Here is a 135,580-nt window from a genome sequence, read left to right as displayed (position 1 = left end):
CCTCTAGATGTGCTCTCTAATGTATTTTTTAGGTCTTTTTTTTTTAATTTTACAAACTAGAACGATCTAGAGCCATATTCATATTAAATCTGTAATGCTTTATAAAAACATCTACCAAACCCCTTCACCTTCGAATCTTAGTATTGTCTAGATGTATGTACCAACTCAACTCTATACCAATTAAGTTCTCATAGAAAAAGTGGACTAGAAGTTTCTCACTATGGACTACTTTGACCATTTTACTGTAATATACATGTAAGTATATAATGGGACACTGTGTGCCACTATACTTAGTAAACTCAGGTATCTTAAACTTTTTAGGTATTACAATGTCAGACACGAGACATATTTTAACTAATTTTATTAGGATAATAATGGTCTATGCATTCCATCGATTGAAGTCTTTTTTCTATTATAAACAACTTTTCAAAGTCAAGCTCTTTGCTATCTTGACCATCTAAGTTTCTTTAGTGGTGTGGTTAAAAGTTAAAAAAACCTAGACTTATTGTGCTTATGACAACCTCAAGAATGGAAAATACATTGTGAATTGGGACTAAAGAGAAATGTCGGGTGACCCTTGGTTTAGCGAGGAAAAAAAATGGCCTTGATGACATTTATGATACTAACTGGATATTAGGGCAAAGTGACATTTCTGCTTGAGTTTACCCTGGATTAAAGGCCCTTTCTTTTAATGGTATAGCTTGTAGTGCTCAGTCAAACAAGTTAATGAGTTTAGTAAACTCTGTTTTCAGACTCACTAATTCCCTGTATTTGCTTTTTTTAGCCATGATCTCTTTTTATTTTTCATTTTCATGTACTTAAATCTATGGTTATAAACTTTAAAAGAAAGTTGAACTTTTACATGATAACCTATATTTATTCCTTAGGTTATATGTAAAAAATAAATAAGATGTATAAATGAATGTAAAAAGTTGGAGTAAGTATGCATGTTTATTATTGTTCGAGTTTATTAGTATATTGAGTTTATAAGGATGGATTGGTTTGAAATTTCTTGAAAAAAATCTCACTTAGGACACTAAACCCACATGAATTTTGGTTGATTTAGAGAAAATTTGCTACCAATAAGAAATAAATTTTCCCTAAATATTTATCTTATAGGAATTTATTTAAACATAAACAAAACATCAAATACCAAGTAAACAATTGGATATCAAGAAAGCGTAATGGAATATCTTTTTATTAATCCAAAATAATAGTGTACAAAGCTTGTCTAATATAATAAAAACTTGTTCTAAAAATCATTGTCATATACAAAGTTACTTTGCTCATTCTTTCCATAATTTTAAACCCGGATATGGTGTGACTTTGTTGATGAATTTTTGAATCTAACCAAAGTAGTGCATAAGTTTGTCTTATAAAGCTAATTGACCCTCTGCTACGTGTTGAGCTATGCCTCTTAATCTTATGGAATAATTCTTGACATCTTGAGCTTACATGTGATAGCATATGGTTTTGAAAGCCTAATGATGTGCTTCCCTTTTTAAAACATCTTTCTCATTGATTAAGGTTTGCCTGATCGAGACTAATTCTTTATGTTGGCTAACTAACTCTTACCGATGATTTTTGTTACTCCATTTCAAAGCCCCTAGATAGTTATCCAATTATATGATCAATTTTAATTGTTATTGACATTGTTTTTGAAGCATCTTTTTTGTTTACTCTAATCCATTTATTCCAATTTAGGCATCTTTGAGCTTGATTTCCAGCTTTCACTTTTCCATAATTTTCTCCTCAACTATCAATATTGTATGCACCATTTTTACCACCATGTGATCTTGTTCCTTATTGGCTTCTAACATCTCTTTGAGTCTTGCTTCAAGTTCCTCAAAATCATGTTTTTGTTATTGCAGTTGAGTCAACAAGTCATTTCTTTCTTTTTTCATAGTGACAAGTATATGTTCTCGAGCTACAAGATTAACCAACATTTTTTTTTCTTTTTAGCACTCAGCTCCTCTACCTCTGAGTTTAAACCTAAATTGTAAAATTTCTGTTATGCTTAAACATTCTCTTGAACATTTTACAAGCTCTGAGCCATCAACCTCTATGGGCAATCAAAGGGTAAAACTTGATACCTTTTGCCTCTAGTTTATTGCAACATTTAATATCTAAGAGGAACCTTTCCATTAACTCTTTTAACAGTTGTGACCACACCAAGGCACCTCCAAGCTCATTTTACTTTAAAATTCTGAATTCTTCATAAAACTAAGCTAAATCGGTGGTTCTCAAAATGAATTGCTTGAATCCTGGGGCAAGCCTGAGCCTTAGTTTTCTCCTCTTTTATAAAAGACAGGTGAAATGTCATCCATCCCCATCTTTTTTTATAAAAAAAATGGACGACGCATCACTTGTTGTAGCAAATTACATGTCCTTTATTATTACAGATTCCAACCGCCATTGGTAGTTAGAAAGTCGAGCTACTAACTTTTAGGCAAAAAAGAAATCATTTTCACTTTTTTTTTTCAATTAAACACAATTACAAAACACCAAATGGACCTCAATAAACTCTTATATTTAGTCTTAAATTAGCGTTTAATTGGTTAAAAATGACAAATCAACCCAAATCTAAATAAATTCTCAAGCCTACATCTAATTTTTTGAGTAAGATAAAGGGGGAGAATTACCTAAGTTAAGCTTTCTCATCAAATAGAACTTGTTGATATCAAGAACGAAAAGTTTCATTAAGAAAAGTGGTCATTCACCAACTTTCTCTTTCTATCACTATTTTTCGGTGACCCTCTATCTCCTCTTTCATGCTCAAGGATTAAAATACTAGAAAAATAAAGTTTTGAAACAAATCATTCAATTGTAAAACTAAATTGACAAAAAATGAGATTTGCAAAAATACAAAAGTAAAATTTTGGTAAAAATTCAATGAAACAATTATTTTGTTTTTTTAAAAAAACTTCCCATTTTTCTCTTTTTCAATTTTGTTCCCCTCATTCTCAATATTTTTTAAAGAATAAAATCTAGTTCTTTTTCATGAAATCAAGCACTAACCCAATATCGAGATATTTTTTAAAACCGATATAAACACATAAAAAGTAGATACAAAGAAGTTATCAACTCAAAATCCCAATCAATGCACATTATAACATCAAATTGAAAACAATTTTGATGACTTGAGACCATAAAGAAAATGGACTAGAATTGACACCATATTTTTTTAGAAATAAAAAGCTTGATATTTTTTATTTGTTTTAATTTCTTATAAACAACAAAATTGATTTTTTTTTAAAATTGAGTGTCTACTCGATACTAGGATGTTTTTTCAAAACCATGATAATGATGCAAAAGGTAAACCAAACTCATCATTAACCACAAATTCGAATTAAATGATGAAATGGTAAAGAAAAAAAAATCAAGATTAAAGTGAAAAAAAGTAAGCTACATGAATTTTTTTAAAAAGAAATATATATTCTAATGCATTTTTTGTTAACTACTTTTGATCAAAATTTAAAATTGTTTATTTTGACCATTCTCTGTTGTCTAGTTGAAATTTTCTTATATTTTCTATTGCATTCTTTTTCGGCCTTTAAATAATATGATTTAAGTACGAGTACAGAAAAGGATGAGACCACTTGCTATATTAGATCTCCTTCTAGCATGTTTTTGGGTTTATACAAAGTATATTAAGCAAAATTATTAATTAACTTTCACTGTTTAAAATTCTGATCACTATAATCCAAAGTCCTGAATTTAAGCCATAGTGACAATTTGAATGCATTTAATATCCTAAGCACTCCATGCTTTTTCCCTGAGCTTTGAAGTTTACTACTAGCTATAACATGAATCATTTCTTTATAGTGTAAACCCTTGCTTCATGGCATGGGGTGCTTCTCTATTTTCTTGATAGACTTTTTGATGTATGCTAATTTGAGGGTAAAACAGAGCTAATATATAATGGAATCTCAAACTTTGTCTAATTGATTTTAGCATTGATGGTGAGATGATTAGTTGATTAGAGTTTATATATATATATATATGATACATTTAAGATAATAAAAATAATACAAAACATTGGACCTTATTATTTGATTAGTTGATTGTATATTTGCTTTATAATCTCATTTTTTTGTTCTTAGATTTTCTTCCTTCCATTGTTTAAAATAATCAAGAATATTCATATCATGATAATTTCATTAGTCATGTATATTGAGTGAAAAATAATCATCTTAATCCAAAAAGCTAAAATCATGTGAGATTCAAGATAAGATTTATATTATTTTCCATCATATCCCTTTTAAATGAAAACTGTTTAGGCTTCAAACTTGTGAAAACTCATGCTATTTTATGCTTAATTTTTATCAAATAGAATTGAAATGCTAAGATTCGAACTCGTGATCATGTGGTCATTAAAGTGTTTTAATACCACATCAAATAATCATCCCAACTTAAAAACTTAAACTATAAAATAAGATCTGTTTGATATCATTCTCTAATATTAAGCTCATTGTTTGTAAAATAAATAGATTTACATATAGATTAACCATACATGTAATGCAAAGTATTATAATTTTCATATTCACGTAGAAGAACCCTTACTATATTTTTGACAAGTAGGCTATTTCCTCAAATGGGTGCAAAAATGCCTTCTAAAAAAGAAGAAGAAGTTAGAGATGAAACTCGAATATGAGGTTTTATATTGTAATCTTTTCTTTTATCATCTAAATCAATCCTTATAGCAAGTTAGATCAAGATTTTGGAAGAGTAATTCAGAGTATACGAATAGGACCCATGCCTGCCTTCATTAAAACTCTAGGGAGCCCCATGATCGTTTTTCGTGTTCAGTACAAAGATACATGCAGGGTATTCAATAATAGTTCAGGCTCGTCCACATGCCACCCATACTCCGAAGGTATTGAGCCCTCTTCACTTCAACTTTTTTACTGAAACTGCAGCATCTTGTTCAATCTTATACTGCTCTCTGTTCTTCGCTAACACATGGCATGGAAGATGTCATGAACCATGCTGCCCTGCCAAGTATGCATCTGTTCATTGAATTATATTTGATTTTCATATCTGGGTAGAAGGCCCCTGCAAATTTAAGGGCATTAAGTAAATGGGCCGGGGTCCCTTTGAGCCTACTATAGTTGGATTTCTGAGAGAGACATGTGCTTGTACAGAGATGTCTGTGGGAGGAGGAAGTCTCATATAGAACACCTCATTACAGTACCGCTTAAATGCATATCTTCAAGAAATCGATGGCCTGCTTATTTTGGGCTCTCATCTCACTACTTCCGTAGGCATTATATCAACATGCATGTTTTGCTCATCGTGGGAAGATCCTATCCAAGCTTCTATGAACTGAGAAAAGAAGCACCACCGAAAGTCTACAGGTTTGGTGCCGGAGACCTATGGGAACCCTATGATCGGAGGACACAGAGGAGACTGGAAGTAACGGGCGGTAGACTAATGGTGGGGCTGCGTTTGATAGTGGAGCCGACTAGGAAACCCTGGAAGTGAAAACTTTGCTTTGCTTCAGTGGTGAGAATGCGATTTGAAAAGTTTTGAGCAAGTGCATCATCCACCTTGGAGTTTAAGATGTAGGATCCCAAAATGAAAGGATTTGAAAGTTTCTGACATTTTACTTTTTGAGTTCTAACATTCCAAATTCCTGCTCTCTTGCTAAATCGATCATTCAGAATGTATTAGTGTTTGTAATACGGCATGATATGAAATAAAATGTACAAAGCGTGAAATTAAGCAATGAAGGAGACAAAAGCGCAGATCGTAACTTGCAGCAAAAATGTTTCTTCCCTTCAATTTATGATTCCCATAAGCAAGGAGCAAACGTCACATGGTGCCATCTTCATTAATGGGAATTCGAGATCAAGAGGGCCCAAAACAATGACTTCCTTGTAAAGAATTTAAAAGGCACCGGAGACATCTCTTTCTTGCTTCATCTTGCCAAACTCCACCAGCATAGTCAAAAGAGCCTCGCACATTTCACAAGAATCAGGTTCCCTAGGATCCTTCTTTCTTGAAGAGTAAACCATCCAAGCATGATCCAGCTTCCTATCTGGCCTGACTACAACTGAACCTGGAACTTCAGCATCACGGCATGTCACTAACCCATCACTCTTCTCTCCATACCTAAGCTGCAAGTGGAGTGCGCACACAGCCATAGCAGCAGATACGGGAATCACTACTGGCACCTGGTGTCCTGCTCGGAAGTCATCAGATTCCTCGCTCCCAAACTTTGGGAGGGGAAGCCAAGGAAGTTCTGCGTGTGCTATGTGAGTCATTGTTGCAAGGACACCTGGAGCAATGCTTGCTTCCGAGTGGAAAGAGATAAGAGGAATTTCCTTTGGAAGCTGGTGCTTTGAGATGAATTCCCTCCGCTTATCATACGTGAGATCCTCCAATGCTCGTATGTCACCCTAGATTTATTCATGATGATATAAGAAATCAACCAGATATTTCAACAAATTGGGATGCAGATGCAGGAAAAAAATCTTATAGTCAAGAGAAGCACAAAAAGCACCCAGCCACAGACAAGATCCAAGTAACATAACACAAGGACACATTTCAAAAATAAACAGTAATCCTGTGTAGGAGCATAACTATAAACTCTGGCAGTAGATAGGACACAAAGGAAATAAGAATCAAAATAAAAACAACATGGAAAGCTATTTATATAGAGCTCGGGAAACATATCAGCATAACAAGAGTTTCCTTGTTATTATTTGCACAGACTTTCTTATGGATTTGTATCTAGGCAGAGACAAGGACTACCTTAATTATTTTGCAGATCAAAAGCTCCATGATCCTCCGAGTTTCTTTGTCAGCAATCTGGCCTTCACGAAGAATGTCAGAAGCTATGGGGGTTCCAGCATATGGACTCTGTACCAATGCCAGTCCAGCAACTTTGTTTTTCAAGTCAGAAGAGTATATCGACAACGCAGCTGCAGCATCAACCCCACCCTTGCTGTGCCCAAGCAGCATCACACGCTTGCCTGAACCCCAATATAGCTCCTCAATATATTGCTTCAGCTCCCATGCATTATGCTCCACTGATGCCTTTATAACAATGGCAGCGCGATGGATAAGCAGATGATATCATAATAGCTTATGATCTAACTTAACTATAGAAGTGAAAGAAAAAGTAAAATTAGAGAACAGGACAAACAACCTCATTAAATAATCATTTTTCTAAAACTTTCTGGTTCTCCAGTCAATTTTAGTCTAGATAAAGGACCGAGTAAACAGTGATTACCTCACTGTGAATTTTTGCAATGTGGCAAGCTAGACCCATCTTAGAAAAGAATCTCTTAGTACCCACAAAATACAGGGGGCCGTGATTACTAAAAAGGCCTGATAAAGGTAAAAATTTGCATTACTGTTGGGTTTACAATATGCCAACTATTGACTGAAAAACAAATTCCAGATTTGAACATCAGGGTACAGGGATTTTCTAAACCTGGTATTAATAAATAAACAAATGAGTTCGGAAGGTTGTGCTCTCCATTCCTGAGGAATAAGCATAACAAAGTGAGAGTAAGTATCAATAAAATTATGAACCCAATATAAGAATTCATATCCCTGACAGAGCACAGAGTAGCAGTTAACACTCAAGTGAACAACTTGTTTGAAAAAATAGTAACTTAAAGTTGAAAATGCGGTTAAATGAAAAATCATAGTTTGACCACTAATGGATCTCACTATCTAGCGCATACCGGGCAATCCCAAACACTTCTTTGAGACAAGGCACAACCAAGGCAACAAGCATATACCAGTATGAAAATAATTTCAGAGAGACTGCATTAATTAACGAGTCTCAAATGAAACAAGTCAAAAAAGGCAGTTACTGTTAAGTCCTAAATATTCCATCTCCAGTGCCTAATGCCATCACATTTTTTTAGTTTCCCAGCCTTTGAAACATAGCAGTTGGTTAATTTCTACTTATCAGATATATCAAATAAAAATTGGTCCTTACCTTATTTTCTCAAGCAGCTCTAAGAATCTAACTGTACCATCCTCCACTGGAGCCATGTCACGTGTATGCTGTAGCCATCCAATATCATCTGACGAACCATGCAAAGTTTTGCGAACACGAGATGTAATGCTGAAGATGCAAAAATGCAGACTAAAATCATACAAGAACAAAATGAAAGGAAGCAAAATTTATACAGATGGAGTCAGTAATTTCAGCGTAGAAGGTAAAGCCTAAAAGAAACCTTCAAAAACTCTTCTACAGAAAATGACCTATGAGCCTGCAAAGTTGTAAACAACTTCTTTTACCTAAGAACTTGAGCTTGCGTACATCTGATATAATAAAGTGAACATCTCCAGGAGGCCAATGCCAACCTCCAGGCAAGTCGTAAACCAAACAATGGGAGCATCAACCTGCACCCCACTCAGAGTAAATTTGTGATAGAAAATGATATTGAAGGAATCAACTATCAAATAGCTGCAAATAACAATAGCATATTTGTACTATCAAATTTTGTATCTTACTTACTTTTGAACCTTGTGGATTAGAAAACCCACATGGACACGTGCATGACGCAGATAGTTCAGATTAAGAAACTGTTTTGACAAATTATTGAAGAAAAACAGGAGAAAAAAAAAAGTAACAATGAATTAATTTAAAAAAATAATCAGTTATTCAGTTCATTTATGGATAAATGTATGATCAGCTCAAATAAAAAAAAAAAAGAAATTTACACAGGCTCATTGTGGAATTTCAAATTGAAAACTAGATTAAACAAGCTTGGTTTTGGTTTTATTTCCTTGACAAATCTAACTTTCTTTTCAGTAACCAAACCATGGAGAAGTTTAACAGAAAATATTTATACCCTTGAATAATTAATGAAACACCTCGATGACTGCAACCAGTTCTAGCTTCGTATCTCGTATTTACAAGTAACTCTTCCCTGACTTCTGCCTCTCTTGTTCTGTGGATTTCAGGACTCTTATTAGCAATATGATGTTCAGAAAACAATGAAAAACCTTCGACATTAGATCTATAGATGTTGTGTCCTGGAGAATGTGAATGCGGTCCAGAAGAACTGGCCACAAAACTCTCAGAGTATCCATTGACATCTTGGTATATAAGATTCTCTGCAGAAACAGCTTCGTATCAAATGTAGCCAAAATATTCCAAAAATCTGAAAGTAAACCAGAAGAGCCAATTCAGCACCTATGATAGCCTACCACTCACCAATAAAATGAACCAGTCGACGCCTTAAATATGTAGTCAATGTTAAGAGGCAGGTAAAAATGTCATCCAATGATGAGGGCGATCCAACAGAATCAACAAAAAGACTCACGTTATTCACAGCATCATTATGTGCCTGATAAGAGGACATACGAGGTCTAGAAAACTGAGCTTTCAAATCAAACTGAATTGAGTACAGCATAGATAGTCGCAATGAAAGTTTACACCATAATTTCATGACAATCCTTCATCAATGAAGAAGCGTTTCATCACATTGGTTCTTCCCAGAATCCCATCTTTTAGCTTTGACCAAATATAAACTTCACCAAGTTTCAATAGGCACACGGCACACGCACGTCCACACACACACTCACAAATGCACACAAATTCGAAATGCAAGTCTTACCACATGCTTTATTTGGCAACCATGTCTTTCTAGTAGGCCACATTCACTTGATGGATGATCAAACTGGTGCCTCTAAAATCACGAAACAGAGAGTCAAAAACACGGTTAGACATAACGTTGAGTTAGACATCAAGAATCACCTCAAGAAAAGAAAAGGAACTAAGCATTAGAGAAATTATATGGGATATAAGATGTGATGATTACACTTGAAGGGATATCACTAATTTCTTCTTTGATACAAAAATCTCCCATTAGATCTTCGTATCCTGAGATAACATAAAATCAAAATGATTTAGAGAACAAAAAAGCTGTTCCAGCCCATTCCAAAAGCACACATAATGGATCCCCAGAAAAGAAAAATGAAGTGTAGAAATGGTTAGGATGGGAAAGGAAAGCAGCCCCTGTTTTGAGATGGATTGTTAAATGGGATTTGTGGTCATCAACTTTGACAGAGACCAACAAGTATTTCAGCGTTTCAAACATTGTCAAAGGGCAAGGAAAGGACTGAAAGAGAGAGAGAGAAAAACAAACGAAAATGCAAACCAGAGTGAATTGAGTTAAACAAAGCAGAAGCAGCAGAGTGATTAAAAGAATTCAAAGAATCAAAAGAGCAATAGAGGTTAGCAGAAGGGCCGGTGAGGCTGACTTACAGAAATGAAGGCACAATAAAATCCAAACCTGCACACCACAGAAATAGAGGGAGACTCTTTATAGACAAGGAAAAAGGCCGTCTAAAAAAACCAAAATTAAATAAAATTAGGAAAAGAGTAGGCAAAGGAAAGTAAGCAACCGAATAGTCATGGGGATGGGAATGGAGCCCGTGGATGGATGATCATCGTTATCCACTTATTATTATTATTACTTCTCAGTTGCCCATTTGTTCAGGATTTCTTTCCTGTTATTTTTTTTTAAACAATAATAATTTATTTATTTATTTGGGGGAAAGAAACAGAAATTCAAAACTTGCTTGTAATCAAGGAAAGCCAAAGGCAGTGAAGTGATGCTGATCACCGCTCCACTGGGTAATTGCTTCTTCACCTTCCTTTTCTATTCCTTTTTGGGAATAGGAGAGACACGTGGCGTGTTGGGTCCAATTCCATGGTGAGCGTGGACAAGAGCTCCTCCATGAGAGCGGAACCTGCACCCAATCCCACGTTGCTTTTCTTCTCTTTTTTTCTCCGAGTAAACATCAAGCAGATTGGTAGTTTTTATTTAATTTATCTAAATAATATTTTTAAAATTAAAATATTAAAATAATATCAAAACACTAAAATAAAACTAATTTAAAATAAAAAATTAATTGTTTTCAAAAATATTTTTAAAACACAAACTATCATTGCGAAAGGAATACAGAAACGGCAAGAAATCAGACTAGCTAATTTACATCATTGCTTGCACTGCCTAATGAAAAGAAAACTTCCTAGTCTGTTGGCATGTGCCCATCCTGAAACTCTTGTCATGGGAAACAGCGAGAGGGTCTTTGTACAGAAAACTGTCACTAATGAGATAATACAACACAAACGGCATCTTCACGTGTTCTTTCTGAAATTCAAACAGCAGCTCTTTTAACGACTTGACAGGAAAACAAAGTGGATGATTTCTTTGCTAAAGCTTCACAATGAACTTCACCACTCTTTCATATGCTACAATTTCTTCCATTTCGGCCACTGGTCTTCGTGTGCTTGTTGCTTGCTCGTCATCGACAGACATGCTTATCTAGGTTTTATCTGATAAACTCTATTATACCAAATTGAATGGAGGGTCATGTAGAAGAGATCATACTTCATTGGGCTAGCATGCCAAAGAAAATGTCGCTGAGCTTTCCGGACCCCGAGTTGCAGTTGAAGATACTTCTCCTTTGGAATCGAAAGTAATATTTCTTTTAGGTTGGATATGTCTTTCTCTGCAAGGATTAATGAAAATGCTCCCCAATCCAGGACATCAAAAAATGGTGGCACAAAGTTATCTGATATAATTACAGGTACACACTCGTAAAAGATGGCTTCAACCACCCGAGGACTGTTGACCTCATAACCCTTGGGACAGATACAATACTTGCTTCTCTGCATGTGCTGGATGTAATTCATTTTGCTTGCAACACCAGGAGGCATAGGACCGAAGATCTTCATGTCAGGATCTTTGTCTTTCCAGTACTTCAATAAGATTGGACGCAGGTAACCATGCATGTTTCCAGCATAGAAGGCAAGAATGTTTCTCTGAGAAGGTGGTTTTCCTCCAAGATCTCGGAGGGGATTTCTAGCAGACCGAACATATGTTTCAGGAAAAGACACATCCCTCCCTATTTTGAAGCCAGCAGTGACATCAGCATTGCACAATGCTTTGATGCAATGTTCCATATGGTGCCTTGTTTCATATGGAGCCTGCAAGAGTTTGATATATCATAAGACTCCCAAATGGTTAGCATGAAACAAAACAAATAAAGATACACAGATCCACATTCAAAAATAAAAAATCAAGTTTCATGATTCGATTATAGTGAACCCTGTAAAGTGAATTTAATTCATGTCCAGTCCAGAAAAAGGTGGAATCATTCGAGTGAACAAAGGATCAAGTGACCAGGTTAGCAAATATCCCCCATATTACATTGAGATTACCAAGGCAACCTCAATAGCATGATGTGTAAGCAAATGGCCTCATGGGAGGAGGGTCAGTGAAAGTGAATTTGTTAGTCAGGATCATCAAACTTACATCCAGTTCTAAAATCCCCAGCAACATCCTAACAGAGTAACATGTTCAAAATAAGTTCTTTCTCGTAAAAAGAAGAAACAATAAAAGAAAAGGAGCAAAGCATTCAAAGAAAACCATGAAAGGAGGGACACATGAAAGGCATACCCAGTCATGGCAGGCAACAAGGAAGTGATCTGCTCCACCTGTTCTATTCCAGTACGAATATTTAGCTGCAATGCTTTCTGCATATCTTTTCATATATAGGCGAAGGTTTGTCCTATTGTGAGAGTTACGTACATAGAGGGTGTATTCTAGCATTCGTGAACTGAATGGCATATAAAATAGGTGAGCTTTTCGAGGGTCTTTCACTACAAAATGCTTATTTCCCTGCATCAGTTTCATAAACCATCCTTCTGAGGCATACAGTCCCTTCAATATTGGTAGATGAAAAATGGGTTTTTTCCCGTCCTTATAGATATAGACCTTCAGGGTGCGTTCCATGAGTTCGTAACTCCTGAAAAGGCAACAAAGAAGAAATTGAAAATTACATCTTGATTGTCACCCAGAAATTCCAATCTCGTTATCATAACGCTAATAGATGTCAAAGCACATATCTAAAGGTACCATGAAAAATAGAGAGATGACTCAACAATTACAATTGATCTATGCTTGCAGTTTTAAGATGATGTAATCTGCTCTACTAGGATATCGTTACGAGTATTATTCTTCTTTATTTCCAGACTCCAAAAGATGCCTACAAGCACTCCACATGATAGATTGCAGTTGTCTACTGGAGAGGCTTATTACAACCAAGATTTGAAATGAATACAGAGATTGGGTGATTCCAAAAATAAAACATAAAGGATGAATATCCTGTACCAGGTTAAAGACCAAACTATACAGTTACTCAATTCCAACTGTCCCCAACTTGTGGTTTCAAAACCCATGTCACGGTCTAACCCCAACAAAATAAATCCATTGAAGTTTTTACTTGATACATTCATAACAGAAGAAACATATATTAGATGCATGAACTCTACATTCTTTTTTGGATCTGAAAAGGTTGGTTATTAAATTTTAGCTGAATGTATCCTTTCAAATAAGACAAGGACTAAAGGATACATTCAGACATCTCCATTGCTTTTAAGCATATTAGGAATATCTCAGGAATTTTAATGAATAGGATGAGCTTTATAGCATTCAACTGTACAAGCATACAGTAGCAGAAAAGAAAACCAAGAATGCCATCTTATTTAAGTTTGGCCAACAAAGTCATAAGCCACATACACAGCATGATGTACGGCTCTTATTGCAGACTTAATAACTCTGTTATAATGGCAACTTGTATATTTGTTGTTACTGCAGTTTCTCCTTTTATGTTTCTATTTCTTCTTCTTCTTCTTTCAATTTTCTAATTAGCTTTCTCTGTCATAGCGCTGAACTAGACCAGTGTTCAACTCTCATCAAACATGAAAGTAGATCAGGTATTGACGGTCCAGTAAGTTGTTGACAGTAAGGGTCGTTAACTGATCTAGTAGTCCAAGGTTTATCTAAGCTTACCTTTTAAACTTGGAAACATTTCGAAAGAGAGGAGCATAAAGATCTCGATCATGCACCACAGCTGGAGCACTTTCAATCTGGGACCTGGCAGCCAAAATCTCCTGATCACGTGCAGAGGACCATCTAGGTCTCTGCAAGAAAAATGTCAAGGTTTAGATTTCATGTTTTGAGTAGAGCGCTAACCAAGGTTCTGTTATTCAACAGAATTAGTAGAATACCATCGAGCGTGAAGACCTACGGTGCCGCACTAAAATACTGTTCATTTCATCTATTAATGTTACTGATTTTGGTGGCATCTCACACCTCATCTTTTTTTTCCCAGGTTTGGCCAGCACTACAGAACAATTTTTTGCGGCTGCACGATCACTTTTTAAGGCAGCAGGACCAATAGAGGAACTTCCATTTGACTTCAAATAGGTGGCCTTTGTGGATGAAGCCACTGCTTGAGAGTCTACAGGAAGAGTAGAGTTTACATGCTCAAATTCTTTATGTGCTTGACTTTTATTTTGTTGCAGTACATTGTCTGTCGGAATATCATGGTCTGATTTCACATTCCTCTCAAGAGGAAGGTTGAGTCTGGCTTCATTTGCCAATTTCAGGACAGGGTTACTTTCTTCAGTTTTGACTCCGCCCGATGCAAAAGTCTCATGTCTATCCTTAACATCCTCAGATGGAAAATCATCTTCCAAATCTCTATCCACCTCAAGCTGGATGACATCATCCAGGACCTCCATGTCCCCTTCCTCTGATGAAAAGTCATGATCTGTGTCTTCACTATTTTTCTTTGTTCCGTCATCGTGACCCTCTTCTCCACCACCATTGGAATCATCAGCGTTTTCTAGCACCCCATCAAACTTGAAATAATTAGTCAAGCTCGACTTATCAACCGTGAGAGGGTAGCGGACCATGACAGACTTTTTGGAAGACTGTATGACAGCGAAGCTGCTTTTATCATACATTGAATCATTTACATTGGGAAACAGAGAGCGAAGAGCATTTCCATAAGGAAGCAATAGAAACTGAAACAGTGTGTGAGTTACAGCCACCACCCCAAGTACAAGAAGCCATCTTCGGTTTACATTCTGGAAAAACTTAGGAAGCTGAAAGCAAAGTTCCATGTCGAAAAGAAAAAAATTTTGTAGAGCAGAAATCACCCAGTCATTATAGGTAACAACTCCAAATTCCTTCTCTAACGCTGCCTAAGTTGTCCAGAAAATGAGCCAAGAAGAAGAAGGAGTTATTTCAACCAGAGCATTAAATTAAAAATCCAGTCCTAGAAAATAAATAAATAAAAACTACAAAATGAAGCTGAAGTAACAAATCTAGATAGAACTCAAACTTCCCAGACATCCTAAAATTCAAGAGAATTTTTTTTAAAAAAAAAAGTAAAGTAAAACTTACTCCATCGAAGCAAGTTGATATAATAATTAATAAGCAAGTTGTCGGTAAGCATACGGACAAAAATAAGCAAGTTGATATAATAATTAATAATAAGCATATGATGCAATGAGAGAATTGGAAGACATAAATTGAAAGACTTGCTGCTATGTAGTTAGGCAGGAGTGATGATTTAAAATGCATGCCATGCCTGTTCATTAAGAAACAGGAATCGATCTTCACAAGGTGCAAGAAGGAGAAGGAGAAGGAGAAGAAGAAGAAGAAGAAGAAAGCGATGCGTGAAAGAGAGAAACCCTAACCTGAGTAGAGTTCAGTTGTCGGTGAACAAATGATACGAAGCTTACTATGTACTCATAAGTTATAGTTTTCACTTTAGCAACCAGAAGAAGAAGCTTTGAGTGAGCGAGCGAGCGAGTGAAGAATCAATATAGTAATGATTCTTCAGAATAGCAAGTAGCGGTGGTATACAGAAAGGAACGAACAAATTAAAGAAGAAGAAGAAAGAGACGTTTGCTTCACCTATGACAGACAACTTGCTCTTTCCTTTATTTATTTATTTTGCTCATCTTTTTTTTTTTAATTTTATATAGTTATTATTTGATCGTGGGATAAGACTGCATCTGTCATTTTCATGATTTCATCTCTCGCAAGACGCAAGTGGATACTAACCGGGTCCATCGTGGTTCAATAGTATTTAAAAAAAAAAACTTTAATTATTTTTTAAATCATATATTAGTATCATAAATAAATTTTAAAAATATTAATATTTTAAAAAAAAAAAATACTTTAAAAAACCATATTTGCCCCGCTCCTAGTAGATCCTGAGTGAATTGAACGAATGGGTCAACTATAGAGAGATGTCAGGTGGGTTCCATGTACATTTGTCTTCTACTTTAAAAATAAAAAAATAATGAAATAATACTGTTTAAATTTATGATGATTCAGAAATAGCAGTAATTTAAAATATTGCAATTCTAAATTGTGAAATGTTGTAAAATTTAACTATGCCCTCTCCTCTCCCTACCACAAAACCTGTCCACGCCCCTCTCTCTAAAAAAACCCAAGACCCAGCCCCTCTCTCCGTGAAAAAAAAAAAAAAAACCCTAAAAACTCACATGTTTCATCATAAAATATCTAAAAAAACAATTATCCATCTTCGAATGCAAGATATTTAATTTTTTGTATCAAAATATATTAAAATAATATTTTTTATATTTTTTAAAAAATTATTTTTGATATCAACACATCAAAATGATTTGAAAACACTAAAAATATATTAATATGAAGTAAATAAAAAAATAAAAAAATTTCAATTTTTTTCAAAAACACTTTTGAAACACATAAACAAACAAACTCTAATTTTCTTACAGCCCTGAATGCTTCCACCACTTTCTATTAGAAAATCATGTAAACATCCTATATTATATTAATTTTATGGATTTTATACTTAATTTGTTATTAGTTTAGTTGTGATTAGATTATTATTTAGGGTTGGTTTGAAAAATTAGGTTTTGTTGAATTATCAATAAATTATCTATGAATTTATGCAATTAAGTTTGATTTCATACAATTTAACATGAAAAACACATGAACTAGATTGATTTTTAATCAAGTATGCATTGCATTGAATATTTGGATAAATCACTGAATTTAAAGATTTTATTTGAATTAGTTGAAATTAACTATGAATTTAAATAATAAGAGTTGATTTCATGCAATTTTATTTGGATTATATCCAAATCACTAAAATTGACTTTATTATTGTTTTTGTATAATATCTTGTAACTTTTTTATATTATATTATTACATTATTTTTTATGTAAATAATAGCATCATTTACAAGGATAAAAATAATACCTTGTTAAATATTAATTTAAAATGTTATTTGTATATATTAAATAAGTTATATGTTATAAATTCGAATTGAATTATAATGATATTAAAATTAAAATAATATGAATATATAAAATTCAGAAATATCAGTATTATCCTATATTGATTTCATGTGACATTAGTTTTAAGATAATTGCTGATTTTTTTATGGAATTTTACATGGGTAGCCGACCAACTCTTGTCTTTGTCCCAACTTTTGGTCGAATGGATAGAATAACATTACAGTCCGCAGTGGATTTGACGAATCAAATGCAGATATGACTCAAAATCTTCATTAAACTTTAAATTTAACCTCCATTTATTTACCCAGTAAGATCTCATCACTCAACCAACCCAAGGGTGTTTTATTTTCTATTATACTTTCAAGTTTCGACTGCATTATCAAAATCACACCAAGTTTTTGCAACGTTATGATTAAAGCTAAATTATTGAAACATACTTTTTCCCTTTTCGGTTCTAATATTGTATAGAAAATGAATGAGAAAAGCAAAAGGGGGGAAACAATGGCATTCCCATCTGGTCCCCAACAGGGCCAGAGGATGGCGGTGGTACACGACATTTTGCCATCTTTTTTTAAGAAAGAAAGAAAAAGAAACAGGTCTTCTGCCAGCCAATGCCACCGTGGTGGATGACTGGAAGGTTGACCATAGTTGCCAGGATGGAGGTCAGAGTTATCACCAACAAAGCAAAGCCTTGAATGAAATATTCAGCTTCCACAGTCAAGAGTACAGACCTGTTGCTCTGCACAATTTATGTACATAAAACAACATACAAATGATTATTGTACCAACTGTCTCAAGTAATCCCATTCTTCCCTTAAACATTACATCATGGTGTTTTACCCTGTGATTTTTCCCACTTTTCTCTGCTTTCCATTACCCAGAAACGCAAAGTATTAACACCGTCATTAGCTTTCCATCTGAAAAACTCTGCTGTGCCAAACTGAATGAAGAATCATATGGAATAAATCATACTTCACAGGTTTTTTGTGCCAAAGGAAATGCTGTTGCACCTTCTTAACTCCTAACTGCATTGCAACGTACTTCTCTTGTGGGATCGAAAGCAGAATGTTTCTCAAATTTGGGATATCTTTCTCTTGAATAAATACAGAAAACGCCTCCCAGTTCAATACCTCGAAAAGAGGAGGCACGTAATTGTCTGATATGATGACTGGCACACACTCGTAGAAAATTGATTCAACCACTCGTGGCGTGTGAACTTCATAACCCCTGGCACATATGCAATATTTGCTTCTCTTCATATACTCCCGGTATCTTCTTTTGCCTGCAATATCACGAGACATCGGACCAAGGATTTTCATGTCAGGTTCCTTATTTTCCCAGTACTCCAGCAGAATTGGTCGGAGATAACCATGCATGTTTCCTGCAAAAAAGGCCAGAATCGGCCTTTCTGAAGGAGATTTTCCACCAAGTTCTTTTAGAGGGTTCTCAACAGAACGTATGTATGTAACAGGCAGAGTAGTATCCTTGCCTATCTTGAAACCTTTGGCAACATTGGAGTTGCAAAGAACCCTGATGCAATTCCTCATATGATGCCTCGTCATTTGGGAGGCCTAAAAGTCAATATGAAATCAAATGAGCTACTACCCAGAATTATCAGAGAAATATGACAGTAAGACTAGGATTAGCTACATGATAGCAAGTTACATATCATCGTGGTCAATAATTACTCTATTACTAAAAATCATCATAATTCAGGTCCTTTGCTATCCAGGGCACTCAGAAGAGTCTCCCTATGAGCACCATTCAAACTTCTCAAAGTTATCAGTCCAATCTCACAAATAAGTACAATCAAACTAGGCAAGGAGGCTTGTGGCCAAGGATGATAGTTAATTCTGCAAATTAATTCTGCCTAACTGTTTGGCCATTTGGACATGAATAAGGATTTGCCTGCAGCCAACCTACAAAGTCGAATGCATGTCATTGGATGCTTCTGATAACACTATCAACATTCTAAAGCACCTTGATAACAGTTCAAGAAACCCATGAATTAAATCTGTATGATGCACAGAACTGTAAAGCATACCCAGTCATGACAGCCAACAAGAAAATGATCTGTTCCTCCAGTTCTATTCCAGAAACTATACTTTTTAGCAACTAAATCCACATAGTTCTTCAAAAATTCTGCAAGTTCCTTTTGATTGAGAGAATTGTGATCAAACAGGGCCATCCTTAACATATGCGGACTAAATGGTAAGTAAAACAGATGAGCTTTTCTTGGGTCCCGCACCACAAACTTTTTGTTTCCCTCTATCAGCTTCATAAACCATCCTTCTGAGGCATATATTCCCCTCATCTTTGACTGGTGAAATATGGGTTTTTCTCCTTCCTTATAGACATAAACTTTGAGCATGCGTTCCATCAACTCGTAACTCCTGCAAATGAAATATATGGAAGCTTTAGCTCAGTTTCTATAAGAGGTAATTCTCCAACCATCATGCAGATCAAGTATTCAAAAACACATCGCATCTCTTCAGGAACTCAGGTGGAGCTGCATGCAGGCATAATTTTGCAGTTGATGTACTAGATCCCAGAGGTTAGAGCAATATTATGATTCATCAACCTCAGAATGTTATTGAGTCAAGTAATCAAGGAACTGAAATTATTGGAAAAATACAATGTAAGTAAAACCATTAGCATACTGTGAATGAATGTTCATGAAGCAAAATACTAGTGTTCCCTGCTTCAAATATTAGGCAGTTAATTATGTTGTGATTGGGGGGGGGGGGGGGGGGGTTAGGTAGAGAGAAAGAGAGCACAGCAGGTTGCGTGTAGAAAAATCATTATGTTGGCCAAAAATTTCACAATGCTACAGAGATTGGCATGTTGATGTCTAGATATGCTGCAGAATGGATAGAAATCTTCAGCGACCCGCAAATACCCCAGATACCGCCCAGTATTCTAGATCACTGCACATATGCTAGTCTTACCAATATTTTACCACACCATAAGGCATTCCTCACATGTAGAATAACTTACCAGGTGATTAAAAGAGAGAAGAAACATTAAATATGAAATGGTTCATAGATAAAATTATATAAAATACTGAACATTTAAAGAGGCTCACCTTTTGAACATGGAAATATTCCGAAAGGCAGAGGCATAAAGTCCAGGAGGGTTATCTACACGAGGAGCATTCTCTATCTCCAATTTTGCTGACAGAAGTTCACGATCACGAACAGACAACCGTCGTGGCTTCTATTACCAATAAAAGAAATAAGTGAAAGTTCCAACAAACAAAACTCCTTCCTACCATTCAAACAGATTCTTGAAACTATGAATTCTTACCATAGAATGGGAATAAACAAGACTATGAAGCAATAGTGAATTCATTTGGGATATTGACGTGGACTGCACCCACCTCTTCAATGTGGATATACTATCCCTCGTAGAATTATTGTTCAAAGTGACAGAAATGGTCTGCAATAATTCAGCATTCTTGGTTTGCGTCTCCATATGGTCCAAAGAAATTACCTTGGTAGGGAAGAATGAGTCAGAGGTTATTGAATCTCTATCCCTATTTTCCCCATTCTTTTTAGAAATACCCAATAATACACTTGGCACAGTGCCAACATTACTTTGAATTCCTCCAAATGTTGAGCTCGTGGTTGCTTCCAAGATTTCAGTTTCGCCAACCTGCTTCAGGTGTTTGCTTCCAGTTTCTATAGATTTTTCCTGTGAAGAAGTGTTGTCTGTACTTTTACCGAGCATTTCCCCCAACTTGAGCAAGACATCATTTTGTTCAATCTTATTAGATGACAACTCATAGTCTGCATCTGTGTTTTCTATTTCATCCTCATCCCCAGCTTCTTCACCCAAATCAGATGAATCAGAACCATTTGTCATGATATGAAATACACGTATGCTTGACTTTGAACTGTTTGATAAGATGGGATTGCTGATCACCATAACTACAGAATCCTCATCAGCAGATGATACAGACCAACCTTTCCCATAGGGAAGTGCAAAACATTGAAAAAGAATGATGACAATAATGGCCACGCCAATAACCATCAGCAATCTCCTAATCTCTACAAGACATAACCTCTGAAAAAGGGCAGAGGTTTCCATATCACACAAGTGTGCTATCACCAACTATTTAAATCAAGCTCAGCAATCTGACAGGCCATAAAAAAAATCACTCCCTCCCTTGCAAGTATTTGAAGCTAAGCCTTGACTAACCAAATGAAGAGTCTAGGAAAGTATATCCAAATCAATAGCCAAAAGTTGAAGTCTTTTCTCATATTAGAAACTAATCGAAGGATAGTCCACCGAAAGCTGCTTCTCTCAGTTACCAAAGGAGACAAGACGTTAGCACCACACGCCAGAAAACACAAAAAACCTTAGGAACTTAAACCTTACTAAATCAACATCAAATCCATGAAAACTGAAGTAGTGTTACCTGTTAGAGCTCCCTCCATGAAAGAACGACCTCGATTAGCTTTTCAGTAAGTAGCCCAGCCACTCTCAGCTGTCTGTCGGTGACTTTCTCTCCGTATCTAATCCTCTTGTCCTTTTCATGAACACAACCTGTCCTTATTATTTGCCTAAAATTACAAACAGACCACTACAATAAAAATAATTCCCAACAAAAACCGACACCGTTTCATCTCTTCCCAGTTCTTTCTTCCTAAACCCCCACTCATTCACTCTAATGGCGCTAAAAAATTATTTCCAATCCCATTCCCAATCTTTGCACCACCAAACCCTAACCCATCCCACCGAGGTTCGCTTCTCTCGATGGAACAACGCCAACGCCGAGAAACCGAAGACGATATCCGCCGCCATCGTCGCTTCACTTCTGCTACCAACATTGTCACGACCTGAATAACGCCACCGAAGAAAATTCTTTTTTTAAATATCCACCGACACACCTTCACCTCCCTCAATAATAAATCCAAACAGTCCTAACCCCTGAAAAGATTCCACCCCGCATTTCGCAGCAAAATTACCAGAATGCCCCAACCGCAAAACAACGCCGAACCACCCATTGACATGAAAGCCGACATCAAGCTAAGCGAGGACGGCGTCTCCTATGTAAGAGACGGCACGCCGTTCGAGTTCGAGTTCGAGTTCAAGTACAGCTGCATGGAGACGCGAAGGTAAAGCCGTTGAAACTGCGCGAGGAGAAGTTGAAAGAGATTGATTTTGGTTTGGTTTGCCTCCCCGGATAAGAAGGGACTAAAAGCCGGTTCAGGCTACTCGGCGGGTGAAGAGTAGAGAGGAGATATTAGGTGAGGCTTTGAGGCAAGAGGAGATTAAAGAGTTGGTTGATGGGTGCTTGAATGGAATATATATTGTGTGTGTGTGTGTGTTTCTGGTTGTTTGAAAGAAAGAAGGATGCTAAATGTAGTTTGGTGCGGGGGCAGGGAGAGATGGTTTGCGGCATACAACATGCGCATCGGGAGCGAAGGAGAAGGAGAGTGTGGAGTGCTGTTGATATTTGGACAAATGTGAGCCAGCAATTAGATTAGAGGTAGTTTTGTAATGTTTTTCTCTTCCACAACAAAATGAAACTCCCTCCCTTTCTTAGTTAAACATGCGAGCACATTGAATATGAAGACATCTGTAGTTTCTGAAGAGCAAGGAGAGGTTCTCTCCGAAAAAGACATAGATGAGACGTCTGCTGCTAAGGTTTCTATTTCAACCACAACAGAAATCTATGCAAGTAAAACCTCACCAGATGATGCTGGCAGGCAATATTGGTTGATTTTAGGGTATATTGATCGAACGCTAACTACTACGTCATCGGAATCTGACGCCTCACTGGAAAGAGCTCCAAAATGCTTGGTGCGCAAGATTTTAGTGAACTGACTAGTCCAGTGAGTATTATGCAAGAGGGTTTTAGAATTGTAGAAACAAGCTGTTGAAATTGGGAGTGCAGTTGTCCTCGTAGATGAAAATCTGGATGCTGACGAGGTTTATCAAAAGGCAGTTGCTTTTCCCTGTCTTTTCTTCCTGGTCTTGTTTATAGTCACTGACCATGTAAGGCTGTGGCTCAAGAGAGAGAGAAGCAAGAAAATATTGGGGATTTGGAAGCTAAACAAGTCACAACATGGGAGTTAGCGAGAGGAAGAGTTCAAAAGTTTGTAGAAGAAAAGATCTCGACGAACATTATGTAGATTCATTACCACAAGGAAGCCTAGGGGTAGATGAACTTGCTAAATTGTCATCTAAAAAATATATGTGATGTTATAGGTTATAGAGTTGAATTTATCAAATAAGTTGACTATATTTCAATTAAATAAGAAAAAATAGAAAATGATAATCGATGTGTCGAATTTAAAAAGAAAAATAATTATAATAATTTAGAAAAAAAAAATTCTTTTAAAAAAAATAATTTATTTCAATTCACCTTCCATACATCTTCCAGCGACTTATAATACACAATTTTGAAATTCAGAACTTCTATTCATAACATACATTATTTTATATAGTGCTTATTTTCTTATCAAAATAAAAATAAACAATTTTTTTTTAGATTTGTTTTTGTTATTGTATATTTATTGTATTTTTTTATCTAAAAAAATACTAGTTTAAGCACAAAACCACCCAAAAATAACTGATTTGCAGTGTTAGGATTTTTAGATCTAACTACCACCTTCCCTTTGCCATGGAGAAAAACTCTGATAGCATGAATTCCTTAAACACATTATCCAATCACCAAAAAAATCATATTTCTGAGCGTAATGGATTTCAAACATCATCCAATGCATAACGTATTCCTTTTTTGAAACTGAGAGGGCTTGTGAAATTAATAATGTACTCTTACAGACATTGCAGAGTCCTTGTAGAACATAATCCATAACAGCAACTATGTTTTCCATATTCCAGCAGATTATTATCTATACTTGTGATGCTGACGAAGGCCCGGGTCCCACTATCCTCTTCCAGAACCAGTGATTTTGCCAGAGAAGATACACCTCCTCAATCGGTACTTGCTTTGTTTCTGGCAGGAAGAAGAAGATGAAGGCACTCATGATGAAAATTAAACCACCGAACAGCAAGAAAATTCCATATTTAAGGTGACAGAGTGAGATAAGGAAACACTGTGCTATCAAAGCTGTGAAGATCATGTTGACGCAGACCACCACACTCTGACCAGCAGACCTCATCTCCAAGGGGAAGAGCTCACTTGGAACAAGCCATCCAAGAGGACCCCATGACCTTCCATAAGCCAGGACAAACAAACAAATGGCAATCACAAGGAAGATGCCAATTCCTTTGGGGATTGGCTTTCCTTCTCCGAACTTCAAAGCCAAAGTTATGGTCACAGCAATCTGCAAATCAAACAAAGACAATTATGGATATGGGTGCTATAATATTTTAAGTAGATGCTGTGCATATATATATGTTTTTACAGGGTTGATTAAAACTTAAAAGAGTGTTACCATGATGAAGAACATTTCAGTCCCGGCTTCCAAGAAGAAAGCTCTTCTGCCAAATTTGTCTACTAAAGCCATTGAAATGAGTGCACCAACAACTAGTGCTGCATTGGTTATCACAGATGAAAATAGAGATGCGTCGTTGCTAAAACCCAAGCTCTGAAATAAGACGGGAGCGTAGAAGAGTATGGAGTTCATGCCAGTGAGTTGTTGAAATGCAGGGATCGCCAAGGCCCCAATTATGAACTGGGGTCGGTTCTTCCTCGCAAGAAGATTCCTGAAAGGATGCTTTATGGCTCTTGCTTCATTACTTGCATCAACAAGATCAGCAAACTCAGCATCAACCCGCGTTGTGCCTCTAACTTTCTCCAATACTCTTCTGGCTTCCTCTAGTTTTCCTTGTTCTACAAGACTGTTAGGGGTCTCAGGTAGGAAAATACCACCAACAAACATTATAGTTGCGGGAACTGTAGCTAAGCCAAGAGATAGCCTCCATCCCCATGGATGAATCTTTTCGGTTCCATAATTAATGAAGTTTGCTACGAGGATTCCTAAGCAGGTTGTCAGTTGAAAAAGTTGATTAACTGCACCTCGGACTTTTGCCGGAGCCATTTCTGATAGGTACAAGGGAACAGCCTATACCAAAATCCCAGCAAGATTACAATCAGTAAATTAAACAGAGAACCTTTTCATAACATTATTATTATTATTATTTTGATTCAGAGTAGTGGGCTAAATTCATTACTTGGTTGCTGAATCCAATGCCCGCACCAAGAAAGCATCGTCCTATGATCAGCATTGCAATGTTCTTTGCAAAAGCGTTGACAAGTGCTCCTGTAAAGAAGCTGACAGCTCCAACAAGGATGCTAGCCCTCCTACCTCGGCTTCTTGTTACATAGGAGGCCCCGAATGTGCTAACGAGGGCCGCAAAGTACAACGAGGATGTAAAGAGAGTCAAAACTTGGTCATCATATTTGCAGTAATCTGTCTCGCGGAGATGTGCGTGCTTCCTTCTGTAAACATCTGGGAAGAATTCTACCAAGAAATCATCCATGGAAGTGACTCCACCTGAAACCAAGGTATTTAGAAATCCGTTTACTACAAGAATCGGGTCATTATATACGTGCGAGCGTGCGTGTAATAAAATCTTTTGTTCATGTCTTTTTCGCTTCTATAGAAAAGCAAAGACATCACAGCTAAAAGAATCAAATTAAGAAAAACTGACCTGAAACACCAAGATCATATCCAAAAAGCGATCCTCCTAATGCTGCAACGATGCAAGCAAAAATGAAATAACCAGTTATCTTGTACTCATAAAGATGAGCTCTCTTAAGATTTCCTGCATCGACGAAACCTCCTGCCATTGCTCCAAACTAATATTACTTTTCCTAGCAGAGGCTAATTAAAGTCAAGTGCAGCAACGGAAGTAATAGGAACTAAGTGACTAGCTTAGCTACAGATCCCTGCTATCAGTATCAAATCACACGCAGTTACCCTTTTAGACGGAAACAAGAAAAATCATACAAACTAGGCTTTCCTAATGAATTGCCAACAAGGTTCATGCCTGTGGAGGCAGTTTGTTTAGATAAATGAAATAAAAACTGACGAGCTATCTTCGTATTTAAACACAATTAATTGCTAAAGGAATTAAAAAGAAAAAGAAAAAAAAGAGTAGATCCCCCTCTTGCTGTGCTGGATAATAGTTGTGCTGGATAATAATAGCACCATATCCAGTTTTCACCAAGATCCAGTCAGTGGGGGATAAGAAGATAGAGGCGACTAAGGCGTAAATGACTACTGAAAGTTGATCTAATCAAGCTACGAACAATTAGGAGGCATAATGCTATATATGAGGCATGATCATCGCCCACATATACGTTAAACGTGATGTGGGCGAGGGTAATCCAGTGCTTATCCTGTAATGACTTGTATCCTTATTTGACTCGAAATAAACAGAAACCGGGACTCGTGATTTGCCATTTATAGCTTTGCAATCTAATCCGGGACTTGTTCATAAATTACGGTTGTCAAAATTAATTATTATTAGCAAAAACTTATTTGATTTGTGAATCTCTCAACCGTTGGATTTGGATATAAGGATAAGAGATTGTTGGCACCTCTTTATTTTCGACCACTCATGATTTATGTTATTGTTTTTCCCTTTCTTCAAAAATAATTAAAACCTAAATCACTTACAAAATAAATTTTTGGGTCAAAACCTAATCCACCAGATTTATACCAATCAAAAAATATTTTTTTGATGTTTCAAATTAATTTTTCAGTAATCAAAATTGATTTTTAACAATTGAAACAAGTTTTTTTATTTGAGTTATTAATATTACCTATAAATAATTATTATTATATTTAATAAAACAAAATCAATAATACATAAGTTTTTATTATATTTATGGTAGTGGGCAATTGGTCCACCAATGAAAATTTGTAAAGAAAAAAAATAAAGAAAAAGGAGATAGAAGACAAAAAGTGAATGTAAATAGTAATATTATTCATTTTTTTTCTAGTTTTTCTTCATGCGATATTTATTTAAAAAAAAACAATTTAAAAACTATCAAAAATATCCTAATAGTTAAATATAATAGTATCTAGTTCTGAACACTTTATTAGATCTAATATAATATAATTTTTACTCCACTAGATTAAAACGCAAATCTATCTCGTCCTTTGAAAACATCTGTGTTTAATCCTGTATTGCCACGTCAGTGGGTGCAACAAGTATACAGTGTAGAGTATCACACCAAATTCAATATTTGTCACTCAGGACCGTCAAATCAACTCTCAGATCAAGACAATGCAGCCGTAAGATCAATTCAGAAGTAATCACGTGGTCCACAGGCTTCTTGTGTACCGGATTTCCATGTGCATGTCCATACTATAGTAAATTTGAGAGATTCTCTCTCTCCTCTTGCCGGCGATTCCCTCTCTCTCCTCGTATCTCCCAACTCTGGCAATAAAAAACAGTCAGAACACCACAGAAAGACTCATATCCTCCTCACGAAGAAAGCCCAATAGTTTTCATCGACTTATCCGCTTTATCATTCCGGAAAATGGTCGCAACTTCTTCGGCCACTTGAAGCTTCAAACCGTCGATTCTCTCTCATCAGCCATCAAAGGCCATCTAAACCACCGTCATCAGAATTCTCTCCCCTAGATCTACCATAATCTACCCTTGTTGGCCCGGAATCTCGCCGAAACATTTCACCCCTCCAACAGGGGCCGCGAGTGAGATACACATGCCACCAAGGGTATTTTTGTAATTTCCAGAGAAGTTCAGGTATTTCTGTCTTTTATCTTTACAATGACACTCAGGTTAATTTTAGGGATTCCTAGTGATATTTTATTTTTTATATAAGTATTTGTAAAAATTTCTTTATATTTTGTAAAATACCCGAAATAAATATAAAGAAGAATAACTACGCGGGTCCAACACTCATTTTATCCTGTCATCGTGCACAGGTCTAAAGCTCAATTCTCAAATATGGGTTATGGCTATTTTTTAGCGATACCGACAAAATCTTCCTTTTTAGGAATGAACATTGTTTGTCAACACGTCTTTTTTACAAAAAAATGATTGATGTCAAAAGTTTAAAAACAAAATATGAATTATGTCTATTGTTTCTTTTTGTAATTCAGATGTAACTCTTCTTTTTAGGGTTAAACGTTAACATTTTAAACAAGTCTCTTATTTTTAGGGACTAGTGTCATTTTTTTGACGTGTCTGTTATTTTTAGGGACCGATGTTAACCTTTTTAAAAAATAAATTGCAAATAAGCTCAAAATATTATAGCATTGGAATAAAATAAAATAAAAACACAAGCAATGGTAACTTTTCTTTTGAAATGATATTTTAAGGATGATGTTTATCTTTCCTTAATAATAACTAACTCAATACATGAATCTTTGGGACCAGTTCTAATTTAGAATTTCTAGTTCCCTCAAATTATTAGATGATAACTCCAATAAAATCTTCATTTCCCCCAACTAATCTTTTTGTTAATAAAAAATTGGAACCACCGTGCAACGTCGTGTATCGACACTTATATTTCTTTTATTTTCAAAACTTGTCTTTCTCTTAAATTCCAAGCCTTTAAGTCTAATATCTATTGGTGATATCTAAGTGTCAATCAAGGATCATACTACTAAGTATATCAACCCACAATGATTACTGCTTGGATATTTTAGGACCAGGGTGTAAAATCCTTATTCAATAAAATTTACAAGTGAACCTTAGCATTATGTAATAATGAGCTTGAACAAAGCATTATCCATGGGTCACTATTGCACAAATAAAGTGCTTAGCAACAATTTCTCCTATGATTTGGGCTAAGTTTTATAAACCCAACAAAGACGTACTCAATTATTCATTGATATGGCTTGATAGGCTATTTATAATCACATGTGAACGAGGGTAAATGGTTATAGACATATCAATTCATTGATCAATTAAGAGTGGCAAAGATAACATGGACTTTAGAATAAATAGGCTTGAATCCACTCATCCACCAAAGGTTTAATTCATTGCAGTAGACCCATTCTCACCCATGTAGACAGACCACCAATAGATTAGGCATAACAAACCATTAGGAATAAAAGACAAGTAGGAATATAACTTACTTTGGTTAGGATGTTTTAGGGTAATGATATATTTTCTTTAGCATAACCAGTTCCTTACCTTAAAATTATGCATATCAGTTAGGGTTTTCTAGTAATCACAATACCAGATGGTGAATCTCTCTTCTTCTTTTTTACTTTCACTCATTCCACTTATAGTTGCCATAATGTCGAATGCAACAATGATATTGAGAATAAACATGATTTGATAGAAGATACACTTCATGCTCAAATGTCTAAATCAAAACATCCTTGAAGAAAGAATAATAATTACATTGAGAAACTGACCACTAAAAAGTTAAGTCAAACTATATATGATTATTTTTTTATTTGAAAGATTATAACATGTTACTAGACGCTGCACTTGATCTTCATAAATAAATAAATAAATTTGTTGAATTGATAATAAATTATGTAATTTAATTTTTTTTGTTAGGATTATAATTTATATTTGGACCAATATATTAGAAATCTAATGGGTCACACACATTAAGAATCATTGTTAAAAAATTAAATTGAGATGATTAATCAAGTGAGACTTGATTGTAAACAAGATTAGAAATTGAGAACTAGGATATAATTTATATAAGGGATTACAAATCTAGACCTAGAAAATCAATTAGAAACTTGATTGCAAAAAATTTCTAATAATTATGCTTAAATAATATATGTGATATTTTTTTAAGGAGCAAAGTGGTATTTTATCATTAATAGGATTATAAAGTTTTTTCTATAAATAAAATGTTATACCTTATATTTTTTATATAAGAAAAAAAAAACCTATGATATATAAAAGAAAGAGTTAGTATTTAAGTCATGGTAATGTCTCTCTTCTAAAAAGGTTTAAGAGATTTCTAATATGGTAATTTGTGTGAATTATTATTAGAAGCCAAAAAAATTAGATTACTTATAATTTACGACAACCTTATCTTGAAGAGTTGATCAGACCCTATAAAAAATAATTGATTTTTAATTAATCCTCATATAAATCCTAAATGATTCAAAATTGTCTAATAAAATTCATGCAACTCTTAAAAAAAAAATTAAAATAATTATTTTTTTATATTTATATTTTTCAAGAAAATCAACAATAAATCCAAATAGATCAAGAATCGAGTTAGTCCATATAACTTAGTAATTGGGAGAGGATTGGGTGGCTCAATGTTGAGCCAAGTTTAAGTGCTCATACATTATGTCAAGCCCTAAAACTATGTGCAGTGAAATAGAAATTAAGTAATTATCATGCTTTTCTTATATCAAGCTTAATTATATATACATTGTGATTGAGATGGAAGGTTCTAAACTCATTTGAGATGATATTTTTATTATATATAAAGTGTAAATAAAGATATGTATCAAGGAGAAAATATCATGCATTAAAAAAAAAACTAAAAAGGTGTATAAACATTGTGAGACAATTCATGGCATAATGAATTATTGGTGTTTTTTGTTTTACTCTTAAATAATATAGACAACTATAACCATATCTTTTTTCCTTTTTTTTCTTTTTTATTTCCCTCTCCTTTGCTGACAGCTTACACAACCACATCTTCTTTTCTTTTTTCTTTTCTTTTTTTCTCTTCTTTCAACCTAACTTCCATCTCCCTTATCTTAGGCATGTCTCTCTTTCTCCTAGGATTGATGGTGGCTAGGAAGGAGAATGGCATAGGGCATGGAAGAGGCAAGAAAGGAAAGGAAATAAAAAAAAAATGAAGGAGGGCTTGGGGGTGTCGTAGCTTAAGGAGAATGACAATGACCAGTGACAGAGACACGGGGCTAGCAGGGGCTCCGGCCCCTGCAAGGAAATGTTTTTTCCAACCCCTTCCTTAACAATGTTTATAGTTTCAATAGTAAAATAACTGAAATCTTGGCTCTTCTAGAATAATTTTTCTAATTTTTCTTTCTTTTAATTTTATTTTCTGGCTCCGCCCATAACAATGACATTAGCTTCGACAACCTAAACAATAGTTTTACAGGTTTCTTTTACTTTTTTTCTAAGCTAATTTACTATGACATACAGTTTTATATACACACGATAAGATTTATTGTTATATTATTGAAATTAAAATTATTATATGACACACAAACATAATATAAGATTTCAATGGCTAAATTAATAAAAGAATTAATATTAATGTTTGAAATTTGAAATGTCACATTAATTTAATATAATTTTTATACTTAAAATTTTATAAAAATTTACTCATTTATATATTTTATATCACAGATAGAATATAACAAAATAAAATATTTATTATTAATATTCTTAATTATGTATCTATTTATAATAAAACAAATAAGCATCATAGTAACCTTAAAATTTAAATCGATCAAAATTAGAGATATTGTTAGCAAACTAATTTGGACATGAACCATTCCAATTAGCAAAACAATATAAAGACAAAATACAAGTGGAAGCGGCTACGGAGAATCTATTCTCACGATAATCACGTGTAGTTTTGTACTGAATAATAATAATAATAATTAAAAAAAAACTACCCCCTTACTTTTCTTGTGTTTTTTAACTCTAGCATAGAAAAAATTAATAAAATAATACAGTGTAGAAATATTCAGAAAAATAATATAATTTACAGCATATGGCATCTACAATTCCTGATATTTAAATTATAAATTTGATAAATATAATATTTAATAAAAAAATGGTATTGTTGGTAGTATTAAAATAATTTCAAGATAAATTTTATAATATTAAAAAAATTATAAATAATTAACAAATAAATCATATAAATTAATTAAAAGTGTTGAGGTTTACTTTTCGCTTTAATTATTATTAATAATAATTTTTAGTGTTGTTAAATTTATCTTATTAATATATTTTTAATAATATTAATAATAATATTATTAAAGTTTTAGCATGGATTCGGTTTTTTTTTTTCATTCATCTCTTTTCTTATTAAATGTTATGTTGATTGAATTTGTAATTTGAAAGAGTCTTCAATAATATCTAATCATGATTCTTTAATTTGTGTTATATTTTTATATAATTTTTACATTTTTTTATTTTTATTTTTTAAATCTAGGAGAAAAAAAACTCTTACTTTTCTTTCTCGTTCTTTTATTCTTCTCTTACCTGACTATCTCTCACTGCTCTTTGTTCAAAAACTCCTTTTGGCTTAAGGTCTGATCTTCTCGCTCGATTCTCGATTCAGGTACTTGCTTTCTTTTTTTACGAGTTTTATATATATATATATATATATATTTATTTATTTACAGTTGCGACTATGTATGGATTCTTTATAATTCTTGACACGAGTTGCATCTGGATTTTTTACAAAAAATTAAGCTTGGTTTGGGAGCTAATTTTGAATCCTAATTTTGGGTTTTCTTTTCTTTGCGTGCTTTCGTTTAATGGGTTCATGTGAATTTCCTTAATGTTTGGACTTTGCTTGCATGATTTGATGATATACAGATCTGGGCATTCGTTTTTAGTTGCTGAGAAACTAATAGAAAGAATATGGGCATAAAGACTTAGTTGCTTGAGGTGGCTGAGCCAAAAAAAATATTTTATGGACTGTTGCTTAGTGTGTTTTGTTTTGTGGCTCGTTCATGAGAACTGGGAATTTTAAGGTTTTGATCTATGTATCTTTTGTATTTTGTTGGTTTATAAAATTTCAAAGAGGGGTGTGTGTGTGTGTTATGGTTTTCGTGTGTGGGGCACTCAAACATTTTGTTCAAGTCTTATCATGTTCCATTTCTTTTAGTTCTGGCTATATCAAAATGAAACGTCGTTTAGATTCAGTGTTTCTTGGTGATGTGAAATTAATTCCCTTTTCTGGAGTTGTCTATTTAAATTTAAAAAGTGGCACAGCTTTCAATGCTGTTCGAAGGTATCAAATAGAAGAATTTGAATAGGTTCTATATGAAGTTCTTGTGTTTTTGCCAGTTCACCATTTTGATCCCATAATGCGTACTTTGCAATATGAACTTGGTGCTGGTGGGACTTAAGTGACTGTTAAATTGAGTTGGATTGATCAATAGTGTTCCATATTCAACTTCATGTCTTATTATTAGTGATTTTTATATTTCTTCTCTCCTTTTCATACCTTTCAGTCTCATTGAAACTGATTTCTCTTTCCTGTTTTGTTTCCTTGAGCAAGATTAACTTTCACCGAGGCAGGGCAGGTCATTTGGAGATGATACCTACTGGTTTTAGGGTAGAATGTGAAGGATAGTACCTGCAAAAGAGATTATTGGAAAAATTCGTAACTTGATCAGATTGGCATCTTTCGTTCCTGAATATGGAGGATGAGAATGGGCTTGAGCTTAGTTTGGGTCTAGGTTGTGGTGGATCATCTGCCAAATCCAAAGGTAAAAGTGGCAGCTCTTCAGATACTAGGACAGAAGAAGGTGATAGAGGCAACAAATTGGTAGATGATTTTAAAAATTTTCTTCATGGTAATACCCAGAAGCAGGATTCAAGTACTGGGTCTCAAAGAAGTGATTCAGTGAAACCTCAAGAGAAGTTCTTTAATGACCTTTCCAAGAACAATGCAGACGCAGATGCGCCTATTAATATGAACAATAGGGGGCTGTGGGTTTCAAGCTCTAATAGATCAGCTGAAACTGATGAAGAAAAAAGATCAGACCTGGGTAACAAGCGTAAACTGTTATTTGATGATTTAAATAATCAGAAGAAGCATGAGAGAGATGCTCATCATTCTGATTTACATGACAAGAAATCACATATCTCCATAACTACAGAAGATGGCTCAACTGCTGAAAACGAAGATGTGGCAGAGTCTGAAGTTGAGGGTTCCACCTCAAGGTTGGCTTCTCACCATGATGATGGCTCCAAACAGTATGTTGGAGTTGGTGGTCCTCCTGAGGCTACAAATGAAATTCGTGGATTTTCTGATTCAAGTGTTGTGGAGTTACAAGGACAAAGGAGGCTCAGTAGTTCTTCAGAAAATGAATTTAAGCAGGGAAACTTGAATTATGGAGTTCCATTCTCAGTCCAACCAGTAAGCATCATGAATGTTCACTCATTTCCTATAAAGGAGTCTAACTCTGTTGGTGCACCCAGCACTTCAGGACATCCAATAACAGGCATGGTTCAGGTGCTGCCTACTTCAAATGTCGAGCAGCGACCTGGGAACCAATCTGTGAATCCTGGAAATTTGCCAGTAATGTTCGGCTATTCCCCGGTCCAGCTTCCGACATTGGACAAGGATAATTCCTGGGGCTTGGTCTCTCATCTTCAACAGTTCCACTCTTCCTATCCTGGCAGAGCTCCATCAAATGCAGAGAAGCAGAATGATGGGCTGAAGATTTCTCAAGGTCATTCTTCTCACTTTTTATCGTTTCTTTTATCTTTTCCATTCTTAAAGAATATGTGGTGTAATTTCCTAATTTAGAAACCAGCTGGTGAGATTATTATGCCTTTCTTTCTATCCATCACCATTCATAGAGTCCTGACCTTTCCTGCACATGATCATAATGCGATTTCCTTTTTATGCCTATTGATGTCTTCTATTCTTGCGTGGGAAGACAGATTGATTTGTCTGATTAAAACTATTGAAGATGTGGAAAGCTGGGATATGCTGTGCCTATGCATGGTTTTGTGTAGATTTTAACTGGTGAACCAATGTCATCTTTGCATGAGACCCATATCTATGATAAGGACAGTAGATTGACTAGGATATTGATTTTTCAGATTTAAACATGAAAGATTATTCTAATTGTTCTTTTCTCCCAAATCATCCCTACTATAAACTCATTACGTTTTGTGTGTTCTACTGATTCATTGGCTGTCGATATTGATGCCATCAGCTGTTTCTCTTTGTCATTATGGTTTTAAGCCATTTTATGCTGTTGTGGCAATATGATTCAAAATGATTCTCTCTTTATTTAATTTGTCATTTGCATGTAGCAGCCATGCAAGCTATTGCACGAAATTCTACTGAGGTTGCACAATTTGATGGGAGGACATTGGGACGGGCCAAAGGTGATCGCAAACAACTAATCACAGAGGAAGGCTCCTCTTCTCATACTGAAGATGATGCGAAAGGAAGCACCATGAACTTTAGGCCAAAGGATGCACCACCTGAGCGCTCGACAGCTGAAACCATCTGTTTTGATTTTTCAGCCATAAAGCCAGGTATTGGTCCAGCTGTAAAATTTGGGGGATGTGGTTCCTATCCAAATTTGCCATGGGTTTCTACCACGGCGCCTGGTCCGAATGGCAGAACAATTTCTGGTGTTACTTACAAATACAGTGCAAACCAAATCAGGATTGTTTGTGCTTGCCATGGTTCCCACATGTCCCCTGAGGAGTTTGTTCGACATGCAAGTGAAGAAAATGCTAATCCAGATGCTAGCAATGGGTTAGCTACATTCCCAAATGCCAATCCTGCCGCCTCTACTCAGAGCTGAAGTGTATCATCTTTTGCTCAACACGACCAGTGACACTTGTGACGCATAATCTGGTGATGGCCTGTATACCTCTTGTGAAATCCCTCCATACTTTCAGTATGCTTCCTCGCTGATTTATTGTCAGCTGCATTGGTTACTGCAATCAGACATTGCAGGGGTGTATGATAATCAGTGTTCTTGCTTCATTTCTTCGTCTAATAGTAATGTTAAAACTATTTCAATTTAAATTTCCTTCTTTTTGTCAAGGAAAATGTGACACCCGAATCTCTCGGCAAAAACCTGGTGTAGTCCTGGCTGTCGAAAGTTACATTTTTCTTAGTGAAACAACAGGATTTGAACATGGGATCCTCATTAAATGATTGTGAAAGGAACTCTTGATATTTCATAAACATGTTTGCTTGCCTATTAAGAAGTGTTTGATGACGCTTGTTAGTTGTCTATCTCTGCTTATAAATTGTCAACAAACTGTTTTTCCATTTTAAGCCCCGTATCTCATAGGATCTTTAACATATTCATTTCAAACTTGAGGAAATAAAGCGAACTCAGTTACCATTGAAAATTGAAATTAAAATTGAAGTTTCTGCACCCTGGAAAAGTTGTTCACTGCTAGTTTTTGTATTTGCGGTGAAACAAATATAGTAAAATATTTAGTAACAAATCATGTGTGTTTATGTTATGGAGCTCAATAAAAAATTAAATTTGAAATTCAGTAGTTTTTACATGTTTTTTTAATTGAGTTTTGTATTTTTGAAATTTTTTTTTTACTTCAAATTAATATTTTTTGATATTTTTATATTATTTTGATACGCTAATATAAAAAAAATTAAAAATAAAAAAAATCATTTTAATATATTTTCAAATAAAAAATAACTGCAACCACACTCCCAAATACAATTGTTTTTTATTACATATAAATTATAATCATAATTTTTATCAAACATGTATCTAAATTCAAGTAAACATAGCGAATTATATTTAAAAAAAAAACTTATTTTTTTTTCAAACCACAAAAACTACCTATTAAACAAACTCTCAAAAGGTCGTCTTGTAGGTTTTTGGTTCACATATACAGATGGCTTTCTCACCGTCATAACAGCTGTAGAACATAGATTAATTTTCTCGAACAAGATTATGTATCTGATGCATTTTTTAGATATTGCTATAAACATCAAGATCCTCACCAACAAACTAATCTGTATTTTATTCTTCATGTTGGGTTGGAGCAGTTGTGATGTTTTTCTTTGCTGCAGGCGGCTAAACAAAAGAGCGTTGAGAATAACCAAAATATATTCGTTACCTGTAATGCTTCGTGCCTCTGACTTCTCAAGAAATCTGGCCATTATCCTCCATGTGCCTCCTTGAGAAACACTGCCGGGTCTGGTGTGTCTGTGTTTATTCCTTACAGATTGGTTTCTCCTGAAAAGGGCATGAAAAGCATGCTTTAGCAAAGACAACGATCATGTTCCTTAACAAGCTAGGTTTTCCTGAACATTTCCACTTGAGCAGAACAACTGTTTTCACCTTGACTTTATTATGATCTCAGCTTACCTCAGCATGAATATAGTCTTCTAATGCATGTCTTGCACTTGAAAGAATAAAGGGAAGAAGCTGTCTTCAAGTACAATGCTTAAATTTGATGAGCATATAATCTCAAGACATTGATACAATGTTCGACATCATTCGATGATACAATAGATCCTGACCATTGAATTTTTTGTTTTACTTTTAATTTTAGTTCTGGGCTCGAATGTCAAATCTCAGCAAGATTTTCAAACTTATTGTGAGGAGGTGTTTTCTTTAAGATTCTGAAATAGATATACAACCATGTTTTTTAGGATGTGGAGAGTCTCGGTTTTCTTCAGCAATAACCATCTCTTTTCCATTTAGATTTCTCAAATGTTTTTTTTCATTTATTAACTCTAATTATTGATGCTCTTGTGCTTCTAAAATCTTTCTTGTTATATCATATTGTCTTACAATTAATATTTTTAAATTATTAATTCCAATTATTAATTCTGTATCATAATTTTATTGTGTTGTAGTAGCCAATTTTTATTTTTTTTCAAATCTAGATGATATATAGAAGATATACTCGTATATTTACTTGTTTTTTGAGCTTGATAAAATAAGAATTCGATTACACAATCTTATAATAAAAAAAAATTAAAGTTTATTTTGTCATTTTATGTGTCGCTTGTGTTATTAAGTATGCGTTATTGTGGTGTTTTCCTTAATTTCTAAGCTTTCTTTGGATTTATTGACAATATCTTTGTATTTTTTAGAAAAACAATATTTTAAAAAATAATATTACCACAAAACTAAAATAGCTTTAGTGCAGTGAAACACCTACCTACTTGCCATCTCATTGACTTTGTTGGCTTTCCTACACCACTAATTAACATTGACTTGTAAATTGCAGTAATTACAGTAATTAATGAAGCAAATTGGAAGTGACCTCGATGGTCTTATCAACAACTAATCTCTCTCTCTCACACACATACTGACCTGATAAAATTAAAACTTCATTAAAGACAGGTTAACATTAAAATTTCAAAAATAAAAACGTTAAATGCAATTAACTCAATAAATCAGTTTTTAAGTTTGTTTTTTTAGAGATTATTAGTTCGAGTCCTATAAATTTTAAAGTCATTGAAAATTTATATAGTTATTAACTTTAGAACTTATAAAATTAGTTAAAATATATACAAACTGATTTTACTATCCACACTAATTTAAAAAAAATAAAAAATAGGTTACGGTAGAGTTAATTATTGCATCATTGTATGCGGTATTGGTTACGATATTTTAATGAATAAACTATGGATAGTGTCAAGAACAACTACACCAACAAAAAACAAAAAAAGAAAGGCATGGGAAGATGACCACCAAGGCAGCAGCCAAAACTGTGTAATAAAATTACAAGCCTCTCCACCTTGTCATCACTACTGCATTTCAAAGTTTAAAAACTTAAACTATAATATAAAAATTGTTTATGAAATGAAGACAAGTCATGAATTGCTTCACAAGAAACCTGCCAAACTAGATAAATACCATACGCCATACTGGGGTCACTCGCACCCTTTTTATTTTATAGGACTATGCTTCTCAAGCTGCCCCATTGGCTTGGCTTTGCACCCACAAGATACTCCTCCTCTAGCAGAATGCTTGCAGGAAAAACATCGAATTCTCGGAAATCACTTTTGATGCTTTGATTTCACCATGAATCAATCAAGTTTTATCACTTTGCAACTCCTATTTGTGCTCTTCCGAGTCCAAGCACAGAATACTTTCATCCAGGGGAATGAACCTTCACAGGATGCTGTCTCGAATTTCCGACCCAGTCTTGCTGTTGTTATAGGAATTCTCTTCCTCATCTTTTCGCTAACTTTTATCCTCCTTATCTATGCAAAGTTCTGCCACAGGGGAGGTCTTGTTCATGGTGGTTCAGAAAATGGTCCGGCACTTACTAGATCAGCATCTCGATTCTCTGGGATCGATAAGACAGTAATAGAGTCGCTTCCTTTCTTCAGATTTACTTCTCTTAAAGGATCAAGAGAAGGGCTTGAATGTGCAGTCTGCCTCTCAAAATTTGAAGATATTGAAATTCTCAGGTTGCTGCCGAAATGTAAGCATGCCTTTCACATTAACTGCGTCGATCAGTGGCTCGAAAAACATTCAAGCTGCCCTCTTTGCAGGCGAAAGGTCAATCCTGAGGACCCGACAATCTTCACTTATTCAAATAGCATGCGATACCTGGGGAGTCAATCAGAGCTTAGAGAAGACTCAAACGTGGAGTTGTTTGTCCAGAGGGAGGAAAATCGTCAAGGGTCATCGAGATTTAGCGTTGGAAGCAGCTTCCGTAAAAGTGGAAAGGTTAGCAAGGAAGAAGAATTATGGATCAAAGAAGAAGTTGAAAGCGGTGATAACGATCAAAAGATCTTCAATAAGTTCAAGCACAAAATTATTGTATCTGATGTGGTCTTGAAGAATAGATGGAGCAGTGCTAGTTCTTCAGACCTCATGTTCTTGAATTCAGAGATGCTCCATGATATGTCCAGCAACAGGTTCCATACTCTGGATTTGGATGAGGAATCGACAGCTAATAAAGGCATAGAAGATGAGAAAGTTTTGAAGATCAAGGAAGAAATAGAAATGAAAAGATTGTTGGAAAGCAAGGTTACAGTCAACAAAAACTCTCAAATTTCAATTCAGGGTCAACCTTCAACATCAGATTCAAAAGGGATTTCAGGTCAGACATCAAGGATTATAAATTCAACTGACAGAAGATCGGTATCTGAGATCACTGCTTTTTCTAGATTTAGAAGCTTTGGTCTCAAGAACACCATTAACAGAGTGTCTTCACAGGATGGAAGTAATGTACAGGCAGATAGACAGAGGCAGCTTTGGTTGCCAATTGCCAGAAGAACAGTTCAGTGGTTTGCCAATAGAGAAAGAAGGATTCAACAAACTGAAAACACAAGACACACTTTAGATGTATAAAACATAAATCTTTATTTTCATCTGCTGTTTTTTACTCTTTACTTTCCACGATCTTCACATTTTTCAGGTTCTTGGGATTTGGTGAGATTTGCAGATACTGAATTTAAATGTAAGCCATTGGAAAAAAAAGTTACATTTGCGCAGTGAATTTTTCTTAGGAATACATAGAAATTCCTCTATATTTTCATGAATTCACATGAACTCCAGCCCAGTTTGCTAATTAGTTAATGATGTATCAATCATGCATCCATGTGTTTCTTTTTTCCTTCTTTCATGATTGATTGATGTGTCGGTATGCCCATCGTTTACGTTTTGAAGATTCGAATCATTTTTTTAGAACTTTAACAGTAGTGGTGTTTGTATTAATAGAATTATTCAGAATATTTATAAAAATTAACATGAAATTAATCAAACTAAACAGTTTTCTAAAAAGTCCCATCAATTAGTTTAGTTTTTTATTCAGTTTCGTGTTGAGTTCACGGTTCTAAAAACTGTTTAAAACTGGTTTGGTAACATGATAAATATTGGTTTTTATAATATTTTTAATATATATATATATTAAAATAGTATTTTTTTTTTTTATTTTTAACATCAATACATCAAAACAATAAAAAAAAATTAAAAAATTATTAATTTAAAATTTATCAAAAAATTCTTAAAAATATAGTTGTTCCGCAGTATAAACAGTGCAGGAATCAATGCTCACCAGTCACCCCTGCCCATTAGAAAGAAAGCATCTTATAATCAACAAGAAACTTCGTCTTTTCTGTCTGGATATTGGAGGGTTTGTTTTTTTTCATGGAAAGTTTAACCTCATCTACAAGTGATTTAATTTTTAATATAAATCCTTAATTAGATTGATCCAGCACGAAAATGTTTTTAACTATTTCACTCAATGCGAAACTTAGCTACAAAATATCCATGACCATGTGTGTGATCTTGATTTTGTTAGGGAGTGTTTGTTTTGGTTTTTTAAATTGATTTTCATTTTAAAAAAAATAATTTTACTTTTTATATTTTTTTAATTGTTTTAATATAAAAAATATTATTTTAATTTATTTTCAATTTAAAAACAACATTATCAACCCCACGCCTGTCAACCATCTAATATTGTTACCACATCATGTTAATATTATAATGATGTAGGTTATCTAATTCTTAATGTATATTTAGTATTGTGGTAGGTTACACGTTGTAATTTAAAAATATAAACTTTTATAATAAATGTTTTTAAAAAATAGTTTTTAGTAAAACCTGTATAAAATTATAATGTATATTAATTAATCAAATAATTTCAAAATTGTGGTTAGGCAAAATATAATTTCAATTACAACGAACCCCTAATATATAGCTTTTATTGACTATAATTTGATTAATACAGAGTTTCTTTTCAACAATTAGGACAAAAAAAAACTGAGGTGCAAGGTGAGTTTATCGTGCACCTAGATATAAATTATTATTCATTATAATAATATAATTATCATTTTATTCTTTTAATAAAAAAATCAATAAACTTCTTTTTTGTTTAACGTGGATGTCCAGGCCAGCTTGCGCGCACCTCGACTAATCCCACGGGCCCTGAAGTTAACGACCATGTAAGCTTCCAGTGGCCATCATATGAGCAACCATAGGGCTCGAACCTGAGACCACAGAGGAAGCAAACCTATTGGCTCAAATCTCTTACCACTGGACCACTACCTAGAAGGTTAAAAAATTAATAAACTTTTTTTTTGTAACCTGGGGTGTCCAGGCCAGCTTACGCACACCACAACTAATCCCCAGACCCACTGAACATCCTGCAAGCCCAGTAGACAGGTAAGATACCGCGGGGGTGACAGACGTGCACGTTGAGACTCGAATCTAGATGACAGCAAGGAAACATTGCCTCTGCCACTGGGCTACAAGCCTCGATGCAAAAATCAATAAACTTGATATTGGGGTAAATGGCCTTTTACTTTTGGTTTATTAGTTATTATAAGATTAATCGAGGAAAATTCAATATTTTCACCTCTCAAATGCACATTTACAATATAATGATTATTTCCCTAAAAATGAGTATTTTTTTAAAAAGGTTAAACGGGATAATTTAGTTTTTTATTTATTTTAAAGCATGGTGTAAAGATTGCATTACTCATAAAAGCAAAAATTATTAAATTTACATCCAGGGACTTTTTTCTCTTTTCAAATTGGTTTTCATGTAAAGAGGGCAATTTAATCTTTTGATTAATATAGATATTATTAAAAAAAAAACTTGTTAGTGCTTACAAAGGTTAGCTTAGTCATGTGCTCATAGTCGAAAGGTTAGTAAGTTAACTCTGATTGACTCATATCTTTTTTTCATTGTTTTTTTTAATTATTATTTTTTTAGTTTCGCCCTTCAATGTTGGGTTGTTTGATAATTGAACTTCATAATTTTATTTAATATGTTTTTTACGGGTCACCTCAATATCATGACTAGGTCACAAATTTTGCATGCTAACCTATAAGGGCTCTAGTCAGGTTTTTCTTATCTTTTCATGCTTTCAAATTTTTTTCAGTTTATTTATTGTCATTGCATTGCTTTATTTGTATTATTTAAATCACCCGAGGTTTTTAAACACAATTGAGTCAATGACTATATTCTTGAATTTTTTTTCATAGATGTTTGCATCGCCTTAACATTCTTTTTCTACGTTGGAAAAAATCCAAGTTAACCTGCAACATAACAAGCCTCCTATCTAGTTATAAGAAACTCTAAAATGTGTAAGAAATCCACTATACAAAATGTAGATCCCTTCCCAAAACACTTTGGACTCACTATTCATAATTTTTTTTTAGTTCCTTTTCTTTTCTTTTTCAATTTCACCCCAACAAGATCAAATTGTAAGTCAATTTAGGTTAATTTGTTAGGACATGATGAGATTAAAATACATGAGACCAAAGTGAATAAAGTGAAGGAAATTGTTGGCTTTTTCAAACTTTAGGAGAAATATTCATTGTATTCCTCATACTTTTCAAATTATACATATTGTGTCCCTCCAATTTTAGGTTGGAGAGAGGAGAGAAGGAGTTGTTGGATTCTAATAGTAAAGAGAGAAATCAGTGTTGGCACCAATTTTGACCACCAAAATAATCGATCTTAGTGTCAATAGGTTCTAATTGGTAATGAGAGTTCTATTTAGATGTCTTTTTATTTCTAATTTGCCTAAAAAACCACATCTAACCTTAAGAATATTTTAGTTTCAGGTGGATTTCGGGTTTTTGTGTGGTTTTTAAGGCCATTAATGGGTTTATCAAGGTGTTTAGAGTATTTTCTAAGTATTTCGAGTTAAAAATAAGTTGAAAAAAAAATTTATAAGTCAAAATATCATTAGTCTTGATTTTTTTAGTCACCACAATTATCAGAATCTAGGAAAAAAAAGATAATGCATTATCTGACTTTATTTTTATTTTCAAAACAAATTGGGATGAACATCCACCCTATTAGGTCTTTGCCACACTGTCCCTTTCCATGTAGGTCATGCACGCTAGCCTAGCTTGCTAGGTCTTGGTAACACCTAGTTTTTTTTTTCTAGTTTTGTTTTTTTCAATTGATACTTTTTTTTTAATATGTGCTTTTCTTAAATGATTTTTAAAGTTATATTTAAATTAATACTCATTTTCTCATATTTTTTTATTTTGTTTATTTATTTTTTAAAATTGTGGTTTTTTTCAATTATTTTTCTATGTATTTAATTTTTGAAGAGATTATTCTAATTAATCTGTAAAAAATATATATATTTTATATAAATAAATTTTATTTTTAAAAACAAAAAAAATACTTGTTTTTGGATAATATATCTAATATTACAACCTTTCATAATATATTTTTTCCCTTTGATTTTATTCTATCAATTTTATATATGTGTCTATTTCTATTATCATTTGATAAAATTAAAAATAATAATTTTGATAAACAAATTTATTAAATGTAATCTGGTAAATAGCTTGTATTGTGAGGTCAAATATTTTGATCTATATCTGTTTCTTGATTTTTTCAGTTTTATTTTTAGTTATCGTTAATAATTTTTTTTATTTATTAAAATAAATGATTCTTAACTTATTTAATTATATATATATATATATATATATTCAATTTACACTTTATATTTTTTTATGTAAAAAAATACATTAAAATAGTTTATATATTCAAAATAATTTTGTTGAAGAAAAAATATTCAACCCGTACCTAAGCATAACTAAAGTAGTTAGTTAACTATAATATTAAATGGCCTGTCCAAAATTGCTGGCGCAAGACAGAAGGCACTGGACTTGTGCTTGTTATTAGCCATTGTTGATGTAAGAGCTCGGTCTGTTTTCTTGTCTTCAATCGTTTTTCTCCCCAAGTTTTTTTCTTATAAATTTTTAAACAGAGTTGTCCGGTCGGTGTTTTTAAAAAAAAAATGATTTACTTACAATCATCTCCCTCCCTCACACATTTTATTATATATTTTGGTGTAGATTTGATATGAGTTTAATTTGTTTAAATTTATAATATGTTTGTGTCAAAAAATCAATTTCAACCTAATAACTAAAGTTGTTAGGTAAAGTTTCAAGATATAATTTATATTATTTTCTAACATATCTTCTCAAGTGAAAGCTCTTTGAACTTGAAATTTGCATAGACTTATTTTACCTTGTGCTTAATTTTTATCAAATAAATAGGGATGGTGAAATTCAAACATGTGACCACTTAGTCATAAAAATTCTGATACCATGTTAAAGAATCATCTCAGCCTAAAAATAAAAGTTATTTTTTTCATTCTCTATTCATATTTTTATTTCATAGAGTATTAATCATATATAATTAATATATTAAAAAAACACTCTTGTTTTTAAGAATTTAAAGTTAATTCTTTTGTTTATTGTAATTTTTTTATTAAAAATCACTAATTTTATCATTAAAAACTCTCTAAATCCTATAAAAAAAAAATTATTTTACAGGTATTGGATTTTTTATCACCAATAATCAATTTTTTAAACCCTAAAATAAACATTAACATGAACATATAATCAATCTCTATCTAAACATTCAAAAAACCCTTCTTCCTTCCCGAGCATATTAAATTTTGATTCATCATGACAGTCTAATTTCAACCGCTTACAACAATTAAACCATGATTTTGTCGGCATTATGATTTAATAGCTTAGTTTGATGGAGTAGATGTGCTTCACTTCCCACTAGTTATTATCTAATTACTTTTATGAATCCAAGTTTTTTTTGTATTTTTTTTTTATTGTGTGAGAAAAGAATTTATTAGGATTTGTGATGTAATTTATTAGGATTTGTGATGTAGTGAAGGGAAAGAAAACCCATTTTAAGGTCAACGAATGCTGGCAATCCAAAGAACACAGCTTCACTTTCCCATTTTAAAAGTCCCTCCTCTGCATGGCGAGGTTCCTCTTGAGTCAACAACCATGCCTAGAATAGCAAGAGAATCAGAAAATATGGGGACGATGGCCAGGTTCATGCACCATATCCGTACATATACATGCCACTGCCACTTCTAGGCTTTCACATGGAAGTTGACAACAAACACTCTGTAACCAAATGCTGTGTGCTAAAGCATGGAATAATTTAGCCATTTTAAATAAAAATATGGTGTCTTTTTAAGTGCACTCCTATTTCATTATAGCTTAGAAGAAAGAAAACAAAATACTTACTACTCTTGTCCCACATGAAAAATAAATCTAAGCATATTGTAGAATTTAAAAGGAAATTTACTTGTAACATGAGAAAAATCTAAGCATATTGTAGAATTTCAAGTAGACCTAACCCAAAAACCAACACATATGGAAAAAAAAGAAAAAAAAAACTTCAAGGATCCTTGCAAATCTTTGTTCATAGCCCCTCAAATGTTTTAGCTCCATCCTGGTCATCAAATTTCATTTTCTTTTAATTTGTTGCTCTTGATTTTTTTGTTCCCTCCAGATTGCATGTCATTGTGCTTCCTAGGTGTTGTGACTTGTCTCTAGATTGAATTCTATGTCAATTTTAATTGGGAGAATTTGAATTTATTGTAGAAATTTTTTTAAAAAATAAAAACTAAATTTGATAAAAATATAACATCTTCCACATGTTTTTTGTTCAAAAAGCATGCAAGTCTACATTTTGATCCCTTCATTTTAATTTTTTTTTTTACGGTTGATATCTTCTGGTTTTGGATTATTCATTTAGGTCTCAAATTTCATTTATTTTGTGTTTAAGTCCTTGTATCTTAAGAGGTGAGAGAGAGAGTCACCGGAAAAATTTGAGGAGAGAGAAAGCTCTCGGGTAATATAATTCTACTGGTTAATAACTTTGATTTTAGTATTTATAAATTTATCTTTTAGAGAGAAACTTAATACAAGTGGCTTCCATCTTTAATTATGTTAGAGAAGGTAGATTGACGCTCCAAAAGTTTTTTTAATTTGATTTGACTTTTAGCTTTTAGATTAATTAGAACGTGATTTGTTGTTAGAAATAAGGTTATAAAGGTTCATGAAATGGTTTTTTTTTTTTCATGTGTTTAGATGAAAAATAATTGAAATCTAGTTTTTTAGAATTTAAAAACATAAATCTTGATTTTCTAATCACTAAAGCCACCTTGATGATTAAAATCTTTGATGATAAAAAAAATAAAAAAATGAAAATAGCAAATGAATAGCACATTGATTATCAAAATAGACATGTCGGTCAGAAAACTTAGAAAAGAAAAGAAAAGGCAGACTACATGTAATAATTTTAAGAAGATGAGTTTAGAATGGTAATGCATAGTAATTTAAATAGTTTTTTGTTTGAAAATATATTAAAATATTTTTTTTAGATTTTTTTTATTTTTAACATTAACAAATCAAAATTATCATAAAAAATTAAAAAAATACATCAATTTAATATTTTTTTAACCAAAAATACTTTTTTAAAAAACCTAAAAATATAAACAAAAACTACACCAAACACCCCCCAGAAAATAAAAAGTTTCGTGACATTCAGCAGCATTACAAGTAACAATTATAGCCCAGCATTTCCTTCAGGGCTTTGAGGCCCTCGTAGCAACTCTTATTCTCTTCTTCCCCATATTGTTTGGAAATAATTCACCCGTAACCCAAACTGTCAAATCGACTGCGTTGAGGACCCTCCATCCCTAATCTCTATTGCGCATGCAACAATTCCATTTTCCGACCAATTTCTAGCTTAACATCCACTTATTCTGGATCATGATCAATCTTAAACCATAACCACCATACATGCTGCTGGTTTAGAACATTCTAGGGCGGCGCATAGTTTTCAGCACCGCCAGGGAAATCCATGTCAATTGAGAAACAAAAATTATCGGAGCTATTAAGGGCTTTCAGACACAATCACATAACGTTTTCCCTGCGAGGCCTCCACAAAAGGTTCCGGTCCATGAGAGGAATATTTCCAGCCGAACAGTGTCTTTCCAAGCAAGCACACACAGACACGACTGTAAAACAATTGAATTTGCATTTGCAGGCTTATTGGAAATGAAAATAGAAGGGATTTAGGGTGGAGAATATATAAATTTCAGCGGGAAAAGAAAGGGCTGACCGATTCAGCCAACGCCCTAATAATAACAATTATCCAAGCTGAAGGCCTGTTTCCTTATCATTGCTTAAGATAATAAACGTAACAACACTCCCAAAAAAGGTTTCCCTATGTTCATTTATCTCAATCAATTGAGTTTTATCCATGAAGCAGCTCTCAACAATAACAATACATTCCACATTAGCTATTAATGAAAGAATATATGAGAGTAAACTTCCCGCAAAGCCATGTTTCTAAGCCAGTGAAATCAAAAGCCATATAAAGAATAAAGTGGGAAGCTATATTTCGTTATAGGAGAAAAAAACCCTCTCATTTACATATATACACATTTACTGAAGTGGGAAAGAAAATACACGATTAATATATAGAAAAGTTTATTGACTGACCTCTCCATTGAATTGGTTAGTGTAACTACCCATATGATATTATTTGCTGATGCTATCATAATCAAGTACTTTGACCAGAAAAGGGCTGGAGAACTCTGAGCCAGTTCAGGCGCAAAGCTCACTTTTCATTCGGTGCACACCTTCTGCAATCTCTAGGCTCTCAAGTGTGTACTCAAACACCCAAAAGTTGGTCTCACTGGAGAGGAGAGCTCCATCCCAAAGAGTAGTAGAGAAATGGAAATCCCATGTCAATTATTTCTCTACCAATCATCAAGCCATTCAAGAGCATTGAGATCGTCTAAATCTTGTGATTGAGAAGTTAGAGGAGCAGTGCATTCCACAGAGTGACTTTCCAAATGTTGGGCAACCCGAGAGGTTATTTCACGAGGAACAGGGAGGCTTCTATCTCTAATCCCTTTCCAGTCAATACCATCAAACCATGGATGATTTTTTATAGAATCGGGACCTAAGCTTCCAAGTCTTGAACTTTCATCAACTTCAAGCAACTGAAGAGGTTTATAAACAAGTAAGAATCTGATGGCTTTAACAATTTACTGCATGAAAAGAGAGAAAAATCATGAAGGAAAATTTTTTAACAGTTTCAACAAGACCTGGGTGATGAGCTCAACAGCTTCATGGCTGAAATTAGAAGGAAGATTTAGCTGTCCTTTCGCAATCTTTGCAAATGTATCAAGTTCACTGTCTCTCCACGACCCAAATGGCATTTCACCTTGCAGCATGAAATAGATCAAGACTCCCACTGCCCACCTGCACAACCACAGACAAAAGTTAAAAGCTGTTGCAGATCTTTCAACCAGAATTCAATGGAAAAGAAGGAAACAGAATCACCATAAATAGCAGACATGGTTGGAACAAGCACACCTTCAATTACCATAAACGTTTACCATGGACTGAACTATAAATGCGTAGAGTTCGCACCGTGCTCCATGAGAAGAGCAAAACTCTTTTTTCCATTTTTTCCTCTCATGCAAATGCTTATATTGAAAACAAACATGTGCAAATAGTGTGACATGTCTACTTAAAATCTTATTGAACTGCAAGGTTCATTGTAGTGCTAAATGCCATTAGCATATGAAATACAAGAATAATGAGCACTAGTCCTCAATCATTCATATACCTGAATGATTGTTTTGTTTATTTACATAATTTAAAATTTTATTTTCCTGATGTTAGTTCAGAACAAATATGAGAATCACCATATTCTTGGCATACTGAATCCTAGTTTCCTATTTTCATTAACTCTTCCTGAAAAGTGAAAACACAGAGTGATCACTTAACTCAGACTTGGGTAAATACTACCGATAGTTATTCACAAAATTTTCAAAAAATAAATAAGGAAATAAAGTATGTGATCACACACAATAATCTCCATGTCTACTTCTCGTAATAGCAGCTAACCTGAACATATAATCAATTAAGTTAAACAAAAATGACTGTTCCGCTCTAAATGGTTATAGCTTTAGCACTATATAATTTTAGATTAACAAGACCAAAAATGTTCACTTTGGTAACAGAAGAGCAAACAGCAAACATAAACAATCCATAACAGATTCCTTTTGGATGCTAAATAAAGCAGTTGCTATATTTAAACCAAAGTTCTATTTTAGGTATGAAATGATGGATCAGCACCAGTCAGCAGGAAGACCATGCCCCTTTCCCTGAACTATCTCAGGAGCTAAAGAGTCTGCCATTCCACAAATTGTAAATGTTCTTTCACCAGACAACTTCTTTCCAAACCTGAAATCTACTAGCTACAAGACAACAGAATAAAACAATTAAGCATAATTCATGAAATTCACCTTCCTTCGTAAGTTATAGGAGAGAAAGTTTACTGTAAAGTAGCATGAAACTGATCTGCATATCTAAGAACATGATGTCAGGTAAAACATAATCCAGAACCAACCTGTATATATCCTGTTCGGTCCAACATTAAGACCTCAGGAGACACCCCTCTGTAGAGAACACCATTCTGAAAACAAATGAAACACAGATGCACCGTAAAAACCTTTAGTAATCATATCTGAACAACAACTTCAGGTAAAAGACTTCATTAATCATATCTAAACTGCAATATCAGGGATTCAACAGGGAAATGATGAAGAAATGCTTTTAGACAAGAAACCTTATGCAAATCTTCCAAGGCAATAACAACAGTGGCAGCACAAAACCGTGCAGATGGTTCGTCAAGTGCTGTGTGAAGTATTGATGCCAATGGGCAAGCAAGGCATGTATTTAGCAATATGGCAGCATGTCTTCTATCTGCACAGGTACATAGAACCTCAGGCACAAAAGCTGAAGTACCCAAACTCTTCATAAGATTCTTCTCTTTCAAAACTTGTTCCTCCTTTCCCAGAGTCTTGATCTTCTGCTTTGAAAACCTTTTCAAACTAAGCAAATTTTCTGAAAGAACAAAAAAGGTGCATTTCATAAGAATCTGTGTGCTTCCCATAAACACCATAGCACACCTGGTATTTTCATCAGCCCCTTTCCATGCAAACATGTATAGTCATGAAGGTTGGAAAAGTGGGTGCATGTCAAATTTGCTTATCTTCAAATTACATAGAACACCCAAAGGTTTGAAGAAATTATAAAAAAAAATTAAAAAAAAAAACACTTTGTGCCCAAAACGCCCTTACTGTTAAAGGGGTTTTAAAAATACTAAGAGCATTTTGGGCACAAAAGGATATTTTGAAAGGTTTTCTTGAGGATAGTCCTCATGGAGGGGTTTTCTGTCAAATTTCAAACTTTTGGGTGGTCTTTGTAATTTCAAGAACCTCAAGGTGGTTATTGTAATTTACCCTAAAAATTATATGCAACCTTACACTTGTTTATGCTTCAAACCTAGCCAATCAAACAACAGGCCAATGACTGATGGAAAAGAAAATGGTGCGGGATACTAAAAGAGGGAGCTACAGATGAATAGAGCAACCAACCTGAGTCCCTCAAATTTACAAGCCCAACCTCACTGTAATCAGTGGAATATAAAGAATGGCTCCACTCCTATACAGATAACATTATTAGACTATGTCTGGTTAATATCTCTATTAAGTATAATATCAGCAGCACAACAACAGACAGAATATCTCTCACCAGATCAGATAGCCGAACTTCAAGAGGAGCTGCCACATTGGTAATTTCAGCAGATTCCTTGAAAAAATTCGAAGAAGAGCTCCTTGACCTAAATGATATCAATTAAGAAAAAACATGAAAAAATTTCCTTCAAAGAATAAAAAGACCCAGAGAGAGAGAGAAACACTATGAATGTCAATTAAGAAAAATAGTTTCTTTCAGGTAATTCCATACTCGAAATTATAACGTACTTTTCCTCTCCCTTGGAAAGCCTTGCCAAAGGGCCAGCAACTGAATCAAATTTCTCCGTTGTCAAGACAGAGCATACACATTCACCAATAGCAACTGCACTTACAGAATCAAAATGTTCACCAAGAAGTTCCCATTCACCGAAATAGCTTCCCTCTTTCTTCTCTAAGGATAGCTTGCTACCACAGTGCAGATAATCATCCTCTTTTTGATTTTCAGACTTCAGACTTCCAACATTTGGACAACTTAATAAGTCCGCATCAAAAGTAATTCTCACTTGTCCTTTTTGGATGATGTGTAATCCAGAGAGACCCTCATCCTGCAAATACATGTTCAAGAAACATAAATCGAAATGAAACCAGTGTAAGAAAAACATATTCAAGCAAACAAGTTTACCATATCAACTATGGTTTGGCCATCTGAGAAGGAAACTTCAGAAAGAGTATCTGCAATATGACTAAGCTGCAAGATTGTCAATTGAGAAAGCAAATCAACAGAACGAAGCAACTTCAGGGATGACAGATTAGAAAATTCCGACGTCAGTATTCCTCGAAAATCCTCTCTTTTTAGAGCCCACAGCGTTCCACTCGTCACAGCACGAACAGAGGCCTGAAGAGGCTTATTGTACCTGCATTTCCATGTATAACAAAGATTACCATTTAAAGAATAAATAAGGAAATAAAACCATTTTAATCCGTTAGGACTGTATCAACAAATTCACAGAATATCACATCATGCATGTACATAAAGGAGAGTTAGGGAAGAGTTCAGCTTATAAAGTGTATTGAATCAATTATGCAAGTGTTTGTAACAATTTGAAACTAGTTTTACAAGTTTACAATCACAAAGCAAACAGAGATCAATTGCTCGGGAACCTGTTCAGTTGAATTCCATTTTTTTTCCTGCTTATGAAAAAAATCAAAGAATGTTTTGCAGCAACAGAAATATCAGAGCATGAGTAAAAAAGCAATTGGAATTATAACGCACATCAACGCGAGCTCTCCGAAAGACGATAACTTCTCTGCTGTATAGGACTGCAAAACCCTAGGCAATGCTCCATCTTTCTCTTCCTGACATCACATAGTATGATCAGCAACCAATCCACGGCCCTCACTCCTCAAAAAAGAAAGGTAAGTTGACAGTTTAATGAAGATAGAAATGCAAACCTGAGTTGCCAACACCTCAAATTCTCCACTGCCAACAACATAAAAGCAATCACCTTCACCACCCTGCCAATCATGACCATCATTAAAGTTCTACAGTCACAATAAAACTCCACCCAGATTGGCTGGCACTCAAGAAGATATTCTGTACTTCTTGCATTTGGTAGCCATGTAAACATAAGGCCAGTATCAAATAGCAATTACCTGCTCCATTTGCAATTGTCTGGTCCTAGAAAAACATATCAGGAAGGCTGCAGGCAGCTCTCTGTTTCAAGCATTGTTTTCTGGAGTAGCTTGACCATTTAAAAGCTTCTCACGAATTTTACAATGTTAACCAGGTACTGAAAATGCTTTCAGATTCATATGTTCCTTCGATTAACACATTCATGCATCTTATAGCATGTGATATAATGAAACGGAAGGAGGATACGGTCAAGAAATGGTGACCAACATTCCATTACACCAAAAAATATCCATTACAGTGATCATATATTCTTCTATGGTAGTTCAAGCTCATTCGGTCAGCTAAAGAACTCTTTAAAAGTTTTGCTCCAAACTAAAAGAGGAAACAAGGAAAAAACTAACCTGTCTAACAACTTCTTCACCCGGCAGAACTTCAACTCTTTGCATGCAATCCAATAGAACATGACACTGAGTATCAGTAAGCTTTCGGAAGAGGAAATGACCATGCAATGCTCTCTCAATGTGTGCCTGTAGCATATGAATAAGTAACAACTTAGCACCCATGGATATTTCATGTGAAAACTCCCAAAGAAAATTGTTGTGTGCCACTTCTCTCTTACACTAGTTCACTTCAAATGCAAGAGTAGATAACGTATTAAAAAATACTTACTTCTTCTTCCCAAGTTTTCCTATGGGCTGGAGATGGAGGAACCCAGAGCTGCCCATTCTCAAGTGAACTCTCAATGGCACGGAGGCGTGCCCGTGACAAATCATGCCTCACGCGAGGGTTCCTTGCATTCCACCCAAAGTTTGCAGGAGATTCTGATCCTGTTACCTCAACAATTTGAGGAACAGGTGGTCGTAAAGCCCCTGGACTTATTGTAGATTGACTAACAGAACTCTGACAATAGAAAAAAGATAAGAAGAAAAAAAAATTGAAGAGTTCAGAAACAAAGAGTAGGAGAAAGAGAGTTTGAGAATTGATGTAAGCAACAAGTCCAGTCCACCTACTTCAGTTAGACCATTAACATGCACAACTATCACTGTGATATCATCTGTACGGGTTTCATACTGTAGCCAAAGTCGATATGATTCAGCCACAATTGCAGCACAGGCATCGCGCGGATCTTTATATTTTGCAACCTAGAGATTTATAAGCAGAATAAGTAACTGCAATTGTATATGAAATAAGGAACTGCAGCGGTATCGTTTTTGCAGCATCAGATTTCTTAAAACACAACAAGAAAAGGAAAATTACCATGTCAACCACAGTTTGACTGGACAAAAACTCAAAAACTCCATCACTAGCAAGCACGAAGAAAGGATGCTGAGGTCCAAGTTCCAGAACAACAATCTCAGGATTAGGCACAACACCAATACTCTCGGCGATCGAATCCCCAATACTCCTAGTGAATGCAGTCCCTGGATACATCCCATTCGAGACCCACAATCTGGGCGGATCCCCATCATCATCACCCTCTTCATTTCCCCAACACTGAACATGAGGATTTTTCAACCCTTCAATCTGATCCAATGTAAGCACTCTGGCACCACAAAGCTTAACTCTCTCAAGCTCATCAACACGAAATGGAGTCTGATCAATCGACAAATCAACTGCAACTATCTCATTCCCTCTTTTCTCGGCTATAACAGCACGCGAATCACCCGAATTCGCCACATAAATCGTCCTCCCTCTAACTAAAACAGTTATAGCAGTGGTCCCACTCATAGTATCATCTAAACTATCCGCGTGTAACTGCGAATTCGTGCTCAAAAACGCAGAGTGACATGCTTCTACAGCATCCACCCGGAACTTCCCGTTCCGTAACAGATTTTCGCACAATTTCCGCTTAACAAACTGCGAACATTGAGCACCGAACTCCCCGTGCCCGTCAAAAACGCCGAAGAAATGATCGTCCAGACTTGCACCAAACGGACTGTGGATACAGAAACTATCCTGATTCGCTTTATCTAAGGCGTCAGGATAATACCCTCGCTGCGAGAGGTAGGAGCATTTTAATTCGTAGTTTGCTGATGGGATTTTGATGGTTCTAGATCCGTCAGGAGGGAGGAACTGCGAGGAGACACGTGAGAGTCTGGTAATTCCTAACTCATGGTTGCTTGATTGGTTGATGTGGTCACGAGTTTCGGATTCGTGTGATGAAGATGATGCAGCAGGAGAGAAGACTGGAATCTCTCCAGCTTTCTGAGTGGTTTCTTGGTGGTTTTGGTTTTTTGCTTTTAGGTCTTTCGGTATGCAGACCTCGCCGATACAGGATCGCGAGTAGACGCAGCCCATTACTCAAGATTCATCAATCAGCTTCTGATTTTTTTTCCAATCTTTTTGATTCTCGATCTGGAATCAGCTAGAAAGGGAAGAGAAAGAACCGTTACGGGAAATAAATTTATTATTATTTATTGTAATATAATAATAAAAATAAAAACAATGAAGGGAGTGAAAGTAGTAGAGCAGTGAGTGGTCATAAAAAAAAGGAGGAAATGCTAGCAGACAAGGAGAAAACTGAATGGATTCTGAGGAGTGATCTCTGGTCAGTGGTTTATTGTGACTATTTTTTCTGGGATTAGACTGCTTATTTTAGCTGGATGAGAGTAGAAGGTGCAGGGTGCGTAATGCGCTTCAGGTGTTTGGTTTGGGTTGTTTTCTCATTCTCTGATTGAAGGGAGAGTGCGGATTTAATGGCTCATTTTCATCCATGTATTCTCCTACATTCTTCATATTAGACCTTATATAGTAATAAATTGTAATTAGATCCCTTAATCTACAATGCGCATCCTTCTATCCAATTTCATTTAATTTAGTTTTTTTCTAAAAACAAAATCTATAATAATTTAAATTCTTTTCTAATTCACACATAAAATTATGTAATTTGTATAAATAAAAGCGAAGCAAGCTAGTCTTTACATCATTAATGAATGCAGAAAACTAACTCCCCCATGGGATAAGTATAACAATCAAGTCTATTTGGAGGAAGAAAATGGGAAGGATGCTAAGAATCGTAAAAGAAATTGAGATTTAAGAGGCATATTGCATATATTTATAGTACAGGGATCAAAGTGACAGAGAAGGAATAGTATGAGGTGAGAACTGCCTCAATAAACCGGGATGGATTGGGGGTGGGGGATGCAAAGCGCGTAGGATAGGGGGGGTGTTGTGATGAATGAATGAATGAATGAATGACACGACGTTGATTTTGACGTAACAGTGCATGTGTGGATAGAGGCAGCTTTTTTTAGGTCAGGTCATGTCACACGCGCTGTTGATTAAAATTTGCTGGTGGATTGCATTTACCAAAGGGGGGGAAAAAAAACACACACACACACACACACACACACACAGATATATATATATATATTATTCTTCCTGTTATTTGGTGCTTTGTCACCTTGATGGGAAAGTGTCACTGGATGACTCGATGGCTAGTTTGCTTTGCTTAAATGATTATTAAGCAATATCTTTGTTGAAAATACGATAAAAAAAAATAATTAAAATTAAAATCTCAAAAACACGAAATTAAACACATTCTCATTCAGTTTAACTAAAGTTATATTCTGTCAGAGACTCATTAATTTTAAGATTAATAAAAAATATATATATAAATTAATTAAAATATATATAAATTAATTCAAATACTTATATTAATAAAAAAAAATAACGTTTTTGTTTTAATATTATTTTAATCTTTTAATATTATTTTAATCTTAATTTTTTCCATATATATATATAAAAAAACTTAATTTTTCACCCGTAAATATGTAAAAAATTTTGGTGGATGGATGCAGTTTTACTTCTCGTCCTGTAAAAAGAGAAATAATGTATCCTACTATCATGGATGCGGGTAATTTATTTAAAATCTCTTTAAATAAAATTGATTTAGGGCTTGATAACATAAAAAAAAAATATATACTATTGCCACTAAAACAAATAATAAAAAAAAATGGCTAAATGAGTTTGACATCTAGAAATGAGTTTGGGATTTTATTTTTTTTAAGTGTTGTAATGGTTATTTTTTAAAAATATATTTTATTTGAAAATATATTAAAATAAAATTTTGTTATTTTTAAAAAATATTTTTGATATGGATATATCAAAATGATATAAAAATACTAAAAAATTAATTTGAAGAAAAAAATAAAATAATTTTAATTTTTTTAAAATGTTTTTAAAACCTAAAAAACAGGAAGAATTACTCATTTTGAGAGCACAAAAACGAGAGGGCTTCTCGACTCATGTTTGCCAAATCATGAGAGTGATATAGTTGAGGGAGAAGAATCACACAGTGATATATAAAGATAAGTGATTATTTTTTAAATTATTTTTTATTTAGAAATAAATTAAAATAATGTTTTTTTGTTTTTAAAAAATATTTTTAATACTAACAAATCAAAATGATTTAAAAAAATTTTAAAAAAATAATTTTAAATAAGAATCATAAAATACAGATTGCATCGCGAAGCCGGCCGAAGCAGGCCCGTAGGATAAATCATCAGCTAAGCATGAATTGCCTAACCTTATCATTAATGAATGAATTACTACGCTTGTCGTTCAGCTAGGAATGTTTAGCTCTACACTTACCAAAAGCTAGAGGAAAAGGGAGGGCGTGAAGGGGTTGTGTTTATGGGCGTTTATCTATCCAGCAGGCGCGGCAATCATTCATTCAAGTTTGTGCCTCTCATCAACTACGACTGCCTTCAGTGTACTGCCCGAACAAGAAAGAGCCGGCAACAGACTGAGAGCGCCGCCCACGTTCACTCATTATCACCCACCCTTTTTCAAGTGGTCCTTTGCTTTGCTACGCTACGGAAAAATTTACCATTATTATGATTAAATTATAACTATTAATGTTTATTTAATAATAAATAAATAAACATAATATATATATATATATATAGTTTTATTAAAACAGATAAGAAACTTTTTACCTGTCCGAAAATTATTTCTTTATTTATCTCACTTCTTATGAATATTTGCAATAAACAACTCAAAATTAATTAAAAACCCAGCCCGAGAAATCAAATAAAAAGCTGGTTATAATTTTTTTAAGAAAAAACTTGGTTCTGTTTGATTTTAGCTTCAAATTCTAGAAATTAAAAAAAAACAAAAAATCAAACTAAAAAAAATTAATTCTAACACGTATATCAAACCAGAACAACCCATTTTTTTGTCTAAAAAGATAAAAAAAAATTTATGAAAAATGTCCATTTTTTTTATTCATTTGAACTTATTCAAATTTAGCAAAAATAAATTTGAATTAGAGTGAACTAAATCAGGTGGTTTGGTTCAATTTAAAATAAAAAAATAAAATTTAATTTGTTGGTTTTTATATTCAAACAAAACTATTTGAATCGAAACTCACCTTTTAACACTATACTAATTATGTTATTTGCGCTTCGTCATGGGCCGTATGTCTTTTTTCAACAAAAACAATTATATACATGGGCTTTTTTGATGTGTTTTTCTAGAAAATTAAAAGGTTTATATATATTTGTAATCAAATAAATTGATAGTTATGTGTGTTAATAAATGAAATAAAAAAGATTATAAATGAGAGCTAAAAATAAAACTGAAAAAATCAAGAGATATATATAGATCAAGATATTTCATCTCACAATATAGAATATTCACCCAGTTGTATTTGCTAAATTTATCTATTAAAATAATTTTTTTATTCAATTAAACAATAATAGAAATAGACATATACATATTAAATTCCTCAAGTTAGGCAAAAAGGGGAAAAATATCATGCAAGGTTGAAGATATTTAAAATATTATCTGAAAATAAATAAAAAATTAATTAAAAAATAAAGTTTTTCTATACAAAAAATATATAAAAACTATTATAGATGAATAAGAAAAATCTCTTCAAAAATTAAATACATACATAATAACCAAAAATATTATTTAAAAAAGGTTTTATAAAAAAAATATAAAAAAAGTTATATTAATTAAAATATAAAAAAACACATTAATTTTAAAAATTAAAAAAAAAACAAAATAAAAGGTCAGGCTTTGTTAGGGCCCATATGCTTAAGCATTTATTTGTTTTTATTGCATCATGTCATTCAGGCATTCACCTTAATTGTTTTTTTTTAAATCACATAATGTGTTTGTTGAGAGAGATGACATGTCTTCTGATTTTATCCAAATTTCAGCTACTATAATAGCTGAAACACAGGGTTTAAGATTTTTTACCTCGAAAATTTATTTTTTAATTTATGTTTTTTATCAAAAAATCTAGTAAACACTTTAAGAATCATGATAAATTTTTTTTTTATGTCAAAAATTAAAATCAACTTGAATAAAAAAAATTCCAAAGCTTATATTTATATTTTTATACTCTTTAAAGATTAAAAAAATACTTGATATAAACTCTTCATGTGAAACGAAACCTTTGCACACACCACACTTTAAGTGTGGTGTGTGCTTAATGTTATCGCGCAAAGGCAGCCATGATGCCAGTTGGAGCATGTCAAAGTAATGACCAAGCTTGAAACCAATCACTGACCGCACGTGTTATAATGAGTTACTACATACATGACCTGTGCGATGCTGCGGTTATTTTTTTATATAAAAAATATTTTTAAAAAATAAAAATTTAAAAATATAGGGTTTTTCTGCAAAGCTATACTTAAGAATTTTGGGTTTAGCTACAACGCCTGATCTAAAAATAATATTAATAATAAAATTAAATTTGCATGACCCAAGTTTAAGTGAGTTTGGCTGCAACACTGGACTCAACAATATTGGATGTGGGTCTGGCTATAAGGTCATGTCATAAAAATGTGTTAATTAAATAGATTAATTAAAAAAACAAAAAAAAAATCAATAGAAAGGAAAAAACTAATGAAGAAAAAGAAAAAAAAATTAATTAATTGGGTTAACCTTTTAAACCAGGCTGTAACAATCTAGTGTTTTAAAGAAAAAAATTAAAAACCTAAATTCTCAATCAGCTTAATAGTAAAAAAAAATCAACAAAAATAATTATGAAAAAAATAAAAAATAAAAAAGAAAGACAATTTTGGAAAAAATTAAAAAAAAAAACATGGGGAAAGCTAAAACTAAAGCTAAATTCTCAACCAACTCAATATTGAAAAAATAAATTCGACAAAGATAATTTTAAAAAAAATATGTGAGGGAAACATTACAGCCAAACAAAAACCATGTAAGGGAAACACTGTAGTAATCCATAGTGTTTTTTTTTTTTTGAAAAAAGCTACAAAACTAAGTTTTTAACCAGCTCAATATATAAAAAAAAATTGACAAATACTATTTAAAAAAAAACGAAGTCAATTTTGGGTAAAAGAAATGAAAAAAAAAACATGTAAAAAAAAAGGAAACAAAAGCGGAAAAAAAACATACGGGGAAAGCTATAGTGTTTTAAAGAAAAAAACAAACAAACTAAATTTTCAACCAGCTCAATAGTAAAAAAATAAAATCAACAAAAATAATTCTGAAAAAAACAAAAAAAAAATGAAAATATGTAAAAAATGACAATTTTAGGAAAAAAATAAAAAAACAAAAAAAAACATGTGAGGAAAGCTAAAGCTAGATTCTCAGCCAGCTCAATATTGAAAAAATAAATTCGATAAAGATAATTTTTTAAAAAAAATATGTGGGGAAAGACTGCAACAAAACAAAAACTATGTAGGGGAAACACTGTAGCAATTCATATTTTTTAAAAAAAAAAACTACAAAGCTAAATTCTCAACCAACTTAATATAAAAAAAAATCTACAAAGACCATTTTGAAAAAAAAAGAATAAAAAAATCATAAAAAAAACAATGTATGAGAATATTATAGCAATCTATAATGTTTTAAAGAAAAAACAACATAGTTAAATTTTCAATCAGCTCAATATTTAAAAACATTTTGAAAAAAAATAAAGAAAAAAAGAAAAAAGAAGAAGTCAATTTTGGGTAAAAAAAAAGGGAAAAAAAACATGTAAAAAAATAAGAAACAAAAGCAAAAAAAAAAACAAAGCAAAAAAAAAAAAACAAAACGCTACAGTAAAAAACCTACGTGTTTTAGAGTTCTTATTAATGGCATAAAAACATTCTTTAATTTTATAGCATTTAATGTTGATGAAAATGATCGACACTCGTTAAATTAGAGTTGATTTTATATTGTAAACAAAATGTTGGATGAAATATTGTTGTAAAGCATACTTTTGAAACTCGGTCCGACCCGACGGGTCAACTAGGGATCCGGGGCTAGAACCGGACCAGGTTGAAGAAAAAATAAATGAAGGAAAAGCACTATAAGACCCGGTTAACCCGACAAGACCCAGTCAAAAATTCGGTTGCAACCCGTTGACTTTCGGTTTTTTTACTAAAACGATGTCATTTTAATTTAAAAAAAAAAAGAATTGATCCGGTCAAAACCCGGAACTCGAATTTTAAACCGGGCCAAGTCTGAAAACTATGTGTAAAGGTGTTAGCTTTTTTTGTTTTAGTTTCATGATAAAATTATAATATTGATTTAATCACAAAATAGTAATTATTAGTTTGATGATAAAATTATAATATTATTATTGATATAGCTTTTTAATCATTAAATATAACATAATGATAAATATTTTTTATTATCTTTTTTAGGGCGGTTATGAGAGAGGATGTAAAAGTTGTCAACTTATAAATTATAAAATGGAAACCACAGAGAGTTCAATTATTTTCACGATAAAATAAGAAAAAACACGTCTTTGACATGAAAAAGATTTTTCTTCTTTGAGAAATTTTTGAGACACCGTTATATCGGTCAATAGTCTTTTCTTATGAATTTTTGCCAAAATTCTCTTTACTTAAAGCTCCATTTCCTTGTTTATGTATTTTTTTTATAGAACACATCATTTTTAATTAATAGCAAGATTTTTTTAATAAAACATTATTATGATTTAAAAATCAAGTTTTAAAAAAGGAAAATTTTTATATCTTTGATAATTTTTATGTAGTTGTATGCACAAATAAAGAAATAATTAATTTGAAAGAATTGTATAAAAAAATATACAATTAAAAAGTAAAAAACCGATCTTAATATTTATGAGTTCATCTTGAAAAAAAAAAGTTTTATAAAAGTGATTTTGCTCTTTAAACATGTAAAAAAAAAAGTAAATCATGTTCTTGTTCTAGAGAGTTTTTTTAAATTTAAAGTGAAAATCATTCATGATATCTTATAGTTTTTCAAAATTATATTTATCTATTTAGTTTTGAAAATCACATCTTGTAACCCATATCAAAATAAAAATTTAAATATTATAAAATGACCTCTTTTAATATATATTATAATAATTAGACTTCTAATGACATACCGTTTTGCCCACTCTTTTTTTTTTCGATTATCTTTTCCTTTGACGAACAATTTTCTCTTAAATCGAACAACAAAGATATGTATTCAAATTGATTCATGACATGAATTTAGATTTCATCGTTCTTGTTTAATCGATGGAATCTCACATTTTCAAATTGATTTATTGAAGGATCTTGAAATTTTGAGGTGGGTTTTAGGATATAGATAAATTGAGAAACAAGTCTTCTAAGTAACCTTTGATTAGTGTAAAAAAAATAGATGGATTTAGGGTTTAGACACATGTTTATGATTTTACGAGAGCTTGGATTGAGTTTTTGAATTATTTAGAGTCGGTTTGAGAATGTGGTTGAAACTGTATTTTTTTAAATTTTATTTATTTTTTATTAATTTGTTTTTATATTTTTAGATTGTTTTAATGTGTTGATTTTAAAAATAAAAAAAATATTATTTTAATATATTTTTAAATAAAAAATACTTTAAAATATAATTGTTATTATAATTTTAAAGAGACCTGATAAAGGCTAACAAACAGGCCGTAGAGAGCTGACATGCGGTGGCTGGTCAGAAATCACAACTAGGAGATAAGGAGAAGGGGAATGCTCTATACTGATATTAACTAATATCTAAATGATGTGGGGGAATCACTGTTCCTCTACACCCAAAAACACTGTGGATTACAATAGTAATTCACAGTGCTTTACTCTTTTTTTTTTCTAACTTTTCTTTTTCTTCTTTTCTTTTTCGTTTATTTTTTCAAAATTACTTTTGTTTTTCAACTTTCCTATTTTTTTTTCATTTATTTTTTTTCAAAATTATTTTTGTTGATTTTATTTTTTAAATATTGACCTGGTTAAAATTTTTACTTTGTAATTTTTTTCTTTACAATACTGTGGATTGCTGCGATATTTTTTCACATAATTTTTCTATTTTATTTTTTTATTTTTCAAAATTATATTTGTCGATTTTTTTTAAAATTGAGCTAATTGAGAATTTAGTTTTGTAATTTTTTTTCTTTAAAACATTGTTGATTGCTACAGTGTTTCTCCGCATGGGTTTTTTTAATGATTTTCTCCGAAATTATCTTTTTTTATTTTATTTTTTAATATTGAGCTGGTTAAAAATTACAGTTACAATATGTGAGGAAAGCACTGTAACTTTCATTGAAAATTATTGTTGATTACTATAGTGTTTTTTCCCATATGGTTGTTTTCCTGTTTTTGTTATGTTTTTCCCTAAAATTATCTTTGTCAATTTTATTTTTTAAATATTAAGCTGGTTAAGAATTGCAATTACAAGTAAATACAAGTTTTTCCTCACAAAACACTATGGATTGATACAGTTTTTCCTCACATAGTTTTTTTCCAGTTTCTTTTGTGTTTTCTTTTTTTGTGATATTTTTTTTTAAAATTATCTTCGTCGATTTTTTTTAATATTGAGTTGGTTAGAATTTAACTTTGTAATAAAGCTTAATCATGTGGGGAAAGCATTGTAGCTTTGTTCATAAAACATTGTGGATTGCTACAGTATCTCTTCGCATTGTTTTTCGTTTGTTATAATTTTTTTCAAATTATATTTTTCAATTTTTTTTATATATTGAGTTGTTTGTGAATTACAATTACAAGTAATTACAAATAAGGTTAAATCATTTGGTGAAGCACTGTAGCTTTCATCACAAAACACTGTAAATTGCTACAGTGTTTTCAACATGATTTTTTTTCCCTTTTTTGGTGTTTGTTTTGTTATTTTTTTTTAAATCATCTCTGTCGATTTTTTTTTAATATTGAGCTGATTAAGAATTAGCTTTGTATTTTTTTTTCTTTAAAACACTATGAATTGTTGCAGTGTTTTCCCATGCGATTTTTTTATGATTTTTTCCAAAATTATCTTTGTCGATTTTTTTTTTAATATTGAGTTGGTTAAGAATTATAATTACAAAAAAACTAAATTATATGAGGAAACCATTGTAGTTTTTCTCACAAAACACTATGGATGACTACAATATTTCTCTAAATGGTTTTTTATTTTATTTTATTGGGAAAAGCGCTATAGTTTTCCTCACAAAATTATCTTTGTCGATTTTTTTTATAAATATTGAGCTGGTTAAGAATTATAATCACAAAAAAGCTAAATTATATGAGGAAACCGTTGTAGTTTTTCTCACAAAACACTATGGATGACTACAATATTTCTCTAAATGGTTTTTTATTTTATTTTATTGGAAAAAGCGCTATAGTTTTCCTCACAAAACATTGTCAATTGCTACAACGTTTTTTCTCATGAGTTTTTTTCCTTCCAAACTTATCTTTGTTGGTTTTTTTTTAATATTAAGTTGGTAGAGAATTTAGCTTTATAATTTTTTTTTCTTTTTATTAACTGAAAAGCTAAATCATGTGGCGAAAACACTCTATCTTTTCTCACAGAACACTGTAGATTGCTACAAATCATTTTGTTCAGTATCTAAGTTTTTTATCACCAACACAACTTTTTTTTTCTAGTCATGAAATATTTATTCTATCATATTTTTAATTTGCATTATTTATTTAACATTGATTCATAATTTTAACACTATCAAGTATATTTATTTTATAAACCGGCGTATGTACATATTATCTCGTAATTTATTAAACTCGATAGACAATTACAGAGGTAATTTTCTCTAATTGTTTTTTTTTAAATGACAGCGGGCTCGTGAAGCAGGGAGTGGGCTCGTGACTATCGACGGCCCCATTCCATCTACCGACAGCACAACACAAGAGACAGTGCCCCCCCTCGATCCGAATCTTCGTAAAGAAACCTCGACTGAGCTCGCTTCACTCCTCAGCTTAGCACAAAAAAAAAAGAAAAAAAAAAGAAAAAAGAAAAAAGAAAAACATTTTAACTTTATTCTCTCCTCCTATTCGCTGATTATCAGTTTATCACAAACCTCTCCTCCCTGTTTCTTCCAGCACAGAACAAGAGACAGTGCATAGATATTAGAAGAAGAAAAGGGATAAATCTTAGATATATTTGTTATTTAAATAGAAAATTAAGAAATTAATTTAACGGTGAGGATAATTCCCATGGCTTCCTCCACAATTAGACCATCCTCAGCGTCTTCTTTGTTCAGGCTCTGTAATACTACCAATACCTGTGCTGCTTCTCTTGTTTCTCTTAATCCTTCTTCTCGCAGATTCCCTTATCTTGCCAGTGGTAACCATACTCTTCTTTTCTTCCCATCTGTTTCTTACTATTCGTTGAATTTGCTTTATATATATATATATATTGTAATTGATAATTCATCTTTACATTTCTGGAGATTCTCTAGTAGCAATCTTATTGAAAGCTAGGGCTTTTATTTGTTGTTGATATGTGATGGTGATGCAGCTGTTCCTCAATCGCATTTCTTCGGTTTGAGAGCTTCTTCTAAGATTTGGAGAGGAGAGAGTAGAAGCATTACAGCTGGAAACATGGCACAAGCAAGCACAGCTGCTAGTCTGTTGGAGTGGGTCAAAAAGGACAAGCGTAGAATGCTACATGTTGTTTATCGCGTTGGGGATTTGGACAGGACTATAAAGTATGTGTTGTGTTTTTATCTCATTTCTTTGTTTTTGCTTATGATGATGATGAGCAAGCAACAATCTCATGGTTCTGACTGCAGGTTCTACACTGAGTGTCTGGGGATGAAGCTGCTGAGGAAACGTGACATACCGGAGGAGAGATATGCAAATGCCTTTCTCGGATATGGACCTGAAGATTCTCACTTCGTCATAGAACTCACTTACAGTAAGTGAACTCACTGCCTTTCCGAGACAGTGAGCTTATTATGTCTACCTTTCCTAAAATTGCCACAATGTGATTCCTTATGTTAAAAACAAACAATTCAGTACTTGATGTCTCCGAATTTTTTGTATTTTTTTTTGGGTTTTATTTTTATTTGTTTAATGCTGCCAGATTATGGAGTTGACAGCTACGATATTGGAACTGGATTTGGACATTTTGGCATTGCACTTGAGGATGTAATTTTCGATGGCTAAACTTTCTTTCTTAAAATTTATTATTCTTAAAACTGCAGTCAGATTAAAATGACTGGTCCTTGAGTTATTCCTTTTCTTACTATCTTGGACAGTCAGCTGTTCTGATGGTTACTGAAAAACTTGAACTAGGTTCCATGTTCCCTTTTGATTAGGTTGCCAAGACAGTTGAACTCATAAAGGCCAAGGGTGGCAAAGTGACCAGAGAACCTGGTCCTGTTAAAGGTGGCAGTACAGTTATTGCTTTTATTGAAGATCCTGATGGTTATAAATTTGAACTGTTGGAAAGAGGACCCACACCTGAGCCACTCTGTCAGGTTATGCTTCGGGTTGGTGATCTTGATCGCTCTATAAATTTTTACGAGAAGGTGTGTTATTCTGGCCTGATCAAGCAACCATCTGCTTGCTGATTATATCATGTTAATAGTGATAATCTGAAACATTTTTTTATGATATAGGCTTTTGGCATGGAGCTTCTTCGCAAACGAGATAATCCAGAGTACAAGGTAAATTGGCCTCATTTGCTAAATGCATGTTGTTCACCATATTCATATCTTGTTTATACCCTGTAACAAATTAGTTTCTTAGAATCACTAAAATTAGGCCTGATTAGTTGGTGTATTTACTTTAGTACCTTTCCAACTTTAAACCTTTTATTTTTCATTGCCCCCAAGGCACGAAGAGAACAGTAACTTTACCGAACTTTCTTCAAGAAGGTTCTCTAATAGTATAAGAAGTGGGTAGGTGCTATCATATAGAAGAGAAGTCTGCCCCAGTCACGAAACTTATCTCGCCAAGACTTAAGAGTGCATGTAGATCTTGGCATCTAGGGTTCTGGCTTTTTCTTTAATAAGTGACATCCCACTCATGCCAGTTTCCTTCCCTCTTGGGATTGATGTCCTCTTCTATGATGAATGATTGGATCAAATAATTGATAGATAAAGGATAAGATCCCTCCTTCTTTTGACAATGAAGTATGTATACCTGGTACTACTGGAAGGAGCAGAAAAGGATATGTAAAGTCCTGTAGCTATTCTGAGTGGGAGTAAAATAGTTTTGCTTAAGTTAGTGTGGACTATTTGGAGTGCAGTCAGAAAAAAGGTAGGCACTATTAATCTTCGGATGGAATCTTGTTGAGGCCTCATTCAAGCTTTTATCCTTTATGTGGATGCTCGTGAGTTTGGCTTGCTGCTTTGTATAAGGTTAGATGGGATATAGGATGAAAACCAACATTTCATTGTGACAAAAGAACACTCCCTAAGAGACAATAAGGTTATTTTCATAGCTTACATGGAGCAGAACCCATGGTAGGCTGCATTAAATAGGTGTTACATTACTTTTTTATTATCTCCAATTTCCATATCAAATTGTGGTCTTGAGAAAGAACTTGAATGTTTTACTTGTTGCTTGATCCTCTTGCATGCATTGCTTCTTTGCATTATGTTTCAAATCTTTTGTATATTCATGACAAACTGCCATTACAACTTGATCCTTTTATGTATCTCTGAATTGAATATGTACACTGTCTTGCATTTCTAGATCAGTTAATTTGATTAATTAAAAAAATTCTCTATACACCCTTGTTTGACATCTGATTTATTGTGCCAACTGACATAACCTTGTTTCAACTACTAGTATACAATAGCAATGATGGGTTACGGCCCTGAAGATAAAAATGCCGTGCTGGAGTTGACATACAACTATGGGGTCACTGAATATGACAAAGGAAATGCATATGCTCAGGTATGGACTTTTTTCCTATGTGGTGGAATTGTGTTTTGGTGGTGTTCTTAAAATACTATAGTTGTTTATGTTCCTTTGTTTCATGAGGAATTTATTATCATGGTACTTGATGAAAATGATTGGTTTTTCTTGAATCATTTTGTGATTTTGATTTTTCCTTTCTATCATTGTAAAAGATTGCAATAGGCACCGATGATGTCTATAGAACTGCGGAAGCAGTTAAACTCTTTGGTGGGAAAGTTACCCGAGAACCTGGACCATTGCCTGGTATCAGCACCAAGATAACTGCATGCTTGGACCCAGATGGTTGGAAGACGGTACGAGTTTAAAAAGTTCTTGCCTTATGTTTCTGCCTGATGACATTTTTTTTGCTATCAAAGCAGTATTGTTGGAATAGATTGTCCTTGCATTGAATGGTTTTATTGGCATTTCTTTGTCATATCTTCAACACAGCTGCATGATCTGTTGAGAGTAAATGAGCATATTTCATCTATTTAATTACAGCACAAGTACTGTTGACAGTAAACAAGTTTCATCTATATATAATGTTATTGGTGTATCACTTGAGTTACTACACAGAGACTTCTTTATGAGAATGAGGATGTCCCTGTGCATGGCAGGGCTGCTAAAGTTTTCTTGATTTGAATGGTATAGGACTAGACAGTCAGATCTCTGCTAGAATTATAGGTAACTCAAATTTCATTGATGTTTTAGTCCGGTTTCTTTCTTTCTCTTACTATATTTGAAACACTGGCCAAGATGAGCCTAGGGTGGCATCTTAATAACTGAAGAGTTTGTTCTTGGGCTTGACTGATTAAAGACCATTACAAGACTTTCAAATTGAAGATGTGAAACTTGCCTGTAGATCATCTGTTATCATGTGTATAACTGCATATTCAATTGCAAATCCTATCTTCAAATGTAAATTTTGTGTCACAAGGAAGAATTTAAGGAACTCTCTGCATCTGTAATGTTTGTTTCGTTTTACAGTTTTTATTTTCTTTGACAGGTTTTTGTAGATAACATTGACTTTCTCAAGGAACTGGAGTGAGTTTCAGGACAGCATCAATATGCCGTGCCCAACTCTAATCTTGTGCCAAACTGTCGTCCAAATTTATCGCTTGTGAGATAGTTATCAATTAGCGTTTTGTAGATAAACTGGTCTCTTTCACAGGATCGCAATTTGCAGCTACAAACCTACTGGTGGCAGCTTTGCAGTAGCTTTCTCCATTCTGTTTGATTGAAAGAGAGGATTTTTTACAAAATACTTGTGTTTGATCAGCCTGTTTTGAAAGTTATGTAAGCATACGTAGAATACCTAAACGATGTGTATTGTAACAAGCCATCTCTGAGCTCAAGATTGTCATCTGGCAGACGTTTTGCATGGAAAATTGAATGTTCAGGGTTTCTGTGAAGGTTCATATCATTATACCAAGTGAATATCCAAAGCTTAATATCTTTGTACAGCATGAATGTCCAAAGGTTTTCTTCAATCGTCTGCCTACTGTACAATTTCTAACACCTCTTCTTCTCACTCCCTTTGTTTGTTATACAAAGGGTACAGGTTTGTAGCAAGAGGTTTGTGCTGGAAGAGCATGCTAGCTGGAATGAAGGGCCTCAAGGTTCTCAATTTGTACTGATTCAAGATTTCAAATGGAAAAAACAAAGGTTTAAAGACTTGGAAACAAAGCTCTGGTATAATTATAAAGGAAATTCTCTTTTGATTTTTTAAATAAAGGTAAAATGTATACATGCAATACCAATCAAGTAAACTTAGTACACTAATTACATAAGAAAATAAATAAAAAAATCTAATAATCATGAAATTAACTCTAATTTTCTATGCAAGAAATCAAAAAAATCTCAACAAGCAATTCCTTGGTTGTAATTTTGCTTTCTTCCCTGAAGGAAGGGTAAATTAAGGGTGTTGTTTAAGCAGTTTTGCTGATACATTCATTTTTCTTTAGTTTCAAACATGAAAGGATAATAAATATGTTCTGTTTTCATTCCTTTATTATGAAAGAAAGATTGTGATTTTGCATGTTAAGACTTTGCATATGAAACTATGTTTTATTTGTAATTTTTTTCCATTTACTTTTGATTTTTGAGAGCTCCTTTCTTTGCATTATTACTGAGAAACTTCAACCAGAGCTTGTTAATCTTATTGGCTTTTGATATTGCGAGTAATTATGCCGGATGTCTACTCTAAGAGCATCTCCAACGGGAAATACTATATTAAAAAACCAAATAAAAAAATAGCTTTTTGAATAGTATAAATATAGTTTTTTTTATTATATGCATTTCAATGGTAAAAAACTATTTAGAAAAGCCAATTATATTTTAATATATTTTATGTTAAATTAATTTTAATATAATTATATAACTAATTTAAATATATTTTATGTTTTAGAACTTTAGATATAGTTAAAAATCTGATGAGTATTCAGACAGTAATAATTGAAAATTGAACAATAACAATTCAAAGTTAAATAGTAACCATTCAAAATCAGACAGTAATAATTGGAAAGTCAAACAGTAACAGTTCAAAGTCAGACAGTAACAGTTGGAAATTGGATAGTAACAGTTCAAATTTAAACAGTAACAGTAAACTTTCACGTCAATATTATAAATAAAAATATAAAAGAATTGAGTCATACAAACACTTGTATATTGAGATACTATTTGCCTCACTTATTGGAGTGAAAAAATGAGCTATTGGCCAATGACTATAAAAATAATCATTGATCAACAATTATTTGTTTTTGCCTTATCTACAAGAAAATGTAGAAATGGCTCTTCATATAACAAATAGCTAAAATAACTATCTGTTTGCCTCACGTGTTGGAGTGAGAAAATGAAGAAACAAAAGCTAAAAGTACAATTTTTAATATTTGACTCTTCATTTAGCTCTTTCATTGGAGATGCTCTAATTATTATTTTTTTAATTTAAATTTGCTGGTGTTAAAATAATACTTCTAAAAAGTCTCAATTAGACCATTGAAGATGAAATATCTGGTAATTAGAATCCTAGAAACCCAAATTTCAATATTTTTTTCTACATAAATTACCATAAAAACATTGTAGAACCTAAAGAAATTTATTTTTAATTTCAAAACATCTTTAGTTATTCTAAAAACTCAAAATCAAATTGTATAAAAAAACTTTTTGACCTCTAATTTATTTTTTTCACATGATTAAGGTGCAAAATTATCTTCATTGAACTCATCTCCAAAACAAACCTATTAACACCAATAATGTTTTTTCGTTGTTGGATTGCGATTATTGAAAACATAATAAAAATAGTGTTTAGAATAGAAACATAAATGTTTAAAATTATAGAACTAAATATGTAAAAATTATAAAATTAAGGGATCATACTGTAATTTAGCAAGTTTAAATTTTGCATTGTGGATTCACTTGAATAGTAAATATCCTAAATTTTTAATTTATTTTTTTTCTTTGATTGAATTGAAAACTAAATTTTATTTTAAAGTGATATTTTTTTTTTATTTTCCTGTCAATATACTCTTGGAATAATGATTTAGTGCGTGTTTATTTACGAGGTGCATCATGAGACATAAACACACTTTATTGTATCATAAAAAATTAAGGTTGGGATTATTATGAATATTAACAATATCTCTACCGAGAATTTTAGGGTTATATAGTCAATGAGGAGTGAGACATCTTAATTTAAAGGCTCCTAGAGCAAATTTAAAGACTTAAAAAAAAAATTAATTATCAGAGAAAAAGTGTTACGTTTCATCATGAGAAAAAAGAAAATAAAAAATGGTCTTCACTATTTTCGAAACAGAACTGAAAACTCTCAAGGTCCTTTCATTCATTTTGATATAGTATTTATAATCGAATCTAAATATATATACCAATAAACCGAATTAAATTCTAAGGAGTGGACTTCCAAGTATTGATTAATAACTTTGAAGAGAAATTTCTTACAATATGTTTATTATTAAATTATTTTTTCTTAAATTAACTCATAAGCATTTTCGGTCCGGTTTAGTTTTTATAAAAAAAATGACCAAATCGAATTAAAAAAACCAAAACCAGTTCAAATCGACTGGTTTTAATTCGGTTTGGTTTTTTGGACAAAAACCGCTTCACACCGGTTTGGCTCGGTTTGGGTTCGGTTCGGTTTTTTCAGTTTCAGACTTATAAAACCGAACCAAACCGGTCGATTTTTTCAAAATTTAATCGGTTTTTTTAAACGAAAAACACTTTCCAGTCAAAGAAAAATTTGGTTTGGTTTCCAGGAAAGCGTTTTTCCTTTTGGCTGTGTTTATTTTCCGGAAAGTGGTTCCAAACTTTCCTGTGTTTGTTTGCCATTAAAAAAGTTGGTCAACAGAAAACACTTTTCAGTCAAAGGAAAATTTGGCTTGGTTTTCAGGAAAGTGTTTTCCTGAAAAATTTAGGCGGAAAACACTTTTCGAAAGTTGTGAAAAATTTAAAAATGTCATTATTTACTAGTTATATTAAATTTGATTCTCAAATTTTTAATTGCTATATATTATTTGTTTTGAATATTTATTTTTCAATTTCATCTCTTAAAATTTAATTTTTATATTAACTTTGGTCCTTATTTTTATAATTGCTATTTGTTTTTTCCTTATTATTTTTTTATTGAAATTTTTTATCTATCAAATTTGGTTCTCATTCTTTTAATTGTTAGTTATTTTATTTGAAATAATTTATAAAATGTTAATTATTATTATTTTAATTCCTTCATCTTTTATTTTTTTTTAATTTTTTAGATTTGATCTCTATTATTTTGATTATTATTTATTTTATTTGAGATAATTTATAAAATTATATTTTTTTTTAATTTCATTCTCATTTAACTTTTTAATTTGTAAGATTTGTTCCTCATTATTTTAATAAACTTAAGAAAAATAAAACATTAATAAGTTATTTTTCAGCTCATTTTCCATAAGATAACCAAACACTGAAAAATATTTTTCAACTTATTTTTTATTACATTATCAAATATCAGAAAATATTTTTTAAAATTTATTTTTTTTAAAAAAATTATTTTCTAGTAAATAAACGGGGCTTAAACATGTTGGTTAGATGGTTGTTTGTTTAAATATTTTTATTTATAAATATATTAAAAAATCAAATTTCAGTAAAAACACTGCGAAGCTATTCATCAACACCAGCCCACCCTTCTTTAAAAAAAAAATCGAATCCTCCTTTACTAAGAAAAAAAAAACCCCTCAAAACCATAAACAAAAGGCCTCTGTCATTCTATACCAGTCATAGCAGCCGCTGGTTGGAGAGGTAAGAGAAAAGGCCGAAACGTCGCCACCCCAAGCAGCTCCATCCTCACAACAGTAGCTAGCCTCGCATGCTCCCAGCTCACCATCTTCATCAAACAGTGACCCCTTTACAGTCGCAACTCTAAAGGTAAGATTTTTATCTTTTTCTTCGTTTTTGTTTACTGCATACAAAAAATCAGAATAGAAGAAAAGGAATTAGACGTTTAAATATGGGGGGTTTTGTTTTGGTCCTTGCATGATGATGATTATCAAATCTAATTTGGCTGTAAACTAATGATGAGCTAAAGGGAGTTTGCTCTTGTCGGTTTCGCACACATTGAGATTTTGCATTATAGTTTTGAACAATTCTGGTTATGTAAAGAATGGATTCGGGTAATGTTGGATGATGTTTGCTTGACATGGACAACGTTGGAGTCTTGAATAAATAAGGTAATATGGGCCTAAACATTGAAAATAAAATAAATATGCTCCCTTTGCTTTCGGATTAACGCAATGAATAAAGTGATTTAACTTAGTTTTTTGTCTTTCGATTTGTCAAAAGTGAAATCTTCCGACCTTTAAACTTTGGTTCCAGATGATCAGTTTTCTTTGTCAAATTTTTTTCATGTTTTATAAACCATGGAGCGGCAGGATGGTCTAGATTTTGTTAACGTGGCAAAGCTTATGGGGGCTCTTGGTTTTTCCTATTCTTAAAAGGACGCATAAACCCTAACTTTTTGCTAACAAAATTTGCAGATAGAAACCCTTCTTCTCAAAATGACAGAAGAGAAAGAAAACAAAAACGGAATCATGGAGAGGAAGCGGAAGCGGAAGCAAAATGATAGAAATAAGAAGAATCCAGAAGAAAACCAAAACAATCACAATCAAGATCAAGATCAGAAGAATGCAGTAAAAGAGGATAAGGAGGAAAAAAGTGAAGGAAAAACAACAAAACAAGAAGTTACTTCTGAAGACAACAACAAGAGGAAACACAAAATTGTATTTCCATTCGGCAATTATAGAAACTACTATGGTTATCGTGTAAGTATTTTAATTTCATTTAATATGTTTATTAATTAGTAATTTATGATTTATTTATTTATTCATGAGATGACAGATTAATGAAGTGGATGGAGACCCAAGACTTAAGGTCTTTGAGAGGGATTGGTTTCAAGGCAAGGATTGTCTTGACATTGGTTGCAATAGTGGCATTCTCACCATTCAAATTGGTATTTTTTTTTTTGCTCCTTTTAATTTACATTTCACATTTCAGAAATTAGGCAAAAAGGAATTTTCTTTGTAGTAAAGTTGAAGGGCAATATATGCTGTGTTTAGTTTTAACATGTTTTGACCTGTAATTAATGCAATACTGGATATATATTGCAGCAAGGAAGTTTCACTGCAAAAGCATTCTTGGAATCGACATCGACTCTGGTAATATTTATATTCAGATAGAAGTTGTGATATTTCAAAACATTCCCTGTTTTTATTTTGAGTTAATGATTGCATATGTTCCTGTGTTATGTGGAAGAGTGTTGAGATTGCTAAACTAATGGAGTTTCTTTCACACACATATATATATATATATATATATATTCCAGATAGAGTTTCAGATGCATATTGGCATTTGAGAAAATTTGCAAGAACAGAAAATGTTGAGAAAAACAGTACAAAGGTTACCAGATTGGAGGTTAAAAATAAAGTAAATGGTGCCAAGCATAGTGCATCTGCTTCTTCGGTTGAGACAAAAGAGGACAGCTCAGCTTCTAGTAAAGGAGATCTATTTGATGTAGTTTCTTTCCGACAAGAAAATTTTGTTCAGAGTCAGCGTCCATCAGAGAAGCAATATGATACAATTCTTTGGTAAGTTCCTCCTTTCTTTATTTCATGTCCTGTGAACATGTATTTATGAAGGCATGATTAAGAAAAACAGTCAATAGAATGAGATCATTTTATTTTCACTGCTGGCCAACTGAACAGATCTTGACCATAGAGTTGAATAAATTACTGGGTTGTTATTGCCTCACTTATTGGGTGTTTCATTTCATATAGCATTGTCCTCATTCTTTTGTTCATTTTTCAAAACATAAGGTTAAATCTTCATGTTCCATTAAATGAACTGGACTAGATGGAATAAATTCCTGTCAAATATTCTTTTGCCTTGTCCTAGATGCTTAAGTCTTCTCAATCGGGCAGCACTAGTAAATCTTCACTGTTTTATCTAAAATCTTTAGAAAAGCGGATTCCTGTCACCGCTGGTCCAAATTAATATCCTTTCATGCAATTGTATGTGACGGATTCTGTAGTGACCTTACTTGAACATTATTGTATTTGTTAAACCTAAACTAACATACTAGGAGGTGCATTCACCCTCTTTAGTTAAATCTAGAGTAACATGGAAAGAGGTGTCTTAACTCCCCTTATTTTTTGTTTTACTACTTATTTTTCTAGATACTGTATCTTGAAATTTGTTTCTTCAAAGAAGGCTTTGCTGATAGAAGACAAAATAATCAGAGGGCTTGACTTGCAGAACTATCCTCTCCATCTTTTTTTACCCTTTCTCATTATGCATGCATGCTGAATGACCTCTTGGCATTTTGTAGGTCCTCATTGCTGTACTTTATTGTAATATTGATTCTTTTTTAAGTTTTTAAATGAATTATTTACATTATTGAGGGATATGGCCTAATGTGATTTATGGTGTGTTTGTAGTTTGAGTGTAACAAAATGGATTCATCTGAACTGGGGGGATGATGGATTGATTACTTTATTTTCAAAAATATGGAGGCTTCTACATCCGGTAAATGTGATATGCATTTATCTTATGCTAAATATTTTTCTTGTCATTACAAAGTTCTTCATGAAATTTGGTTATGGTTGTTTCATTAGTACACAACACTATTTCTGATGTGTACATTGAAGGTTAGTGTCTTACCTTTGGCAGGGTGGCATTCTAGTGCTAGAACCTCAACCTTGGCAGTCATATGAGAAGAATCGACGTGTCTCTGAGGTATTAATCGGTTTTCACCTGGCAGATTGTAGGAACTGGATGTGTGGATATCCCTTTCTTTTACTGAAACAACAGAATAAAAACCTTTTAGGATTGTTAGATAAACATACTGGATTTTCAATGTAGTTAAAACTCAAGATTTTTATTATCGAATTACAAACTTTTCAATGTGGTTAAGGCATTTTTCCACTTGTGCAGACAACAGCAATGAATTATCGAACTATCACGTTTCGTCCAGAAAGTTTTAGGGAAATTCTTCTGGATAAGGTATGTTTCATGATTTGCCCTATTAACATGGTTGATTGAACAGAGGAATGGACATTTATGGGTCTCTTCTTTATCAGTCTCTGCCTCTGTTTAAGATTTTCATGTACATGACATTCTGAATATTTGCAGATTGGATTTAGACGGGTAGAGGACATTACTGATGGCTTGTCAGGCAGCAAAGCTGGATTTGATAGACCCATTTTTGTCTACCACAAATGACCAAGTAAAGGAAGATAAACTAGCAAGCATGAGTCGCCTAATTTTATGCAATGGTCTTGGTTCTTGACGGATCCAGTGTGTGGAATATTTGCAAGTGGGGTCAGTTGATGATCTGTAACCACAAACCTAGCCATCAGTGCATAGGTTCAAAATCATGAATCAAGTATGCGCATGTGGCTCAGCTCGGCAATGCAGCATTCCATGTGTGCAATAGGCAGCAGGAGTCGTGTGGGGGTTTTGTGACCTGTGGGAAGCTTCCAATCCAAATGTTTACATGGTGTTTCCCATTTATCTTACCTCATCTTTTCAGGGTGGGTAAGCATGAAAATTCATTATAGGTGAAGGGAATTTGTCCTCCAATTTTGTATCTGCTCCACTAGCATAAACGCTGCGAATGTTACTAATGCTTCGTTATCTAGCGCTATTTCTACTTTCAAAATCTCCTTTCTTCGCATTTAGATTTTGTGAAACACAGTTTGAATTTTCTGGGCGTGTGCTAAACTGAGAGCCCAGCGAGCCTCCAATTCGTCCAGCGCACAATTGATCATCACTGCATACTTGACCCGTGTTTTTGCCACTGGTTGTATATATTCTCTTAACACAAATCAAATAAATTTGTGTTAATAAAAAAATAAAAATAAAATAAAAGTAGATTAAAATATTTAATTTTATAAAAAAAAATATTTATACGTTATTTGTTTATTAAAATAATTTTTCATTTAATCAAACGATAATGAAAATAGATACATATGTTAAATTGATTAAGAAAAATAAAATAAAAAATAAATATTATACAAGGATATATATATTAAAAATATCATTTGAGAATAAAAAAAATATATTAAAAAATAAAGTTTATTTATATAAAAGATTAAGAAAAAATTATTAATGAATAAAAAAAAATCTCTTAAAAAATTAATACTAAAAGATAAAATTAAAAAAAAAACATTAACCTTTCAAGAAGGGAAAAAAAAAAAATAGGGATAATCTCCTAAACTTAGCTTAAACTTTCAAATCCACACCTTGTTAAATAATAGACCCACAAACTCATTTAAGAATATAAATTTAATATTGAAGGATAAAATAAAAAAAATCATTAAAATAATATGTCAAAGTATAAATTAACAATAATGAAAAATAAAAAGGGATGAAATAGTAAAAAAATCAATTTTAAAAATAATATTAAATAAAACATGTAGCAATTAAAATAATAAAGATTAAATTGTAGTTTTATGCGCCTATAAATAATAAATATGAAAAATGGACTATTGATTTGTTTTTGTGTTATATTCAATCGATGTTTTTTTTTTAATTTGATAAAAATCAAATTATACTTTGTAAAATTGAAAATTAATTTCATGTGGGCACATTTCTTCACTTTGCAAACACAGCACAATACTCTAATTGGAACAAATTATAAGGTTTAAAAATAAATGAGCATAACGTGAAAGGACAAAATAAATAAAAGATTCATTGACCAGAACAAATAATTGCTGAAGGACCAGAAGGAAGGAAAAAAGCCCAACTCAAACACACTGTAGCAATTCACAAAGGATATGATCTCGAGTAACAATGAAAGAAAGAGTAAATAACCTCATATGAACATAACAAAAAAGTATGAAAACGGAAAAAAAAATCAAGATCCTGAACTAATAACTGATCAAGGACTGAAAAGGATCATCCATGCGCACTATAGCAGGCAGTCCATAGTGCGCATGAGTGCGTGCGAGCAATGAAAGGAATAATAAAAACCCTTTTGGTTTGCTTTGGTAATGGTTAATTGTTAATCGTTAATGTAATGTTAACTTGGATGTAGCTCCAACAATTTGGCTGCTGTAATCCATAAACATTCGAGTACACAAATGATTAGGAAACAGACTGATCTTTGTCTGCTGTCTGTTAAGGGTTAGGTTTCCTTGACTGTTCTTAGTATCTTCCATGAGCTTGGCTTATGTTTACTTTCACGCACAAGAACCAACCTAGGGATGGGTTCCAGCTGTGGAAGGAGCACAGAAAGAAACTGTCCCATTTAATCTTCATCATGACAATTTAATTAATTATTCCAGTTACAATGGGCGCCATTCCTCCCTCCCTCTCTCTATGTGGCCTGAACGGTCTCTAATTACTATGGCAATAATTGAAAGCCATTGTCCCGCCAGTTTAAAACCCTTTAGGATCGATGCGTCTAATTTCCATTACACTCTCCATCAGACAATGCATTCCAGAGATCAGAATTCCACGGTTTCAAATCTGTTTTGTAATGTTGAGCAACAACGATATGGGATTTCCACCCATTCCATTACAGCCAGCTTGTACTCTAAACCCAAGACCCACGTTGACAACTTAGGTTGCATGAAGATTGCGGCTATACGTGGGCCTGCTGAGAAAGAGAGAGGCAGGGCTAAGAGAACCATGTCGTCTACGGTTCTGGAGATTCCAGGTGAGGAAGACTCGTCCAAGCGCTCTAGCACCTTCGAGGAAGACTTTGACTCGATGTCTGACGCAGAGTCCTCATGTCATCATCATGGACTGGATGTCGTTGATACAGCACTGAACGATGAAGAACGCAATATTGATGAGTTGTTTTACCATGAAGAAGCAAGAAAGAAGCTTAAGTTGTTGGCAGATATGGTCGGAGCTGACACGAAAGAACCTGGGTTTGTGCTGGCTAAAGTTGTGACAGTTTTGAAGAGCTTGAGGAACGGAAGCGGTCATATCCATTTACCCAGAAAATAGCTGTTATATATTGGGGTGATCCATTAATCCTTGCCTGTCACCCATCTTCTCCGACCATAGTTATAATGAAGACGTCTGGCCTTCTCTTCTTGTGTGTTCAAACGATCAACCCTAAATATTTCTCCAATTGGTGGTGGTGAGAGCATTTTGCTGGCGTTTGAGAATGATTCTTGGTTTGTGCTTTCAATGTTCTAACTGGAACTATTGATGGGCATGCTTGCATCTCTTCTATCTTATTTCCATTTTTTACAGGGATGTTCTCAATATTTTAGAATCCGTACTGAGTGTGATCAGGATTTGCCAGATCCAACCCCTCTCCTTATGAAGGAAAGGCACGCATGTATCTGTCGGGCGGTGCTTTTAAATCATTCTATAATTTGTTCAATAATTTAAGTTAGTGCTATTCTCGCTCTATAATTGATTATTCAAATTCCATAATCTACTTTTATTTCCTAAGTAAAGCAAAACACCCCTAATTATATTTTCCATAAATGATGATAATTAGATTTTAAAAAAATAAAACTAAATGTGACATTACATTTATATCTAGAAATATAGTCCTATAAGGATCGATATTTGAATTTTATCTTTTTTTAATAATTCGCTGTTACCATTTCTAATTTCATTGAAAATGTTTTGGGTCATACTACGTTTCTTTTCTTGTTATATAATATATTATAATAAATGTGGAATGATACTTAACAATTCATGAATTGGGAACAATGCCACCCCAATTTAAAACCAGCAGCACACACCCATTTAAATTGGAAACCATCCTTGGAATTTTGTGAGGACAATCTCATCAACTTATTGTGATATTTATATATACAGTATTTGCGACAACAAAAGGCCCGTCTAGCTCAGTTGGTAGAGCGCAAGGCTCTTAACCTTGTGGTCGTGGGTTCGAGCCCCACGGTGGGCGCATTCTCTAGTATTTTCCTTTTCTATTCGCTTTCTACTTGTAAGTGTTTTTGTCTAGTATTTTCCTTTTCTATTCGCTTTCTATATCCAAGAGCGCGTAGGCTGTTTGCCATAATAATAATAATAATAATTAATTTTATTTTATTTAAAATTAAAATTTTTAAATAGTTTTGAATTATTTTGATATCTTAAAAATAAATTTTAAAAAATAAAAATATTTTAATATACATATTTTTAAAAACATAATTGCTATAATAATACCAAACACACCTATTAACCATCATATTTTGTGTCCCTTGAAATAAAAAATATTTAATATTGTGGTCAAAATACAGTTTTTTAAATAAAATAATAATAATAATAATTTAAAAACAAATATGATCATTGGTTAAAGCGATGAATTTTTTTTTTTAAAAAGTAAATTATTATTTCTACACGCATGGGTTAGACATCTCATCTTTTTTTTATTCACCACCCACCACAAGTAATACGAAACATCCCTAAACTAATTCATTTTGTTTTGTTAACGGTCCTCCTCCGGCTATCAATTTTGTATTTCAGGTTATCTTCTTCAGCCATATTTTCTGAAAATGATGAGGATATCCTACAAAGTTTACCACTTAATGTACGTGACCACACTCTCATGCACGTGTAGGAGAATAAAATGAAGAAGAAAATAAAAGAAAGAGAAACAAAACAAAAGAAACAAAGTTAGATACAAGAAAAGATTAATACATGATTTCGCCAATGATTCAATGGAAATGGCTAATCCAACAAGCAGGCACTCAGCACGGGTCCCAATCCAGTATATCATGTTCTATTTATTTTTATCTGCCAAGGAATAATATCCTCCACCCTTATTTCAGCCAAGCCTTCCATCCTTCAATGCCTAATTTCCTGCTTCTAACGTATATTCCCACGACAGACTACCGAGTCCCCAAGGACATTTGTGGAGAAGCAGCAGCACACCCAGGAAACTCAGTCTTCATGCACTTCCTCTTACTTCCTGGAGGAGAGCTAGCTTGAAGGGAGAGGACCGTTGAGATTTTGGAGATAATCAAGTGTTCACCACCGAAGAACACTTACTGGATGGTTTCACGGCAGCTTGAGATGCAAACTCAGTACAGTTATTAGCACTAAAAAACAAAAGGAGGCCCAATTCCGAGTAGGTTTTGCACACACTATCTCGAAGACCTTCCAGCAGAGGTTTCCCCTTTTCTCACATGGTCATATCAGTGCTTCAATGCTACGAGATCTTCAAACTGCCCCACGAGAACATTCATCGTATTCCAAGCCAATGATTACAACCACATCAAATAGCATGATATGCCCCACAAGGCATCACAACAGAATTCTAAAGAACTGTCGTGGCAAATGCTGAAACCCAGCACGCTCATGCTTCCCGAAGTCAAAACATCCTAGTTTTAGTAATATTGTATGAAGAGGCTCTTCAAGGACCAAAGATACTGCCTCAGTAGCTGAAAATGATCATGGGCGTGCCAAATCTCCCAGCTGCACCAATCCCAAACATAGGCGGGGAACACCCATGCAAGCAATTACTCCAGTAGTGTAAATGACAAATTGAAATAACTGAGAATACACCACTATGCCATTCCCCATCCTGTATTCCGCGGCTTTGACTAGAAGCCGCAATTTCAAATCATATGATTACCAAAATAAGCAGATCATGTTGCTGGCTCCGTTCTTTGAGCAATTTCAACCAGCCCAACCTACATAATGATTCTTACATCTGATGCGCCTTGGCTTTATCATGGCAAAGGCTTATTTCTACTTTCACAAGAAAATGACCAATTTCACAATTTGTCAGTTGCATTAAAGATGCAACCTGACAGCACAAACATGCTGAAGCAACTACCAACTTGCAGAAACGTAGATCCACCAAATATACCAGAAGGAAAATGTCTCTAACACCTTCCCTGGTCAGCAGTCAGGCAACCTCTTCCAACCCAAGTAATGATAAACATCAAGGAACATCTGTTTTATGGTCTTCAATTGCCATCCCTGCATGATAATTCTTGGTTATATTCATTCCTTTGGATGCTGTAGGAGAGAAAAAAAATACTCCAGCAAATTACCAAGTATGAGCTAATAATAGAGAGACGATTAGAACTGTTTACAGCATGAATATCGATTTGCTACAGTTCATATAACCTTGTGCACATCAACTTAATAGAACTGAATAAACTTATGATTTTCGGCGAACCTGGGCAATCAAGGAAATTATATTTTTAGAACACAGGAAGGTAAAAATCAAGACAAGGACAGATGAGTCACATCTCAAATGCAGGCAGAAGAAAAAGACACAAGACAGAAAAAAAGAAGGCCAAAATAAGGCTGCAATTACGAAGTGTTACAAAAAGGAAAAGCAAGGGCCATACCAATGCTCATCTCATTTCTCTTCATCAGCACCTTCAGGAAAGGACCATAAGTTAAAAGGGAGAGAGCACAATCAAGAAATAGTAATCAAACAAAAACACATTGTATACAGATCGTTTGAAAACAACACTATTTCAAATCGTTCTGGTGACTTGATTACATTTTTAAATGCATAAACATGCATCTCAATTTATAAATCCATCTGTCTTCTACAACTAGTTTATCTAAAAATCTTCAGAAGCAGTAACTTCTTCCCATGTTTATGAAATTTCTGACATATAAAACAAGTGGATTATCAATCCTGTTCAGCTTACACACTTACACTTGCATGAAAAACATCTATTACAATTACCAATAACCTCATGTCAAAAAGCATGTCAAGATGATTCCGATAATTCTCCTGTGTCAGAAAGAATCATGGGGAATTTATGTGTAACATGGTAACAATATTCATTAGAAATAGGGAATTTCCAGTGATTGAGGTGCAAAATGCTCCTGGAACTGTTAAGGCTCCAGTGATACCATAGTAAGAGTACATCAGGAACTTGGAACTATAAATCAAGTAAAACAAGGAAAATTGTCATCAATAATCCACATGGAAAAGGGGATTTTTTATATCCCCTGGTGGCAAAAAAATGTGATGAGGGGGGCAAAAGCTTCACATTTAAATTCATTACATATATCCATAAATACAGTATTCTATTGTCATTCATGACATCTATGTACAGGACAGAAACCAGGCTTTGGATAGTTGATATTTTGTAACAACCAAAGTGCTCGTAGTCACCTTAAGAAAAAACAATGTGAGCTGGTTTTCTTAGAGGAACAAAGTACACTGGAGCCCATAAATATGCAATGGAACTTCTTCACCGGACAGAGGTGAAACAATGACTCCAAATCACCAAAGATTTTGCAGCCTCCAATAGATATATCACAAGAATCCTCTTAACCAGATCCATTGCTAAAACATAATGAATGGTATTGCATCAACCATACTGTTAATGGAACAGTATATTTGCATTCCCAGAGGCATGTACCCAAACTTTGTGCACGACTGATGTATGGACAAGAAAAGTTACCATCTTGCTCACTTTGCAGAATGAATGCGTTGCAATGATGATATCCAGCTACTGGAAGGACCAATTTTATTGTTGTGTCCATGAGCAGGGTTAGCACTTTCATTTGGCAGAACAGGCTTTGAGGCATGTCGTTTTGATGTCCCACCAACTTGAAATGAAGTGGAGGGTATGTGTTCACTCACAATCTACAAAAGAAATCAATTTTAGAATTCATAATATTTTAAAATCAATCCATGAAAGGCAATTTTGGGGTGATTAATTCACAGTATTCTTTGGCAAATCAATAACACAACACAGGAACAATGGGATTCAATAATATACACATTATAAGTAGCCAGAAGACTTACATTCCTGTTAGTGTGATAAAAACATCTTATTTGCTTATTTGGTTGGAAGTATAACTTACGTTCTTGTCAGGATGAATATCAGAAATCAGATTCTTTCCCAACCCTGATTTGGATTGCATGCGTATGCCAGGACCAGTTGATCGCATGATCTCAGATGAATAACAGGCATTATGACTTCCTGCAAGTTGAAACAAGCCTTAGTATATCTAAATAAGAACCAAGTCATCAACAAAGATAAATGTCTATATAAACATGCAATACATAGATTAATATTTACCTAAAGATACATGCACCTCTACCTAATTATTGTTCCATTCGGAAGCCAATCTCATCAACTGAGTAATTCAGTAAATAAGTTTTACAGATCATCTTTTATGCATCGTAAAAACACTTGATTTAACCACATGTCATTTGCTAACAAAGGGTGCTTGTTGAAAAAAGGGGGTTAAAACCATATAACTCTTTCCACAAATCAATTCCCAAATCTATGAGAACAAGATTCTGACAGCCTTTGATTAAGTACATCTTATGTTGTAAGAGACATGCTGCATCTTTTGTTTTAAGGAGGGAGCATTTTTAATTTATTGCAACAAATGTTTCTCCGATCTACTCCATTCCAATTATAAGGAGATAAAGATAACAAAAAGCACCACAACAAGGAGGAGATTAAATAGACCACGATAATGTGGTCAAGACTATGCTGAAAAGAATTTGGCTATCATAGGGAGATCGAGCTAGTAAAATGGTGCGTAATACACAAAGGGACTTGTATGGCCATGAAGAAGATAGGAACTTCTATGTGGCATTCTCAAAATATGAATAGCCATTATTGGTTATAGCAACAGCAACCCATCATTGGTTATAGCAACAGTAAAATGGTGTGTAATACACAAAGTGCATCAGCAGGATCTAACCTTGATGATTCTCCATGTCTGTCTGCACTGCATGACTGCTACATGCCCCAGGATTTGGCTGTAATATGTAAGGTTTGAATCTTGTTATGAGTATGACTATCCAAATTTCAAACTATTAAAAAATGAGATTGTATACGATTGCAGCTCATGTAACTAAAAAAATGATCCTGAATATAAACCCTGTGATTACTAAAGCAAACATTTTAAGCAAGGATGGTTGAGGAAACAAAGAAAAATACAAGAGGCAAGGATACTAACCGATGATCGAGGTTGAGATCTATTCTTTTGTGCCTGCTGATACTTTATGATTGTCCAATCAAACACATAATCAAATTCATATCCTGTCATGAAAGGACAGGAAAATGAAGACACCAATTCAGATACATCAGATGAAGCATTTAAATGTAATTTCCATCCCTCAAGTTCAGAAGACCATAGAGAGAGTATAGCACCACCCCAACTTTTTTTCTTCTCTTATAGTTGTGGTTTAAAGACTAGATTGATTTGTGATTTGATTTTTAGTTTTTTCTATTTTTTGCAAAGATTGTTTTCCAGTGCACAGGACCTCACTAATAACTATGAAAATACCTGATTAGATCTCTAAGCTCATGACTTGTTACTCCTGTTGGTTAAACATGGAGTAAAAACAAAATGGACAACAAAGAACAGGCCCAAGAAAGTATAATAGTTTACAAGAACCAATTTAGACCGCTTTGTGGTTTCATGATAAAAGCCTGTGCTTGCAGCCGCAAGGAAAGATATCCAGGCAAGAATCCTTTTTTGTGTTACTAATATATAGCAATACCAACATTTTCTTTGTCAATACCTTCATGGGAAAATAGATCACGAAACAAGCGCTTCAAGAATCCATAATCAGGCCGTTGATCAAATGTCAGTGAATGGCAGTAATGCATATATGAAGCAAACTCCACAGGATGGGATTTGCACAGAACCTGAGAATTAAGAAGCATATGTTAAAATTATATTGACGCGGGCTAAAGTCTTCAGAATAATTAAATGGAGTTGATTACTTTTATTCACATGTGAGTTGATAACTTCAATAGTAGACACGCACCTCAATAGGAGTTGATAACTTCTTTTCACATATTTTGTCATATTTCTGCTTCTTTGTGGCAGCTTTTAAACCCTGCCATGGAAGACTAAAAGCACAGGCACAACTGAGTCATTTTATTTTTTCAAAAATCCAAGACTGCAGAACATAATAAGCTACTGGAAATGTGATAGCTCGATAATCCCAATACCTCAACACAAAACAAAGCCAAAACTTCAGGCCTAGGAGTACATAAATTTAACTGCAAGAGAAAAAAAAGTCCGCCAAAAAGAGAAGCTAAAGAAATTACCTTCCTCTCAGAAAATATAGCAGCACGTAGCCAAGTGACTCTAAATCATCCCGCCGACTTTGTTCTGCCACAAACACACAGAATGAGGTGGGATCAGGACTGATGGTAATGAAAAGGTAAAAAAACTTAAGATGATAATATCTCCTTGCTTACCAATTCCAAGATGAGTATTGCAACTGGCATATCGTGCAGTTCCTGTTAAGTTTTTGTTCTCCCTGCACAGCAAAACAATTAGGAGGTCAAGAATGATGAGGAAATAATCGCTTCTGAATCAAAATTTGCTTCCTGATACATTTATTTTCCTTTCCCCATCAAATTCTCACTAAAGATAGTTTACCTGTAAGGAATATGACGATTGGTTGTTGCATCTCGATATCTTTTTGCAAGCCCAAAATCAATTATGTAAACCTGATGTAAACAAAAGGAGCATGAGTGTCAACACATGGTAACCAAGTCTATCAACCAAAAAGAAAGAAAGAAAATACAGGCAAAATCATCACCTGATTTGCCTTTCGACCAAGACCCATGAGAAAGTTATCAGGTTTTATATCTCTGTGCAGAAATCCTTTAGAGTGCACATATTCTATCCTGGTAATCTGCAAAAAAAAATTAAAAATATAACAAACCGTGATAAGACTAAAAATGGTATAAATTTGAGTACCTATAAGCTGCCTACCATTTGATCAGCCAACATTAACACAGTCTTGAGTGAGAACTTCCTCCCACAATACACGAACAGGTCCTCCAGACTCGGTCCTAACAAATCTAGCACAAGTGCATTGTCCTCCCCGTCTACTCCTGACCATTTGATACTAGGAATACCGCCTTCATCAAAACAAATCAAAACTCAATTATAAACATCATCAACCTCACTTATACTACTGATCACATCATTCATGTTATACATACTTCCTCCTTGAAGAATATTATATAACTTCGCCTCGTAAAGCAACTGTGGATGCTTTGTTTTACTGTTCTCCTGCATATCATCAGATTAAATTAAATAGCTAGACAACAGTAGATAAAAACAAAACAAAACACAAAAAACCAAGTCATGCTCAAAAATTAAGAAAACATACTATCTTAATAGCAACGATCTCAAACGTATCGATATGAGTAGCTGCAACAACACAGACACGCAATAAAAACATAAAAAAATTATCATAAAAAATAAAATTAGCTTAATATGCATGCAAAATAATAATACTAGTAGCAATTTACCTAGATATATTTCACCGAAGGATCCACTGCCGATCTTGCGGCCAAGCTTGTACTTTCCACCGATGGTCCGTTCCATATCAGAGCGCAAAACAAAGGATAAATTATATGTAATTTTTTTATGGATCTAAAACTCAAAATTGAAGAGTTGTGGTAAACGGAAAGCAGAGGAGAGAAGAAAAGCAGAGAGAGAGAGAGATGGTGGATGTGGTGGGAGGTGGCTTTGCCTAGAGCTTTCGTGGCTTTTAATTTGTCGAGGTGGATACAAAAATAAATAAAAGAGAGTAAATATCGAGGGTAGTTTTGGGATTTGCATCTGTTGACTACTGACTTCAATTTTTTCGTCAAAAGCCATTTTGGCAACTGTAATTTGATTTGAGGCAGGCGGCAGGTTTCATTTATTTTCCAATTAATTCCCGCAAATTTTATTCCTAATTTGTGAGTTTAAAAACTGGCAGCGGCGCTGGGGTTCTATCAGCTGATTTGTTCCTACCTTAATATATTGCTACGTTGAAGAGGAAAGTAGATTCGTGTCGTGCGTGAAAGTTTAAGGATGAGGCGGAGGGACGTGATTGGCTGGCAGAGAGCGTGTGTGAGCATGATGTACTTGTGCTAGTTGCGCTGGCAGGACCACGGTTGTCTTGGACTGATAGGAGAGTGTGTGAGAATGATATGGGCGCGGGTGCTATCATCGTGCCAATGAGTTTTTGCTCGGCCGTGTGGCCCCTGATTCATGGTGATGAACAGCAGAACGTGTTTTCATGCCGGTGTCCTCCCAAAGAACAAAACAAGCAATCACATTAACTTTTGTGTGATAATGGGTTAAATGCTGAAATATAATAAATAAATAAATAATTTCCCTTGAAAATAGATACAATTCACTATTCACTACTAAAGTAACGTACATGACCTTTTTTTTAAAAAAAAGTGTTTATCTTAAAATCATGAATATTTTTATCTTTTCACTATTAGTTATTATAGGCTTATTTAGAGATATTTTTGTATTTTTAATATTCTAATGAACAATAAATTAATTATAATGCCCCCGAAATTAAAAAAAAAAAAACCAACATTGTAGGGTAGGGGTTTTTAAGACCTTTTTTTTTATACGCTGCTAAATTATAAATATGCTTTTGGTACCAAATAATAGTCATGGAATCAAGGGGTAGTAGGGTTTTTTTGTCTCGATTATATTGTTAATTGTTGATATTTTATCAAGGGTAATAATATAAATTATTATTTAGATTATGTTTTTTAATTTGAAATTTTTTTTACGCGTGTTGTCGTGTGGGAGTTGCCACACATTTTGGGTATTACATGTGGTGACTTGTGTTGAAAAATATGCTTCTATTATCTCATTTTATTCCTTTTTATTTCTTCTTCTTTTATATGTGGTGTGTGTCATTTTATGGTAACTAGTTTAACGTTGGTTTTTTTTTCCCATTATTTATCTCTCTTACCCCGATAAATGCACTCTGGTTCTCATTGTTATTGGTGTTTTATATTCAATCCTTTATAGTTTTGATTTTTGTTATTTTTTCTTTCGTTAAAGTTTTATTTGTTTTCAATTTAAATTATAATTATAATTTTTATATATTAAAAAATATATATTCTAAAAGACATGGGGAAAATATTATTTTCCATGCTACTCTTCAATAAGAGACAAATCACAGTGGTTGCCACTATGATTTTCTTTTTTTCATTTAGTCCCTTTTTTTTTCTAATTGCATCTTTATATGCCCAATTGGTGGCCAATTAAAGCATATTTATTAAGAAAATGCAAGATTCAAAGATAAAAGACTAGACTGAAAAACACATAAAAATGAGATGGTTTTTCTAAACTCGAGGCTAAACATATACTTTGATCCTCTAACTTTTTAAATTATAAAATTTTAGTCCCTAATAATTTATGAAATTCAAATTTGGTCCCAAACTTTTTTCTCTTATTTCCTGGTCCTTGGTTTGAGAGAGGAAAAAAAAAGTGGCTGAATTCTAGTATTAGAGAGATAATGTCTAGGTTAAGATCAATTTCGACCATGAAAATGGGTGATCTCAGTGTCAACGAGTTTCTTTTGATGATAAGAGTTTATCCAAGGTATTTTTCCCCTCAAACTTGCTTGAAAATGATAGATTTAAACCTGAAAAGAATTTTAATTTCAGGTTGATTGCAGAGATTTTGAAGCCAAATTTTTAGTTGTTAAAGGCTATAAGTTTTACAAGGTGTTTATAATTTTATTTTTTTTGAAATATGGTTGCAAATGGGTTTTTCTTTGTCTGAAATAGACCTACCTAGTTTTCCACTAACCTTTTTAGGTAGGGTAGGAGACGTGTTGTCTGCCTTAGCGAAGTAGACGACATGTTACTTGCTATTTTTTTCAATAAATTAAGGGGTAGACGACTTGTCGTTCACCCCTTAAAAAAATAATAAAAAAGTAAGTTCCAGGCGCAAGCATTGCTCTAGGCTTGTGCACTTGGTCTCTCTTAGCCTAAGAGACTAGGCTTCTTTTTCTTTTTTATACATTACATTTGAATTTTTAAAATTTTTCTTGCTTATTTTTTTTTCAATTTTATCACTTAATATATTGTTGATTATTAATTGGACAACATAATTTGTTTATGTTTGATTTTGATTTTCAATTGCCTCGATATTTGGTTTGTTCTTAATTTTATAGGTATCTATTTCAAATTAAATAAATTTAATGAACCCAATTGAATCCATGACCCAAATCACGAGTTTGGTTGGTTAGTTTCAACTAGGTAGGAACCGAGCTTCATTATATTTTTTGTTGCATAAATAGTTCTCGATTTATTTAATTATATGTATGCATAAACTTCTTGAATTCAATATAGGATTTTTTTATATACAAAAACATGTCGTAAAAGTCTGCATATATACTTTTTTGAGGAAAAAAAAATATTCAACTCGTGGCAAAGCATAAGTTAAATAACTAATAACAACTATAAGGGAAAGTGATTTCCCTATAGCAATAAACTCAGTATATTGTTCACTATAATAGTAAAGTGATGTTTATAGCCTTCAAAAAAAATTATTTGCATTAGAATCAAGGGTATTTTTATCTTTTCACATAGTACATTAGTCATTAGAGATTTGTTTAGGATATTTTTATCTTTTCAATATTCTAATAAACAGTAAATTGACCATAGTGCCCCCAAGGAATAAAAAAACTAACATTGTAAGGCAATGGTGTTTAAGACCTTTTATTTTTATACATTATTAAATTACAAATATGCCCTTGGTGCCAAAAAAAATAGTCATGGAATTAGGGGAATTGGGGTATTTTTGTCTTGATTTTACTATTAATTGTTGATTTTATCTTATCAAGGGTAATAATGTAAATTAGCATTTAGATTATATTTTTTAATTTGAAAATATATTGGCGCTTGATGTCGTATGGGAGCCTTCGTTAACTTTGGGTGGCCCATGTGACTACTTCTAGTGGTTAAAATATACTTTTTTCATCTCATTTGATTCTTTTTTGTCCCCTTTTACTTTATGAGTGACGCGTGTGATCCTATGTTGGCCGGTTTATCGTTAGTTACTCATTTTTCCTTTTTATTTTGTCTCTCTTTCCTTGAGAAATGCACTCCGGTCCTCATTATTATTAGTGCTTTATATTTAGTCCTTTTGGTTTTGGCTTTTGATTTTTGTTATTTTTGTTTTTGTTAAAATTTTATTTATTTTCAGTTTAATATTTTTAATTCTAATTTGTATATATTAAGAAATACTTTAAAAGATGTGGGGAAAATATTGTTTCCTACGCCATTGTTCAACCACAAACAAATCATTGTGGATTGCTACAATCATTTGGTTTTTTGTTTAATTCCTTTTTTTTTCTAATTACATCCTTTATAAGCCTAATGACTAATTAAACACATTTATTAAGGAAGAGCAAGATTCAAAGATAGGGGACTAGACTGAAAAGACATAAAAAAGAGATGGTTTTTTTAAACTTGGAGCTAAACATACACTTTGATCCTTCAACTTTTTAAATTATAAACTTTCGGTCTCTAACAATTTATGAAATTCAATTTTGATTTCAAACTTCATTTTCCTTATTTTCTAATCCCAACCCTTAAAAACTATTTATTTTATTTTATTTTTTGACATGCTAAATCATGCAATATTTTTTTTATTATTAAAAATGCAAACATGATTTTGTTTTTAGAAACTTTACCATAGCACATGGTAATCTGCATAAATACAATCCCTTGAAAAACATGAATCTACGGCCAAAGGAGTGAGCATAATCCAACAAAAAAGAAGGAATGAACATAAGGCATCCAAGCATTTGAGAAAGAAAGAAACCCATCATTGGCTAACCACACACTAAGGGTGTGTTTGGAAGCGTAGTACAAATCACATTCTCTTAAATTTTAAATGGTTTTCACTTAAAATAATCTTTTTTATATTTTTAGATCGTTTTGATGTGCTGATGTCAAAAATAATTTTTTTTAAAATAAAATTTTTTATTTTGATGTATTTTTAAGCAAAAAGCACTTTGAATCGTCACTGCTATCACAGCCCCAAACACACTCTAAACAACGTTTGCCACCTGCTGTCTAGGAAACCAAGCAAAAATGAACTTGCAAATGACCAACTCTTAACAGAAACAAGAACCTGACTTGGCTCATTGTCATGAAGATACGTTATTGAAACCTGCTTGCTCAAAAATACATATGGTGTCTAGGAAAGTCTCTAGCTAAACTAAGATCCTGTTTTTTTGTTGGAAAATAGTTTTTTTTTTAAAGTGAATTTCGGGAAAGTGAATTTATTTTCTGATATTTGGTAGTGTAATGAAAAATAAGTTGGAAAATATTTTTCAGTATTTGGTTATGTCATGAAAAATAAGCTGGAGAATAACTTATTAAAATAATAAGGAATAAATCTTACAAATTAAAAAGTTGAATGAGAATGAAATTGAAAAAAAATATATAATTTCATAAATTATCTCAAATAAAATAAATAATAATCAAAATAATAGAAATCAAATCTAATAAATAAAAAAAATTGAAAGATGAAGAAATTAAAATAATAATAATTACCATTTCATAAATTATTCCAAATAAAATAAGTAACAATCAAAAGAATGAGGACCAAATTTGATAGATAAAAAATAATAAGGGAAAAGCAATTAACAATTATAAAAATGAGGACAAAAATTAATATAAAAATTAAATACTAAGGGATCGAATTGAAAAAAATATATTCAAAACAAAATATATATAGCAATCAAAAGTTTGAGGACCAAATTTGATATAATCAACAAATAACATGACATTTCTAAATTTTTCACAACTTTCGGAAAGTGCTTTCTGCCTAAAATGAAAGTAAAACACTTTCCTGGAAATCAAGTCTAAATTTTCTTTGACTGAAAAGTGTTTTCTGTTGATCAATTTTTCTAATGACAAACAAACACATGAAAGTTTAGAAAATGATTTTCAAAAAACTAATTTCCATCAAATAAACATCTCCTAAAAGGAAAAGCATGCTAATATGTACAGTCCCATCACCCTCTCTAGAATGCGACAAGTAGTCCAAGCTCAATGCAACTTTTGTGTTATAAACAGGGTTGGATAAATTTTAAATTTTTTTATTTAATTTTTTTTAAAATTAAATTATTTTAATATGCTAATATCAAAAATAATTTTTAAGAAATAAAAAAATATTATTTTAATATATTTTTTAATAAAAAAATATTTTAAAAAATAACCATTACCACACTTCAAATACCATTAAACAAATTTCTTTTTCCCTGGATACTTGGCAGTCACAAAGAAGCATACATTGATAACATATGATTGCTTGGATCTGTCTTAAGGATGGTGTCCTGTGATTACCAAAAACATGTATTTGTTAAATAACCAAGAAAAAACATGCACATTATAAACACAAAAATGGAAAGAGGACTTGCACAAATCATTTTATAGCACATTAAAACACTTCTATGTATGCCAAACACATTAAAATATTATTCTAGTTTGACGGACAAATAATAACTTTTGAAATGGAGTTTAAATTATTTGGGGTTTTCTATTTTAAGCATAGTTATTAAACCCGGCCAGGGGATTGACCTAGCTAAGGGATCGGGTCCTGAGTTTTATGGGTCAACCCAAAAATTCACTCATTTTTCTTTCTTTTGAAAGCTATTGACAATAGCTTCAATATCTAAGAAAATTAATATTCCCATAACTTTGTACTTTACCTTCTCTTTCCAGTAAAACATGTTTCTATATTTTCTAGCCAAATGGCTCCAGAAGTTACGGGGAATGCCCCACATTCCAATTTAATATATTTCCTAGTCAACTAAAAATTTTAAAGGAAAGACACATAAACAACCCTAAAATTTTCGCTATCTCTACCAAATAAAACAACAAGCCACCGCTCCCCCTGGCTTTAGATTTTCTCTCCCAAAACCAGCCAAAGCTTCCCTTTTTGCTTGACCAAAGCAGCTGCCATACGCGACTAACTATAAAAAATTGGAAGATAAAAAACATTCTTTTCCCTCCTTTCTTCACTCTCGTTCTAGAAGGCATTCCATCAAGCAGCATGGGATGAAAGACCCCGACCACAACTTCCCTCATCCCTCTCTCAGTCATCCCCCTGGTTTTTTAGCCAAAACTAGAGAGCCCCTTCTTCTTTTTTCCCAGTCGCCTCCGTCTCTTGGTCAAACCAGGGTCGCCGCCCACTGACACAGGAGACCTGCCCGACCAGCCTCTCCTTTGACTAGCCTCTAACAGCAGCATCCTTTACTCTCCTTTCCTCTCTACTGCTGCTAACAACAAATCATTGTAGAGAAGATGATGAAATAAGAAGGGAGGTCGAAGGACATAAACCACATTTGAAAAGGAAAAAAAACATCGGGTTTCGTCCGGGTCGCCAGGTTGCACCAACCGGTCTTTTAACAAACCCGAACCGGTCTAGGTCTCGGGTCAGCTGGGTCCCGGGTTGACCCGCCGGGCCGATCCAGGTTTAATAACCATGATTTTAAGGCGGTGGATATGAACAAAAAACCTTCTATTTAGTGTCGACACCCTTTTATTTTTTTTATTGATTTTTGTGTCTGATTTTTAAAATTTTTAAAATATAAATATATTTTTAATTTATTTTTTTATATTTGATCATTTTTTTATTATTTATTTTATTTTAAATAATTTATAAAAATCATTTTTTTAATTTAACCACCTTTAATTTTTTATCGGTCATATCTAGTTCCTATTTTTTTTATTCTTTTATTTGAGATAATTTTTAAAATTAATGTTTTAACTATCTTATTCTTTTTTAATTTTTTTTTATTTGATTTTTATTTTTTTAATTGCTAGTTTTTATTAGATAATTTTTTTAAAATTTTATTTTTTAATAATAAATTAATTAAAAATTAAACTTGAGTTAAATAATTTATTTTCACCCCATGGTTAAAAAATTTATTTTCCAGCACAATTCACCACATTAAAATCTGGGAGTATCCAGCCAGCCCTAATTCTGCCCCTTAAACGTGCGATTTCAAATCCTCCCTCTTAATTGCCCAAATCCTACTTTAGCGACCGGAACTGCAGATCTCACTACAATGGGTGGAGGAGACATAGAGAAGATGATCACCATAGGCCTAGTGTGGGGTGCCACCAATGCCTTAATTCGTCGCGGTGCACTTCTCTGGGACCACCAATCGCTAAAATCTTCTTCTTCTTCTTCTTCGTCTTCCCTTTCGTCTCCTCCAAAATTCCACCAGAAACTCCTCTCTTCACTCAAAAGCTGGCTCAGCCTTCTCTTATTTTGGCAATACTCTCTTCCTTTCTTGCTTAATCTCTCTGCCTCTGCCATCTTCTTCGCCATCTTAAGTGACACCCCCATATCTCTGGCTGTCCCAGTCACCAATGCTACAACATTTGCTGCTACAGCTGTGTTTGGAATGCTTTTAGGAGAAGATACCCGAGTCGACCTCGCTTTGCTGGGCACAGGTTCTATCGTCATTGGTGTTTGGCTTTGCTGTGTTACATGATTTTCGATTTATTTGGTGTTCTTACATTAATGTTGTCCTGTTTGAAATATTTCACACTCTACAATTAATGTATCAAACTTTATATCATATATTTGGGATATAGTGTTCAAAATCAATCGTTACATTGGATGGAAACAATGAAATCTGGAATTGCATGAAACACGGATGCGAAAAACGAAGAACAAAATCAATATGTTTAAAGAAAAATTTGTATTGCAGTTGAATGCTGGTGGCAGGAAAAGGAACCGAAGTTTCCGGGATGAATATCCTTGCTCCATTTTAGAACTGTGCCTTAAAACATTCAGGTGGCATTTGTCCATTGAACCTCTTAGTGTCATTGCAGTAGTTGTAGATCATGTAGTTGTCTCTGACCCGCTTCATTTGATCCAATTGGGCATTGCTCAACTTGCTATAGGCGGGGGATGTCCACCAGTTCGCTGGGGTGTTGGCAGCACATTGATTTATGCTAACTGGTCCATTCCACTTGCAAGCCCTTGCCCTAAAATTGCGGTATCTTGCTATGAAGGGTGCCACTGTCCAATCAATCTTAACTCGCCCACCTTGAGTTGCCCAGTTATCAGCATTCCACAAGCTGGAGTAAACCCTCATTCCCTGTTTGTTTGGGTAAGCAATCCCCTCATTTTCGTAGTTACGGTATACGCGGATTGGTACATTATCAATGTACCACCTGAATTGCAGTGATAAATATCAAGTTAGGTAAAATTAGGCTTCTGGATTATCTAGGAATTAGATAGCTGGTTTGGTGGATGTAGTGAAGTAAGCTGGGAAAATGAAAGTTTAGCAAAAGCTTCAGGAAGACTATTTAAGTTATGTTGGAAAAAAAAAGTGCACATATTGGTAATCTACTTGGAGTGCTGTGCAGCTTAATCTGAATGTCGAGTCATGCTGGTTTCATTTCTTTCCCCGTTTTTTTTTTCCTTTTTATATCATCATCATTAATAATTTTGTTTTGTGAATAGTGAATATTTGATAAGCCATCGACAAATAAGGCCAACGTTGTAGAAAAACAGAAATGGTCAGCGAACTTACACAACTTCAGTAGGGTTCCAATGTATAGTGTAATTATGGAAATCTGCAGTTGGGTCAAACCAGGGGCGGAATTGCTGTTCCCTGCTTCCATTTCCTTGAGTGTAGATGTTTGTGTGTATGGTGTATGGCTGTCCAGATGTATTCCCTAAGAACTCGAAGTCTATTTCATCGTGTCTGTCCCCAGAAGAGGATACCTGCGCAAATTCATCACGGAGTTTCATTATTTAGTAATTTTCCTGTGTCAATATTCCATTATAAAGTTTTTCGCTTTAAGAACTTCATTTAGATGCTGATCTATATAATTGTTGTTAATCTTAGAGATATTCAAATGAGGTATTAATATGATTGGCTGTAACTAGACCTTCCTATTTAGCTGTTCTTGCCCATGTTTCTTCATGTATCTCTTATAAGTCTCAATTATGAGAGAACAAACGAGTTTTTAAAGCTTGAAACAATGAGCAGTGCTTATGTTATACAGAGCCATGTATGTTGGGTGAAATTATTGCACTTACGTAATAGGCAGTGACAGTTCCAGCTGAGTTCCCAGGTACCAGCTTAATTAACATTTGAATGCTTCCAAATAGGAACGGACGCTTCGATTTAACACCAGAGCCTGAAATCCAAAGATGATAGATTTACACAAAACTGATAATTAATGATTTCCATCTACGCGATCAATTTACATAAAAAACCAATAATTTGATGAATAGAAAGCAAATCATCACCTGACGACTGATTCAAGACAAGTTGAAGATCGTCGCCATTGCCAAGTATTGACGAATGATGGGCACCCCAATAGAAATACATGCTCTTGGAGAATTTGGCATTAACTGAACTTAGATCAAATGCCACTGCAAAGATGAATAGAGCTACCAAGAAAGCTCGTAAACTTGCCATTTCAACCCCAATGCAGAAGTTTCTTCGAGTTTAGAAAATCCTAGGAGTTGAAGTGGGATGCTTTTGTCGTCAGCCTTCAATAGCTTTATATAGCCTCTAACCTGCAAATGTTCCCTGCTCAGAAAAGTTTCTGTTTGGTGATTTTTTATGTAGTTTCCTTGGTGGTTGACGTTCACATTTTGTATTAGTTCAAAGAAATACTGTCTAGGTGAATGGAAGTCTGTCTAGTTACAAGTTGTGCTCCCCACGAGGTCGATGTGCATTGCCTGCAACATGGGCAGCCAGATTTGAAGAATACTCATTTATATTTTTCTTGTATAGTGTATTTATTAGTGGTTGTTTTTCAAAGTATTTTTTGTTTGTAAATATATTAAAATATTTTTTTTTATTTTTTAAAATTTATTTTTGATATTAGTACATCAAAATGATATGAAAATACTAAAAAAAAAAAATTTAAACAAAAAAATTAAATATTTAATAAACAGTTGCAAAAATGCTATAAGATTAAGATAGTGTTTGGGAACACGCTTTTGTTATGAAAATTTGAAATATTGTTTTTTGTTTAAATTAAATTTTTTTATGTTTATATATTGTTTTAATGTGCTGATGTTAAAAATAATTTTTAAAAAATAAAAAAATATTATTTTTATGTATTTCTAAGAAAAAACACTTAAATGACAATAGTAATCTCTATTATCAAACAATTTTGAAATCTTGAATGGTTGCCACCTGTACAACTATATTTCAGTCTGAAAAGTTTGGACAGATATATAATTGTATTGTCTCTGTGCGTGAAGATATATATGCTTTCAATGATTCTGATGGTGTGAGGAAATGTTGATGTCAGGAGAGAGTATGTGAAAATGGAGGTCAGGTAATGGTTGACGAACTCAGCAGCTGGGACGCGGTTGCACTAGGACTAGGCAAGCATCGTGCGTGAGACTAATCAGTGCACACAAGGAGGAGAGCTAGCTAGGTCAGCCTAGCTGTGATGTGCACGTCCACACCCATGAGAAACGCGAAATGCTAGTTCCAGCCTTAAGCCCAGCTTCTCTGAGTACAAACCACACATCCACACAGAGTCTTAAGTGTATGTAATTATGTACTTTATATCGAGTTTGCAATGCCATGATGGGTTCATTTTTGGCCGTTCCGCAGCTGGGACATGCTTTAGCATTCGTTGCCTAGGAATCTATAAACTTTACAGATTCCTGGAAAGTTAATTTCACGGGAAGCTCCATTAATTTGACTAACCAGAGCACAGAAAGAATGGTTAGATGGTAAAAACCCCTGCACCTCAAAACTAGGAAAAGGACTTGTAGTCTCTTGCTTTTGAATTTCTGTTCCCGACTGGTTCCTGGTCTCTGATTTACTCAGGTAGACATATATGTTATGCTTATTGGATCTCCTGTCATTGCTCTGTTTATGTGTGAAAAAACAAGGGTGAAAATTGAAAAATGTAGAAGGGATATACAGCACCATATATATGGTGGGCATAGAACTCGTTTTATTGGATGGATTTGACTGCGGATATGATACCATTCAGGAAAAGAACAAAAAAGAAACAGAAAATGTGAAACGAATAAAAGAATTTTATTTCAAAGGTGAGGTATCAGATTGGTTAGTTCATGCCCCTCTGGTATATATCCTTCATGAAAAACTCTGAACAAAATCAAGTTCATCTACCAGCCCAAAATTAAAGGACACTTTATAACGGAGGGAGTCAGCTTCAGCTTCACTTGATCTGCACCCAGGAGGAGACACTGGGTACTCCTTGATGAACAACAAAGAGCATGTAATACCCGGGAGGAGCAACCCTACCGCTCGGTGGTGACACGGCTGTGATAGCGTGGATCCCTAGGAATGCATTTTCAGTAATCACATCTTCCAAACCCAAGTCGAGGAGTCTTTGATTCATTGACACCCCATGAGTGGTAAAAGCAGGAGCGTACATTGTTACCTGGATGTCTTTCTTCTCTACTTTCAATGCTTTTGATTTGATATAGAGCTTGAACAAGTTATTATAACCAATCTGGTTTGGGGCTTTATCAGCTATAATCACAGGTCTACGACCTATCACTGATGGATCCAAGTAAGGTGGCAAGAATTTCTCAACCCTTAGTTCAGTGGGGAACATGGCATTATAAACGTAGCCATTGTTCGTGTTGCTACCAGCTACAAGGATTTTACCGTCTGGCAGTACCACAGATGATGAATGGTACATTCTTGGAATCGTAGAGGCTGTTAGTTCCCTAAACCTGTTGCCTAGCTTGGCTTTGGGATGATATATTGCTGGGCCAAAATTTGGTTCTCTGGCAAAACCCCATCCTGAGCATCCTCTCTGGGCACCATTGAGCAGGAGGACATCCCCTGTGGGAAGGATCATCATGTCACCCATGACACGGGGTGATGGCATGACTTCTCTCTTCCAGACAGGCTTTTTATCTGTAATTCTGATTCTTCCACAGTCTTCGAGTGCAGTGTAGAATATATCTTTGCTAGCTTGGGTATATGCATCTCTGTGTCCGGAGCCTCCACAAACTAAGACTTCAGCCGGGATGACACGATTATTCTTTGAGTGTAGTTTTATTGGGAGCAGCACAGACATCCCGGTGGCAGGGTAGTTGCGGTGGCCACCTGGAAGGGCTGGGAACTCACGGACAACCTTGTTGGACTTGGGATTGAGCAGGACGGCGCGATCATTGGCAAAGATGAAGAGGTTGCCATCGGTTGAGAGGTGGACAAAAGGATACAAATTGTTCTCATCCTTATCACTGGTTTTCTTTAGGAAGTCAAAGAAGTAGGACTTGGCATTGGAGCGTCCTTCTCGTGGAATGTACTCATAGCTGAAAGCGTCGCGACCACCAACCACGATGAATCCACCATCAGGTAGTTCCGCTTGTGTCGAGTACCTTAATCGACAAGGAGCAAAAAGTACAGTGTCAGCTTGTTGTAGCTTATAAACTATGCTTACAAGAACAGAAGAATCTAAAATGATTGTTCATCATGAGAAGAAAAATAGAGTAAATATATCTATATATATACCATCTACGATCAGCAAGTGCAGTTGGGAATTCTCTCCAATTACACCCTTTACATGTCTCCAGATATCTAACAGTCTTGGCACCTCCCTGGAAACCGCCAGTGCCCACCAGGTTTCCATCAATGGAAAGACCTCCTGATGAACACCATGTGTCTGTGTGAAGCTGTCATGAAAAAAGAATAATCTCAAACCGTTAGCTGGCTAGCTAGGAAAGAGAGCGATTGATCTAGCAAATTAAATTGATCAGAGGTTTAATCCAAAAACATGAAAGAATCCAAGAACATGAAAGATAGAATTAATTGCTTAGGTAGAATCTAGATAATTACACACGCACACACACAGACGCAAGCATTAATCGGTTAATCAGAATGAATACCTGTAGAGGTGTTATCGCCGTGGTGGCAATGTCAAACAGAACTGAATGACAAAAGCAATCCTTTTCACCTGTAGTTTTGTTAAGAAGACGGCAATGGCCAGCAGGCAACCGGATTTCTGATTTCTTCCAAATAGTAGCGTCATACATTAAGACCTTGCCAACTTTTGGAAGCAAGATTGCATGCATGGCTGATACTCCAGAATTCACAGAAACCAACTCCCATGACCCTTTAGGCTCATTAGGTAGACCAAAAAAATTAGGATGAGAAGGGTTAGCGGATTTTGGCAGTGGCTCGGTCCCGAAATCGTTTTCGATCTTTTTCCTCAAGTAATCTTGAGCATCTCCAAAAGGGTTATTAAACAGCTCATGGGGGCCTAATATCTTCTTCTTGTTGAAGAATTCGTAGGCATCTGGCCTCAACCAAAACTGGGCATAGCTCGCAACAAACAAGAGAGGGAGAATAACAAGAGACCTGAACACATTCGCCATTGCAATCGATCGAGGGGGGTAATATAACAAGAAAAAAGAATTCTGAAACTTTCGCACCAGGCGAAATGTTTTTTTCTCTCCCTGACACTGCATGCTCTCTCGATGAATTTATAGACGAATCAAGTTTGCTGAGGGGAGACAAAAATAGAGCTTTGTTCCTTATTTAGAGGAAACCTCGTAATGCTTCAATGTCTATACGGTAGGAAATCTCTCTGTCCCACGTACGCGCAGGGAATCAGTAAACAAGGCAGCTATATTATCTGATGGTGTAAAAGGCAAGGTTAATCTGAGGCAACTTGTAATTAAGGGCTTAATTAGTTCTGCACCGCTAAGTAAAAGCTCCAACACATCTTTGGCGGAAATAACTAATTAAAGGGCGAGCTCGGTTACCATGTCAGTCAAATTAAGCTCCCAAGTTAATCAATTCTTAATAGCATGTTAATATATAAGATGTCGTGATGCATGCCGGAATCTAATTTTTCTCAGGATAATATTTACTAGATCCATTCTAGTCGATTTAGCTATATTTCTCGATAAAAAACAAAAACAATTGCAAGGTTGCTACGTGAAAATATGTGATAGCGATTTTTTTAAAAATGTTTTTTCTTTTAAAATATATATTTTAAAAAGATTATTTTTAACACTACATCAAAACAATCTAAAATAAAATAATTTAAAACAAAGAAAAAAAATAAAAAAAATATTTTTTAAATATAAAAATAAAAAAGTCTAAATAAACGCAAAAACATACATATCTAATTGCCTCTTGATATTGCAAATTCAAAACAATAACAATAGCAATAACAACTTATTTTTTTGATTAGCTGTTAGAAATTATTATCCCCAACACGGTTTTGACCACAGAGGTCACATTTAAGTGAAGCTCTAAATGCATCATTAATTAATCAAGTTGTAAATTGTTTACCATTGCTATGCTGCTGTGCTTGTAAGTTCCTGTTTGATAATGGTGTTTAACTTTTTTTTTTGATTAAAATTTGATTTCTTTTTGTTTCAGATTAATTTTTCTCAGTGTTTTTTTTATTATTTTAATGTGTTGATGTAAAATATAAAATTTAAAAAATAAAAAAAATATTATTTTAATATATTTTTAATAAAAAAAATATGTTTTATAAAACAATCTCTGTTCAAGAAATATATTGAAACATATCTGAAGCCAATTCTTTTTCAGGGAGAATATCGCTCGCTATTCATCTCCTTTAAATTCCAGCAGTACAACTTCAATTCACGGTGTCAGCACCGCCGTTTAAACCAACAATTAATTCTTAGCAATGATATATTTTCTGACAATCAAAATAAATACTTTACAACGGTTATGCTCAATGAATTCAATTCCCAAATCCCTAATTTTAAGTGTTTCGGCTACGATTTATGCTATGAACACCTCCTTAATCAAATTTGTTTGTTTGAAAATATAATTATGGTTGTTTTTTTATTTTTAAAAAATCAATTTTGATATTAGATCTAAAAATACTAAAAAATATTAATTTAAAATAAAAAAAATTTAGTTATATTTTTAATAACACTATATTAAAATGCTTTTAAAAAATCATTTGCTTTTCTCATATAATATATCATTGTTCATTTGAAAATTTATGATTTCATTAATTGCTTCATCATGATTTCTAGTTACATTTTCTTCCCAAAGCTTGTATGACATTCAAATCCATATATATATATATATATATATATATATATATATATATATATATATTTTCAAGAGTAATATGGGACGAGTATTCATATGGTTATAAAACTACTTAACGTATTTTATATTCCGGTTGAAAATATTTTTTATTAAAAAAATTAAAATTAAATATATTTTAGTTTTTGTTATATCCTCTCTTTTAATATCTTCTAAATTTTTTTTTATTTTAAAATACTCCAACTTCAATACCATACAATCTTACTCTCTAAATTGTCTCAAGAAAAATTGTAATGTTTGACTTTTTTTTTTTATATAATTAATAAAGTTAGTAGTTAATATATATGCCATACCAGCATTCTTTATTTGTACTTTTCTAAAATACCTCACTATAAATATAAATATAAATATAAATATAAATATAAATATAAATAGATAAATAAATGATTTAATGTTTTGATTAAAGATTTATTTGGCCCAAATAAAAATATAAGGCTAGACAATCTCAATTATTTGGCCTCCCGCACAAATTTTCTCACAGAAATTATATATATATATATATATATATATATATATATATATATATATATATATATATATATATATTATCGCTACAATATTCTTCAACTTTCTTAGCAAATTACTCTTGTCAATTTACTGTTTTCTTTACAATATTGCTTATCGTTTTCATTATTATTCTATTTCCAGCTTTTCATAGCCTAACTGTTCGTAGTCGTTTTTTTTTTTATTTCTTTTATATGCTTTTAAAAGACAGATTTTACTAATATAACATTCAGATTTGTTAGTGATTAGAGAAAATTATACTTAACACTCTAAAACAAGCAGGTTTTTTATTTTTTTTATTTTGCTTTACTGTTTATATAAACAGTATCTTAATATTTTTTAATAAAAATTTACCCTCACATCCTATAATTTGATTGAAATTACATTTACTTTCTAAGTTTTGAAATATCCCAGTTTGCATTCTAAATTAACAATAAATTTTAAATTGGATGAAAAAATTAAAATACCTACATATATAATATGTCAGAAACTCAAAGAAAAGATATATCATAATTTTTCTCTCCTTCCAAGACAATTTCTCTCTTCATATATTGTTTTCTCTCTCTCTCTTTTTTTTTTTATAATAACCCGACCAAAATTGAAATTAAAATATGGTGTTTTTAATTGATTTTTCTCTTTTCATACTATTGAAATCTCTCTCTCTCTCTCTTTTTTTTTTGAAAAGTTACTAGTTATGTGTTTTTTTAAAGCTCTAAAAAAAAAACTCTAAATTGAATCCCAGTTTTTTTTTTTTTAAAAAAAAAGCTAAAAAAATACTTCATATTGAAGATTACGAAGAACCCTGGTTTTTTAATCTGTCAATTTACTGGTGAAAGGAAATTGATTCCAAGCAAAACACATAAAAACTCATTTTTCAAGAAAACTCAAACATTTTCTAGAAAAATCTCTCAATCGTCAAATTGATTCTCCATAAACCCATCTCTTATCTGAAGCCGCCTTTGGGAGTTTTGTTGTTGGATGTTGAATTGTTTAATTTTGAGGGACATTGAGAACGTGTGAGATTGGGTTTTAATGAATAATAATAGTATTAATTTCGGAAAAAAATAATATATTTTTTAGATTTTAAGTTTGTTTCCTCAAAATTTCTAGAATTATAAATAATATTACTATTTTAGATCTTAAAAATTAATTAAAATATGTACATATAATTACAAAACAAAAAAATAATCCTGGAAGAAGCATTGGGGTTTCACCCTTGTTTGAGACATGCACATGAACCACCAAGCACTGCAGCTGCTCTCGCAGTCACAACCTCAAACACAAGGTGGGCATTCAGGTCACCTTCAGCCGTCCAGGCCGCGAGCTCAGGCCCTGGGACATGCTCAATTTGCACCGGCAATATTCTAAAGGACCCACCCCTCGATTATGAGGCATTCCAAAATAATTTTTATGCTTTAGTGGCCAAGAAAGACCATTGCTGTTTCAGAACCCCAGTCTTTCAATCAGGCTAACAAAAGTGGAGGATGGCGTGCTGCCATACACGATGAATTCAACGCTCTTATCTCCAACCGCACCTTGTCTCCAGTTCCAAAACCACCAATATTAGCAAATGTGGTAGGAAATAAAAGGGTTTGGCAGAATAAAGAGAGCAGATGGCAGACTTAAACGATTCAAAGGCTCGATTGGATGCAAGGGGTTTCACATAACAGTATTGTGTAGATTTCACCAAATTTCAAGGTGGCGGCCAGGTTTGGTGTTCAAGGGGAAAAATTGGGTGGAAGAAGATTTCTAGAATTATTTTATTCTATGACAAATTTTTAATATTATTTTTTTACTCAACAGTAAATTTGTGATATTTAATATAAAAGCTCTTTAATTATTAAATAAAAATAATGATAAACCTACAAAAATTTAGATAATTTTTCTTGATTTTTGTGTGCTCAAGTTACAAGATCTAAGCTCTTTCTTATATATTAAAATTTAAGATGAAAACTGTAATTTTTTAAAATTCAATAAATAAGTTTAATTTTGATCTAATTATAAGTTGTTAAGGGTAATTTATCCTTTTTTAATCGTTCTATAACAATTTTGAGTCGTGGTTGAATTGGTTCACACGTGTGAGGCTATCAAGGTTGTAGGTTGGAGTGCTAGTGGATTATGATATTTTTAAAATTGTGACAAAGGAAAGGTTGTCTAATATTTATCACCTTTTTTTTCCAAAAAAATGAGGAGCGAAAAATATGTTATCTACTGAGGGCGTCTGTCCTGTGCTACTGTAGGCCAAACATTAGGCCTAATTATTTTTTATTTATTATCTTTGTTTTTTTTCAAAACTTCAAAAAAAAGAAGAGGATTTACCAGATTTAACATGATTCTTAAATACTATTATAAATTCTATTTGACTTTTAATAATATTGTTTCAATTATTATGTATATGATATGATATAATAACACTAATAATAAATTCTTCATGAAAATTTGATTGAAATTGTTTTTTTATTCTTAAAATTTTTAAATATATTTTGAACATAATTTTATCACATTTATGATTTTTTTTTAGTTTTCAATCATTCATAAAATATAGACATACAATTTTGATATTTTGTTTTAACTTGTTGTAGCAATTATAATTTTTTTTTGTTTTAATATAAATAATGATTACGATTAAAAACCTTGTGTTCACTAAAAAACAAGAGATGCTAATAAATATTTTTTATCTTGATGAAAAAAAATCCAAAATGACTATATTTTCAAGTTTAATAACAATAACATATAATTTCTTTAAACTTGGTTTACATTTTAATTTTTTTTGGTTCTCTTGTAGCATAGCATGAACATATAAACCAGTAAAAACTTAATCTAGAAGCAACAATATTAAGGAAGTAAAATTATTGCAAAGCGAAAAAGCTTGATAATTATGTATGGAATATTATATATTACTTACTACTAATTAAATGGGTATTTTCTCTTATTAACAGTTAAAATAAAAAACTTTAGCAAAATAAAAAATTTGCAAAAATAATTGGTGGAACAACTTAGACTTGAACTTGTCGCGGTCCCAAATACAATATGTAAAGAAGTTGTGATTGAAAAGTATGACATTTGGTAGATGTCGTTTTGGAAACCATAATGTCTGTTAAACCACAAATAACCCCTAAATAAAAACCCTAAACAATACTTAAACTCTTTGTCAAATCCTATCTAATCCCTAACCTTAACTAAGACCTAAACCTTATTAATCACTAACCTATAAACAATAAAAAAAATAATCTAACTCTAATCCAAACCCTAAAAGACTCACTAACCCTAACCCCAATCTGAAATCCTAACTCCACCTTAAACATGCAAGTTACTTAACCATTAAAAAAACTAACATTAATTCAAATTCTAAACATTAACCCTAACTTAAACACTAAACATTAACCTTAGCCCTAACTAATCCTTAACCCCAAACCTTTAATCATAAAACTAACCCCAACCTTAATCAAATCTATAACCCCAAATCCTTAACCAAAAAACTAACTTTAACAAATTCTAATTGTAATCGAAACATCAAATCAAAGTTATCAATTCCATTCTGTTCTGGTAAAAATGGTCGGTATACGTTGTATCATTTTAAAAAGTAAAACAAAGTATAATAATTTTCATCTTGCTAAGGATCTTGGGTTATTCTAGATTCTTACCCAAATTCTGACCAAGATGTTCTAGGATTATTTCATTCATTCTATTTTCGATAAAAGTTTGATAAAACTAAAAAGTCATGGAATTACTATGATTGGACAAATAAGAAAGAAAAGTTCATGTAAGAAAACAAAAACAAAAACAAGACAAAACAACAATACAGGAGATCCACATTAACTCATTGATTGATGCAATATCCATTATCTTCCAGTTGTTTAGCTCTAAGTGTGTATTATGAGAGTGAGGAAGGTAAATCTTTGATGAGTCCTATCAATGTTATATTCTCCATGCTAGAATTGCTTCTTTCAGCATAATGATGACTATTATTTACCATGATCAAGGGCGGTAGCCCAGGTCAAGATTTTATCAATATTTTTTTACTAGTTTTATGTTAAAAAAATTCATAATTCTTGATTGAGTTATCAAAAATTATGAAAATTTGCATAAAGCCTTCTAATATGATGCTTTAGCTTGATTTAAAATTTCAGATTTTTTTTGAGAAATTCAGAAATTTGATGAAAAATCACAATTTGACCAGTTTTACATTGTTGAGCATAATTTTCAATCCGACCATCAGATTGAGCTGAAATTTTACAAGGAATTTTAAAATATATTGAATAAAATATGATTAAAATTTTAAGATGAACGAAGTTGGGCAGTGCTAACAAAAAAAAACCGTTAAATAAAAGCAAACGACTCATTAAGAGTAAAATGATTATTTGCCATTAAAAAATAAAACAAATCAGCTTTTCCTTTCTTTTATATGTTTTCGACTGGGTAGAAGTAGAATAGAAAAAGAAAGAAAAGAAAAGGTTAGAGAGAAATAGAGAAAAGTAAGGGAAAAACATAAAAAAAAAATCTAAGGAAAAAAATAAGAAAAGTGATAGAATAGTTTTATAAACTTACAAAGTCCAACTTATAAAACACTAATCTAAAAAAGAATCAAGTGAAGGAAGGAGGAATTGAGAGAGGAAAAAAAATTTAATTACTTTGTTTTTCAATTGACATGAGATTGTTATTTTATCCTGATTAAGGGGTTATTACAATATTGATTTAGATTCGATTATAGATGAATTATATTTCATAAAACATTGAAGGATGTAACTTTAATAGTGAATTTATTTTTACTTTCACTTCAATTTTATGTACTTTTAAATTTATTTTTTAATATTTTAGGTAGTGTATTTGAATTAAAACTTTACTGTTAACTTTAAAAATTCATATATATAAATTAATAATTGATCTTAAAAAATATTTATATATTTATTTAATAGCTCAGGCAGAAAAAATTCCTGGCTCCGCCCTTGACCATGATATATAATGGAAAATGATTATAAGTACTATAAAGTTTATAATTCAAGGAAAACTTTACATTGCATACTCCATCTACAAACTCAATGTTCTCTTAGAAACATATAGATAACTTACAGAGACTTCAACACCTCCCTCTAATAAGCAAACCTCTATCTTTTATTGAATAATTGATTTATGCTTTTTTGTATTAAAATATTTTACTTTCTAAATATTTTAACATTTAATTTGTATTGAATTACTTTAAGTTAAAGTTCTATATAGTATTGACTCTTGACTATTTAGGAATATTTTAAAATTTGAAATTATATTTATATGCTTGACATTATATTTGTATTGCATAATTTGAAGTTAATTTATCTTTAAATTTAAATTGTAATCACATATGTTGAATATACACGTGCGCGCACACATATATGACCCTAAAATGGAATGCCGAGATACTCAAGAACCAAAATTTATCATTCCAATAAGAAAAATAAAATGTCAACCAGAAAGGAATTGATAACCTTGCATCAAACATTAAACACTGACCTTAAACTACATACTCCAAACCTCTAACCCAAAAAATTAACCAACCCTAAATCTAATCTCCAAACCTCTAATTAAGCTTAAAATGTTAAATCTTTTGTCGATATGAAATTAAAGATTACTAACCCCATTTAGAAAAAAAATTTAAGCACCGTATTATTAAAATCTCTTTTGAATATAGGGTGAAATTTGTAATAACTATAATCTTTCACCTATTTTATTTTCATCCTAATTTAGAGTAAATTGCATAAAAACTATATCTTGTGCAATGTTTATATATATATATATATATATATATATATATATATATATATATAATTCATGTGTTTTTCAAGCAACTTATAATTGATTTTTTGTGAATTTCATAATAATTATAATTTTTATCACATTTTTGTTTCTCGCAATTAATTTTTTATCAAGCATATTATAATCAAAATTTCTTTTCGATTTAGGGTGAATTGCATACTAACTATATTTTTTTGCTCCTTTATTTTTTTGCTCCTTTTGTTTCGCAATTTCTTTGATTTATAACACGTACTTAACAATTATTGGGTTTGTTAATAACACAACATATCAATTTTTACTTCTTTCACATTAAAACTAAATTAAACTTAACAAACTATCCTACTATCTTCGTTCACATGGTGATTTGTAAGATTTTGATTTCAAATTCTAGTACCCTAAATTAACTTTTTAAAAAATCTTAATCTCAACTTAACCAACCTAGAAAAACTACAAAAAAATAATATTACAAATATACTGAAACACATGTAAAATAAAATGCAAACCTATAATTAACAAAACAACACAACATAATACATCAATAATATATAAGCAAGTCTATATATTTACACTTAAGTTATCTACTATTGGATGGACCAAGTTTATCAATAGCATAATTGCCTCCTATTTGAGTGGTCTCATTCTCAACCAGGGCATCATCAAAACGACCATGTCTTGTGATCTATGTCTCATCTTTTTGTTTTTAAGGTGGAATGTATGTGTCTCACATCATCATTGCTCTATCAATACATGTAACAAGCCATGATCAAGTTTGATATGATGTACGTAACTTATGTAGAAAAAACATGTCTGCATCATGAATGGCTTCACACATTCATGCAATTTCATAAGCTTATATTGCCAATAATACATCTTACTCTTATACTGCAATACAACATGTCATATTAAATAATTATTTGATATTGTTAAAATGTTATTATACTAATCATATTGTTTGTAATTTACATAATAGGTAAAATATACTTACAATGTTAATAAATGCATCCTCTAATTTGTGTTTTTCCTGTAACTACAAGATAAATGTATCAATAAGACCTGGAGGTATGTATTGTGACTCACTCTTTCCATCAAATGAATTGGATGTTGATATACCAGAAAAGTCATCTTTATAATATGAATGCTCTTTTATGATGAAGAAGCAACTTTTGGAGCATGTGAATGCCCTCTATGAAAAGAAAGTCCACCACATCGCGTGCACGATATTCTATGTAAGTGTACTTGTGTGATATAATTTAATATTCAATTAATATAATTTTGTAAACAAAAATTAAAAAAAAAACATAACAAAAAAGGTTAATAACAATAACAAATTGCATAAGAAGTGATATTGACAAAACCTATGTTGTTGTGCATGGCAACTTTTCTTATTAAGAAATGTCTCAGTGCATATGTGATATATATATATATATATATATATATAATGGTTTATGCCCCTCCATTATATCCATCTCTTTAGGCAATCAAGTGGACATCCGTTGAGCACGCCCGAGTTTCTATCTAGATAGGTTTGGAGGGATTTTAGACCTTTGCACATCTCGGAGGCTATATTGGAAACTTGTATCCAGTATGTGAGTTTTAAGTGTTTCGTGTAGCAGTCATGACCTAGGATGGAGAACCGCAACAAAAAGGTTCATGGTTTAATTACAACGCACACCGGCAAATCTATTTTGTTCGTTTTGCATGCGAAGTGAATGGTAAGATTCTTTTTAATTATATCTATTTTTTTAATTGTTGTTTTATATGAAAATATTTTACTAACAATTTTTTTTTGCAGGATAATGTTCTTGGACGCGAACCAAGATCGATAAAGTTTTTTGTAGAAACTCACATATGAAATGATGATTATCGAAAATCGGTGCAACAACTTGTGGATAGTCGAGCTCAAAAGTTCATAGAAAGTTGGATTTCAAAATTTTTCTTCTTAAGTTATTATTTTTTAAAATTCACTTCCTATTTTTTTTCTTCAGGTTGCATATACTACTTGATTGCATAAAAGATACAAACACAAACCTTTTACCCATCTGGAACTAGATGCGAATTTGTGGTTGGAGGTTGGATTGTCCGATGGATCTGATAGAAATCGAGTTTATGATATCTCAAACACTACAACTGAGGATTTGTAGATGGACTATAGTGTATTGACCGTTGGTTCCTCACAATTGACTTCGAGCTCTTAATCTCCAGAGTACCAGGCACTTGTATGAGAACAAGTCGAAGCTCAAATGACTTGGCTTTCTACTAAGACAAAACGACTTAGGGTTGATACGACCACACTTAGGTTATTGTACATGAAGTTGTTATCAAACATGGGTGGTATATGTGGTCCACCTCGTCCCTCATCTGGTCCCGATAAAGATCTGCATTCGCCTCCTCCTGCTTTAGCACCTGTCCTCTAGATGAATTGTATTCAAATTGATAATTTTTAAATTTTTAATAAATATTTGGTTTTTTATTTTAGTTTTATTTCTTTTAACTTTTTTCTAGCCAATTTATTTGATTTTTTTAAAAAAAATATTAAAGAAAATATAGATGAAATAACCAACGAACTAAGTTCATCGGAAAGTTCCAAAGAGTTGAAAAAATTACATGGAATGCCACTCATCATCACGGATGGAATAACCAATGGACTAAATCCTTTAGAGATTTTTAAAAAATACATGACTTTGCCACGAATAATATATAATAATCACCAATGGTTTTAGCCCGTCAATAATATAAAACAAATCACTGATATAATTATAAATAGTTTTATTTGTTGATGATACGAGATAATCATTAATGAAATTACTAACATAATAATAATAATAAATTTTTTTGTTTGGCATACTTTTTATGTTTGTAAATGTATTAATGTTAATATATATTACCAACCAAATGTCTGATATAATATAAATTATAGAAGGTAGATTTTTTATTAACATTAATTGTTCATGATTTTGTCAGTAAATATTTTTTTAACAAAATTAGTTTTTAAATAGTGACAGGAGGTTACTATTATCGGCTACTGTGTTTTCTTGGATAGGTTAATAATGACATCACGTTGAGGAATTTCTATGACATTTTATCTCTTTCATGATGAAAAAGTAAAGGTGACTAGCCAATTCCTCTATAGGAAAGCCTTGGAAACGATACCGTTTTCTCATAATCTCTTACCCGAATTAGGTATTCAACACTAGATTGATTGTGCACACTGACTGAAGTAATTGAAATTTGATGATTAATTCTGGATTCTAATGTCTTTTGAGACAACAATGATGATAATAACGACGATGAACTTTATTTTTTTATTTCTTTGTCTTCACTAATCTTTTCTTTGATTGACATTAATAAAGCTCTTTTACCATTATATGAATATAAGGGGGAATGTTATGCATTTTAAAGCTGTAACACTGCCTATTAAAGTAACCACCTTTATTCCAAACCATAGTGAAAGCAAGGGAATGTACCCAGCAACTTATGTATACCATCACTTCTGTGCACTGTTCTATGCTCTACTCATTTCTAGTTATAAGTGTGTTAATTATAATATATAGTTTTGTTTTTTTTTTTTTTTGCAGTAGGTTCTTCTCGAAAGGCAGAGAATTAATATAGTATACACTTTGATCTTTATGGCATGACATGTGATAAACAATGGCTGCTCCTTTTATATAATGAGATAACATCCAAAACACATTAAAAAAATAAATAAAGTTTCTTACTTTGCTCCTGCTTGAAGATAAAAGTTGAAAATCAATGGAAGCATGAATCTACACTGTTAATACACCATCAAAAATTTACTTTCCCCGTGCGAAACATGCCTCCTGACCCCTTGCAATGAATTGGGAGATTTTATATAGTTCAAAACAAGGGATGCCGAGTGTCTTACAAATATTTTCAAGACTAAAATGCCTCCATTGAGGTTCTTGTGCTTTTAACAACTTTAACAAAGGTGACATCTCTCTCCCAATAAGGCTAGCTTCAATGAATAAATTTCTATGTTTTGGAAATAGCCAACATCGCTCATTTCTCCCCCTTCAACAGAAACAAGACCAGCTTCAATGGAAGAGAGCTTTGCTTTTTTGTGAAACAGATCACCAGGGAAGTTGAGAGATCATGAGTAAATGGTACTGAGAGGCAGCCAGTGTGCTTACTTTTCGGGTCTTCTTACTGTTGCTGATATTAAATTCTTAGCTAATAGCTTAAAATTTTCGAATATTGAGTGTTTTTTTAACATAATATTATAATATTCTTAATCACTTAGTTGGGAGTTTGAATCCTATTAATTAGAGCATCACGTAACAGCTAAACTTCTCAGTCGAGAGCTAATTGTGTATGGTTTGTACGAAATACATAAAACCTGAAAGTCAATTGCCTATTTAGGCTATAGAGTTGAAGCTGTGACATGGCAATGAGATTTGCGATGGGAAATAGCTAGGCTCTGTATATTTGTAATCCTACTACTGGTGGTGATGATGATGTTGATGAGTTATTTACATAATAATATAAATTATATTTAAAAATTTTATTTAATAATTTAAATTTTTGAGTTAAATTAGTTTTTTGGTATAATATTAAAGTTTTGATAATCAAGTGGTCACAAGTTTGAATCTCACTATTTCTGTTTATTTGATAAAAATTAAATTTAAAATAGTATAAGTTTATATAAATTTTAAGTTTAAAGAATTTTCAATTGAAGGAATATGTTTAGAAGATAATATAAATTATATATTAAGATCTGTTTAAATTTTTAAATTGAATTAATTATTTTTAAATTCAATTATTTTTAAATAGAATGTATTTTCTCTTGTTTAATTATGGATATGTCATTGAATTTCAACATCAATCTTTCCTCGTGTAAGAGAAATTAGACTATAATTTAAGAATCTAGTACTAGCTAGTTGCAATTGTCATTTATGCACCCACCTGAATAACAGTGCACCGGGCATCAAAGTGTTATAATCAATCCATTCCAAGCTCAGTTTTTCTTGACAATGCATAAATTTTTCACACAGGAAAAGAAATTACGTGGAGATTCCAAGGTCGTCCATCACTTTTTCGTCAAAGGACAGCTCTGATTAATCACCCTTTTAGTATCAGGTTTAACCTGTTTTATTCTTATTGATCTCTCTTTTATCTTCTTTAATAAAGTTAATTAGTGCTATTGAACAAAAGGGGGTAAGAGAACAGAAGCATTAATCATCCTATGAGTTAGACATGTTTCATCAAGGAAACTGTGATTTGCTAGATGCTGACTGGTAGACATGAACGAAAGCACGAATTCTGGATGATTACTATAATTTTCTCGTTTCTTTGACATTTCATGAACAAGAAGAAAATTTCATTTTCTTATGCAGAAAGTGAATCCATGATCTTTAATTACATAATTAAGATCCCTTTCAAATGAAAGGTCAACATAATTAAGATCCCTTTCAAATGAAAGTTCAGGCTCTTTCATATCACCATTTCCTACCTTGTGGTGCGGTTTTCCAAAGCCAAGCCAATCATCATTATAACTTCCAATCAACAATTAAGAGCATAAAAAGAATCCTCGATTTTAATTGGCAGAAGAATGATGATTAAATTGACAATCTGAGCTCCAAATCTAGTTCTTGAGTGTCACTTGCTTCAGAATTTTGACTGCTAGAGCCCATTGAGCTACTTCGGTGTTTCTTGCTCTTTTTTGGCGGTGTGTCCTAATTAACAAGAGCATGAAAGAGATTGATGTCAAAACATGATGTATCACATTACCAGAATCCTAGCTTGAGAATCTTATTGTACGTAGAAATTTATGGAGGATAAAGGCATTAATTACCTCAGCTTGTAGAGGCAAAAGGTGCCTAGTTGAATTTGGTTGTGCATAATGTTGAGCCTCATGGATGCCATGTCCGGAATTCCAACTAATGTATAAAGAAATTAAACATATTGATTCATTAGAAACCTAGCTAGTGTAACTAAGGTTGAGCAAACTTCCAAGGAAAGACATGAAAATCTAGACCTTGCTCCAAAAAACAAGCCCTTATCTCTAGAATTAAATCAAATTGCATAGGAGCTTAATTACCTTGCTGCAGTTGAGGGTTGAGAATCGCCATATCTGATATTCGTTCCATCATAATCACCGATCCCCATCTGCAATACCAAGTAAGATTGATGATTTTCGGACAAGGCATATTGTGGGAAAGCAAATGTCAGACAAATTAATTTAAGCTCCTCCTCCTTGCCACATGATGAGAAAAGATGAGATGGTGTGGAATATTCATAAATATATTTAACAGGCAAGGAACTAGGGTTTGTGTAGATGAATAACTAAACAAATTAAGCTTTCGAAACAATACAGAAACAAGAATAAATGAAATAAAATCAAGCTTCCAAGGGAAATAATAAGATCCCTTGAAGAGTGCTTGTACGTACAGGAAATTATTTTGAAATTGGAAGCAAGTCCTTTACAATTTAATTCGAATTAAGCAAGACTTAGATGATGATGATGATGATGGAGAGGACTACTTTCTAAACGTTAATGAAAATCCAATTGGTTGCAACTAAATTTGTCCTTCTTCTTTCTATTTTCCTCATCACTATTAATAATCTATAACAAAATCATTCAAGATGCACAGTTGTGTAAATTAAGTGGGGATATGTATATATTGATATATATATACACACACACGATTGATTTCCCATTCAAGATGTGAGCTCATATATGTAATTTTGACTAGAATGAAATTTAGGGTTATCAATTCTATAAATAAATAATTAAAGAAAGGAAGAGATAAAGAAAGCAAGTTCCTATACCATGGTGTGGGGGTAGCCATAGGAAGCCGAGGTTGCTGCTGCTGATGAAGAATAAGAAAAAGAGGAGGATGGTGCCGATGAATAGCCTGTTTGCACTCTTATATCCTCCTGCACGTATATCAACCAACATACTTGTATATTAAGTCCATACTCCACAAACTTCTACAAACCCTATAAAAACTGAGCTTAATTATATACATCAGTACTGATCAAGAGAGAGGTGGAGAGGGAAAAGGAGAGAGATACCTGCTGGTTGAAAGTTGTAGGGTAAGGAGTACTGTGAAGGGAGGGATGGTAATTACAACCCATTTGGCCATGTAATCTGATCTTTTCCAATTGAGCAACACCGAGGCCTCTCTGCGGTTGCTTAGGCTTGTCTGAATTGCTCTTCTTGCCTTTCCTTGAAGAGCCACCTCTTTCATTATTTCCAAAGTTAGGCTCTCCAAAATAACCGCTATCCATGATATTCTCTTCTCTTCTTGCTTCTTTATTTGTGTGTAAGAAAGAGGGAGAGATAGAGAGAGAGAGAGAGAGAGAGAGATGATGTGAGCTGTGTGCAAGAGAATTGAGGTACTGTATGTCTCAGCTTTGCTTTGCAAATCCCAGAGCTTTCTCTTACTAGAAAAACAAAAACTTTCTGCAGGCAAACTAGTGCTGAGGAAACGGAGATCTCCAAGACCCTTTTTAAGCTGTTTGATACCCTAGTAATTATTGCATCGCTGGATCAGATTGTGTGCAGATTTAATAGAAATATATACTTAGATTTTATGCTCCCCTCCCTCTTGCCTCTTTTTTAGAACTCCCATAAATTGTTTTTATATTACAGTCTTGAATGACCATTTCTATATTATATTATTGTAACTAATTAATTACTTAATTTAATTTATTTTCTCTAGTTATGCACTTTGTAGACTATAGGCTTTTTGACATTGATGTTTAACCTGTTTTTTTATTGTTAAAACTTGATTTTTTTTAAATTAATTTTTTAAAATCATTTTAATTTAATAAATTGTAAAAAATAAAAAATATTATTTTAATATATTTATATATTAAAAAATGCTTTAAAAAATAATATTTATGACACTTGCCTACACTTAGCATGACTTGAAAGCGATTATCTTTCTTTAGCGTGTTTAAAATTCTAAAAATCTTTGATTAACCATATCACTAGATGCTACTTAACGCGCCACTATAGAGCGTTCCTAATTAATTGATTAATTAATGGATCGGGACTAAACTAATACAACATTTTCTAGAATCTTTTTTTTTCTTGTTTAATTAAGTTGCACCTCAACTGACAATTAAATTAAAAGGTTAATCTCTCATTAAAAAACGAAAATTGATTAAATTATTTCAACTTGTAGTGATATACAATACATATAAACTTCAACCCAGTAATTAATTTAGAATTAAACTTGGACTAATACTGTCTCAAAAAAAAAAAATTAAGAATGAACTCACTATACTTCTTGAATTTGGCTTCCGCATAAGGACATTCATAGAACATCAGCAAGGAGCATGACCCTTTACATTTTTTTATAAAAAAAATTGCTTTCATTTTGTACTTGTTTAGCTAGATGTTAATTAAAATATTGCTCAACTTTATCTCATGTTCTTTCATATATATATATATATATATATATATATATATATATATATATATATATATGTAACACGCTCTCCAAAGGATGGTGGGGGTTAGAATTGCATTTATGGTGGTATTGATCTAGTAAATAATTTGTTTTTTTTTTGTGGGGGGGGATGACTATGGTGGTCCCATTTGTGAGGCATAGCTGACAAAACCCTAAAAAGCCCCAGCTGTAAAAACTGCATTAAGCAACTCATTAAATAATAATTATACAATAAACGTTTTATTCCATTTAAGAGTATAGGGAGACCAGATCGATTTTAACCATTATAGATTCAAGAAATCTTGTTTGCAGCTTCTAAGGGATTTCTTTGTAATGATCAGAGGGGAGATTTCTCGGCATTCTAACCCAAAGTGGTTATGATCATTAAAATTCCCTAATCTTCTATTTCTTTGAGCGTTTTTCATGAAAATGCCTTCAATGCGAAAGATATATGCTGCTCAAAGGAGTCCAAAATCCCCATATTTAATTAAAATCAGTGGGAAATTAATGAGATGCTAACTAAATCTTTTGTTTTTTAGGTAAAGATCGTGGTAATTTTGAAGCAGATAAGTGTATATCGTGTTATGAAGTGGGTAGGGAGGAACCAAATCTAATCGAGCTGTTTAACGCATGATTTGTGGGTCATAGGTTATGAGTTGTTGTGTGGTGGAAAGTGAGAATCCTCCAATTTTCTTAAACAGACATGTGAACTCATGCAATTACCCAAGACCCCACCTATCCCTTCCAATGACACTTCAATTTCTTTTTATATATAATTAAAATCAAATCATCCGTAAATTATTGGTTAAATATGGTTACGAAAAGTTTATATAATATTATTATATTATATTCCATGCCTAACCTCAAGAGTTGCTAAATTAAAACCTACTCCACGAGTTTACTAGAACGCATATATATCCCCTAATTGTTTCTTAAATTAATAAACCATGTCGCTTCATGGTGTTTGTAGCCCTCAGCATTGATTTTGACCACAAAATGAGGCAGCGAGATTCAACATGTACATGAAATATTGATTTGCCAGCCTATTGTACATGTTCAGTTCTTAATAAGTTATCTACATAAAAGAAAAGTGGATTAGCTTGAAAGCTTTTATCCTCGAGCACAACTATATATAGCTAATCCAAAATAATATTGTTTTCAAGAAGATATTGCACAAATCTTGATTGCTGTTTTATCTTGATTTTTTATTATTTATATTGTTGGCTGAAGTTCTATAATCACTTATTTATATATTCAGGATCTAATTTTCTAATCAGTACAAATAATTTTAAATTTTGAACAAATTATCATAAGATTTACTGATATGATTTTGATTTGTTTTCTCTAAAAAATTATCAATATAATTTTTCTTGTCTTTTTTTTTATGGGTACTATCTAAATAGCTATGTTTTTAATAAAATCAAACGATTATAAAAAAAGAAGAAGAAGAAGCTAAATAATTGATGACCTCAGTTACATTGTGTGATTTGATTTTATATGATACAATGTTTTTGTAAGCAAAAAAAAAAGGTAGTCTGACTTAATTAATCAATAATATTAATTATGATGATTAAAGCTAGATGGACTAATTAAATTGAGCTCAGTATTAGTTTGCGGCAAACATGGCAACATGAGATTGGAGAAGTGGAATATATTGATCACATATGCATTGAATTTAACAATATTCACGGTCCAAAGTCAATATATATATATTAGGGTATGGCTATTTTATATTAGTCAAATTATGAATCCCAACTCCTTAGGTCTCTTGCCCATATAAAAATGGGTCTCCCATCACTGATTTTTTACACAAAAAAATATATTATACGCTAACTTTTTAGAAGCTGCATTTAAATCCAATACCACTCGCCTGGCCTGAGTAGTCCGCATTTCCGTGGTCTCCATAAAACTATTCGATTACCAATGCTTGAGGCAACCTCTGAACAACAAAGTCTACTTTGAAAAGGAAAAGAAATACAATACTGTTTTTTTTTTATATATATAAAAAAATGTGTTCGTTGTTATTAAATTATGCCGTGAATCAGATGGTTCACATACCTGCCTCATAGACGTTTGTCATTATGTAATCTAATTATTCATATATATCACACACAGTTACTATATATCGATCGAGTTATTATTCTTTTTTTTTTCTTTTGAAGGATTTTCTCAAGGAGTGAGCTTGTGCGAGGGCTCAAATAGCATACTTGGGACCTCTAAATACTCTTTTCGAGATCTCGTCTCTTCACCATCGATTAATTTATCATCCCATGTGGATGTAATATGAGTGAATGCACGTATATGTGAGCAAGGAGGGTAATAAAAGAAGGGATTAGGTGTGATTTGATGAGTGATCTACTCAACAGTATCATATAATATATGGAAAGGAAAAAAGAAGAACAAACTAGACAAAGTTTAGTGGAGAGAGATGTAGAGAATATCATATCTACTGTAGATTGTGGGCACATGCAAACTCTTACAGAACAAGCCAGGGTGCACTATATTACTCCACATGATTTACAAAGCAAGTATATGCATAAACAAGTCCCTTGGAAAACGCTGTCTACGTGTTTACATACTTCCAAATCCATCCACCAAATCCTATATTATATATACGATTCTCATGCTGATTTCTTGCGATTTTTTTTATACACCTACACGGGGACTTGTAAAGAATTAAACCCTTTATCTATGGTGAAGAAGGTGTTCCTCTCTTTTTTCCCCTTTTTTTTTTCTTCATCTGAACACCAAATTAATGTGTTTCCATGGATCATACTGTGAAGTTGAGAGGGTGCAGGCGTCCATGCATGTGTGATATTCGTAGACTCTGTGTTCTCAGAACTGTTGAAGTAAAATTAAATATCAGAAACTTTCCTCAAGGTTCTTAAAAAAAGATGGATCCGGCCAGTATTATCGCATCTGCTAAATGTCATGCATTTTCAAAGCAAAATCAAGGCATAGTTATCGAACCAAACATGGGAATAATTTCTAAATCAATATCCCTAGGTAAGTGTAGATCATGATTATTAATGCATACCGTGATATTGGGAGATTAGAAAATATGCTATGGAAAAATCTTTCATATTTTAGAATTATCTATCGCTTAGTTCTTAATACTCTATTAATTATTTAGATAGAGCTACATGAACAAATTAATTGATATATTATATTCACTTTTTTATTTTTTTTAAAATTATTTAAATCATATCTTTTTTTAGTCCATCTGACTCGATTTCAGGGGTTGCGATGTTCCGTTTATGTCGTGCTTCTTAGCTTAATTGTGGGATTCTTAACCCCTGTAATAAATTAGTAATATTGTTCAATGTATAAACATACTTTTCATATAAGTTTTTTATATAAATACATGAGACAATTATTTTTTTATATACGAAGGATTAATTACTTGTTTAAAAATCATAGGAATCATATTTTATTAATTATAAATCGACACATTAGTTTGTACAAGAATTTAATTGATAAGATATCAAATTAAAGAAAGAAAAAAAGCTAGATACCCGTTTTTTCTTCTTGTTCTTCCCATTTGTTTTAAAAATTTACTTGGTATATATATATATATATTTGTTTTCTAGGAAAATGCCGTCATTAAATCTGAGGATTTCATATCATAATTACAGAAAAGCTATCACCAATATACAAGTATATATGTGCATGTGCAGAAAAACTAAATTATACACAAGCCACGTAACAACTTGTAGGTTGGTGCATCATGTGAGGTTAAGCTGTGCGAAAAAATGCTTTAGGTAGGGTCCAAGCTTAAATAAATATCCATGATTGAGTCGATGAATCTTATAGATTCCTAGATCTTCCACCATAAGCTTAATTGCAAATCTTGGGAAAAAAAATAATGCCCATGAATCCATATTTAGAATAAATGAAAGATTTCTTTGTATTATAAATTAGTTCGCAAGAAGTCTCTATGAGATGTATATTTGTAATTAGGATATCTGGGCTTCTGGTACAACTGGAAATGGGGACCTTGAAAACCACGAAGGTAACTCCCAAGTCCTCCTGTCTCATATGTTGGGCACGCAATGGAACTCAACACTTGGCTTCCTTTGCATTATGCAATCCTAGAAATGGACCCACATATGACTTGGAATTGTGACACCATTAATGCCATTGTCTCCCACAGCCTTCGAGAACCAACATCCCCGGTGCTCTTGGATTTAATTTCTCATGTTGTTGATTTGAAAATCCAAAATGTTCCCTTAATCAACATGCCACTTGATCTGGAATTTTAGTGAGGTTGAGCACTGTGTAATTAAAATAGAGCCTTTTCCTTTTCTTCTCCTTGGATTGGGGTTGAGGAAGAAAAGTTTTTTTGGTTTGATTTTATTTTTTTAAATATATTTTGGGGAGTTTTGAGTTGATGTACTTTTTTAGAAGTTTTATTGATGTTTATGGGTGTGTTTTAGATAAAAATAGATTAAAAATAAATTTTTAGCATCTTTTTTTGTGGCTGAAATGAACAAGTAAATAACATATCATCCACAATTATTTTTTTAAATAAAAAAATTAAGAAAAGAGTGGATGCTATGTCATTCACTTTTTTTTTTTAAAAAAAAGAAGGTCAAGGTGTGCGGGTTGACCTTGGCAAGCCCACATGCCTGAATTTATTTTAAATGGGCCATACAGTTAGGCCATCCAACCCTAATGTTTGATCTACTTAGTTTATTTTGTTTTCCTTCAATTTAAATTTAAAATTTTAAAACTAAATTAATATAGAATATTATTTTATTGAATCTTGAAATTAATTAATAATATATTTTTATGTTATTTTATTAAAGCATAATTTGATTTACTTTATTTTTGAATAAGATTATAAATTTTTTTTTTACAATATTAGCAAATCGTTCTTTATATACAACATAGCATGATTTTTTGAAGAAAATATTTGTTCAATTGTTTTCTTGTGATCGTATATTTAGTTATCATGTAAGTAAATAAAAAATAATTTTTTTTTAAAAAATAAAGTTATTAAACCTATCTAGATTCATAACTTGATCGTGGATTTAACAGGTTAATACGAGTTAAGCCTGGTCAATGAAAGATGTTGGTAATGTCATAACTCTTTTTGACCCTTTGTTTAAAACATGTTTTTTAAAAAACAAAACAAGAAAAAAACTAAAAAAAGAAGAGAACAAGATTAGGGAGTGAAGAGACAAGCGAGTAAAGAAATAAGAACCAAAATAAATATGAGAGTTTGAGTTCCTTTCTAAAGCAATTATGAGATAAAAAAATTGGAAGATGGAGAGATAAATAGATAAGTGATAAGAGGTGATCAAAAGATAAATAGAAAATGGCTACAAAGATACCAGAGAAACACATACAAAAAACATACAAAAAACCTAGAGAAAAAAAAGAAAAAAATTATGAGAGAATAAAAAAAAAAGGAAAAAAAAAGGAAACATGACTAGAAAAAAAAAACCTAGCCACCCACCTTCTTCCTTTTCTTCTTTTCTAGCCTCAATAACAATCTATCTTAACCTTCTTTTACCCTTCATATCACAAATCAGCCACCACTACCATACTTACAAACCCACCATACACAACCCTTCATCTCCTCCTTCACCGAGTCATTACAACTCTTTTTCATCCTTTCCAGCCTATACAGTAACTACAACACTACTTCAACGTCAACCCAACGCCAATAACCATTGACCTGAAACCAATCTCCTTGCCACCATCGCATTTCACCACAATAGCAGTCAATCATCGTTCCCATCAATAAACTCCCAACATCACTAATTCAAACCCCCCTATAAAAACCACCCATAGTCATTGTCGAACCGATCATAACCAAGCTTCTACCACATGGCCTTCCTTTTCATCCATCATCAATCCAAAAACCAGATATGTCTAAAAAAAGCCAAAATCCACACAAAATCACCCAAAAACTATAGCTTTTCTATCCGATCTAGAAATCACAATTACCATTATAAACCAAAAAAAAATTGTGTGTTTTTTGCATATCTAGCACTGAGTGAGTGGATTGCACACGTCGCCATTCACAAGCTCTGACAATGTCATAACAGATGACAACCACGCGCAACAACTACCCAACTCATTTCTAATATTTGTGTGTGTGTGTGTGTGTGTGTGTGTGTGTGTGATGGTGAATATTTGAAGTGTTGGGGTCCAGACATGGTTAGAATTAATACCTGTAAATGGGTTAGGAGGACGGGAACGAAACAACTTATCTGAGATCTAACAATTTGATCTTAATATGATTGATGTTTGTTTGTTTGTTTGTTTGTTGTGAGTTATATTTGTTTATGATTTGTATTTTTCTTATAACTCAAAATTGGTTCATGAATTGTAAATTTTAATTAGGTATTTCTTTAGATGTCACATTAAAAGTAAGCAAGTTGATTTTGTATGTAAATATTTGTTGTCAATAAAATTTATTCTTGCTTATCTTTTGATGATTTGCATTTTTCTCATAAGTACAAAATAACCAAGAAATTATAAGTTTTAATTAAGTTTTTTCTTGGATGTCAGATTAAGGGTAAATAAATTTCTCTATGTAAATATTAGAATAAGTGTTTGTTTTTTTTTCATATTTTTTACTTCGTTTAATGATTTGTATGTTTTTTGTCACTCAAAATTGGTATAGGAATTATAAACTATAATTGGAATGTTGCATTAAAGGTAAGTGAGCTAATATCTATTGTTGGTGTGTATGGCTTTGTTTTGGCTTTTGTGTTCTTAGCCCTTTCAATATGACAAGTGAATTAGGACTCGATTGATGGGAACCCGATAGATCCATTAAAAGTGAATAATAGTTTTTAAGTTTTTTTTAAACAATTAAAATAAGTTTGAAGCCTAATTTATCATTTACTCTCCTCTCAAATCCAACATTGATATTTTAAAAGTGATGATTGAGCTTTATTTCCAAGTCCAAATCCCAAATTACTACTTTAAGTTTTTGTGGTTCTTTATCATAAATTCACATATATCAATTTATAAAATTTTTAGTAAGAGCATAATATGTAATTTTATCATTTAAAAAACAAATAAACATAATACAGCTTATCTTAGATAGGATATGTAAAATGATTGTCATATTCTATATTATATAATGAACTTAATACCTTTAACTTTTAAAAATCAATTAAGGTTCTAGTTATTATAAAATTAGATGGCAACTCTTTACTCATATTCTATCCTCATTTATCATAATCAAGCTCCCCAAGGTATCCTATGCTAGTTAATAACTTTTTAAAAAAACTTCTACCCAAGTAAAAAACCAGTTTTGAGTTCTTGATTATTTTTTTAATTAAAAAACATGTTATCAATATTGGTCTACACATAGCACTCTGAGACAGTTATCAAGTTTTTTAATCTAATTATATTTCTTTTGGTATATAATTTGATGGCATGTTTAGCTAAAACTATTAAAGTGCATATTAATAACATAATTGGTCCCTTTATTTTTTATGTTTTCTTAATTTAACGTTTATGCTTTTTCTTTAATTGATATGTTTTTTTTTTATTCTAGACATTTTTAATATGGATTTTTTGTCTATTTTTTTTCCTGTTTTTCTTTACTTGACATGCCACTAGTTAGGTTGTCTTGTATTGTTATGATTACAAGACAGAAAATACATATATACGAGTAAAACACAACCTAATAAATTCATACTCAAATAATATCAACAAAGCCTAGCTAACTCAGAGCTATGATTGTTCATGTACCATGCAAATTGCAAAATTTACCCAAGTTTTATGGGTCATGATTCCCGACACTATTATTTTTTGCTGCACGAAAAACGATACACCCACAAGGCATTTATGCTCGAAGGTTTCTTCGCAGTATAATAATATACAAGTTACATGATACGCGATACTATAGGTTAATTTTTTATATATAAAAAAATAAAAAAATTAAGATCTAAAAATATTAAGTTTTTTTGTAAAGTTATATCTAAGAATTTTGAATTTCACTGTAACACCTGATCCAAAAGTAATATTTATAATATTAATAATAACATTAAACTTGCATGATTTAAGTTTAAGTGAGTTTGACTGAAACACCAGATTTAATAGCCTTGGATGTGGGTCTGGTTGCAAGATCATGTCATAAAAGTGTAATAATTAAATAGATTAATGAAAAAGAAAAAACAAAGAAAAAAAACCAACATGAAGAAAAAAAACTAATGAAGAAAAATAAAAAAAATCTGAATTAACTGAGGTAACCCTTCAATCCAGGTTAACCCGTCAAACCTGAGATTCGCGTCATGAAAGTTTGATAACTAAATAGAAAAAAAATTGACGGGTTAACTGGGTTAAACCATCAAACCAGGTTAACCCGTCAAGCCAGAAATACGTGTCATGAAAGTCTGATAATTGAATAGAAAGAAATTTAACATTAACAAACTAAACTAAATGAAAAAATTAATTAAAAAGAAAAAAAGCAAAAAAAATATTTTGGGTTAACTCGTCAAACTCAGGATCCATGTCATGAAAATTTGATAACTAACTAAAAAAAATTAACATTAACGAACTAAATTTAAAAAAATATTAAAAGAAAAAAACAAAAAAAAATTTAAATAAAAACAAAAAAATTAAAAAGAAAAAAGAAAAAAAATTAAAGATAGGCGGGCGTGGAAAGCTACAGTGCTTTCCTCACGCCTTTTAGAGTATTATTTAATAAAAAAATAAAAAGTATGTTTAGTTGTATGGATAAAAAATATAAAATTAAATTTGTCTATTTAATAGTTTTATTTATATTTTTTCTAAATAAGAACAAGGTTATATATATATATATATATATATATATATATATATTTTCAATTATCTTTATATATTTTTTATTGAACATAACTCTTTCTCTCTTGTCGGTTCAACACCAATCCACAATGGGGGGGGGGGGGGCTCCTTCATCTCGCTTCTCCTCGCTCACTATTGCCTCTCCCTCTTTTTTCTATATATTTACTATTGCCAAGGGATCCGTTTCTTTCTCTCTCTTTTCTATTAAATTTCTTTATCGAAGTCATGGATCCGCTTCTTTCTTTCTCATCATTGAGATGTAAGAATGGTGGTTGTTGGCGTGTCTTGACATATTGGAGACGGTGGTTGTTCACTGCATGGTGGGGTACATGGGTTTGTCAAATATATAATTGGGTTATGTAGAAGTGCGATGGTGGAGGAGGTTTTCGTAGGGGCTGAAGGCAGCGCTGCTGTTGTGACCGACGATGTTTGCAACGGTTGTAAGCAGGGCTGCCACTTCTGGTGACTGGTGGATGTGGGTTTTGGATACGTTGGTGTTGTCTTGTCTGTGGTTTTTTTTTTTTAATTAATGTGAGGTGTTTGACTTGTTTGTGTGTATCTTGATTAATTCATACAATTCCTGAATCTCCGATGACCATTAATATATATATTAGTAACTGCAGAGTTTGAATATGAAATTAGAGGAAAAATAAATTCCTTAATATCAAACTTTTAGTATCAGATCACCGATGATTTTGTATATAATTTTAATTTATAGATAACTAGAGGGAAGGTGAATTATTTTCTTTAATTGGAGTTACGGGAATTGGTATCTTGTAGATTTATTGGATTACTCATTTAACCTGGAGTTGATTTAAAGTGTTTGGTATTGCGATTAAAAAAAGTTGTTTTATAAAAAGTACTTTTAGTTGAGATTGGTTTGAAAAAATAGGTGTTTGGTTAAAACTGTGATTGAAATTGAGATTGAAGAAAAAGTAGTTTAATGTGTTTGGTTAAAAATGCTTTTGAAATTAAGGTTATAAAATAATTTTAAAATATATATATTAATATTGATGGTTTTAAATTTAAATATTATAGAATTAACTACTCTTATTACATCATGAAATAAATAATACTTGATATAAAATATTTTTTATTATTCCATTAAACTATTTATAATTTCATTACATACAAAATTCATCCGATAAAAACTACAGTTTTCATAACTTTGTGAGCGTGTAATAAAATCAGATAAAATATTATCAGGTATAAAATTGATATTACAGTGCGAGTGAATTTAATTTACTCTATACTAGTTTTTTGAAAAAAAAAATTATTCACATCACAATGCGAATGTATTAAATTTACTCTAAACTAATTTTTTTTCAAAAAAACTCTTAAAAAAATTAACAGACAAAAAAAAAAAACTAAACTGAACAGTGTGCCTATCACATGTTGAAACTCTCAAACAAAAGCAGGATTTTACTGCTTCGGCAAAATTGTGATCCTGTCGCATTTAAATGATGGGACCCATGTTTTTTATTTATCATACAATCTATAACCAAACGTCTCTTTAATATGTTTTTGAAGAAACGTGAATGCTAACGCGTTGCTAAACGGATTCTTATTTCTTGAATCATTGAGTCGAGAAGTGCGGTGATATTGATATTAGAAAGAAAAGAAAAAATAAAGGATGAAGAGAAAGATTTTGAAAAATAATGGGTTGATTAGCTTCTATTTTTCGGACAATTAATAGAAAGAATGAAGCCAGATATATACGGCTGAGGCTCTCTCTCTCTCTCTCTTCAACTATTGTTGTTTTTTCAAAATTACAAAATTTTAGACATCGGCCGGTGAATTTGGTGATAACGAGGGAACTTCATTTTCGCTTAGATATATTAATATACTAGCTATTTGACGGTTCTTGCGGGTTCCTTTTTTAAAAAAAAATTAATAATAATACTTATACAGGTTTTTTTAATTATTATATATAAATTAAAAGTGAAATCGAACAATTTATGTATATATTTGTGTGCTAATACATAAATAACAAGTTATTAGTGATAAATAAAATTAAAAATTAAAAAAAATTGAGAGTACTTTAATATAAACCAAGATATTTGACCTCGCAACTTGGATCTTTGACATAATTGTGTTTAATAATTTTTTTCACAAAAATTAATTTATTACTAAATTAAATAAAAATAAAAATAAACACGCATGAAATTAATTAAATAAATTAAGAGATAAAAAAATTATGCAAGGTTATACATATTATAAATATTGTCTGAAAATAAATATTTTTAATTTTAAAAAATAAATTTCTTTTATATAAAACATAAAAAAATTATAAATGAATTAGAAAAGTCTCTTAAAAAATTATATGCATACAAAATAATTAAAAAATAATTGTTATTTAAAGGAGGTTGGATAAACAAAATAAAAGGAGAGAAGCAATATTAATTTAAATTTAAATTTAAAAATTATTTTGAATATATATATATATATATATAATTATTAATTAAAAAATATTAAAAAATAAAAAAGATTAAGTATTGCAAGACTTGACAAGTCAGGTCAGCGTGCTTGACCTATCTAGTAAGGGCTCATGTGTGGCCCTGAAAGAGTAGCCTCGCATGCTTAGGCCCTTAAATATATATTTTTACATGTCATTTGCCCTAATTTTTTTTGAAAAAAAGTCAAACAACGTGTCATCTGTTGAGGCAGGTGACATGTTGCTTGATATTGTCCAGTTTCTAAATATCATAGTGGCCGTCATGAGACAGACGACATATTATCTGATATTGCATAGTTTTTTGCCACCATAGTGGCCAATAAATCAGGGGAGAAGCTTTTTTTATTCAAAAACCAGTTTTCAACCCATGTTGATCCAAAAATTTAGAAAACTTGATAAACTCATTCATGGTAAAAAAAAAAAACCATCTCATCAAAATCCAGAATCTATCCGAAATAAAACAAATCTTACCGAGCTCATATATATTTTTCTAGGCAATTTCAAGGTAAGAAAAACCTAAAAAAACTCTTCAAACTCGTGACTTGAGTTATGAGACCGAGATTACCCCATAAAAAAACTATGAAGCTCAATTCACAAATAACCTAATGTTGAAGGATGATATCTAAAAAAAATTGCAATTTTAAAGAAGGACCCAAAACAAAAAAATAATTATAAAAAAATAATGATCAAATTTGATATAAAAAAAATGATATGATGCCCTTTCAATTTCTGCTAAACTAAAACAAAACCAAAGAGAAAAATGTCATCGAAGCCTCACAACCGCTTAATCCATAATTGTCTTACATCATCAATATTTTATTTTATCTTTTTATACTGAGTATTAACTGAGCACTAAATCTTCTCTCGATATTGTGAGATCATCATATCTAGACAATCAAAACAAATTGTTAAGTCAAATCCTTAATAAAGACAATATGAAAGGATTAAATTAAAAAAAAAATTGAGTGATTAAAAAAAACGAGTATGAACTCTTTCTCTGCCTATGCAAATTAGTCACTGATGTTAGCATTAAAAAAAGAGACTAAACATTTATTTAAGCTTCAAATTTTGCCCTTGAAATTCTATTTTTTTTTAAATCAATTAAATTGAATTTTATTTTATCAAATCAAACATTAACTAAGCAATATAATATTTTCTTAACATTACGAGATCCTCATGTATACACATAAAAAAATCACTAAGACCAATCCAAATCAACACCATGTTAAATGACCAAATAAAAATAAAAATAATTGAGGGATCAAAATGAAAAAAAAAATGAAGGAAAAGAAAAGGGAATTATTATGTAAAACCATAGTGATTCGTATCAGATGACACATTAAATCATTGAGCCGTCTTAGATTTTTTAAAATAATATAAACAAATTCTTTTCTTTGCCTTGATTGATTTTAATATTTGTTCTTTTATTTTCATTGTTTGATTGTATTTTTTCTAGAAAGAGAAAGAAGGAAAACTTCACCTTTCTTTTTATTATTTATTATAAACTATTACGATATTTTCTTAATTGTAGGAAAATAATTTTTTTATTATTTTTAACACATGACCATTTTTAGTGACAAGTCAGAACACGTTTACATACTTCAAAAATCGGGAGAAAAAAAACTTGATGGAGGAGAAAGATTAGATAAATAAGAAAAAGAGATTAAAATGGTCATATTAAGAAAATGTAAGAAATAAAAAGATGAATTAATGCCAATAATCCATTAAAGTACAGTTTTCTTTCTTAAAGCTACTCACAGTTCTCCCTTCCCTGCGTCTAAAATGGTTTCAAAATACGGTAGAGCACTCTGTGTGTCAATTGAAAGGAATGGAGGGTTTTTGCTTAGCTCAATTTGTGGAGTTCTATATATGTTGGAATTTTATTTTCCTTAATGGTAACGCTTACTTCGTTTCTATTTCTTGAACCACCGACAACGATACTAGACCGGTGTGTTGGGAACAAATCTAAATAAAATTTCATTCAGAAAAAGATTTGAGAAGATTGATTTTGGTTTATTAAGAAAAAGGTTTTTTAAAAGAATAAAAACAAAATCATTTCAAAAAACAAAATAAAAACATGTTAATAACTAAGTTTTATCGAGTTAGATCCAAGTCAACCAACTCACTAGATTAACTTAAATTTTTAATTGGGTTAATCAAGTTTTTTTATTAACTTTTTTTTAATATGAACTGATTTAGATCTTATATTGATAGGATCTTGGATTGGATTGACCTCCACGACAAAATAGGTTTTAAAACAATGGGTAAAAATATTCCATAGCTAACCTCCTTTGCATATACGTATGGTAATTTTGGATTGATGTACAAAGACAATCTAATTTTGGGTAATAATTGGCCGAATTTCTATACAAGGTACCCTGGAGACAAGGGAACGGTAGAGGTTGTGTTTTTTTTTTTTTTTTTCAAAATTATCCAATATTTTAAGATTGTTCTGTTCTTCTCTTGAATATTATTCTGTCTTGTTTTCAACTTCCATTATACTAATCTAAATGTTACTTGTCCTATAACCAATCTCATTTGACCCAACAAAGCTCACTCACATACACAGACAACTAAATTAAACTAAAAGAAACCTAAATTAGATCAAAGTTTTACTGTGAAAACGTTTTATGTACACTCATTTTACTATGGATTCTCATAGTGGTTTTTTTTGTCCCTAGAAGACTTTTTAATACAGTTATCAAGTGTCTTTTTTCAAATTCATTTTTTTATATTATATTGACTTTGGAATAGCGCTTGGTTATTATTTATTTATTTATTTTTTATTGGTTTATTGTGGTGTCAGAAAAAAACATTTTAATATTAGATTAATACTTGATTTTATATTAAAAAAATCAGTTTGAGGGACTAAATTGAATTCTAGGACTAAATTTGAAGGAGCAACAACATAGATTTTTTTTATTAATTATTGTTCAAGACTGCATTTTAAAGATTTTTTCCTAAATAATTTCTTCACTGTTTTTTAATCTCTTAGTTTGAAAATTTAATGTCATTTTATTTATATTTTAGTTTCTAAATTTGAAAGAGAAGAAAGAGCTACCAGAAAACGATGGAGGAAAGGAAAAGTTGTTCATTGATCAAATTTTAATAATAAAAAATGCTGATTTTGGCATCATTAGGTTCTATTTATCGATGAGAGTTTTATTGAGGTGTTTTAAAGCCTTTATTTTGCAAAAACAAAGTAAATTGAGGTTGAGAAAGTTTTTTTTATATATCAATTGTGTTTTTTGGACTATTTAAGGGTGTTTGGGTTGAGAAATTGGTTTGTTTAGATTCTAATTGTATTTATTAAATTTTTTAAATCCTAAAACCCTAGCATGATTTCATGGTCACCTCTTCGGCGGCAAGAAGAAATTGTTGCAGTAAAACCGATGGGAAGATAAGTCTCAGGGCTCAATCTAGGCTTCCAGCCAAGATGGATTTAAAGGGTTTTCGGGGCCGGAGCTTCAATTGCAGGACCCTTAGCTCAAAATATTGCTTCCAAATAGGAAGAAAAAGAAAGAAAGTCACGAGGAAGTCTGATTCCATAGCTAAGATGACAAACCATTTGTTTACTTTGCAATAGACTTAGCTGAACATTGTCAAGCCATACATGATGTTTGCTTTATGTTTTTTATTTTAAAAAAAATATTATTGTCATCCCTTCCTTATAAATAAAAAAATTTCAAGCATGCCGGCCTAGCTTACAAGCTCAATTGCGTCAAACTTTTATTTTATTGGCCTAGGTGTTTAGGCTTGATCTTTTTTTTTCTTCTTTTAACTTTTTATTTTGATTTAAATGTATTATAAGAAAATACTTTACATTTTATTTCATTTACTATTTAAATTCGTCAAGAATCTTAAATGATATTATAGGTTTTTATAGGGATGTTGATAAATTGTTTTTCAATTTTATGTACTAAATATACAAAAATTCAAAAAGAGCTTGTGCATGTTTATTTAAAATCAAATTTTGTTTAATAGATTTTTTATATTATTTTGTCATATTTATTAATTTTCTTTACCTTCATTCACATGCAAAATAAATTATTTTTAATCTTGCTTTTAAGTTCATGAAATGTTTTTTTTTAAATGGTTCTCGAAGTTAAAAAAATGCATGTTTTTGCTAAAATAATAGAGAAATGTATTAATAAGAAAATAGAGTTTAGATTGAAAAACATTTATTTTAAATGGTTTAAATTTTTTACAAACTTTTATTTTAATTGTTACTGCCCTTTATTAAAAAGGCATTAATTTTCTTGATTAAAAAAAAAACTATATCATTGTTTTAAAAAAGATTAATTTTTTTTACAAAGATATTACCGGCTGTTTTATTCTGGTTGTCCCAACAATGGAAGCTTTCAGCTTGCTAAGGAACTGGAGAGGTGGTGGCGATGGCGACACTGCTATTGGTAGTGGTGTGGGTGCGATGGAGATGGTAATTATAACTTGCGCACTACCACAATTGTCATTGTTGTCTCTCCAAACAGTGCGGAAACTGATGATGAGAATGATGACGATGACGATGGCGAGCTTTTTTTTCCTTGGAGTTTGAAGTTCCTGGTGAAGAAGAGGAAGGAGGAGGAGACGGCAAAGAAAAGGGAAAAAAGAAGAAAGAAGAAGGAGGAGACGGCAAAGAAGAGGAAACAACAGGGCTGATTCTGAAGAGGAAACAGTGAAATATGATGTGCCTCACAAACCTCCCTGCTTCTACTGGATAATTTGTGGTTAATTACCAACAATCGTTGCATATTGTGCTCTCAACTTTTGCGTTTGATGGTAGCATTTTACTAGCTAATCGAGAATTGTTGTGAGGTGGATCTTGTTCTGCCATTAAAGATAAAGATGCATCCATATTTTTTTGAATTAATTATTAACAAATGCTTTAATTTGTGGATTAATTCTTGTTGTTGGCAGATCTTAAGGTATCAATCTTGTTTTGCCTTTCAGTTTCCGGAGAGGTGGGATTCTCAAGATGATGAGATATAACAAGAATTGATTCTTGGCTTTTAGGGTTTTTATACGGGGAAAAAAATCAAATAGATAGCATTTTAGTTATTATTTTGGATAATTATCTCTTTAGTTGCTAAATGGAAAATAATTGCAAAAATATAAATAATTAAAAAAATTTATTGATTTTTTCAGACATGTCAAGTACAAAAAGTAAATTCTTACACGTATAATTATAATTTTTAAAAACTCGATAAATAAATAGAATTTTGACAAAACTATAAGATGTTAGGGATGATTTTAAAAAAAAAATCCTATGAATTATTATTATAATTCAAAATATTTTGGGTGTGGATAAACTTTAAATCCCAATAAATATCAAGGACTAATTTGAAAAGCAAATAAATTTAATAACCAAGGAAAAAAAAAGATTAAAATACAAAAAATAAACACTCTGAATTATGATAATATTTATAGTATTTTGGATGGGTAAAAACAATGTTTTTTCCATACCATTTAGTTTTTTTTCTTGGTTCTTAATAATATGTGAAAAATAAATAAAAGTAAGCAAAAGGGTAATTTCAATTTATTTTTGGAGGTTATGGTTGCGGTTGCTTTTTAAAGTATTTTTCACTCAGGAATGTATCAAAATAATATTTTTTTTTATTTTTTAAAAATTATTTTTGATATCAGTGTATCAAAATAATCTAAAAACACCAAAAAATATTAATTTAAAGTAAAAAAATAAAAAAAAATTCAATTTTATTTATTAGTAAGATCTATTTCATTTTATTAGTTTTGTATACAAGTAGCATGCATGTGTAATCCCATTATTAATTTTTTAAAAAGGAAAATGTTTTTAAGATCAAAATAATAAATTTGTTTAAATTTCTGATGAATTTTCAAAAATCCAATAAAGAAACATTACTGGGAATTTTTATTTGCAAACCAAACACAAAACATTAAAAGATCTACATGCTAAGCCCATGAAAGCTGGAATGGGCTTGCATTAAAACATTAAGGACCTCTAATCCATTTTAGTCATGGGCCCTCCATCCTATATCGTGCAAAAACATTCTAATTTTAGGCCCTCTTTCTTTTCAAATACAATAAATAAATAAATAAATAAATCCCAACATTTTATTTTTCATTTTAATTTAATAGCAAAAGACAGAAAGTTGGACCAGCCTGGCTAACCCAGTTCCCTGTTGGCTCGCTGCTTTCAGGACAAATGCTAGCAATTCGACCGATCGAAGAGATAACTTAATCTGACATCATCGGCTGTAAAACCAAAAGTGAAAAATAAATTGCTAGTAATAGCTCTCTCAAACAAAGGTTGTCCAACTTCATTCTGGGTTTGATTTGATTAAGGGCTAAAATCATCTCGCGTTGCTGAGTCAACATGGATCAATTTTAAAATAATATTATTTTAATATTAAAAAAATTAAAATGACATGATTATAGTATTTCATTTAGATTTTATTAAGTAAATCAAGTAGTTAACCAAGTACTTAGTTGACATAACAAGTCATACAAGTCTCATCAAGTTACTTTTCAAAATGATTTGAGAAAAAGAACTTGGGTCTAATCA

General features: G+C 32.3%; 14 protein-coding genes and 1 non-coding gene across 25 annotated transcripts; 6 read left to right on the top strand and 9 right to left on the bottom strand.

The window, feature by feature from the left end:
* Positions 1 to 5,565: 5,565 nt before the first annotated feature.
* LOC133673834 (uncharacterized) lies at positions 5,566 to 10,745 on the bottom strand. 2 transcript variants are annotated; one of them, XM_062094738.1, is made up of 12 exons: positions 10,378 to 10,745; positions 10,238 to 10,265; positions 9,792 to 9,853; positions 9,588 to 9,659; positions 9,185 to 9,317; positions 8,820 to 9,084; positions 8,263 to 8,367; positions 7,958 to 8,086; positions 7,442 to 7,491; positions 7,238 to 7,335; positions 6,757 to 7,041; positions 5,566 to 6,401 (listed from the first exon to the last, which is right to left on the bottom strand). In XM_062094738.1, exons 3-12 carry the CDS (start codon positions 9,837 to 9,839, stop codon positions 5,889 to 5,891), a joined length of 1,698 nt encoding a protein of 565 aa, XP_061950722.1. In that variant the 5' UTR covers positions 9,840 to 9,853; positions 10,238 to 10,265; positions 10,378 to 10,745; the 3' UTR covers positions 5,566 to 5,888. The 2 variants fall into 2 exon arrangements, with proteins under 2 accessions (XP_061950722.1, XP_061950721.1); XM_062094737.1 differs by having other exon boundaries at positions 10,238 to 10,745.
* A 124-nt stretch (positions 10,746 to 10,869) lies between these two features.
* LOC133673833 (probable glycosyltransferase At3g07620) lies at positions 10,870 to 15,779 on the bottom strand. Its single transcript, XM_062094736.1, has 5 exons — positions 15,533 to 15,779; positions 14,054 to 15,034; positions 13,836 to 13,966; positions 12,441 to 12,789; positions 10,870 to 11,968 (listed from the first exon to the last, which is right to left on the bottom strand). Exons 2-5 carry the CDS (start codon positions 14,951 to 14,953, stop codon positions 11,300 to 11,302), a joined length of 2,049 nt encoding a protein of 682 aa, XP_061950720.1. The 5' UTR covers positions 14,954 to 15,034; positions 15,533 to 15,779; the 3' UTR covers positions 10,870 to 11,299.
* Positions 15,780 to 17,797: 2,018 nt separating this feature from the next.
* Positions 17,798 to 22,996, bottom strand: LOC133674290 (probable glycosyltransferase At3g07620). 3 transcript variants are annotated; one of them, XM_062095335.1, is made up of 5 exons: positions 21,549 to 22,835; positions 20,435 to 21,427; positions 20,214 to 20,344; positions 19,173 to 19,521; positions 17,798 to 18,699 (listed from the first exon to the last, which is right to left on the bottom strand). In XM_062095335.1, the coding sequence occupies exons 2-5, from the start codon at positions 21,215 to 21,217 to the stop codon at positions 18,034 to 18,036; spliced, it is 1,929 nt and encodes a 642-aa protein (XP_061951319.1). In that variant the 5' UTR covers positions 21,218 to 21,427; positions 21,549 to 22,835; the 3' UTR covers positions 17,798 to 18,033. The 3 variants fall into 3 exon arrangements, with proteins under 3 accessions (XP_061951319.1, XP_061951318.1, XP_061951320.1); XM_062095334.1 differs by having other exon boundaries at positions 20,435 to 21,424; XM_062095336.1 differs by having other exon boundaries at positions 20,214 to 20,341; positions 20,435 to 22,996.
* An 861-nt stretch (positions 22,997 to 23,857) lies between these two features.
* LOC133674291 (sugar transport protein 14-like) lies at positions 23,858 to 26,500 on the bottom strand. The gene is made up of 4 exons (XM_062095337.1): positions 25,757 to 26,500; positions 25,277 to 25,599; positions 24,538 to 25,167; positions 23,858 to 24,426 (listed from the first exon to the last, which is right to left on the bottom strand). The coding sequence occupies exons 1-4, from the start codon at positions 25,893 to 25,895 to the stop codon at positions 23,992 to 23,994; spliced, it is 1,527 nt and encodes a 508-aa protein (XP_061951321.1). The 5' UTR covers positions 25,896 to 26,500; the 3' UTR covers positions 23,858 to 23,991.
* A 5,671-nt stretch (positions 26,501 to 32,171) lies between these two features.
* LOC133674431 (ninja-family protein mc410) lies at positions 32,172 to 35,965 on the top strand. 2 transcript variants are annotated; one of them, XM_062095528.1, is made up of 3 exons: positions 32,172 to 32,330; positions 33,279 to 34,458; positions 35,054 to 35,965. In XM_062095528.1, the coding sequence occupies exons 2-3, from the start codon at positions 33,420 to 33,422 to the stop codon at positions 35,551 to 35,553; spliced, it is 1,539 nt and encodes a 512-aa protein (XP_061951512.1). In that variant the 5' UTR covers positions 32,172 to 32,330; positions 33,279 to 33,419; the 3' UTR covers positions 35,554 to 35,965. The 2 variants fall into 2 exon arrangements, with proteins under 2 accessions (XP_061951512.1, XP_061951513.1); XM_062095529.1 differs by having other exon boundaries at positions 32,177 to 32,330; positions 33,275 to 34,458.
* A 2,652-nt stretch (positions 35,966 to 38,617) lies between these two features.
* On the top strand, positions 38,618 to 40,370 carry LOC133674127 (E3 ubiquitin-protein ligase ATL42-like). The gene has a single exon (XM_062095114.1). It carries the CDS (start codon positions 38,773 to 38,775, stop codon positions 40,051 to 40,053), a length of 1,281 nt encoding a protein of 426 aa, XP_061951098.1. The 5' UTR covers positions 38,618 to 38,772; the 3' UTR covers positions 40,054 to 40,370.
* A 7,506-nt stretch (positions 40,371 to 47,876) lies between these two features.
* Positions 47,877 to 55,319, bottom strand: LOC133674879 (protein phosphatase 2C and cyclic nucleotide-binding/kinase domain-containing protein). Of its 2 annotated transcripts, XM_062096170.1 has the most exons (15): positions 53,947 to 55,312; positions 53,700 to 53,831; positions 53,359 to 53,589; positions 53,091 to 53,216; positions 52,509 to 52,571; positions 52,330 to 52,412; positions 51,739 to 51,970; positions 51,345 to 51,661; positions 51,115 to 51,202; positions 50,958 to 51,024; positions 50,147 to 50,424; positions 49,928 to 49,993; positions 49,654 to 49,775; positions 48,615 to 48,771; positions 47,877 to 48,509 (listed from the first exon to the last, which is right to left on the bottom strand). In XM_062096170.1, the coding sequence occupies exons 1-15, from the start codon at positions 54,985 to 54,987 to the stop codon at positions 48,264 to 48,266; spliced, it is 3,249 nt and encodes a 1,082-aa protein (XP_061952154.1). In that variant the 5' UTR covers positions 54,988 to 55,312; the 3' UTR covers positions 47,877 to 48,263. The 2 variants fall into 2 exon arrangements, with proteins under 2 accessions (XP_061952154.1, XP_061952156.1); XM_062096172.1 differs by lacking the exons at positions 47,877 to 48,509; positions 48,615 to 48,771; positions 49,654 to 49,775; positions 49,928 to 49,993 and having other exon boundaries at positions 50,370 to 50,424; positions 51,328 to 51,661; positions 53,947 to 55,319.
* Positions 55,320 to 64,798: 9,479 nt separating this feature from the next.
* LOC133674780 (probable lactoylglutathione lyase, chloroplastic) lies at positions 64,799 to 69,178 on the top strand. Its single transcript, XM_062096013.1, has 9 exons — positions 64,799 to 65,199; positions 65,374 to 65,563; positions 65,648 to 65,772; positions 65,941 to 66,005; positions 66,176 to 66,388; positions 66,479 to 66,526; positions 67,656 to 67,763; positions 67,940 to 68,080; positions 68,773 to 69,178. Exons 1-9 carry the CDS (start codon positions 65,070 to 65,072, stop codon positions 68,812 to 68,814), a joined length of 1,062 nt encoding a protein of 353 aa, XP_061951997.1. The 5' UTR covers positions 64,799 to 65,069; the 3' UTR covers positions 68,815 to 69,178.
* A 3,774-nt stretch (positions 69,179 to 72,952) lies between these two features.
* On the top strand, positions 72,953 to 76,971 carry LOC133673967 (probable RNA methyltransferase At5g51130). The gene is made up of 9 exons (XM_062094918.1): positions 72,953 to 73,184; positions 73,793 to 74,077; positions 74,154 to 74,265; positions 74,423 to 74,470; positions 74,638 to 74,899; positions 75,749 to 75,836; positions 75,981 to 76,046; positions 76,245 to 76,313; positions 76,443 to 76,971. Exons 2-9 carry the CDS (start codon positions 73,814 to 73,816, stop codon positions 76,530 to 76,532), a joined length of 999 nt encoding a protein of 332 aa, XP_061950902.1. The 5' UTR covers positions 72,953 to 73,184; positions 73,793 to 73,813; the 3' UTR covers positions 76,533 to 76,971.
* A 3,146-nt stretch (positions 76,972 to 80,117) lies between these two features.
* On the top strand, positions 80,118 to 80,190 carry TRNAK-CUU (transfer RNA lysine (anticodon CUU)). Its single transcript has one exon. It is a non-coding gene; the product is annotated as a tRNA-Lys (tRNA).
* Positions 80,191 to 81,776: 1,586 nt separating this feature from the next.
* LOC133674496 (casein kinase 1-like protein 3) lies at positions 81,777 to 87,758 on the bottom strand. 6 transcript variants are annotated; one of them, XM_062095628.1, is made up of 16 exons: positions 87,509 to 87,758; positions 87,367 to 87,407; positions 87,197 to 87,266; positions 86,964 to 87,112; positions 86,788 to 86,883; positions 86,625 to 86,695; positions 86,441 to 86,502; positions 86,288 to 86,351; positions 86,002 to 86,086; positions 85,753 to 85,879; positions 85,185 to 85,267; positions 84,927 to 84,984; positions 84,072 to 84,190; positions 83,666 to 83,850; positions 82,589 to 82,619; positions 81,777 to 82,413 (listed from the first exon to the last, which is right to left on the bottom strand). In XM_062095628.1, the coding sequence occupies exons 1-14, from the start codon at positions 87,582 to 87,584 to the stop codon at positions 83,674 to 83,676; spliced, it is 1,278 nt and encodes a 425-aa protein (XP_061951612.1). In that variant the 5' UTR covers positions 87,585 to 87,758; the 3' UTR covers positions 81,777 to 82,413; positions 82,589 to 82,619; positions 83,666 to 83,673. The 6 variants fall into 6 exon arrangements, with proteins under 6 accessions (XP_061951612.1, XP_061951614.1, XP_061951611.1 ...); XM_062095630.1 differs by having other exon boundaries at positions 81,777 to 82,211; XM_062095627.1 differs by having other exon boundaries at positions 81,777 to 82,619.
* A 7,230-nt stretch (positions 87,759 to 94,988) lies between these two features.
* Positions 94,989 to 96,442, top strand: LOC133674153 (uncharacterized). Its single transcript, XM_062095158.1, has 2 exons — positions 94,989 to 95,482; positions 95,743 to 96,442. Exons 1-2 carry the CDS (start codon positions 95,092 to 95,094, stop codon positions 95,784 to 95,786), a joined length of 435 nt encoding a protein of 144 aa, XP_061951142.1. The 5' UTR covers positions 94,989 to 95,091; the 3' UTR covers positions 95,787 to 96,442.
* LOC133674152 (probable xyloglucan endotransglucosylase/hydrolase protein 26) lies at positions 95,588 to 97,600 on the bottom strand. The gene is made up of 4 exons (XM_062095157.1): positions 97,299 to 97,600; positions 97,086 to 97,186; positions 96,574 to 96,767; positions 95,588 to 96,211 (listed from the first exon to the last, which is right to left on the bottom strand). Exons 1-4 carry the CDS (start codon positions 97,468 to 97,470, stop codon positions 95,803 to 95,805), a joined length of 876 nt encoding a protein of 291 aa, XP_061951141.1. The 5' UTR covers positions 97,471 to 97,600; the 3' UTR covers positions 95,588 to 95,802.
* A 1,605-nt stretch (positions 97,601 to 99,205) lies between these two features.
* Positions 99,206 to 101,378, bottom strand: LOC133673935 (aldehyde oxidase GLOX1-like). Its single transcript, XM_062094874.1, has 3 exons — positions 100,890 to 101,378; positions 100,516 to 100,676; positions 99,206 to 100,382 (listed from the first exon to the last, which is right to left on the bottom strand). The coding sequence occupies exons 1-3, from the start codon at positions 101,376 to 101,378 to the stop codon at positions 99,206 to 99,208; spliced, it is 1,827 nt and encodes a 608-aa protein (XP_061950858.1).
* Positions 101,379 to 114,639: 13,261 nt separating this feature from the next.
* Positions 114,640 to 116,942, bottom strand: LOC133674146 (protein SPEAR3-like). Its single transcript, XM_062095149.1, has 5 exons — positions 116,407 to 116,942; positions 116,161 to 116,268; positions 115,430 to 115,497; positions 115,184 to 115,268; positions 114,640 to 115,064 (listed from the first exon to the last, which is right to left on the bottom strand). The coding sequence occupies exons 1-5, from the start codon at positions 116,620 to 116,622 to the stop codon at positions 114,948 to 114,950; spliced, it is 594 nt and encodes a 197-aa protein (XP_061951133.1). The 5' UTR covers positions 116,623 to 116,942; the 3' UTR covers positions 114,640 to 114,947.
* Between the last annotated feature and the right edge of the window lie 18,638 nt (positions 116,943 to 135,580).

The sequence above is a fragment of the Populus nigra genome, chromosome 15 (assembly GCF_951802175.1).
Source record: "Populus nigra chromosome 15, ddPopNigr1.1, whole genome shotgun sequence".
Lineage (NCBI taxonomy): Eukaryota > Viridiplantae > Streptophyta > Magnoliopsida > Malpighiales > Salicaceae > Populus > Populus nigra.
This window is presented reverse-complemented; position numbering and strand designations above follow the sequence as displayed.

What these genes read in the sequence shown, in the direction of transcription:
- LOC133674496 (XM_062095627.1), bottom strand. Translation starts at nt 87,584, where the DNA reads ATGGAACGGACCATCGGTGGAAAGTACAAGCTTGGCCGCAAGATCGGC. An exon ending in TAATATTCTTCAAGGAGGAA is followed by an intron (nt 87,113 to 87,196) that starts GTATGTATAACA and finishes GTTTTGATGAAG; the next exon opens with GCGGTATTCCTAGTATCAAA. An exon ending in TTGGTCGAAAGGCAAATCAG is followed by an intron (nt 86,696 to 86,787) that starts GTGATGATTTTG and finishes TGTTTACATCAG; the next exon opens with GTTTACATAATTGATTTTGG.
- LOC133673967 (XM_062094918.1), top strand. Translation starts at nt 73,814, where the DNA reads ATGACAGAAGAGAAAGAAAACAAAAACGGAATCATGGAGAGGAAGCGG. An exon ending in CATTCTCACCATTCAAATTG is followed by an intron (nt 74,266 to 74,422) that starts GTATTTTTTTTT and finishes TATATATTGCAG; the next exon opens with CAAGGAAGTTTCACTGCAAA. An exon ending in CAATATGATACAATTCTTTG is followed by an intron (nt 74,900 to 75,748) that starts GTAAGTTCCTCC and finishes GTGTGTTTGTAG; the next exon opens with TTTGAGTGTAACAAAATGGA.
- LOC133673833 (XM_062094736.1), bottom strand. Translation starts at nt 14,953, where the DNA reads ATGGAACTTTGCTTTCAGCTTCCTAAGTTTTTCCAGAATGTAAACCGA. An exon ending in AATGTTTCCAAGTTTAAAAG is followed by an intron (nt 12,790 to 13,835) that starts GTAAGCTTAGAT and finishes TTGCCTTTTCAG; the next exon opens with GAGTTACGAACTCATGGAAC. An exon ending in TTGTTGCCTGCCATGACTGG is followed by an intron (nt 11,969 to 12,440) that starts GTATGCCTTTCA and finishes AAACTCTTGCAG; the next exon opens with GCTCCATATGAAACAAGGCA.
- LOC133673834 (XM_062094737.1), bottom strand. Translation starts at nt 9,839, where the DNA reads ATGGGAGATTTTTGTATCAAAGAAGAAATTAGTGATATCCCTTCAAGT. An exon ending in TTAGTGATATCCCTTCAAGT is followed by an intron (nt 9,660 to 9,791) that starts GTAATCATCACA and finishes TCGTGATTTTAG; the next exon opens with AGGCACCAGTTTGATCATCC. An exon ending in GTTTCATTAATTATTCAAGG is followed by an intron (nt 8,368 to 8,819) that starts GTATAAATATTT and finishes AGTGGGGTGCAG; the next exon opens with GTTGATGCTCCCATTGTTTG.
- LOC133674290 (XM_062095335.1), bottom strand. Translation starts at nt 21,217, where the DNA reads ATGGAAACCTCTGCCCTTTTTCAGAGGTTATGTCTTGTAGAGATTAGG. An exon ending in AATATTTCCATGTTCAAAAG is followed by an intron (nt 19,522 to 20,213) that starts GTGAGCCTCTTT and finishes TTTCATTTGCAG; the next exon opens with GAGTTACGAGTTGATGGAAC. An exon ending in TTGTTGGCTGTCATGACTGG is followed by an intron (nt 18,700 to 19,172) that starts GTATGCTTTACA and finishes ATTGACTTTTAG; the next exon opens with GCCTCCCAAATGACGAGGCA.
- LOC133674152 (XM_062095157.1), bottom strand. Translation starts at nt 97,470, where the DNA reads ATGGCAAGTTTACGAGCTTTCTTGGTAGCTCTATTCATCTTTGCAGTG. An exon ending in GAACTGTCACTGCCTATTAC is followed by an intron (nt 96,768 to 97,085) that starts GTAAGTGCAATA and finishes GAATTTGCGCAG; the next exon opens with GTATCCTCTTCTGGGGACAG. An exon ending in TGGAACCCTACTGAAGTTGT is followed by an intron (nt 96,212 to 96,573) that starts GTAAGTTCGCTG and finishes ACTGCAATTCAG; the next exon opens with GTGGTACATTGATAATGTAC.
- LOC133674780 (XM_062096013.1), top strand. Translation starts at nt 65,070, where the DNA reads ATGGCTTCCTCCACAATTAGACCATCCTCAGCGTCTTCTTTGTTCAGG. An exon ending in GATTTGGACAGGACTATAAA is followed by an intron (nt 65,564 to 65,647) that starts GTATGTGTTGTG and finishes TTCTGACTGCAG; the next exon opens with GTTCTACACTGAGTGTCTGG. An exon ending in AAGGAAATGCATATGCTCAG is followed by an intron (nt 67,764 to 67,939) that starts GTATGGACTTTT and finishes TCATTGTAAAAG; the next exon opens with ATTGCAATAGGCACCGATGA.
- LOC133673935 (XM_062094874.1), bottom strand. Translation starts at nt 101,378, where the DNA reads ATGGCGAATGTGTTCAGGTCTCTTGTTATTCTCCCTCTCTTGTTTGTT. An exon ending in CGGCGATAACACCTCTACAG is followed by an intron (nt 100,677 to 100,889) that starts GTATTCATTCTG and finishes TTTTCATGACAG; the next exon opens with CTTCACACAGACACATGGTG. An exon ending in GCACTTGCTGATCGTAGATG is followed by an intron (nt 100,383 to 100,515) that starts GTATATATATAG and finishes TTGTCGATTAAG; the next exon opens with GTACTCGACACAAGCGGAAC.
- LOC133674291 (XM_062095337.1), bottom strand. Translation starts at nt 25,895, where the DNA reads ATGGCAGGAGGTTTCGTCGATGCAGGAAATCTTAAGAGAGCTCATCTT. An exon ending in ATATGATCTTGGTGTTTCAG is followed by an intron (nt 25,600 to 25,756) that starts GTCAGTTTTTCT and finishes CCTTGGTTTCAG; the next exon opens with GTGGAGTCACTTCCATGGAT. An exon ending in CTGAAATGTTCTTCATCATG is followed by an intron (nt 24,427 to 24,537) that starts GTAACACTCTTT and finishes TTTGATTTGCAG; the next exon opens with ATTGCTGTGACCATAACTTT.
- LOC133674153 (XM_062095158.1), top strand. Translation starts at nt 95,092, where the DNA reads ATGGGTGGAGGAGACATAGAGAAGATGATCACCATAGGCCTAGTGTGG. An exon ending in CCTCGCTTTGCTGGGCACAG is followed by an intron (nt 95,483 to 95,742) that starts GTTCTATCGTCA and finishes TTTGTATTGCAG; the next exon opens with TTGAATGCTGGTGGCAGGAA.
- LOC133674127 (XM_062095114.1), top strand. Translation starts at nt 38,773, where the DNA reads ATGAATCAATCAAGTTTTATCACTTTGCAACTCCTATTTGTGCTCTTC.
- LOC133674146 (XM_062095149.1), bottom strand. Translation starts at nt 116,622, where the DNA reads ATGGATAGCGGTTATTTTGGAGAGCCTAACTTTGGAAATAATGAAAGA. An exon ending in CAACCCTCAACTGCAGCAAG is followed by an intron (nt 115,269 to 115,429) that starts GTAATTAAGCTC and finishes TTTATACATTAG; the next exon opens with TTGGAATTCCGGACATGGCA. An exon ending in TTTTGCCTCTACAAGCTGAG is followed by an intron (nt 115,065 to 115,183) that starts GTAATTAATGCC and finishes CTTGTTAATTAG; the next exon opens with GACACACCGCCAAAAAAGAG.
- LOC133674431 (XM_062095528.1), top strand. Translation starts at nt 33,420, where the DNA reads ATGGAGGATGAGAATGGGCTTGAGCTTAGTTTGGGTCTAGGTTGTGGT. An exon ending in TGGGCTGAAGATTTCTCAAG is followed by an intron (nt 34,459 to 35,053) that starts GTCATTCTTCTC and finishes TGCATGTAGCAG; the next exon opens with CCATGCAAGCTATTGCACGA.
- LOC133674879 (XM_062096170.1), bottom strand. Translation starts at nt 54,987, where the DNA reads ATGGGCTGCGTCTACTCGCGATCCTGTATCGGCGAGGTCTGCATACCG. An exon ending in CTTTCCAAGGGAGAGGAAAA is followed by an intron (nt 51,203 to 51,344) that starts GTACGTTATAAT and finishes GATATCATTTAG; the next exon opens with GTCAAGGAGCTCTTCTTCGA. An exon ending in TGTAAATTTGAGGGACTCAG is followed by an intron (nt 50,425 to 50,957) that starts GTTGGTTGCTCT and finishes TTGTTCTTTCAG; the next exon opens with AAAATTTGCTTAGTTTGAAA.